The sequence below is a fragment of the Homarus americanus genome, unplaced genomic scaffold (assembly GCF_018991925.1).
Source record: "Homarus americanus isolate GMGI-L3 unplaced genomic scaffold, GMGI_Hamer_2.0 scaffold32583, whole genome shotgun sequence".
In the NCBI taxonomy this organism is placed as follows: Eukaryota; Metazoa; Arthropoda; class Malacostraca; order Decapoda; family Nephropidae; genus Homarus; species Homarus americanus.
The window spans coordinates 26,177,106-26,321,284 of record NW_024713129.1 but is presented as its reverse complement, the minus strand read 5'-3'; the positions used below and the strand labels follow the sequence as shown (position 1 = coordinate 26,321,284).

General features: G+C 39.5%; 3 protein-coding genes and 1 pseudogene across 3 annotated transcripts in view; 3 read left to right on the top strand and 1 right to left on the bottom strand.

Annotated features, from left to right (window-relative positions):
- LOC121869680 (relaxin receptor 1-like) overlaps positions 1 to 38,840 on the top strand; it is a 179,606-nt gene extending 140,766 nt beyond the window's left edge. The window contains exons 12-21 of the mRNA XM_042371229.1: positions 1,057 to 1,128; positions 6,086 to 6,157; positions 9,400 to 9,474; positions 12,042 to 12,158; positions 13,660 to 13,892; positions 25,089 to 25,348; positions 25,956 to 26,184; positions 27,298 to 27,410; positions 30,885 to 31,004; positions 37,249 to 38,840. Of these exons, the coding sequence (XP_042227163.1) occupies positions 1,057 to 1,128; positions 6,086 to 6,157; positions 9,400 to 9,474; positions 12,042 to 12,158; positions 13,660 to 13,892; positions 25,089 to 25,348; positions 25,956 to 26,184; positions 27,298 to 27,410; positions 30,885 to 31,004; positions 37,249 to 37,380 (1,423 nt within the window). The 3' untranslated portion in view covers positions 37,381 to 38,840. The remainder of the gene's footprint in view (positions 1 to 1,056; positions 1,129 to 6,085; positions 6,158 to 9,399; positions 9,475 to 12,041; positions 12,159 to 13,659; positions 13,893 to 25,088; positions 25,349 to 25,955; positions 26,185 to 27,297; positions 27,411 to 30,884; positions 31,005 to 37,248) is intronic.
- Positions 38,841 to 51,651: 12,811 nt separating this feature from the next.
- LOC121869673 lies at positions 51,652 to 121,313 on the bottom strand (annotated as a pseudogene).
- Positions 121,314 to 140,813: 19,500 nt separating this feature from the next.
- LOC121870579 (protein ZBED8-like) lies at positions 140,814 to 141,227 on the top strand. Its single transcript, XM_042372413.1, has one exon. It carries the CDS (start codon positions 140,814 to 140,816, stop codon positions 141,225 to 141,227), a length of 414 nt encoding a protein of 137 aa, XP_042228347.1.
- A 104-nt stretch (positions 141,228 to 141,331) lies between these two features.
- On the top strand, positions 141,332 to 142,730 carry LOC121870569 (protein ZBED8-like; the record flags this gene model as incomplete). Its single annotated transcript, XM_042372403.1, has 2 exons — positions 141,332 to 141,801; positions 142,709 to 142,730. Coding segments are annotated over 2 exons (492 nt in total), but the record flags the coding sequence as incomplete, so codon positions are not given.
- Positions 142,731 to 144,179: the final 1,449 nt, after the last annotated feature.

Genomic DNA, 144,179 nt, shown 5'->3' with positions numbered 1-144,179 from the left:
TAGGCGTGAATTTGTTTAAAGTGTTGAAGCTGTCGCTTACGCAACAACTAAACCCTAAGTTAACGAGTTGTATGACCCAAGAAAACCCGACAACTCGCCAACTGCACTGGCGAACTATTACCCAGGAACACGATCCGCAAATCAATTAACATCCAGGTTCCCAATTACTGATGGGTAGACAGAGAAATGCAAAAAATTTCAAAAAGTGTTTTCCCCAAGTCACTGTGACTTAAGAGTATCAGAACTTAACTACAGTTATTAGTGGTGATAGAAAGACACTATCACAAACACGCTCATGATGCAGACTACCCCATAAAACTGGAGCCGTTTTCAGTTGTCACCTCGCAGAGTACGAACATGAAGTGCTGTACAGCAAGAGTCTATGTTACTTCTCCAGCTAACACACTCACTGTGTAGTAACGAGAGGTTAACTGATGTAATGTATTTTTAATATTTTGTGAGGGACTAACCAATTAACTTTATAACCTTAGGTTTCTTTGTTGTTCGTTCGTTTTTTATCACACTTGGTTCTACTGAATTATATAGATTTATGCTGCATCTCCATTTTATCTTAATTTTGATAACCTACATTTTCTGCACGCGCCCTTCTATCATTTTCATTTATTTTAGAATGCCTGAAAATGGAGAAAGTTTCTCCGATACTGTCGCTATCAAATATATCATGATGTTTTACCGAGCGTTGGTTGTACTCTTCATTGTACAGTACGTCTCCACTTCCCAAAGGATACACTTGAAGATTAGACACCCCAACTTACATCACCTGAAGAGTAGACACCCCCAACTTACTTCACCTGAAGGGTAGACAACTCAACTTACTTCACCTGAAGATTAACGCTACCTCCGAGGTATAGGTTAGGTTAGGATCATTAAACTTCAAATGAAATCAACTGAGTTGTCTACCCTTCAGGTGAGGTAAGTTGGGGTGTTTAATTTTCAAGTGAGGTAAGTTGGGGTGTCTAATCTTCGGGTGAAATAAGTCGGGGAGTCTAACCTTCAGATGATATATTTTATTATCAGTTGTGTATTTTCCCGTAGATCCTTGGAGAGGAACCGCCTTACTACACTGCTCAACGGGACCTTCGCTGGTTTGGGCCTCTTGAAGACCATGTTAGTATTAACCTGCATTTATTTTTTTTTTACTGTGGTCGCGTGAATAGTCTGGGTAGTGTTTATGTACAGTCCCCTTCACTAGTGCGTTTACAGGGGCTAGTCAGGTTGTGTGCAGTGTGGCAGCCATGTGTTTGTTTACAATTATACAAAACGAAACTCGCAATAGTAACATACTATAGAATCAAAGTAAAACAATATTAAAACAAATACATCAAAGATAATGATTTGTAGAATCTTTATATGACGAGCGCCTGTAATATTGAAGGGGACTGTACATACAATTGCCCACAGATATATCGTTCCACCCCTCAGTGGCTTTTCCGAACATGTGGCCAACAATATATTTTTTCGGTAATATTTGTACTCGAGATTTGTGCTAACCGATATGATAGACGTAATATCTGTGAAGAAGGTTCCACTATGATTCCGACGATGCCACGTATTCGGAAAGGCTACTGAGAGGTAAAACACTTTACCTATGGGCAACTGTACAAGAACTGTGTAAATACAATATTCATATCGGCTGTAAAAGTTGTGAACAGAAAGAGCTGCCATTTATACTGTACTTTTTCTTTCTTTTTTTTTCCGGGTAATAGCCCACCCGAGCACAGGTCACTGACCCACGTCAGAGCCTGGGGGACGAAAATATAATAATAATAATAATAATAATAATAATAATAATAATAATTAATAATAATAATAATAATAATAATAATAATAATAATAATAATAATAATAATAATAATAATAATAATAATAATAATGATAATAATAATAATGATAATAATAACAATAATAACAATAATAATAATGATAATAATGATAATAATAATAATAATAATAATAATAGTACTCAATAAATAAAAAAATAAACAATAAATCAAGAGTGAGAAACGATATACAGTATGTATGATGTGTTGTCCAAGTAAGAGAAACCCAAAATTTTAATGATGTATAAAACTATTTAGTATCTGGACATTCTTTTTTGTTTAACACTGTAGGCAGCTACCAATCAGGAAGGTACTACCGCCATGGAAGATATTGGAAGTATAATATATTGTCTAATGGTAGACCCTGCTGCCATATGGTATCACGAAAATTTTTACCAAGTCCCAGGTGCTGATATGACTTTCCGCCTCATTTACACACAATTGCAGGGTCTCATTTGTTTCTCTTACTATTCACAACACAACATACATATATTGTTTCTCACTTTTGATTTTTTTTTCATTTTTGTATTTCTGTATTATTATTATTATTATTATTATTATTATTATTATTATTATTATTATTATTTGTATTATTGTTATCATTATTCAATTTGCGCCTCCAGGCCCCGATGTGGGTCAGTGACCTGTGGCCGGGTGGGCTAATCCCCGTAAAAAAATGAATAACTTTGATTTTTTTTTACGGGGAATAACCCACCCCGGCACAGGTCATCATCGACCCACAACGGGGCCTGGAGGGGCTAAAACATAGGAGTGAAAAGAAATTAAAAATAGAAGAGAAAATGATTATATTAATCTATACCACGAAGATGCCAGAAAACAAGCTTTTTGAAGTGAGACAGATTGTAAGAGTATGGAAACACAGAAGACAGAGCATTCCACAGGTTGGCTGTGTGAGGAAAGAAGGATGTACTACAACAGGCTATGCTAGTGTAGTGTGACAGACATCCACAAAGAAACTGTGGGCACCGTGGGTAAGACGAGTGTTACGAGCGTGTATGTCATATTTTTTAAGGTCAAAAGTTCAAAGGTATAAGACACAGCTCGATATAGTTTGTTCTCTGGAGTTTCTTTATATACCAACATGACACAAGCAAATCTTCTACAAAGATTTTGCTATTGTTATTTACTTCCCTCCTGAAGCTGTGATCTAATTACTGTGATATTTGATTAAAGTTAAGGAATCTGATAGCTAATTATATATTAGTATAAAAAATGTATTTCTTGCTGAGGAAAATATACGTTTATTAATAATAATGTGATGAATAGCAAGGAATACATGAAAGTTTATCACAGAGAGCGAGAAAAAAGTCCATTTGCGTGACTGAAGAAGATATAAATATATAAAAAAATTGACGTAAGAAATTTAACATTACTTGGGCTTGTATCATCAGATAGAAACTAAGATTACTATTTTTTTTAGCAAATAAAAAAATATTAAAAAAATGAGGATAATACATTTGTATATAGGAAATAATTAGAAAATGATGATTATTGGAATATGTATTGACACACATTCTTAAGAGTTACTGAAAAGACCAAAGCTCAACAACAGCGTAAAAGAAGTGTCCCTCTGCTGCGTCAGTGTGTGCTACCTGGAGTAGTAGGAGGTGTGGGGGAGGGCGGAGGGAGAGGGGTAATGATACAGTTAAGTTTCATGCAAATCCTTCTACTCCTTCAGAAGCTCTCACCGAGACCAGAAGATGGACAGGGTTAAGGTGCGCGAAATTTCCTGATTTAATCTATGCAAGTGATTTTTATTGGCTGAGATTAGAACAATAATACAATATCGGTTTAATCTGTGCTATTGACTGTAATAAGTTTTAACCAACCTTTGGCTATGCATCAGTCAGCCCAATAGCCACTATACCTGACCTCACTAATGAATATATTTCGTGCATGACTGTTTGTAAATATTTTTTTTAATTTGACATTTAGCCAAAATGTTCAACTTTGAGCCATCCATGTTATAATACATATACATTCATGCATTAAATTCTTGACTGAAGTATTTCGGGAGTGTCATTCGATCAAAAGCAATATTTTTTTAGCGTTAATGGGCTGTGAGCTTACATGCCGGGACTGCCTGTTTGAAGTGACGTTCTGTGTTGTGATATAAAGTATGTGTAAAACGAAAACTAATGTCGGAATGCGCTGTACAAATTTTAAGTTATACTAATGGCGTTCTGCCAACAGTATAACTTAAAAATAAAAATAGTATCGTTCGCAGAATTTATCGAAATATTAAAAGTAATAATGATGGAATAAGATATCGAATAAAGCCAAGCGGTACTGTTCGTGGAGGACATCGAGGAAATGGGAAGTAATAAAGTGATATTGACAGAATATAAAGGAGGAAAAAAGCTTGGCCTATGAGCCGTTTCTCCAAAAATTCTGAGTACCTTTCTCAAAAAAATACACACACACACACACACACACACACACACACACACACACACACATATATATATATATATATATATATATATATATATTGATAAAATCACACGGGAAAAGGGAAACAACGGAGCACCTTAGCTTTCGTCTTTATTCAAGACATCTTCAAAGGCACCTGAATTACATGGACAGAGAGAGGCTTAAGTACACAGGATGACCTTACTAAACATGAGGTCAGGTCATAAACATGACATCCACAATCCGCACACCAAAACCACCACACACGCAAAGGAGCTAAAGAACATAAGAACATAAGAACAAAAGAATGGAGGAAACTGCAGCGGGCCTATTGGCCCATACTGGGCAGTCCCATTTACACCCAACCCCTATTCCTATTGCTCATATATCCATCCAACCTATGTTTGAAGCTATCCAGCGTATTCGAGTTAATGGTGATATTTGGTAACTTGTTCCACTCGTCCACTACTCTATTTCAAACCAATGTTTACCTATCTCACGCCTAAATCTAATTTTGTCTAATTTAAAACCGTTGTTACGAGTTCGTTCCTGGTTGGATAGTTTGAGTACCTTTGATCAGCCCTGACTTCCATTTATACACCTCGATCACGTCGCCCCTCACTCTACGTCTCTTGAGGGAGTACAAATTAAGATGCTTTAACCTGTCTCTGTACTCAAGGTTCCTAATGCCTGGGATTAGTCTTGTCATTCTCCTCTGAATTCTTTCCAAGGATTTTATATCCATTCTGTAATGCAGTGACCAGAATTGAACTGCGTAATCCAAGTGAGGTCTCACAAGCGCAAGATATAGTTTTAAGATGACCTCGCTGGTCTTGTAACTAACACTCCTTTGTATGAACCCAAGTACTTTATTAGCTTTGTTTCGAGCAAATACACATTGTTTACTTGGCTTAAGATTCCTACTTATCATTACTCCTAAATCTCTCTCGCAGTCGGATTTCTCAGTAACATCGTTGTTCATCTGGTATCTGGTTTCCCTGTTTGTATCTCCTTTACTGAGTACTTAACATTTGTCCACACACACACACACACACACACACACACACACACACACACACACACACACACACACACACACATATATATATATATATATATATATATATATATATATATATATATATATATATATATATATATATATATATATATATATATATATATATATATATATATATATATATATATATATATATATATATATATATATATATATATATATATATATATATATATATATATATATATATATATATATATATATATATATATATATATATATATATATATATATATAAGGAATTTATACCAGAAGGTCTGTTACTTTATAAAAGAGGGGGGTTCCTCATTGGTCCGGATAGATATAGATATCTCTATCTAGAATCTAGATAGTATGGCTTCCTTTTTGCTAACTTTACAACTTCAGATTAACCGAACTGTCTCTTGCCTTTATCACCGTCTGGTAAAAATGAATGTCTACTTACTGTAGAAAGAGAGAGAGAGAGAGAAAGGGAGAGAGAGGGAGGGAGAGGGAGGCAGAGAGGGACAGATTGAAGAAGAGCGAGAAGTAGGAGAAAGAATAGAAACAGATAAATAGAGATAGATAATTGAGAGATGTACAAAATGAGAAATGTTTTTTTAAAGTGACACCTAAACCAAGATGCCCTCGTATGGTACGCCTACTACTTGGGATATCGTAGTAGTAGTAATGCCCTAATAATAATACCCTAACTTGTTTTCCTTTAACCCCTACCAATCAATACTGACAGATTTGTGCACGTCCATTCCAGTATCCTACAAGACAACGGGCTGAGGTACATCGAGCCTGGAACCTTCAGTGACCTGGTGTCCGTCGAGTCTATGTGAGTAGATCCACCCAACTCATTTATCAATGTTACTCCTCAAACACGATAGTGGCTGGGGTGAGAATTGTCATATACTAGAAGAAAAAAATCAGAAAGACCTAGAAGGGGGTAATAACAGGGAGATAGAAGGTATGTTAGTAATAAGATGGGAAGACAATAAACCAATACAAATATAATACAAACATATGGAAGAGAGAATAATAATGCAGGGAGGAAAATATATATATATATATATATATATATATATATATATATATATATATATATATATATATATATATATAAAACAGGAGCAAAATAGAAACAGAATAGTATTCTAAAAAACAAGGCGAAGAAAATACTGAACACCGGATTAAAAAAGAAACAAAACATAAAATAAATGAGAAAAGATGAGACAGGAAATAACGTAACGAGAAGTGAAGGACATAGCAAAACCTTAGTAGTGACTTTGGAAGGGGAAGGTAATATTGTTAAACTTGGAGCTTTTTCTAGTAACTGCGTAAGACTGAAAAATCACCCCCACAAGGATTCGGTAAAATCAATGTTAAAACCACATATAAGTTGTATACAATAAACCACGAGTGGGTTGGTGTTCAAATTGCTTCATTTTAATACACGTGTTATGATGAAGATTTTACATGAATGTGAATGTCAATATTTCTGGAGTCACTTAAATAATTTTTACTCTGGCATTTCTAGATATTAGTTTTTAATAGTTTTTAATATTTCATTAATACATTAATATTTCGGTTATGTTTGTCTATATACTAATTTCGTTTTGTTCATTATAGTATATTATTGTTCACCGTTAAAATATCAACATATTATAAATATTTATGCTACATTTGTCATTATTTGTTTGAAATATAAACATCAAAATATATTATTTGGTTAACATTCAAACACTGCGAAATATATTACTCAGTTTAGAAGTAAGTCAATGCGAAATATGCAGTATCACTCAGTTTAGATATGTCAGACGAGGTGAAATATGTCATTCAGATCAAGTATGTACACTTTAAGCACTGGGAGGAAGTAAGGCTATATAAGACCTTAACGATGGCAACGGTGTTATTGACGTTAATAATTATAATGATTATATGGGTAGTAATGATATGAATAATGATATTAATGACATTAAAAATAATATTGATAATAATACAAATGGTATTAAATCACAATATGGTAAAAATTGTAATGTACATAAAACAGAAGATAAGATTGGAGTATTAAGTAATAACACCGATAACCGGGAAATATACAAAGTATGATATATTTCTCAATCCATCAATTAATCAAACAATCAATCAATCAATCAGAGTACTTTTCTCATATCTGACGGTTGGCGACCACAGTCCTCCACATTGAACATTCTTGAGTTGTTTTTACCAATCCTCCAAGGTTTTGTATCTCTCTGGGAACCCAATTTTTAATTTCATTCTCCCATCCCAGTCTCTTCTTTCCCCTGACCATCTTACCCCCAACTTTACCCATTTATATGTCTGTTATTATCCCCTTCATCCCTAATTATATGACTAAAATACTGTCTCATTTATATTATTCAGTACATTTAAAATATTTCTCTTGAAGTTTTTGTTAATCTTAGTACGTCTTCATTTCTTTTCCTATCAGTGTAGCATATTCTTAACATTCGCCTTTAACACCACGTTTCAAAGGCCACCAACCTCTTTCTGGTGTCTGCTGAAAGTGTCCAGGCACCTGACCCATACATCAGTCCTTGCCATATGAAGCCTTTCACGTCTCTTTTCATTAGGTGTTTTAGATTATTAAATGCTGTTTTTGCTTGATCTAATAGTGTTCTGACAATAATAACTCGGAGAGAGAAGATGAAAACAACGTAGAAACAAAAGGCAAATATAATACAAAGAGAGACTAATAACACAAAGATAAAAATACGTACTGTACATATATATAAAACAGGAGCAAAATGAAAACATCAAAATTTAAAAAAAAATGGACGAGAGAAAATAAAAAACACCGGGTTAAAAAAAAACATAATAAAAGAGAATGGATGAGACAGGAAATAAGGTAACGTAGTGGGAAGTGAAGGACATAGCAAAACCTTAGTGACTTCATTATAAAGTGAGTTATATATTTCACATTGTATGAATATTTCAAACGAATGAGCGACCTGCTTATTCATTTAGCCAATGAGACAACAGCACCGAAACATTCAGCCAATGACACAAAGTCACTGGACGGGAACGCTGCCTTGGCCTTCTAAGTTAATGGTAATTGTATAACAATCACAACTGGCCTCCTTCTCTGCTGCCCACTAATGCCTCCATCATCCTGGAACAACACACTAACCGTCCTTCAGGATAAAGCCCATTTCTCAATGGTTGAATACTCCCACATTATTCTTCTATTGGTTGAATTCTGTTTAGTTAATTATTTGGTAGCAAATTTTATTTTCTTGAAAGTCAACATAATTGTATAAGTCGTGTTATTGGGACAAGCTTTTGATTTCCGTTTGGTGCAACAATTCCCTTGATAGGAGCAATTAATTTCCTAGTTCGAGATATCAATTTCCTTGGTGGGAATTATCAATTAGATAACTAAAAAAAATATAGGAATGAATATTGGAACTGAAAAGAAAACAAAAACTAGGGGTGAAGGGAACGTTGCACGGACAAAAACACACTGACGAGGGTAAGGTTAGCTTTGGTTAGGTTAAGTTAGGAAAAGTTAGGTTAGTTTAGCATTAGGTAAAGTTAGGTTTGGTTAACGTTAGGTTAGGTTAAGTTGGGTGATTTTTTGTCCTACGCTCTTAAACTCCTGCTTGTATTCTCTGTACTATAGAAAAATATCATCCACAACTCTCTGATCCACAAAAGAGTTTCCACACTCTCGGAGAACAAAAAATAACTTAATATGAACAAAAGCACATAGGGAACATGCCTGTAGTCCTGCTCTATAGAAACATTTACATTTACTATTACTTGTTTTGTCTTCACTACTAAAATAAATATTTACAGCTTAATGACTTCAAATACAGGTATATAAGTATGACACTAAAACAGGCGTAAAATCATGACACTAAAACAGATATATACAGTAAGTATGATACTAAATAGGTGTATTAGTGTATATAAAGTATTCCTTGTCAGCCAAGAACACAATTTCTCTCATATGTAAACTAATCTTCTTAAAATAATTGACGGGAGTGTTATATCATGGATCAAGGTAAACAATGTATTCCATTTCATTTGCCACAGGAACCTTGAGGGTAATGATTTAGAGGATTGTCCCGAGACTGCTGTGTTTCAAGACATGACCAACCTCGAGTATATGTGAGTATACCCCCATCTTAACGATACAGTTCACAGGTGTGTTTCACAATCTATTTCAAGGTGCATCTCGCTCTGTAATTAAGGGTCATACTTTCTTAGGATCTATTTCAAGACTAATATATGGGACTTTTTCGTGGATTTGTTTCAGGGTCTAATATGAGGGTTATTCTGGATTTATTTCGGGTCTTAATTCATTATCTATTTCAAGCTCTAATTCAGGGTATTTTTTCAGTATTTAATTTTGAGGTGAAAGTCGGTGTGTATTTCGTTATGTATCTCAGGCTTTCAGGGTCTAACTTGAGATCCATTTCAGGATATTTTTCAGAATCAAATGCTGTATATGGTAAAGCAGAATTTTGTTAAGTAGTTTGGCAGAAAGACAGCTGTAATAGGATGGTGTGCCTATAGAGGGTGACTATCGGCATAATTGCCAATATCTATAGCTACACATTGTATATAGAGACAGAGTGCATATATAGGCACAATGCCTTGGGTCCTAGAGGGACATAATGCCAATAGAGTCATAATGCCCATAGAGACATAATGCCTATAGAGACATAATGCCTATAGGGACACAATGCCTATAGAGACAGAGTGCAATATAGGCATAATGCTCATAGAGTCGCTATTTTAACAAGTGACAAAATATATATATTTAAATGCACAAAGGGTTACCAACACCACCACGAGCCGTGAAAAATGGTCCAGATTTTTTTCTTTTCAAAATTTGTTTTCACGTCATCCGAGTTTTCTTTCTTTTTTAGGCTGTATTTAGCAAGGAAAAAATCAAAATAAATACATACATAGGCCTGTCAACCTCACCACAAGCCTTGTTAGGTATTTCAAATTGTTTCGTTATTCCTTTCTATGTTTCGATCTTCATTAGTTGTATTTTTTATTACTGTTATTGTTCTTGTTGACTATCTATTATAAACTCCTCCTATGTTTTAAAAAATGTGTATCATCTTTTGTCACCTTACCGATATGTAGTCAGTTTCCAGCATGTTCATTTACAGTAAGTAAAATAATTTCTCCCATCCGTGTGGTATTCGACAACAGTGTTATTTAGGACAGTTCAAAACCAGACTCCTAGGGGATAGCGATTGTGATAGCGGTTTTCAAGAAGGAAGATAGATCACTATCCTCAAACTACCATCCACTTAGTTTAACATGAAGTATAGGCAAATTACTGGAAGCAAGAATTTAAAACTCAATTTGAAATCATCTCGAGAATCACAAATTGATAAATGATTCCCAACATGGATTCACAAGTGGGCGTTCATGTCTGACAAATCTATTATCATTCTTTTCAACTGTTTTCGAATCAGTGGATGACGGACACGATTATGGTGTAGTTTACCTCGACTTTAGCAAAGCCTTCGACAGGGTCCCCCATGAAAGACTAATGCATAAAGTGGGGGCTCATAGAATTGGAGGAGATACCCTAAATTGGATTAGGGCGTAGTTACAGGGCAGGAAACAGAGAGTCGGTATTAATGGCACTAAATCCGATTGGGAGTACCCAATGCTCAGTACTTGCACCATTACTATTTATTATATACATAAACGACATAGATATAGGCGTAGACAGCAACATAAGTAAATTTGCTGACGACACTAAAATAGGGCGTGTAATTAAAACTGATGATGACTCCGCAACACTACAGGAAGATCTAAAAAAAAAAATCGCATTATCTGAAAAATTGCCGTTGAAGTTTAATGTGGAGAAATGTAAAGTACTTAGCTTTGGGGTTGAAACAGAGAAAAACTACATATCAGATGAACAACGTGGATACAGATAAATTAAACTGTGAGAAAGATTTAGGGGCAATGGTAAGTAAGAATCTTAAACCAAGACAACAATGCGTAATTGCTCGAAACAAGGCTAACGAAGAACTTGGGTTCATACAATGGAGTGTTTGTTACATAACTAGCGAGATTATCCTAAAACTATATCTTGCGCTTGTGAGACCTTACTTGGATTACGCAGTTCAGTTTTGGTAACCATGCTACAGAATGGATATCGAATCCCTAGAAAGCATACAGAGGAGGATGACAAGGCATTAGGAACCTTGAGCAAAGAGACAGGTTAAAGCATCTGAATTTCCACTCCCTTGAGATACGTAGAGTGATGGGTCATATGATTGAGGTGTAAAAGTTGAAGTCAGGGTTGAGCAAAGGTGATATAACAAAGGTACTTAAATTTTCCAACCAGGAACGAACTCGTAGTAATGGTTTTAAATTCGAGAAATTTAGGTTTAGGCACGAGATAGGTTAACACTGGTTTGGAAATAGAATAGTGGATGAGTAGAACAAGTTACCAAACGTCATCTTTAACTCGAACACGCTGGATAGCTTCAAATATGGGTTGGACGGATATATAAGCGATAGGGTTGGGTGTAATCGGGACTGCCCAGTATGGGCCAATAGGCCCGCTACAGTTTCTTCCAGTCTTGTTCTTATGTTATGTACTCCACCACCTTGTAAGCGTTAATGTTTTGATAACGTTGGTTACGAGTATATTTAGGGCATTTTCAGTGAATTATGAACCGATTTTCCTCTTTCAGATATTTCGACGAATTCCAGCTGTGTTCCTTGGCCCTCCACGTCCGAGTATGTGAGCCGAAAGGTGACGGTATCTCTTCTGTGGAACACCTGTTGGATAGTCTGGTACTCAGAGTCAGGTAGGAAAGAAGGGATCACCTGAATATTAGCCCCCTTATATCACCTGATGATCAATTAAACATCCTAACGCTACCTTGGGATTAGAATATGGTAGGTCATATTAGTTTAGGCTAGGATAGGTGCTGTTAGGTTAGGTTTAATTGAATTGAATTGAAACAGTTTATTTAGCCAGAAAAACACAGACACACAGTGGATAATAATAACAATGTTAACATGGCTGAGCCAGTTGAGAGCCAGAGCTCTCTTGTAGGTTAGGCTAGGATAGGCTTAGTTACGGTCTGTAAGGTTAGTATTTTTAATCATAAGGTTAATTAAGCTCGGGGGTTAGTCTTCATGTGATCCAAACGAAAGTTCCTAAACATATTTTCACAACACAAAAAATTCTTGTTAGTGTCCATATGGCGTCCAGGTTAGGTCAAGACAGAGAAATGTAGCGACATATTTTTAAGGTCACTTGTCACTCCATCAATAATATGGCATTCTCGGCCAGTTCAGCAGAACGGAGAAAAGGAAATTTATTCCTTACCTCTGTTTCTTATACCATTTGTCTTGTTTATCTTTCTTGGGTGGTTGTGAGAGTGTGCTTTGCTGTGCATCGCTCCAAGCTGTACAGGATGAACTAATTTATTTGTATATATATACTTTTTTACATCAGGGCCTGGGGGGCGAAAATATAATGATAATAATAATAATAATGATAATAATAATAATAATAATAATAATAATAATAATAATAATAATAATAATAATAATAATAATAATAATAATAATAATAATAATAATAATAATAATAATTAATATTTCCTTATAAGAATAGATAAAAATTATAACCAAAAACTAAAAATAATAATAATAATAACTATAAATAAATACACAAACGAAAAAATAAATCAAGACTGAGAAACGATAACAGCATGATATGTTGTCAATAGTAAGAGAAACAATTGAGACCCTGCAATTGTGTGTAAATGAGGCAGAAAGTCAGATCAGCAACCTGGGACTTGGTCACAATATTTGTGATGCCATATGGCAGCAGGGTCTACCATAGACAACACATTATGCTTCCAATATCTTCCCAGGCGGTAGTACCGCCCTGTTTGGTAGCTGCCAACTACCTACTACCTCCCCCAGGATGGTCATATTTGGCATCAATATATCCCACCCCCTTAAGGATACTAATGGCAAAGTCATGATCCAAGTCACTAACTCACACATTACTCTGTATGGCCCCCCTTGATTCCTCGTCGTTCACTATTAGCTTCTATTGTGTTTAATTTTTCTCTTGAGGTCACTAATATCCTTCCTGACCTCGTGCTATATATTATCCCTACGTGATCCTGAGGGACCACCTGTCAACTTACTGTCTTCCTGACCTGATTAAGACAGCTAGACGGACTGTCAGGCGCTATTAAAAAACACAAGAGCAGGTGTATTTCCAATCTGAACTTAAAACTATATCTTTCCGTCCGATCTCCCACATACCTTACACCCCTCCTACAGCGTGTGGGTGATGGGCGTCTTAGCCTGTGCGGGAAATCTCTTAGTGTTGATCGGTCGCTTCGTGGTGAAGGAGCCCAACAAGGTTCACTCCTTCTACATCAAGAACCTCTCACTCTCCGACCTGCTGATGGGCGTCTATCTTTTCATCATCGCCTCCTACGACGCCTCCTTCAGGGGGTCGTACATCCGCCACGAGTACTCCTGGAGACGTTCGTGGCAGTGCAATCTTTGTGGTGGGTGCCATCAACCACTTGGTATTATCGTTATAACTTTACTACTTAACTGCAGTTACATGAAAGTATAATAAATCACTTTATACTGCAATTAAATTTTCTGTAGTGCAGATGCAAAAGGATTACATAAACAATTTTCTGTATTAATAATAAATTCTTAAGCACAGCTCCATAAAATCAAATAAATCACTTTATTTTTTTTCTTCCCGACAGTTGCATAAAAATATATTAAATCAATTTACTGTACACTATTTTTTTCTAAAGAACAGTTACATAAGGATACAATCAACCCCTTTATATTGTAACTCAGGCATTCTCTTAATTACAGTGACAGTGACAGAGCAGCTAATTATATAACATATTCATCTACGACTGTCGGCAAGACTGAGGCAAAAAAATAGAGCTTCGGTACATGACGAACTTAACCTATGATCTTAGTGGTAGTGTTGTACTGAAGGAAACATAGATGGAGCTTTATTCCTGACGTTGCTGTTGTTGTTAGCTTAATTTACTGGCTGTCAACTGCGTCGGTTATTATGCCCATAGACTTGTTAGCTGGATCGCTTCCTCTTCTTTTACTTGTTCTTCTTTTGAACTTTCCACGAACCTTGTTCTTATCGTTCTTGATCTTGTTCTTCTTGTTCTTTTTCACATTGCTCTTGTTTTTTCTCGTTTTTTTTCTTCTCTCTTGTTTCTTCTTACTTAGAGAAGCGCATCTCTGCAATTGAATTTCTTTGGGCGTTTCCCTTGGCGATCTAATCCTCCATTTGGGACATTCCCGGTCGGAGGACGAGTGTGGACCGCCACAGGCAGCGCATTGGTTGTTTTCTTCACAGTCTTTGCTCTGGTGTCCAGAAGACGCGCACCTGGAGCACACGTCCTCTGGAGTCTTGCACTTCTGTGCTGGGTGTCCGTACTTTTGACACCTGTATAGCATCTTGTAGGTCTTAGTATGTAGGGCTGTAGTGCTTCACTGGGAAGGTGTCCTATCCCAGTGTAACCGTCTCTGGTAGTTTTGGAAAAATCTAACCAGCGTCGAGGTGGATTTCCATCGGGTTTATTCATTTTGCGACCAACAAATACGTTTTCCAGTCGGTCTTGTATTTCGTTCTATCCCAAGTGTTGAGTCTCACCGTGGGAGATAACTCCACACACCGCGTCGTCGACGAGATTGACTTCCACCTTAAAGGGGACGTCATGTAACTTCCTTCATTTGTTCAATCTGTTCCCAGTCACCGAAGGTAATCATAAGGCCACCAGTCGGCCGGCGGACAACCTTAGTAGCCCTATACCTGAAGAAGTAAAAAAAAATTCTACAGGACGAGGAGGTTTAGCTTCTCAGGAGGATAGAAGCTGGGGTATAGAGCCTCACAACATTTACCTGCTCCCAAATAATTCGCATGCTTACTCTGGTTAGGTCTGGTCTCGGAACACACAATTTTGAGTAGTGTGAGGAAATATGTCACAATAAAAAAGATGGGGATATCCTTCCAGCTACACAAGATGCTGGAATAATCCCCCAAACAAACCAATACTTCCGGAAATCTCCACCGACAACACCATGCTAAATTAATATAGCTTAACATAGTTAACCTACCTTGCCGCTAGGGACCTTCAGAGGTTTTTCTTCTTTTTTTAAGGTTAAAGTGGGGAAAGGATGGACGGCATGATAGGGCTCAAGGCACAGCCAGACATGAAGGATAGAGAAGTCACGACAGACAGTCGTGGGGGAAAAGGTTGGAAAAGAAGTTTAATGAGTTAAACAGAGGGGAACGACACCCCTTGCTTTACATATTACAGAGTTTGCTGGCTAACTAAGCTAACCTTGGGTTTAGGATGAGGTTGCACAATGGCTACTTTGGTTGGCAATGATTAGTTTGATTTTACAATTACATGTTTATTAAAATCTTATACTGTAATATGTTATGGACTCACTAGATTGTGACTTGTTAAATGTGATGTTATATCATCTAAGTTTTATCTAAGGTGGATCGTCGTGGCGGACCTAAATGGGTCGAACGTTGAGTTGTTGTAGTGTGGGCAGACTCCGTGACCACCAGGCGTGGGGTCGCCCTCCGTTGATGTCTTCCTCGCGTAGGTAGTCTGGGCTGAGGGTCGTCCAGGAGCTTGTCCTAAACCTTCTTCCCTAGGCGATGGAACCTGACGTTGACGTCCTTTTTTTTATTTCTCAGGTGGGCTGGCTTCCACTGTCTCCTGTTAGGGTGGCGCTTGGCCACTAGCTAACCTCAGACACTTATTTTGGAAGCTTTTTTGTTGTTGTAGTTTCGTCTTCCCGAGTGGGACGTGTGGGTACTCCAACACAGGCCTCACCAGGCATCAGTTTAAAACGTTTTAATTTAGCGGCTGCGATTTTGGTTTTCGTGGGACGTGATGCCCGTCCGAGAAATGATGAGGCCGAGCAACCTGCCTTGTTTAGAGTACTCAATCTCTTCGTCGTCGATCATCAATGGGGCCGACTTGAATTTGGCTATGGGTATGACCTCGAATTTCGTTTTGTTTGTTTTTATCTTCCTTTTATTTTCATACTCCGAGATCTCCTCTATTGCCCGAGCAGTGAGTCGCGCCATCCTTGCTGTGGACCTTCCTGGGCAGGTGACGATCTGTGTTACATCGTCGGCATACATGACATACTCGCTGCCGACGATTGGGGGTGGCAGGTCAGCTGGTGAGAGACAAGAGCCCTGAGGCACGCCACTCGAGAGTGAGAATTCTTCTCCACAATATTCTTGCATCTTGATTTTGGTTCTGCGGTCCGCAATGAAGTTGCACAGCAGGCGCGTCAGGTTTTCGGGTAGCCCCAGTTGCATGATCTAATATTGTAGCCCCGTGTACCAAACCTTGTCAAGCGCCTTGCTGACGTCCCTCGGCACTACCTTTGCACTGCAGGCGGCCAGTTATGGCGTTGGCGATCTGCTCGTACGCCTGGGCTATGGCAGTGGATGTGCCTCGGTACTGGCGGAAGCCGAACTGGCGGGGATTGTGCACGTCTTCGTCCTCCAGATACATCAGCACCCGCCTGTTTACTATTTTTTCGAGGATTTTGGCTGGTACCTCTAGCAGCGATATTGGTCGAAAGTTTTCGACTTTGTTTGGAGGCTTCCCTACTTTTGGTATGAGGAGGATAAGGGCGATTTTGAACATCTTAGGGAAGTATCCAGAGGCGAGACAGGCATTGCATATATGAGCAAGTCTCTCTATCATGTTTTCAGGGAGTTGGACCAGGATATTGCTGTTAATGTGGCTTTGCCCAGGTGATTTGTTTGTAAGCCCTTCTATGATGGATAACACATCTGCAGGAACTATGAGCTCTGTCAGTTAGCTGTCGTCCACCAGTCTAGTGAAGTCAGTCCGTGGGAGCGGCTGGAGCAGGTGCTGATGGTCCTGCAACTGACTTAATATGTCCTCCTCAAACTCCCTGTCAAAGCCCTCGTTCTCCTGTTCACTAATGTTAAAGATATTTCGTAAATATCGTCGATGTAATTGTTCTTGGTTTTCCTCCTCGAATATTTTCTCGTTGTTTTGGTCGAGCAGGTAAGGGACCGTGTGATAGGTGTAACCCATCAGTCGCCTGATCCCCTTCCAGAAGGCTGCAGAGTCGCGGTAGTTGTTGGCTGCCTGCTGTGGCTATGGGAAGGCACAATCTCGTCACCGCAAGGTGGACAGCCAATCCGCTATTAATTTCTTATATTTCCCACTTCCTAACTTTACCTTGCCCTGCCCCTTCCTTGCATCTTCAAGAAAAAAAGAACAATTGTTCATTCCTATGAAAAAATTTTGTGACGAGACGTTCAGAATAAAGCTCCATCTCTTAGGCTACGTCCCAAGTGTGAGAGTCCTGTGGCATCGAGCGATCACGTGAGTGAACGCGCTGCCTTCGTGTAGCGAACAAACATACGTGTTTTCTTTGATGTGTCCCACGTTGACGCGTGAAGTGTTCGCGAGTGACCAGGAAGCGCGAACTAGACGCGCGGACCTGGAAGCAGTGATCAAATATTTTGATCGTCGCTGCCTCAGTCGGGCAAGTTCTCGCATTCTACATCAAAACTAAAGAAGGCTATACTCTCATTTTCCACTGTTAACAACTTGATCTTGTCAAGAAATAGATCCTTGTGGAGTATAAAGTAGTTGCAAAATGCTACTCTTACATTCTTTGCAGAAGAATGTGAAGCATTGTTTATTCTAGAGGGTGCATATGACTTTGCATCCAGTATCTACCTTTGTTTCAATAGCTTTGTTTAAAATTATCCATTTACTTGTACAAATTCCAAATGTACACTCTACAATACGCCTGGCACGTGACAATTAATAATTAAAAATAAATTTTTCCTTGTTCAGAGCATTCCTAGGATAGGGTTTTAACAAATAGTACACAAAGTGGGTAGACCTCGTCCCCAATCAAAAGACATTCTGGTGTACTCGTGAAACTTATTTGGATCTTGGTGAAGTTTCTTGTAGAGATGGTGAAATTCGCCTACTTCCATCTTCCTCTGATACATGGGATGTCTGTTCCTGGGTACCTATGTGATGCGTAGACGGCATGTTAACGCTGGCAGGTGGGACACAGGTCGCTTTGGAAGATACAGTAGGTCGCACGGCTACGCCCTGATAACTCGATGCCGCAGGACACTTGCACATGGTACATAGCCTTAGTCGTATTTCAATCACTCCCATATTACCATTTGTCCACAATGAACATTGTTCTGTGACCTTAGGCTGTGACTTTAGCCATGAGCCATGAGCCTGAGGCTTCCCGCACAGACGCTCAGACCAAGACACTCACATGGACACTCAGACACAGATACCTACACAGACACTCAGACACAGACACCCACACAGACATTCAGATACACACACCAACACACACTCAGACAACCATACAGATTCACACATAGACACCAACACACACACACACTCAGACAGACAGACACAAACTCCATAGCGTGCTTCATCATCATCGTAAAAGCTTTAATCACGTGGTAATTACCGGCCTCTGGTACAGTATATCTGACAGATCTGTATAATAAAAATTACGATTTATCTTTACCAGCTAAATGAACACAGATCTAAATTCTGATATAATAGGCTAAGTTAAAAGCAACAATAACATAATGCACATTATCGTGTATACATAATATAATGTACAGTACTTGTATATTAAGAGCATATACATATAATATTACCTATGTAACATATAATAGAACACATTTTTGGTAACAAATATAACTATAACTATAACTAATGGTGATGACATGTAACTTGTATACTATCTTCACTACTGTCACTTGTAACTCTTGTAACTTGCCTTGTAGTTATTAGCTTGTAAGTTAAATAAATCACTTGTAATATCTGTTTGTAATTGTTTCAGATTGTTTGATGTTCACTCAAAACACTATACTGCTTTCTAGTTTATTTTCAAAATATGTGCACAGTATGTTGGCGTAATGACGAATTAACCGAAGACGGGCAACTGTCCGTTTACGAGAGAATATAGGAGGTGATTGATAGAGCTTCGTGGTGTTTCAGATACAGTGATCTACAACGCAAAAGGCTGGTCACTTAGTGCTGCTGACCCTTGCAATCTTAGTATCTCGTTAATTAGGGTGATGCAAATTAAATAATTATTATATGTCTCGTATAGCCCACATTTATATAATTGTTACTGTCTGTACATTTGACAGAAGCTAATACATAATTGGACACATAATAGATCAGATAATAAATAACATATATAATATAACATATAATTATAACATATAATAGAACACATAATATAACTTAATAATATAAGATAACACATAATAGAACACATTTGATTCGTATGATCTATATGCGGTGACCCAATTATTATATCCTTTATAGCTGTGGTTCATAATAATTAAGTACTCTCAACTTCGTGTTGGTATGGATGGCGACCTGTGATGTAATGGTCAGCATGCTCGCCTCGTAAGCGAGTTGTCCCGGGTTCGATTTTTGGGCAAGGTGAAACTATGGGTAATTTTTGTTTACATCATTTGCCTCTGTCTACCCAACAGTAACTGGGAACCTGGATGTTAATCGATTTGAGGATCCTGTTTTGGGGTAATGGTTAGCCAGTGCAGTTGGTGAGTTTTCCGGGCTTTTCAGACAATTCCTTGACACTGGGTCATGCAACTCTTTAACTTTGGGTGAGGTTGTTGTGTTGATGACAGCTTCTACACCTTAAACAAACTCACGCCTAGGTGGCCCGAGGGCCGACCATCCTCGTCCACATGGGGCAACCATTATTTGTATATAGTATGGGTGATAAAATATTCTCCTCTATGCGTTAGTTTGTGTGTTTTTGTTTGTGTCTTGAATCTCTGTGAACTGACGTTAAATTTACTTGACCGCCCAAAAAGGACAGTATTGGTCATACGTCGAACTTTTCTAAAAGAAGAAGAACAACATGAGCGCCAGCACTTAAGAAGAACAGTCCTGATCACTAAGGAGGAAAAAGGCTTGATGGTTTCAGTCGTGTTGGGTTACATGGGTCACTTAATTTCATTCAATGAGTTCTGTAGTGGTGCTCCGAGGACCCAGTTCCTTGTGGCTATTTCTGGACAAAATATTATTCAGACTCTTTAATAGAGTAGTTGAGAAATATTTAATACGTTTCTTTTTTTCTAGACAATTAATTAGGAGGCTATCATATTAAGAAAGAAAAGTTATCATATAAAGAGATTTGTGACACACACACACACATATATATATATATATATATATATATATATATATATATATATATATATATATATATATATATATATATATATATATATATATATATATATATATATATATATATATACCGTGTTTCAGATATGTTAATCTTTTGTTATCCAGGGGATAATTTAAAAAAAAAAATTGGGGATTTAGTTTGCATACTTAAGAAGCTTTAATTAAAAGCAATCAGATAAAGATACAGTCGTATGAACCAACAATACACACAGGGAATAAGTCCATGGATATTACTATAGTGTACTTATACTATATGCTTAAATCTGTACTCTTATTTACATTATTGGATAAAATTACTTGTGTAGATTTTGTTGACTAGAGGAAACATGAATAGATATTCAAAAGGAAACGTTCCTGTGTATTAGTTTTCATCACATCCTCGCCAGTGTATATAAGCCTTTGTCAGAGTACGTATGCCTCTGTCAGTGTGTATATATATCTCTGTCAGTGTTCCTATGCCTCTGTCAGTGTACATATTATCTCTGTTCAATAGCGCGGCAGGCCTGGTCAATTTTACTAAGGTACAGTATATAATTTACCCTCCAATAGTTGAATTGGGGCGCCGGTGGTAGAGCGGTACCGCTCTTGCCTAGCAAGCGAGATGTCACGGGTTCGATTCCCGGGCCGGTGGAAAGTTGTTTGGACACACTCTCTAGCCTCCTTGGTCCCTGTTCGCCTAGCAGTAAAGTAGGTACCTGTTTTAAATCGAAAAGCTGCGAATTCGTATTCAGGGAAAGTTGTTGGAACTTCCAATAACTTGCTGACAAAAACCTATGACTCTTCAGGCTTCTATGCCCTTGACAAAAAAGCCTATGACCCTTCAGGCTTCTACCCCCTTAACTCATGAGACATGAACTTAACATGCTTCCCAGAAGGGCGCTGTAAGCGCTTCTGCGCTTCACCTTGCACAGGATGTAGGAGGGGTGCCCAATAAAGTAAAAAAAAAAATATATAAATAAAAATAATTGAATTAATACTTATATGAGTTGGTGAGATCTGTCATATTCGTCAGCTGCCTCCGTAATAGGCATGAATCTGTACCTATGTTTTTACCTGCTACCAAACAGGGAGGTACTACTGCCTGGGAAAATATTGGAAGCATAATGTGTTGTCTAATGGTAGACCCTGCTGCTATATGGCATCACGAAAATTATGACCAAGTCCCAGGTTGCTGATCTGACTTTCTGCCTCATTTGCACACAATTGCAGGGTTTCAATTGTTTCTCTTACTTTGAGAACACAACATGCATATATTGTTTCTCACTATTGATTTTTTTTCATTTTTACATTTCTTTATGGTTCTTTATTATTGTCATTATTATTATTATTAGTGTTATTATTATTATTGTTGTCATTATTATTTTATTTTTAATTTTTTATTTTTTATTAACAATTTTATTTACTAAGAATTATTATTATTTTATTTATAATTTTTTATTATTTATTATAAATTTTATTTAATATGAATTATTATTATTATTATTATTATTATTATTATTATTATTATTATTATTATTATTATTATTATTATTATTATTATTATTATTATTATTATTATTATTATTATTATTACATTTTCACCCCCCAGGCCTTGATGTGGGTCAGTGACCTGTGCCCGGGTGGGCTAACCCCCATAAAAAAAAAAAAAAAAAAAATATATATATATATATATATATATATATATATATATATATATATATATATATATATATATATATATATATATATATATATATATATATATATATATATATATATATATATATATATTGTTACGACCGTGTCTTATTTTTCTATTTTTTTTATATAACATGCTTCCATGTTGTCCCATATTATTCCTGTAATGATGTGTTATATCTACTATTATATAATCTAGTCACCTTACCCTGTGGGGTTAAGGTTTTAACTGTTATTATTTGTTCAAGCCCATCTTATTTCTTAATTTAGTATTGTAACAAGCATTCTTTGTTTCTCTAAACGACCATCTGCATCGTTAAACGACCCATGTTTCGCCTGCTGGTCACATTGGCGGGAAGCCTAGCCTATATATAGCACTCCATCAGCAGACAGAGTGCAGTCCAGTCCTCTTGTCCTTCAGTTCACGTTGTTTTGAGTGACACTCGTCACCTGTTACTTATACTTCATTTTATTTCTATGTTGTACCTGTCACCACCAATGTGGTATATCTATGTGAGTACCTATTTATGTCTCTTATGTATCCATCAGTGTTTGCTTAGTTACATTTCAGTAATTCAGTGTTGTTTCACCATAGTTAATTTCAGTGTTAGTTTTTATATGTTTATGCAGTGTTAACGTAATCCAATGCTTTATTTTTATTCTTTTCATGTTTCGATGTTTTAGTATCATTTGTGTCTTAAAGGTTTCGATAGTGAATCAATTTGTTGTGACAGCCTACGATGCTCTTTATTGTGTTGGTATTTTATTTAATTAAATTCTTAAAGGTTAACTTTATTTATTTTTATTCCCTTTTGATTTACTTCACTTTACTTTTTGTTTGGTTACGCCTAGAACCTTGGATATTAAAGTAAATTAAGAGACGGCGTAACAATATATATATATATATATATATATATATATATATATATATATATATATATATATATATATATATATATATATATATATATATATATGTATATGTGTGTGTGATATTCTGAAATTTAAAACGAAAATTACTGATTTAACAAATAGGGAAACATAAGTGGAGCGAGAGTCATGAGTACTGTACATGCCACGCCCCGTGATCAGACCTAAACAAAGCCTTTGTGCGCAGCGCACCAAGCTCCGAGTTGGGGAGTCGGGAACTAAGTGACCAGCTGGTGCCACGAGGCCTAAGAAATGTACGTTATCAAGTTCATTCATACACTGTTGACGAAGTTAAAAGCCAGCTATAATATGAGGCGCTCCTCATTACAAGGAGGTGAAGCGCCAAATTAAAAAAAAGGAGAAAACAGCATTTAAAGTTTTTATAAGTTCAAACAACCAGAACTTTATTGTTGTTTTAAGTTTAGATAGTTCTTTTTTTTTATCGTGCATCTCAATCCCTCTCCTAGCGAACATTAAAAACTAGAACATAAGAACATAAGGAAATAAGGAGTCTGCAATAGGCCGGTTGGCCTGTGTATGGCAGCTCCTGTCGAGAGTTACTACCAATCTCTATAATCCATAAATCTATCTAGGCTCCTTTTAAGACTTTTCAGCGTTCCAGCACTTACTACAAAGTTGCTAAGCTTGTTCCACTCGTCCACCACCCTATTTGTGAACCAGTTCCTTCCTATCTCCCTCCTAAACCTAAACTTATCCAACTTAAATCCGTTGCTACGAGTACTATCCTGCTCGGATATTATAAGAACTTTATCTATATCGCCTTTATTGATTCCTTTCACCCACTTAAATACTTCTATCATATCTCCTCGTACTCTTCGTCCTTCTAGGGAATGCAAGTTTAGTTTCTTTAACCAATCTTGATATGGAAGGTTTTTACGTCCCGGAATCATTTTCGTCATTCTTCGCTGCACCGACTCCAGTGAATTGATATCTATTCTATAATAAGGGCACCAGAACTGAACATACAGGGACGTGCGCGGGTTTTGGGTAATTATTGGGACGTTTTGAGCTCACATTGGGACCAGTGTCATATTTTCGTACACTGATAATAGTGGTGTCTAGCGAAGCAGGATATGTTGAGGGGTAGATCCAAATGAACCATTGTCCTGTGTAATTAATAATTTTCCAGTGCTGTAAGGTGGTGCTGATGATTAATACAAGTGTCTCTTTAACCCTAATCTCAGGAACACCAGTCTAGGTCACGGTAAATACTAAAAGTAACATATTAATTTGGATATCGGTCACACTAGAGTAGCCCGTTATAGTACATCCTTCTTTCCTCACACAGCCAAACTGTGGAATGCTCTGTCTTCTGTGTTTCCATACTCTTAAAATCTGTCTCACTTCAAAAGAAGCTGGTTTTCCTGCATCTTCGTGGTGTAGATTAATATATTATTTTTCTTTTCTATTTTTAATTTCTTTTTACTCTTATTTTTTCGCTCCCAAGACCCAGTTGTGGGTCGATGACCTTTGCCCGGGTGGGCTATTCCCGGTAAAAAAATTTAAAAAAATAAACCCCAACATGAATTCCGATAAGTTACACACACACACACACACACACACACACATACATATATATATATATATATATATATATATATATATATATATATATATATATATATATATATATATATATATATATATATATATATATATACATATATATATACCGCACTCACTCACTCACTGATAGAACTGCTGTCCAATCCTCACTAACGCAGCTTATGGTTAGCTCTTTATCACTGTTGTTTGATTCAGTGTTGGCCACAATCTCACACACTTTCACAGGGTTCCTCAGTACACTCAGCTCAGAGGCGTCGGTCTTCACACTCACCACCATCACGCTCGACCGTTACTTCTCCATCGTACATCCATTGACCCTGAAGGAGAGGAACTTGCGTATACCTGTTGGGGTGATGAGTATCACCTGGACCTTGGCCGCCCTCCTAGCTCTCCTCCCGCTCCTCGGCATCCAGTACTACGGTGACAACTTCTATGGCAGTAATGGCATGTGCCTTCCGCTGCATATCCACGACCCCTATGCCAAGGTAAATTGTTCTGAATGCAATAACTACGATCCCTATACCAAGGTAAGAGGCCGTGAATATACAACTGTACCCTTACGACAGGGTAAAAGGTTGTGAACATAACTACTACAACCCCTACATCAGCCGAAGGTAAAGTTAAGTAAAAAGGTTTGGTATGACTCTTCGTCAAAGATGTGAACGAAATTTGGGTATTCGTTAGAGGCCAAAAATTACAAATAGAAGACGAATGAACTATTTAACAGTCGTGGACACCTGCAGTAGTGAAGTGAAAATTTGCCCCCAGCTTATTTCATAGGATGCTTAAACAACCCTAACACGATCTATAGGACAATGCTAGACTAAATTAAGTTAGGTGAGATTAGTGTGAGCGTGGATAATATTAAGGACGAATAAGATAGTGGCTAATATATATATATATATATATATATATATATATATATATATATATATATATATATATATATATATATGTATGTGTGTGGGTGTGTGTGTTTGCTTGTGTGTGTGTGTGTGTGCGACGGTAATGGAATGAAATTATACAGGATTTGATTTCTAAATTTACTTGAATTACCTATACAGTTTGTTCTCCTGTTTTTCCTTTGTGCAGGCGTGGGAACACTCTGCCATTATCTTCATTGGTTTCAACCTGGTAGCCTTCATGTTCATCGCTTACGCCTACGGGAGGATGATCTTAGCCATTAGGGAGTCCCAGATGTCGCTCAGGTCGACGCAGGAGAAGCAGGACAGAATCCTAGTGAAGAGGTTCGCGTTCATCGTGGGCACCGACTTCCTCTGCTGGATGCCTGTTATTGTTATTAAAGTCATCGCCCTGGGAGGTAATATGGTGTGTGTGTGTGTGTGTGTGTGTGTGTGTAGAACAAATGTGTCGGCAGCTTCTATTGCAGAACCTCAGTATGCAGACGACCTCACCCATGTTGCTCACACTGAACACGACCTACAGGAGATCCTGATCACCTACACAGATGCGTATGCATACTTCGGCCTTGAGGTGAATGTACATAAAACTCAAATTTTCTTTCAACCTGCCTCTGGTTCAGACACACCTCCACCATCCATCCAACTTAACCGTACTACCCTCTCTAATGTTACTCAGTTTCGGTATCTCGGCTCCCACCTGTCCATCCTTAATAACTCATATCATTGTACCATAGCTGGATGATCGTCATACTCGATTCCGAGTGACAGCAAAGTAGTAGTAGTAGTAGTGTGTTTGTGTGGTTTTGGTGTTATAATCACTACTATTATCATATTCATAATCACTGCTGCTCCTCTAATTATTGTTTCTATATTAATAATGTTATTATCGTTAGTATTTTATTTAACACCATCCATATTACCACATCATCACTACCGCCATCATAATCACTAACATCATAATTACCAATATCATCATCATCATCATCATCACCACCATTATCATAATCATCATCATCATCACCACCGTCATCATCCCCATCATCATAATCATCACCATCATCATCATCCTCATCATCATCACACCATCATCATCATCACACCATCATCACCGTCATAACCAACAGCATCATTATCATAATCATGACCATCAGTTTCACCAACGTCGTCATCATCATGACCATCACCGTCACCGCCATCATAATCATCACCATCATTATCATCATAATAATAATCACCATCATCAACATCGTCATCATCACCACTATCATCACCATTATAATCATCACTATCATCATCATCATCATCATAGTAATCACCATCATCAGTATCGTCATCTTCACCACTATCATCACCATCATAATCTCACCATCATCATCATCATCATCATCATCACCACCACCATCATCATCATCATAATAATCATCATCATCAGTAACGTCAACATCACCACTATCATCACCATTATAATCATCACCATCAGCATCACCACAATAACAGGTTGTCGATCGCAGGTGTGGTGATAGACAGGACCCTATACGCTTGGATGGCGGTGTTCGTCTTACCTGTCAACTCAGCTCTCAACCCCATCCTCTACACTCTGGCTACCAAGATCTTCAAGCAACAGGTAAGTCACGGTAATGGTAAGAATTATATTCAAAATTATCAGAAAAAAATAATGATAAAATATTCAATTGGAGGATTGCAATATAATAAAATAATAATAATAATAATAATAATAATAATAATAATAATAATAATAATAATAATAATAATAATAATATAAATAATATTATTATTAATAATATTAACAATAATATTATTATTATTATTATTATTATTATTAGTATTATTATCATTAGTATTATTATTATTATTAGTATAATTATTATTAGTATTATTAGTATTATTATCATTAGTAGTATTATTATTATTAGTATTATTATTATTAGTATTATTAGTATTATTAGTAGTATTAGTATTATTATTACTATTATTAGTGTTAGTATTAGTATTAGTATTATTATTAGCAGTAGTAGTAGTATTATTATTATGAGTATTATTATTATTAGTAGTAGTAGTAGTAGTATTAGTATTAGTATTAGTATTAGTATTATTATTATTAGTATTATTATTAGTGTTCTTATTATTAGTATTATTAGTATTATTATTATTATTATTATTATTATTATTATTATTATTATTATTATTATTATTATTATAATTTTTATTATTATTATTATTATTATTATTATTATTATTATTATTATTATTATTGGTATTGGTATTATTGGTATTATTAGTATTAGTATTATTATTATTATTAGTAGTAGTAGTAGTATTATGAGTATTATTATTATTATTAATATCATTAGTATTATTATTATTAGTATTATTAGTATTAGTATTATTATTAGTATTATTATTATTAGTAGTAGTAGTATTTTATTAGTAGTATTATTAGTATTAGTATTATTAGTATTATTATTATTATTATTAGTATTATTATTACTATTAGTATTATTATTATTATTAGTACTAGTATTAGTATTATTATTATTAGTGGTAGTATTATTATTATTATTAGTAGTAGTAGTAGTATTATTACTATTAGTATTATTATTAGGAGTAGTAGTATTAGTATTATTATTATTATTAGTATTATTATTATTAGTATTTTTATTACTATTAGTATTATTATTATTATTATTAGTATTAGTATTAGTATTATTATTATTAGTATTAGTATATAATTTTTTTTTTCAGTTGCTACCAATGGTTCTTTTTTCAACATTTTACCTGGATCACAGATGCTGAAAAAAAAAAAAAAAAAAAAAAAAAAAATATATATATATATATATATATATATATATATATATATATATATATATATATATATATATATATATATATATATATATATATATATATATATATATATATATATATATATATATATATATATATATATATATATATATATATATCTTACAACCAGTATTACATGTATACAACCAGTGTTACGTGTATACAACCAGTGTTACATATATACAGCCAGTGCTACAAGCATTACAGCCAGCGTTACATGTATACAGCCAGTGTTATATGCATACAGCCAATGTTGCAAGTATACACAGTCAGTAGTACAACCAATGTTGCATGCTTACAGCCAGCGTTAGATGTATTACAGTAAGTGTTACAGGAGTCACGGCCAATATTACAGCCAGTGTTACGGGAGTGTAGGGGTATCGAGATATTTATGTTGTCTAGCACTCAGGATGGAAGGAAACTCTAAGGTGGTGGTTTTCTTGTATAATATAGTTATATGATAGACAGTCTGGTGCTGGAGATGCCGTGTGGTGGGGAGCTGCTCAGTAGAAGACGTTCGGTGAGTAGCGTGTTGAAGGAGGTAGATGTGCAGGAGCTTCGTTAGAGAAGATGTTGCCTGTTGCTGGCCTCCTGGTTGAATGAATGCTGGACAGCTAGGAGCTTGCTGGGAGGAGGTGTTGCGTGTTCAGGAAGATGGGCCAGAATGAGAGTTGGTTGGTGAGGAAGCTCAGAGGACAGCTGGTGGGTCGCCATGCTCGCTGGCGGGAGCGAGGACCGCCAGGCAGGCGAGGAGGAGCTAAGGCAGCCAGGCAGCGGCGGAGGAGGAGGTGTTGCTTGTTCAAGAAGAATGGTCTGAATCAATCTCAATGGAGAGACAGAGCTTATATACACCCAGCAGCAGCCGCCAGTCCTCTATGAGTCATGTTGGGAAAACCCGAGAAGTAGCCGGTGACTAGTTCCGTTGCTAAGATACGGTAACATCTGGGGACAGCTCTCGCTTGGTTGCTAGGCAACGGCACGTTGGAATGTGGTGGCAGGTGGTGACGCCGCTAGGCAGTTGTAGGGGGTTGTAGGGGAGACGTCCACTACAGGAGTCACGGCCAATGCTACAGTTGGTGTTACAGGAGTCACGGCCAATGCTACAGTTAGTGTTACAGGAGTCACGGCCAATGTTACAGTTAGTGTTACAGGAGTCACAGCCAATGTTACAGTTAGTGTTACAGGAGTCACGGCCAATGTTACAGTTAGTGTTACAGGAGTCACGGCCAATGTTACAGTTAGTGTTACAGGAGTCACAGCCAATGTTACAGTTAGTGTTACAGGAGTCACGGCCAATGTTACAGTTAGTGTTACAGGAGTCACGGCCAATGTTACAGCAGTTACATCACGTGTTACAGGAGTCACGGCCAATGTTACAGCCAGTGTTACGGAGTCACGGTCAATGTTACAGTTAGTGTACAGGAGTCACGGCAATGTTACCAGTTAGTGTTACAGGAGTCACGGCCAATGTTAGTGTTACAGCTGTTCAGTGTTACAGGAGTCACGGCCAATGTTACAGCCAGTGTTGCAGGGAGTCACGGTCAATGTTACAGTTAATGTTACAGGAGTCACGGCCACGCCAGTTAGTGTTACAGGGTCACGGCCAATGTTACAGTTAGTGTTACAGGAGTCACGGCCAATGTTACAGTCAGGAGGCACGGCCAATGTTAGTTAGTGTTACAGGAGTCACGGCCAATGTTACAGTTAGTGCTAGTTACAGTTAGTGCAGGAGTCACGGCCAATGTTACAGTTAGTGCTACAGGAGTCACGGCCAATGTCACGTTGTGTTACAGGAGTACGCCAATGTTGCAGTTAGTGCTACAGGAGTCACGGCCAATGCACAGTTAGTGTTACAGGAGTCACGGCCAATGTTACAGCCAGTGTTACAGGAGTCACGGCCAACGTTACAGTTAGTGCTACAGGAGTCACAGCCAATGTTACAGCCAGTGTTACAGGAGTCACGGCCAATGTTACAGTTAGTGCTACAGGAGTCACGGCCAATGTTACAGTTAGTGCTACAGGAGTCACGGCCAATGTTACAGTTAGTGCTACAGGAGTCACGGCCAATGTTACAGTTAGTGTTACAGGAGTCACGGCTAATGTTACAGCCAGTGTTACATGTATACAGGCAGTGTTACATGTATGCAGGCAGTGTTACATGCAGGCAGTGTTACATGTATACAGGCACTGTTACATGTATACAGGCAGTGTTACAGTGTACAATATGTTACAGGTGGTGAAGATGGTGTTTCACATGAGCAGGTGGCCGGTGTCGCCCCCCAGGACGGGCACAGATTCTAACCCCTCCAACTCCTACGTGATGATTTACCGTGGCCGCTTCCAGACTGCACAGGTGAGACTATGAAGGACTGTGTGAGACTGTGGGATTTTTGTGAGACTTTTTAAGACTATGTGAGACTGTGTAAGACTGTGTAAAACTGTGTGAGACTGTATAATAATGTGTGAGACTATGTGAGACTTTGTAAGACTGTGTGAAAATGTGTGTTACTGTGTAAGACTGTGTCAGACTGTGTGACTTTCTAAGACTGTGTCAGACTGTCAGACTGTGTAAGACTGTGTCAGACTGTCAGACTGTGTAAGACTCTGCAAAACTGTGTCAGACTGTGTTATTTTGTAAGACCGTGTAAGACAGTGTAAAACTGTTTGAGGTTGTGAAAGACTGTGTACTGTGTAGGACTGTAGGATTACGTGAGACTTTGTAAGACTGTTTGAAACTCTCTAAGACTGTGCAAGACTGTGAGACTTTTAATTTGTAAGAATGTGTTAGCCTGTGTAAGATTGTGTAAACCGTGAAAGCCTTTGCAAGACTGTGTATAACTGTGTAAATTGTGTATAAATGTTTAAAGCTGTGTAAATTGTGTATAAATGTTTAAAACTGTGTAAATCTTAGTAAGACTTGAGTAAGACTGTTTAAGATTGTAAGACTGAGTCAGCCTAAGACTTCGTGAGACTGTAAGAGTGTGTAAGACTGTGTAAGACTGTAAAACTGTGTGAAATTATGCATATACCTAGATCACGCGCACCTACAGTGATTTACTTGCATATATATTAGGGTGTGTTGAATTTAATTTGCGATTTCTCTGACCACTCCTGCAGTTTGTTTAAATCCTCTTGGAGTGCATTTGCATCCTGCCCTGAATTAATCTGCAGCCCTATTTTGGTGTCATCCGCAAACTTGCTTATGTCATTGCTGATCCCAGTATCTAGATCGTTTATGTAAATTATGAACAAAAGTGGGCCCAGTACTGACCCCTGGGGAACCCCACTGGTTACACAACCCCACTCAGATTTAACACCATCTACGCTGACTGTCTGTGTTCTATCGGTAAGCCACGATTTTATCCAATTTAAAACTTCCCCTCGATACCACGAGCCTGAACTTTTCTCAGAAGCCTCTGATGTGGTACTCTGTCAAACGCTTTGCTAAAGTCTAAGTAAATAACATCGTAATTTTCGTCATTTTCTACTACCTCGAAGACTTTCCTAAAAAATGTCAGCAGATTTGTTAGACAAGATTTTCCCTTTGTAAACGCATGGGGAGGTTTACGATCAGGTCTGTAAAAAAAATTCTTAGTGATGTTAAAACATTTGTCTAAAAAAGAACTAGGGTATTATAAATTCAATCCAATATTATAAATATATTTATATTCCTCAACAAAAAATTCCGTACTGCATATTCGTAGAACACGTAAAAACATTAATGAGAATACTGACTGTTTGACTATTATAGTGGGCAGTATAATAATGATTATATGAACACACATTGGTAGGTTTCCTATATATACTGAACTTAAAGGTGTTACCTACTCTGTGGATCAGACAGTCTAGGAATGTTAATCTGCAGTCACTTTCTAATTCCACTGTGAATTTGATAGAGGGGACTAAATTGTTAAGTAGTGGTAGAAAGGCTTTTAAGTCTTCATCACATGGCCTAAGACATATTACATCATCTACATATCTAAAACAAACTGCTAAAGGTGGTAAATTATTTCTTAGTAGTTTCTTCTCAAAAAATTCCATACATAAGTTGCTCAACACTGGTGAAAGTGGATTACCCATCGCCCTACCAAATCATTTAGCATAATATTCTCCATTGAATTCAAATTTACATTCCTTAATACACAGTTTGATAAGTTCAATGAAACTATTTTTTGAGACGGGCAAGGGAATATTCTCCAGGGAATCTGTGAGGGTCATTACCTATACTTGACCTCTGTGGACTTGTTCTCACCCTCCTCTGTATATAAAGTATATAACTTGTTCTGCACTTCTATTTTAGTCTGTACTCACCCCTGAAGATATGAATTGCACGAAAGCGCTTGGGAACTTCGTGTTTTCTTTTTCCTTGTGGTTATCAGCATATATATATATATATATATATACTAGCGGAATCGCCCTCTTTCGGCCACGGTAGGACCCACCCTCCGGGAGCTCCAGTCTCACTGTACATTAAGGTAGACCACCATTAACAGCAAGTCCGGGAGGCTCCACAATGTCTCACATGTAGTGCAACTTAAGGTAGACCACATTTTTGGTTTTACCATTAACAGCAAGTATGTACAGATTTTTGCCAGTTCCCACTCTGGAGCATCCAACATAGAACTGTCCATGAGAGAAGCAAGGAAACACCAGGTTTAGGCCAACCATCTTTAGGGACTGTCCCTGGCTTTTATAGATGGTCATGGCAAAGCTCACTTTAACCGGGAACTGAAGTCGCTTGAACTCAAATGGCAGGTCAGTGGTGATGAGAGGTATCCTTGGTATAAAAGCGTCCTCTCCTTTAGCTTTTCCTGTCAGTATTGTAGCTTCCAGTACATGTGGCATCATGTTCTTCACCACCAGTCTTGTGCCAGTGCAGAGGATTGGTGGTTCAAGATTTCTTTAGAACATTATAGGAGTTCCAATCTTTAGAGTGAGGTGGTGAGGAGGCATTCCAGCGGGCTCCAAAGAATTAAGGAATTCTGCAGGGTACTGGACTGCTTGGTCCTGGTCGATTACTGTATCAACAGATTTGAATGAGGTCTCACTACCTGGAAGCTGCCTGAGTAGAGTCATGTTGATTTCAACCCCTGTTTCATTCTTTGGTGCCAGAATTGCGCGTTCACGCAGCCACTTGTGATCCTTGTAGTGGTGGATAATGTTTGGGTACACCATGTTAGTGTGATTTTATCAAGATTTATCTTTATCCACGTTTTCATTGTGGATTTACATGAAATATATATATATATATATATATATATATATATATATATATATATATATATATATATATATATATATATATATATATATATATATATATATATATATATATATATCCATCTTCAGGGGTGAGTACAAACTAAAATAGAAGTGCAGAACAAGTTATATATACAGTATATACTTGACCTCTGTGGACTTGTTCTCACCCTCCTCTGTATATATATAACTTGTTCTGCACTTCTATTTCATATATATATATATACAGTATATATATATATATATATATATATATATATATATATATATATATATATATATATATATATATATATATATATATATATATATATATATATATATATATATATATATATATATATATATATATATATATATATATATATATATATATATATATATATATATATATATATATATATATATATATATATATATATATATATATATATATATGTAACCGGTCGGAATTACTGGACTTTAATTTCTCACTTGACTTGGGGTTTATTAATTATTAGAAGGAAATTGCAGTGGAAGCGCCCTTTTGAGAAAAATCCGAACCAGCACAAGAACACTTAAATTTACTTAACAAAATTAATTGTCCGTGACCCGTGGAAGGATAGCGTCTGTGACTGGGATGAATGAGACACACTGTAAAATTTAGACACTTATATTCCCTCCAACACTACAGACAGTCAAATAATGGTACACCAACATATGCGCACCTCTTAACCTGAACTTAAAACACTACTCTGGGGAATAAAAGTTATACATGATATTGCAATTATTAGAAACTTAGACAATGCCTCATTAGACAACAATAAATTCAAAGTATTAAGAAATGTTGCTTGTGCCCTTGAAACAGGCCTTATGGGCTTTCAACAAAATAATATCAATCACTGAGAAAATGGTATTAAAAAAATAAGAAATTAATAATTCTATAATGAATAGGCCTTAAGGGCACTCAACAAAATTATATCAAGCACTTTGAAAATGGTATAAAAAAATACGAACTTATTAACTCCACCATGAATAGGCCTTCAGGGCACTCAACAAAATTTTATTACCCCCAACAGATGCCCACCTCCTAACCTAACTTAAACACTACTCTGGGGAACTAAGGTTATACCTGAGATTGAAATTATAAAGAAATATTAAATGCATTAAAGAACTAAATCATAGTATCACTTACAACAGAGAGGAGGAACCTCATCTGAAAAACAGTTCCCTCATTCTCTGGCATCAATTAGTGACACAACATAGAAAAAAATACTATCAAAATTATTTAAGAGATATTAACTGCACACAAAAATATTATCACTATTATTAAGAAGTTACTGAGTCCACCAATACCCGTGAACCATGCTTCCTAACCTAACACATAGATTCCACCTGCCTTCCGTAGTTTTTTAAGGCACAACCAACAGGCACCCGTAGTTTAAGGCCCAAACCAGCCTTTCTCAACCTTGGAAAATGTACCTCTAAGTTCCACTAGACTCCTGGCCCTAGTGTGTGGCCCTGTATTCACTCAGCTGGCTTCACTTTACCCCCAGTACATCCATGAAACGGAAGGGATTGAGCCAATCAGACCTTGTACAGTTGAGAGAAGCTTTAGCTTCCCTTTAGTAAAATGTTTTCACTAAGCTGCTTGAAGGTATGTGGTATTGTGAGCCTAGGTAAAGGAGAGCTGATGACCCCAAATGATCGTCACGTCGTTAGTTGGGCACCCAGACAGCTGGTTTCACTCCAACTCTCACCATACTCAACAGGTGGCTCAAACCCAGGTCAGTGGACGGTCATACAGATCGCTTCACCACTCCTCTCATACCGCCAGTGGACGTTATCATACCGTAGACGTTTCACACCGCGTGGGCTCTACAGAACCCTGAAAAACCCCAAGCTGTTAGCTATTGTCTCACATCACCGTTTGTTCCTACCACCCTATCTAGCTTTGTCTGAGATTGAATAAAACTTACTTGATAATACTGATGTTAAATAAAAGAAGGAACCAGTTCACGCGGTCCGTCTCTCCTGGGTACAGAACAGAGATGGTCCTCCCGCTTGACCTCTCTCACAACTCCCCAGCCACGCTTGCTCACTGGTTCACGCTTTTCAGAAATGACTTATTTACCAGACGATTAACAGCTAAATTAGGAGGACGTACCAACATTTTCAGACTAGGAAACGATCTATAATTATTTTTAATTTAATAACTGATATTTAATTTCATAATTCGCCTCCATATTAATTCGGTAAATTACATTTAATATCGTATAGGCCTAGTTCCAGAAACTCTCACTACGTGCGGAAGCGCTGTCTTCCCTCAGACGACCTTGAACTCAGTATCGCCAATGGCACGGCGTTTGAAATTACACTGAAATTTCTGAATATTACATATATATATATATATATATATATATATATATATATATATATATATATATATATATATATATATATATATATATATATATATATATATTCCCAGCAACTATGGGTCACAGACAAGCTATAACGTGGACCTGAGCTGCCACAGAAAGGTGGATAGTTGTTTTGCATTGATTGCAGCTGTGAAGGCTAAATACAAGATTTAAACTTACTTCTTTCTTACAGTTACGTCCAAACTAAAAATGTAAATGTTATCATAAGAGTTATGGGGGGGCTGGCACTTATATAGCCCCACATAGACCACCTGCGATATTGTCTCGAGTTAATATAACTTGTAGATTCCTTAACTCTAGAGTCTAGACCAAAATCACACGCAAAAAAACAACAACCTAGGACAGCAGCCTCAGTCAAGCAGTGAGGACCATTCACTCTCACTCCATCCTGTGGGGTTTCTGTGAATTTCCGACCTGAAACTTGAATTCCTTGGATATGAAACTGGCACTTTAACCGTGAACTTGAACTCGGCACTTGATCATTACACTTGAGCTGGCATTTGAACTGACACTTGTATCTGAACTCCTAAGGAATGCCTTATACTTTAAAAGAGTACACAATTATGAAATACAACACTTTAATACAAAGCAAAATACATTTGGCACTTTTCTGATAATGTATAACGCCAGGTGTGTGTGTGTGTGTGTGTGTCCGTTTGTTTAGGGATATAAGTTCTTATGTATGTATTTGTGTTTGTAAGTGTTTGTGTATGCTTGTGACTGTATTATATGAATATGATTGGGTAAATATATACAGTATGTATGTGTGCACGTTTGCTGACTCGTACGAGAGTTTTGTGGAGGTATACTGTATATGTGTAGGAGTGTGTGTCTGTGTGCATTTGGGTACGTGAGAGAGAGAGTTGTTCTGTGAGGGTGTGCGGAGTTTTAAAGTCACCGTGTCCCCCCTCACAGATGTCAACACGCACCACTTCCACGTGGCTACAGAAGACAAGGGGTGGCCAGAGTCTTGAACACCGTGGCATTTACGGGGCCGCCCACACCAACCACCCGCCCTGCACCTGCCCGCCCACCTGTGACATCTAAGCCTTTGGCGACACCTGGGCTGTCATCCTTAACCTTCCCTTCACCTGCGCCATGTTAAGCTTTTATACTCAATGTGATATTTCAGCTTTATCCAGTTGCCACACCCGACTACTGTGTTTTAACTCTCACTTATGACAATGGAACATTCATCGTATTGGACGTCATCCCTCAACGTGCGACATCTGTATGTCTTAAATTCCTTGACATCTGGAAGCAATCATGTGCAGTATCAGAACTCCTTTCTTGCAACAAGTGAATCCATCTTATCTGCGAGAACTATAGTTTTTCTCAAACCATTAATCAATTGAATATTTCAAATGACCCATGTAAACTTCCCAGATTTAATATGAATTTTTTTTATTAATTAAGTAACGATATTTAAACCACCCCGCTTTCATGTGCCTCTTCATCGACATCTTATCCACCCATCCACCTGCAATATCAGAAGCATACAATCACTATATTTATTTAGCTTCTCATCTGAGTCTTAAGAACTTGCAAGATATAACAAGTTGATCCCCTTCTACTGCAACATAAGAGCTTAATCAACTGACACCTGAGCTTGTATGTACTCCTTTGACTTCTCACATTAGCGATATTTGATCTTTCCAAGCCAGTACTTCCTCTTCTGTAGTATATCATTCCATTTGTCACAACTGAACACTCAGTCATACCTCTCCCTTGCGCCACCAGACACTGTGTTGTGTCATCTTTACTTCATTCATTCTCTCTACTTACTTGTGATATCTTAACACTTACATCCTCCGAGGCTCTACGCTTGCAGTATCTCACCATTCCTCTCGTGACATAAGAGGCACCTCAACTGATATCTATTTTTAACCTACACGAGCGATATCGAACTTTTCGTTTCCATTTTTTCTACTTACATTTCTTTAGTTCTTCAACCTCCAGCTTCATGATATCCTCCCCAAACCTTTTAAATCTAAACTAACACATAATTACCCTTATCTCACATTTAAAATGGGCGCCTTTGAGCGCAACAAGGAAGCGTTGTCACCACATCACTCGACCACCTTCACTTCCCCAACTGCAAAGTTAAAATTATCAGGAAGGAATTATGAATTTTACTACGGATAAAAACACATTTTGATATTATCTTTAAATGTATTGGAGACTTCGATCAGTCAGCAGAATCTGGTTTAACTGAAACACTCATTTATATGTTTCTCAAGAGAACCTAAGTTCAGTCCTACTCTAAAAAGGTCCAATGGTGTGTGTGTGTGTATGTGTGTGTGTGTGTGTGACAAATCTCCCAGTACCTGTCTAACTCTCAATCATAATAAATAGATAGAAAAATAAATATATATTCAATAAAATCATAATACAAGATTACAATTGGTATGGCAAGTATATACACGTATACGGTTCAGCATGCATATACACAACGCAGGGATACAGTGTATATACACCGTGGATGTATACTATTTCCAGTGCACTGTAGCTAGACAATATATATATATATATATATATATATATATATATATATATATATATATATATATATATATATATTCTACCTCAACACCCTCCTCGGCCACCTTGATTTTATTGCTCCTCTAAAGATGTGAATAATCACGAAATCGCTTGAAACTATCTGTGTTTCTGTGTCCTTGTAGTTACCTGCATATTGTATGAATCACCTTTCCTTTGTCCTCTGTGTGTGTGTGTGTGTGTATAAAAGGAATCTGTCCTTATAAATAGATTAGAACACATAACTTGTCTTCTCGGATAAGGACATTTTCATACATAAATGTAAAAGTTGTGTCATTTTGCACGAATTTCAGCATATCACCAAAATACGACTCCTGCACTTCCTCGTTTCCCTCACCTCAGTATATAACTGCCGATGTTCAGTGATGTCCCAGTGAGTGGCCGATATAGAAGTCATTTTTATCAAATCCGTGACCATTATTTTACTACCTGTTTATATTGTTGATTTGTGTTCCAGGGACTATCCAAACAAAATTTAGCTCCCATGGACCTCTGAAAAAATGTCAGCTAACTCGGCGGGAGCGCAAATTCCAAAATGGCGGCCAGTGGTCATTTTCGCGATATGGCCGGTGATAACTTTTGAACTAGATCGGTGTTTCTCAAACTGGGGGCCATGGCCCCCAAGGGGGTCACGGCAAGATCTTAGGGGGGCCCTGGCAGGCTAGTGTAAGTTGTATATGTTTGGAGAAAATGTGGAAACTCTGATTCAACTGTTTTTTGTTACTTTGCCTTGTTAGGGAAGAAATTTTTTTTGCTTACTAATTATTTGTGTTAATCTGGTTTCTTCACCCTTCTTCAAATAGGGAATGAAAGCCGAAACGGGTTACATGTGGACCCAGATATGAGATGTGCTTTATCATTGACTCGAATAAGTCGACTGACTGAAAGGAAACAATGTCATCCATCACATTGAAATGTAACAAAATATGCATTCTGTTTGATGATTGAAAACATTAAAATAAAGGAAGAGAACCAAAACAGTTTATTTTCATCATTTTTTGTGAGGGGCTTGGGAGAGAACTGAAGGGGGCCACGAGGATGTTGAGTGTTCCTCATGGGGGGAATGAAGTGAAAAAGTTTGAGAAATACTGAACTAGATACACTAGGATCATGAATAAGGGGCCCTTCTCCACTAATCTTGAGGTGAGAAATCTGACGGGATGGTAATTTTTTAGTTTGGGCGCCATCTTGACCTCCAAATCGAAGTTAGGGTCCATCTCGAAGGTTAAAAATGGAAAAACGATTCAACTAAGGAACCAACCGCGCTTCATGCATGAATAAGACTTCTTCTGTCACTAGTTTCAGCGTGGCAGAATGGATAAAAAATTTATTTTACTTCTGAGGTCACCTCGATCCATTATACAAAATAGTTTCACCCTGAAAGCGTATAAAAACGGGTGGGAACATAATGGTCACTGTTTTCATTACAGCAACGCCACCATGCGAGAATAATTTGTGATCTCGGTATCTGGGGTATACTGTATTCTGAATAAAATTAAACAAAGCTCCTTTTTTATGCTTTACTACAAGAATCTCATACATTTAAAGCATCATTGTCTCTGTCACTGGTTAAGCCACTGCTACCATTAGATTCACTGTCACCATCAGCAACATCTCTAGTGTCACTTTCACTGTCTGTGTCCATGTCTTCATCATCCGGAATAAGGAGTAGTGATGTGGGGAGTGGGGGCTGGGTGTAGCTTATAGGCAGGCACAGGTCATCAAACAAATGCCATCCATGTCCGACGGATGAGGGGTGGAATTAGAAGTTTTGGTGCTTCAGCAGAAAACTGAGATAGTTTGTCCGCTTTAAAGTGGAGGTGAAGACTGTCTGAGACAGGTGCCAGTAGGATGGTGTTCTTCTGTGCCACTCCACTTACTTCTCCCATATTCGTGTTCTTGGCGTCACAGTAGATGTATCGGATCACAAACTTCTCCGAGTCATCGAGGACATCTTTTGGGGTTTGCAGCTCTGAGTCACACGATGCCAAAAGGTCACATGCCTCTTTATAACTTTGGACGCGATCTGCCACCAGTTTCTTGCCGGTGCCACAGAAGCCAGAGCTATGATCGCAGTCTATGAGGACATGGAGTGGAATGATACAAGCCGCCATTTCCTCATCACATAGACTTCGAGAGGTGATGAATTGCGTCTTCCTCCTCACATATTTCCTGGGCAACATAAGCTGCTTGAACGCAGTAATCAGTGTCTTCTGTATCAAGAATGACAGCTTCTGTAATAGCCTTCTGACCGGAGGACACTATAGATGAAAAACATTGCGGTGCCAGCCTCTGCATAGGAACAGGCGAACTGCGGTGCAGGCTGGCCTGTACTGAGGTTTTTCGCACTGGGACCTATACAGTTGAACAGCGTTTCTTAACCTGTGGTGCTAACACCCCCAGGGGGTGCTGGGAAAGGCCTTATTTTTGGAGAATGAACCAAATAAATTATCAAGCAATACTTTACTTACTTTTTATAGCCCTGTAGCAACTGTAGTCTCTACAACCAGATGAAGGGGGTGCTAGACTGCCTAGACCTGACTAAATGGGGTGCTGAGGTCAGAAAAAGGTTAATAAACGCTGCAGTAGACGATTTCGACAGCAGATGTGTCTGTAATGCCCTAGAATCCAGCCTGCAGAAATGACTGCAAACGGATCTTATTTTCTGCTTTACCAAGAAGAAGGTGGAAGTCTTTGATAGCAAGAAACTTATCTTCTGACTTCATGTAAATGTTACTGATTGATGCACTCTTCTGACGCAGCATGAGTTCACTGTCTTTGATTGCCCATCCCCGATCGCATGGGTCATTGGGTCATTCCCACAAATGATACACTCTGCATTTTTATGCTTTGTCAAAACTGTGCTCACCACCTTTCTGTATTTGGTACAGTTGCGGAAATGTGTCCTACACCCCCTATAGTAGCCCGTGTCTCCAACTGCCAACCTATATGACCTATAGCTAACCTATCTACCAATCACGTCCGTCGTTACACGACCAATAATTTAATCATTCATTCATAATACTGATACTAATACCGCGACGTTGCCGTTTCAAGACACGGGCTACCACAAGGGGCGTAGGAACACATTTCCGCAACTGTACCATCGCCCTTCTCTCGATCTTCAGTGGTTGGGGCAGCCAGGCGCCAAATTAGGCCCATGTCAACGATCGACCGCAACAATGTTTTAAAAAATCTTGTTAATGTTCTACAAAAATTAAAAAGGTGGGGGCAACCCTGGTGTTTACACCATGCGAGGCGAGGGAATGTTATAGCTAAGTAAGGAGTGGTGTGACACCATCAGTTAATAAATAAAAAAGAAAAAGAAAAAACAGGAGTCTGTCGCTAATTAATAGGATCCCTACAAAGGCTAGCTATCGGACTTTTTCCGGGGCTGTTGAGTCACTAAGACTCAGCTCTTGTCTGCGACTCGCAAACGAAAAGCCTCTGTTGTGCAGAAGGAGAACACCTCTACTTTGACTAGCTCCACCACCTCTCCTTTGTGGCACTACCCGCAGGGTTCGGCTTGCACTAGTTGTCAAAGTAGGTAGCTAGGCGCTAGCTGAAGACAAATGTCCGGTCCACTGACGACGACGGGTTGGGTCATACCATTAACTGGAATACTACATCCACAAGGTACAAATCTAATAGTGGTTTTAGAAGAACTCGTAGTCTGCTTTTATTGAAAAAGTATAAATTTCAACAGCTCTAGAGGACAAAAGCTCCTGACTTAATTAACACCTTACCTGATACCTGACATTCACCGCAGTCAGCTGCTGATCACATCACTAGGTTACAATAATCAGTATCGATGAACTACTTTCCGAATCAATGTTAAAGTAAAAGAGGGATTTTTTTTTTTGGGGGGGGGGAAGTTTAGTGTTTTTTCATCTATAGTGTCTTCCACACTATAATAAGAATTATATCACAAATCACTTAAAATTGCTCTCCCTGATGCTGGACCTATACACCCTCCGCTCTGTGTTACAACCTATCGCAGGGGTGAAGAGAGGTCAGATATCCTGTCTTTTCGATACTGCCACAAAAAAAATATTATTCTCATAAAAGTATCGTCGACATGGACTTATGGTTCCCAGACATAATATTGTCTCGGCTCACAAAAGGCTGGGATGTTCCGCCTTTCTCTTCCTGCACTCTGTATAACAATCACACATTTTCAACATTATTGCCCCGATGACCCAATGTTAAAGACAGGTAGTCACTAATCACTATGTCACCGTTCACTTGTACCTGATAATTTAGATGTACTTCTTGTAAGCTATCCACACTTTGGTGGATGATGGTGAGGTCCTTTTCTTCCATTAAATTGTACCCTCAATTATGTCGCCATTTGGGAGAAATCTGTTGGCTATCTAAATCATAATTCTCTTGTTGTCGTCTTACACTGTGATAGGCCGCATATCTTCTAATGTTTCAGCCACCCTTGAGTGTAATTAATTCACTAAATAGGTAAGACAGACATGTGTAATTGGTGATCTAAATATTTCTGTACACCAGCAACAGTTAACAATATGGTTATTTATCTTATTCCATTTATAGTATATACTAGCAATGGTCAGAGTAAATGTTAGAAGTGGATAGGTTACCATTTCCTATATTTATTGTAAGCGGAACAAAGTTTATTATAAGATAGGTATAACAAAAACTGAATTGTTAATAAATGCAGGAGGACAGGAATTTATCAATCACCTTGTATGTTAATCACGCCTCAAAATGGACATAATAATTCAGTTATTGACCTACTGTACATTCCTATATTACACTGGTCTACAAAAAATATTTTTTTTTCTGGCATGAAACCTTTTAACTGTTTTTTTACTAACTTTAAGGTGCTGAATCCAAATCTGATCTCAGATTTGCTCCATCACGTAACGTGCCAGAATTTACTGAGCTACCAGAGATTGAGGATATAGACCGGAATTCACCTGTTTCTACTGATGAAGATGAAGAGACTGATCTTTTCAAGCCATCTGGTGAAGATTGTGAAAAGCCAACGTTGTTTACTCAGTCAGAATTGAATGATCTGGTCAGAGATCTAAATTTGCCAAAACAGTCTGCTGAATTGTTAGCTTCCAGGCTTCAAGAGAAACGACTCTTAAAACCTGGCACGAGTGTCTCCTTTTATCGCAACAGAGAAGAGCAACTGCGGAAGTACTTTCATTCATATGACCAGCTTGTTTTTTGTAATGATGTAGAAGGACTTCTTCTCTCCATGGGACTACCAGCATATGATAGTAAGGATTGGAGACTTTTTATTGACAGTTCTAAAAGGAGCTTGAAATGTGTTCTTCTTCATAACGGAAACAAGTATGGTTCAATTCCAATCGGACATTCTGTACAAATTAAAGAAGAGTATGAAAACATTAAGACTGTTCTAGAGAGGTTGCAATACCATACTCATGAATGGTTAATTTGTGTGGACTTGAAAATGGTAAACTTTCTATTGGTCCAGCAAGGAGGGTACACAAAATACCCCTGTTTTCTGTGCTACTGGGACAGCAGGGCTACAGCAGACCATTGGGTGAAAAAGAATTGGCCACCAAGACATAGTTTGACGCCTGGTGACAAGAATATCATTAACGATCCTCTGGATGACAGGCAAAACATTGTCCTTCCTCCTCTGCACATAAAACTTGGTATCATGAAGCAATTCGTCAAGGCTCTTGATCATAGTGGAGAGTGTTTCAGATATATATGCTCAACCTTTCCAAGTCTTAGCGACGAGAAGAAAAAGGCAGGGATTTTTGATGGACCTCAAATAAGAACACTACTCAGAGATCCACACTTCCTTGCAACAATGACTGAGGCACAGGCAAGAACTTGGAATGCTTTCTCTAATGTGGTGCGGAACTTCTTAGGGAACAAGAAAGCGGACAACTATCAAGAAATTGTGGAAGAGCTGCTCTTGAGTTTACAAGCACTTGGATGCAGAATGAGTATCAAGATTCACTACTTACACAGTCACTTGGACGAGTTTCCAGAAAATCTGGGAGAAGTGAGCGAGGAGCAAGGGGAGCGCTTTCATCACGACATTAAAGTAATGGAAGAACGTTACCAAGGTCGATGGGACTCGAACATGATGGCGGACTACTGCTGGAGTTTGATGAGAGACATTCCAGAAGCTGTACATAAGAGATCGGCCAAAAAGAGGAAGTTTATGTAACTGTAACTTGATCTTAATACTTGCACTATTTCTACCGTACATTAATTGTTTTTTTTCACCCTTCAATGTTACATTTAAATATTATATGTGCATTAACTTTCCAATTTGATATTAAAAATTTTTGGTTATAGAAAAATACAAATTATAATGCTGAAAAAATTTATGTATACATGTTTAAACCGTCAATTTTGATCCAAAAGTTTACGTTTCCCAGCAAAAGTGCAATATGGTATATCTCATAAACCTGATGTGATAGACAAAAACCAAAGTCATATTTGGACTCTGCACCCCAAATTTACTTAAAATCCGTTTAAAAACCTTGTGCCAGAAAAATTGTGTTGACAGGTGTTATATGTGCTCAATGTCGAGGGGGAAACTCAAATATTTACTACCTGTCATTTCTCCTACACAACAGTTTTTCGTTTTCTAGTTAAATAATGTTGTTTACACTGTGTAATCGACGTAATAATTGTACAAAAGAGTATCATCACCTATGTCTATAGTGTGAAAATATTATCTATACTTACCATAATCACAAGTTTATACAACATACTGTGTCGGATTTTAGATTATTCAGAGTGTGCAGCCGAACAGGGCCCCAACGTTTTCAGGGCACCCACTAGGCTAACTTCTTTAGGTTTATTTATTTATGTCACTAGTTAGTCATTTTTTCCGTTTGGGAGGGGGGGGGGATATAAGCGGATACACCATGACTTACTTAGAGGTGTAATATAAAAATAAAAATCCCATATTCTAGACCTAAGGTAATTATTTTTCTAGGGCGTTTTACTTTTGTTTTATGAGAATAACAGTATCAGTCTCCAGAATATACATGTTCTTATCAGATATTATTAGATATTCGGTTTGTGGGTGTCACTAAAATAAAGTAGTGTGGGGCTCCGGTCCCCCACAAGCCTGCACAGGGCCCCCACACGCCTGCACAGGGCCCCCAGAAGCCTAAATCCGGTGCTGATTACATATATTTTTTGTACTAAGCAACCTAACTCCTTGAACCTATCAGTTTGCCTGAAGATCAGACACCCCAGCTCATTTCACCTGAAGATTAACCACCCTAACGGTTACCTAACATAACCTAATCTACCTTAATTTAACCTCTCCAGATAGCGTTAGGGTTGTCAATCTTCAAGTGAAATAAATTCGGGGCTAATCATAAGGTGATCCATAATTAGTTCATATAAGGAGTAACTTTAATCATGCTAACAGCACCGGGTATGGTATTCGTCACGTGCTCTAATGCACAGCATCAGCTGAATAGCCTTTGGTATAGGTGGAATGAATACATACTGTATGTGGATTTATTACATATCCAAATATCGTAGCACCCCACCCTACCGTATATATGTATATATCCTAAGAGGCCATATCATACGCGGATTTCAATATAAAAGCAATATCCCACTAGTCAGGAATCAAACCCGGGACGATTCCTGCCTAGTGAGGTATTTTATATATATATATATATATATATATATATATATATATATATATATATATATATATATATATATATATATATATATATTTCATGTAGCTCAATAATAAAAACATAGATAAGATAAATCTTGATAAAATCACACGGGGAAAAGGGAAACAACGGAACACCTTAGCTTTTGTCTTTATTCAAGATATCTTCTGAGGCAACTGGATTACATGGACAGAGAGAGGCTTAAACATACAGGTGTTGATTGTATGTAGAAGTCCGCGTGCTTTATTGGGCTAATGAAATATATATGGATCCTCGTGTTTCGAAGCCGGATTTGGTAAAACGTTACTCTGACCACCTAAGTGATACAGGTGGTCCCCATTAGAGGTTCACGGCGCCATAAGCTCGTTGAACAGGCTTTGTGTGAAATATAACAAAGTCTAGGACTGCCTTTAGTATCCTGGTTGTCCAGCAGTTAGCGTTCCCCGGTCACACGTTTTCATTGTGGATTTACATGAAATATATATATATATATATATATATATATATATATATATATATATATATATATATATATATATATATATATATATATATATATATATATATATAAAAAAACTGCTGCAAATGCATTTCTTTGACAAAAATGTGTATAAGTATATGTGTGTGTGTATGTGTACCCCAACTGTATAACTATGCATATATATTCATGTAAAAAATAAATAAGTACTAATCAGCAAAACTGAATACATATTTTATTGGCCCTAAATTCAGCGTATGTAAAATGTTCCATTAAGGGTATACTGTATACTAACTAAGCCATCAGAGTGTTATGGTATATTGTATACTAACTAAGCCATCAGAATGTTATGGTATACAGTATACAAACTAAGCCATCAGAGTGTTATGGTATACAGTATACTAACTAAGCCATCAGAGTGTTATGGTATACAGTATACTAACTAAGCCATCAGAGTGTTATGGCATACTGTATACTAACTAAGCCATTAGAGTGTTATGGTATACAGTATACTAACTAAGCCATCAGAGTGTTATGGTATACAGTATACTAACTAAGCCATCAGAGTGTTATGGTATACAGTATACTAACTAAGCCATCAGAGTGTTATGGTATACAGTATACTAACTAAGCCATCAGAGTGTTATGGTATACAGTATACTAACTAAGCCATCAGAGTGTTATGGCATACTGTATACTAACTAAGCCATTAGAGTGTTATGGTATACAGTATACTAACTAAGCCATCAGAGTGTTATGGTATACAGTATACTAACTAAGCCATCAGAGTGTTATGGTATACAGTATACTAACTAAGCCATCAGAGTGTTATGGCATACTGTATACTAACTAAGCCATTAGAGTGTTACATAAGAGCATAAGAAAATAAGGAGTCTGCAATAGGCCGGTTGGCCTGTGCATGGCAGCTCCTGTCGAGAGTTACTACCACTCTCTATCATCCATGAATATGTCCATCCTCCTTTTGAAACTTTCCAGTGAGTTATGGTATACAGTATACTAACTAAGCCATCAGAGTGTTATGGTATACAGTATACTAACTAAGCCATCAGAGTGTTATGGTATACAGTATACTAACTAAGCCATCAGAGTGTTATGGTATACAGTATACTAACTAAGCCATCAGAGTGTTATGGTATACAGTATACTAACTAAGCCATCAGAGTGTTATGGTATACAGTATACTAACTAAGCCATCAGAGTGTTATGGTATACAGTATACTAACTAAGCCATTAGAGTGTTATGGTATACAGTATACTAACTAAGCCATCAGAGTGTTATGGTATACAGTATACTAACTAAGCCATCAGAGTGTTATGGTATACAGTATACTAACTAAGCCATCAGAGTGTTATGGTATACAGTATACTAACTAAGCCATCAGAGTGTTATGGTATACAGTACAGTATACTAACTAAGCCATCAGAGTGTTATGGTATACAGTATACTAACTAAGCCATTAGAGTGTTATGGTATACAGTATACTAACTAAGCCATCAGAGTGTTATGGTATACAGTATACTAACTAAGCCATTAGAGTGTTATGGTATACAGTATACTAACTAAGCCATCAGAGTGTTATGGTATACAGTATACTAACTAAGCCATCAGAGTGTTATGGTATACAGTATACTAACTAAGCCATCAGAGTGTATACTGTGTTATACAGTATACTAACTAAGCCATCAGAGTGTTATGGTATACTAACTAAGTTATGGTATACATCAGAGTGTTATGGTATACAGTATACTAACTAAGCCATCAGAGTGTTATGGTATACAGTATACTAACTAAGCCATTAGAGTGTTATGGTATACAGTATACTAACTAAGCCATCAGAGTGTTATGGTATACAGTATACTAACTAAGCCATCAGAGTGTTATGGTATACAATACAGTATACTAACTAAGCCATCAGAGTGTTATGGTATACAGTATACTAACTAATCCACCATAGTATTATGCTATACAGTGGACCAGACGAAATACCCCCCTCGTGCTCTGAGGCAGTGTGCTGAAATTCTGGCCCCTGTGCTTGCTCTCCTCTTTCGCCTTTGCCTCAAAACCCAAACTTTCCCTTCTTCTTGGAAGCATACCTTGGTTCAGCCCATCCCGAAAAAGGGTGAACATTCCAATCCTTCTAACTATTGCCCCATTTTCCCTACTTCATCCCTCTCTATGATTTCGAAACTATCGTAAACTTTCATTTTCTCCGTCACCTTGAACGCCTTTCCATTTTGTTGGATCACCAGTACGGCTTTCGCCAGGAGAGATCTACTGGTGATCTGCTCTCCTACTACACCCATCTTTGGTCATCCTCTCTTAGGGATTATATGGGAAACTTTCGTCGTGGCCCTCGACATCTCCAAGGCATTTGACAGGGCATGGCACAAGTCTTTGCTTTTATGGTTTCTTTCCACCACTTTGTTCTCTAACTTCTAGCTTCCTTTGAGAACCGATCTATGGCAGTTGTTGTCGAGGAATCAATGTCTCGCTCTTTCTCTACCAATAGTGGTGTCCCACAGGGTTCTGTTCTTTCACCTACTCTCTTCCATCTTTTTATCAGTGATTTACTTCACACTACGACTAAGTCTATCCATTCTTACGCTGATGATTCTACTCTTCACTCTTCTTCACATTTTTCCCTCCCCCATAATTCTCAAACTAGATCTGTTTCTAGAGCTGATATCCTTTCATCCATCAATGCGAATCTGTGCAGCATCTCCGAATGGGGAGGTAGAAACTTGGTTAAATTAAATAGTAATAAAATACAGTATTTACCAATTCCACTTTCCAGATTAGATGATCTCCCACCAATCACATTTCAGGACACAATCTTTCCGCCAAATTCTAAAATAGATATACTAGGCCTCACCATTTCCTCCAATACGTCATGGAAGCCACACATCCACAACATTGTTAAAGCTGCCTCCCGAAAGCTGGGAATGCTGTACGAGTGTACAGATGCCGTAGCTACTTCACTCCTGAGCAGTTGCTTCAGATATATATGGGATTCATTCGTCCTAACGTGGAGTACTGCTCTCATATCTGGGGTGGCTCTTCTTCTGTCCAACTGTTAGATAGGGTGGAATCAAAGGCATATCGTCCTATTAACTCTCCTCCTTTAGTTGATAATCTCTCTTCCCTTTCTCTTCGCCTCAATGTTGCTTTACTCTGTCTTTTACAGGTATTTTAACGGGCAATGTTCGGTGGATTTGCCATCTGTGTACCGCCGGCAAGGCCGTGGGTTCGTAACACTCGTCTTGCCCGTGGTGCCCACCGTTTCTGAGTGGATGTCGGTCACAGTAGAATAACCCGGCATTTTACATCCTTCTTTCCTCACACTGCCAAAAACTGTGGAATGCTCTGCCTTCTTCTGTGTTTCCAAATTCTTACAATCTGTCTCACTTCAAATAGCTGTTCTTCCGGCATCTTCTTGGTGTAGATTAAGTCTTTTTCCCTTATATTTTTAATCTCGTTTTACTGTTATCCTAGGCCCCATTGTGGGTGGGATCGATGACCTCTCCCCGGGTGGGCTATTCCCCGTAAAAAAAAAAAAAATCTCAGGTTTCTTTAGGTAATTATATTACGTGAACTTGAAGCAAGAACTTGAAGGACCTCCACCCCAAAACTACACATTATCATAGACCTGCGGTTTGCTATTCCTCGCCCATGGTAAGAAGCAGATAGTATGCTTGTATCATAGAGGTGGGTATCAAACTCAGTGGCAGGGCCTCTCCGAATACGATTCAGCCCAGATCAAAAGGAAATTATTAATATATTCCGAAGCCTTGACCTGTTACTATACATGCATTTGAAAATATTTGTACAAGCCCCAATATGAGCTCATAAAACATCATACCTATCACGACGATAATTCTGGATGCAGCCCCACTCTTACTGGACGGCAGGTCGTTGTCAGTGATGCTAATTGTGAGGAAAAAACAGTTTACTAGATTCGTGTCTAAGTCTTTCGGGTTCACTAACAAAAAAATTCTAGGTGTGATAAAATTATAGCCAATTGCAATTATTTTGATTATAATCAATACACGAAAGTAATTGATAATTAATCAAATGAAAATAGACACTCGGTATTCTTTCTGAGCAAATCAAAGCAGACATTTTACTTAATATTTAAGCAAGTCGACTTGTTATACTGTAGTAATTGTTATAACGTGTTGAGACGATTATAAAACCAGTTCAGTGTTATTGTGTAAATGACCAGGGCGAGTGGAGGGAAGGAGGGAGGGAGGGAGGGCGGGCAGGTGCGTGACTCCAGCTTGTGCCAGGCCAGCCCTGACATATTTCACTGGTCGAGAAAATATGACTTCTTTAAGAGAGGACAGACGTGTAGTTATAAACATTTTAACTTTCTTTATTTGTCACAGCACCTAAAAAATATTTAACATTTCTTTCAAAATAAAATAAAGAGATTAATGATGTTTAGAGGCGCGAAATTGGCGATTCATGGGCCCAGGGGTGCCAAATTACTTACCAGATTACTTGGCAAATTAAGAGCCAAAAGAATCTAGTCATATGTAAGTTACCTATGATTCTCAAATATAAAACAGAAATTAATAAAAAATAGAAAATAGTTATTGAATTTTTTATTGTATGGGAAGTTTTCATACACTTCTTTAAAACATTCAAGAATGAGGTAAAAGTTTCAAGGACTAGAAACAAATTTCAAGCAGTGGCCCCACTGGTTACTGTGCCGCCATCGTCCCCAATACACAAACAGGTACCCAAGCAGTTCATCACTCGAGCTCTGATACTTCTATTCCCCAATAAAGACTGGGGAAGTAAGTCACTGTTTTGTTCAATAAATTCACGAAAAAGTTTATCCAATCACGTTTTATATTATTTGAAATTATGGTGCCCATTAACAGACAGTGGGTCAATTATGACTGTGTGACCTATTGTGACTTTGTGTGACCTATTGCGACTTTGTGTGACCTATTGTGACTTTGTTTTACCTATTGTGACTTTGCGTGACCGATTGTAGCTGTGTGTGACCTAATGTGACGTGGTGTGTCTTTGTGTGACCTTTATGAATTTGTGTGACCTATTGTGACTTGGTGTGACTATGTGCGACTTTCTGTGACTTTGTGTGACCTAGTGTGACTTGGTATGACTTTGAGTGACCTACTGTAACTTTGTGTGACCTAATTTGACTTTATGTGACCTAATGTAACTGTGACCTACTGTAACTTTGTGTGACCTACTGTGACTTTGTGTGACCTATCATGACTTTTTGGGACCTACTGTGACCTATTGTGACCGAGTGTGACCTAGTGTGACCTACTGTGACTTTTTGTGACCTATTGTGAGTTTGTGAGACCTAGTATGAATTTGTGTGCCCTACTGTGACTTTGTGTGCCCTACTGTGACTTTGTGTGCCCTACTGTGACCTATTATGGTATTATGTGACCTTGATGACCTTCTCTGACTTAGTATGGCTTCTTGTAACCTACTGTGACTTTGTAGCCCTGTGTTACCTAGTGTGACCTTGTATGACCTTCGATGACTCTATGACTTAGTGTGGCCTTGTGTTGCCTTTTGTGTTCTAGTATAACATTGTATGACCTAATGTGACCTTGTTTGATTTAGTGTGACATTATATGACTTAGTGTGAACTAGTGTGGTCTTGTGTGACCTAGTATAATCTTTTATGACTTAGTGTGGCCGTTTTTAACCTTGTGTGACCTTGTGTGACTTAGTGTGACATATGTAACCGTGTGGACTTATGTGATATTATTTGGTCGTTTGTTTCCTTGAGTGAGTCAGTGGCATGACACGACCTCACGCACGAGATCATACACACACGTCGACACCTCATAATACACGTTAATAATATTGAATTAATTACTAATATATACGATAAACTATTTATTCTTATCACACCTTACAATCACGTGATAGATTCTAAAAAATATATGAAAATGACAGTCATTTCATAAACAGCTGAGGCGCATTTACCTGAGAAATTCTAATTTACTCATAGAGGGAATAGGCTGGAGGGTAGGACGGGAGGGACGAAACGGACGGGACGGAGGAACAGGCGCTGAAAGGAGGGAGGGGCGAGAGGGAAGGACTGGGACGGGAGGGGGAGACAAGGGCTGGATGGAGGAAGGGGCAGAGGCGGGAAGGAGGGACAGGGGCTGGATGGAGGGAGGGGCAGAAGCGAGAGGGGCAGGGCCGGGAGGGACGGAGGGATAAGGACGGGAATGAGGGGCGGGAGGGAGGGACAAAGACCAGAAGGAGGCAGGAACAGAGGTGGGAACGAGGGATAGGGCTAGAAGGTTGGAGGGGGAGAGGAGAGAGAAAGGAAGAGGGGAGGGAGGGGAGGATAGGGACGGTAGGGGGGAGATGGACAGAGCTAGAAGAAGAGAGGGACAGAGGCGGGTGCGAGGTATAGGGCCGTGGGAAGGACAGGAACGGGAAGGAGGGGCAGGAGCACAAATGAGGGAGGAACAGGGACGGGAGGAAAGAACATAGGCGGGAGTTAGGGATAGAGGTTGAAAAGAGGGACGGACGGGTGGGATGGAGAGACCGGAGGGGGGGACAGACGCAGGAGGGAAGACCAGAGGTAGAAGTGAGGGACAGGGACGAGAGAGAGGGACTCAGGCAGGAGGGAGGAACAGGGGTTGGATGAAAGGTAAGGCAGGGGTGAGAGGGAGGGAGGGACAGGTACGAGGTATAGGCTTGGTGGTGGGGGTCTACCGACGAGTCTTCAGGAGCAACAACAGGAAGGCGAGGATCCGATACCCGACGAACAAGCCACACAGGGAACCGATGTCGACCCAGAAGTTTTCCTGGAAAAGATACATTATTGTTAAAATGTCAACACACCCTAACAAAGAACGACCCACCTATGGGAAGTGCATCGTATTGATGATGGTAAAATATTATTTTCTCAGGAAAGATCATATTCGACACAGCCAGTCATACTAAAACTAACAATGGCTAGTGTAATGGTCACACTGGTTAGTTAATTTCTTGTAGTTCCCTTTGTGAGCAAAATAGTTGAAGTTAATATTTGGTCCATTAGTAGGGATACCAGAATTGTGAGACTTTTACCAGGTAATTTGAAGAATTATATAGCTAAAAGTTTATTTTAAGTATTCTATGATTATAGGTAACAATCTTTTTAACTACAATTCTTTTTTGAATGATTTATATTTGAATAGACTTAGTGATGATTGTAACTGTGAGGCATCTGGCATATATTAATGGAGATAATGTGCAAGTCTTTACCGGTGATTTAACGGTTGTTGAAAATGTTTTAAGAGAGATTATGAAGTTCAGTACTATGTATAGAGAACCTATTGGTGTTAAACAGACATATTATTGTGCAATCTTTGTCTACGTTTCAAAGTGTCATGTGAAGTAAATATAAGCTTGAGCTACATGAATTTGGTGAATGGTTGAATAAGGTTGTTCAAATTCTTGATACTAAGATGATTAGATTGAATCATAGAACGGGCTTCAAAGAACCTTTAATCGTGAGACAATATATTGAATAATCTCTCTTAAGTTTGCATGACAATTTTATAGTAGTATTTGCTGATAAAGATGCGGGTAATTTTGCGGTTGTATGTAAAAAGTTATATATTTAAATTCTACTGAATGAACTAGGAATCGGTTTCAGTTTTCCTAGTCGTAGTGGTGATTCAAATGTGAGTGTTAACTATCTTGATGTAAATATTTCTATAAATAAAAGTTGTATTACTATAGATGAATACCACAAGGATCAGGATGTAACATCAAACAGGTAAATTTTGGTTATTGATACCTTATCAAAGCCCAGGTTATCGAGGACAATATCACCGACAGGATAGCAGAAGTTAATAGTCTTGTTACAAATGGAAAAATCCTGCCACTGGTTGATGCTCAGGGCCTCGAAGCCGTACTGGAACCACGACAGGTAACTCAGCCAGTTGAGATACACCGGCACCGTCCTGCATATTGAAATATAACGATGTAATATTTATAAGTGTTATAAAATATGCATAGGTGTGTGTGTGTGTGTGTGTGTGTGTGTGTGTGTGTGTGTGTGTGTGTGTGTGTGTGTGTGTGTGTGTGTGTGTGTGTGTGTGTGTGTGTGTGTGTGTGTGTGTGTGTGTCTGTCTGTCTGTCTGTCTGTCTGTCTGTCTGTCTGTCTGTGTGTGTGTGTGTGTGTGTGTGTGTGTGTGTGTGTGTGTGTGTGTGTGTGTGTGTGTGTGTGTGTGTGTGTTTGTGTGTGTGTGCTTCCCCTGACAGTACACAGCCTCCTCACTATCCAGACTCCTGCTGTGCCTCCTCGTGGCAGCACACGGTAACTGGGTGCCTCGTGGGCCCAGGCAAAGCAGCAGTGGGCACCAGATGGACGGTGCATAGGACCACTGGCATGTGGACACGTCCTTGCAGATTAACCATCATGAGTAATAAGGCTACAAGAGTAAAACCCAAACGAAAAGTCTGTAGTGGAGCTCCGAAACAAGAAAAAATGCTTGCAGAGCTCAAACAAGACCCCCAACGGCGGTATAGACGGAAGAGGTGGTTGAAGGCAATGCACGATGCATAGGCTACTAGGGTGAAACCCAACAAACTATCCTATTGGCAATCCCTTGCAGCTCTCTCTCTTCCCTGTTGTGACAACTACTTGCACCCCTGGATCAGGAAAAAGGAGAGCCAAGATGTGTGGTTGCAGCCTGCCCTCCTGCCTCACCACATGAAACAACTCACGCACAGCCATCAGCCAGCGGCGCAGATAAGATTGTCGTTTATGCACTGGGATCTAGGCAACAGTACAATCCCGTCCTGTCTGTGCGACTGATCAGCTCTTACCAGGAGCTACTCTGCTCACCCCACATGGGAAGGGGGCTGGAAAAGGCGCTCTAAACATAGCCTGCCTGAGAAACCAACCTGACCGGACAACCGCGCCGGGTAAGGTCATCCTTATGCGGTCGAAAATATAATTACAATTACATACAAGAGCAAAAACAAACTAAACAACCTCTTATGGCCGCTGCATGGACAGTCAGGGCCTTTCTGGATGCTTGCACATTTGAGCGTCCTGAAAGAAGAACATCCTTTGACGCAGAAAAGCTGTCTAGGTATAACATCGACATAGCAGCAAATTAGTCAGTCCCGGCTCTCAGACGAGTGTTCAACTTACAAAACAGGGTTCCGGCTTTACTTTCTTCGGGAAGGGTAAGCCTGCTGAGGAGAGAAACCACATTTATGGGGTTGGCTTTGCCATTCGTAAAACCATCCTAGATAGGCTAACTAAAATGCCCTTTGGAATCAACGAGCGCCTCCTGATTCTCTGAGTCCCACTGAATCACTCACGCCATGCCTTCTACATCAGTGTATACGTCCCATCACTGGATTCAGAGGATAACATCAAGGAGGCTTTTTACACCGACCTTGACATATTGCTAACCTCTATCCCCAGAGAAGATAAGGTTGTGCTCAAAGGTGGCTTCATTGCTAGAGTTGGCAGAGATCCTGACATACAGTATGGGAGGGAATCATAGGGTGAAACGGAGTAGGTAAGTGTAATCCCAACGGCCAACTCCTCCTCAGCAAGTGTGCTGCACACAACCTTACTATCACCAACACCTTTTTTAGACCGGCCGACAAGTTCAAGGGTTCTTGGCAACACCAACGATTCAAACATTGGCGTCTCATTGACTACAACATTGTCAGAGAAAAAGATCGCCGAGATGTCCCCATCACCCGAGCCATGCGTGACTCAGACCACTGTGATATAGATCATCAGCTCATCAGAGCCAAATTCTCCCTTCACGTCGCCCCAAAATGGCGAAGGCAATAAGCCTCCAGAAGAAGCTTTAACATCAAGCGACTGGAGGATCCAGCAGTTGCGCAAACTTTCAGAGAGCAGCTCAACGATGAGCTGGTAAACAACCCAACAATAAACCACAAAAATCCCAGTGCCGTAGGGGGTCCAAACAAAGCTGTCATCACTAAAACCTGCAACGAGACACTCTGTCTGATGAAAAGAAATCACCAGGATTGGTTTGATGAAAATGACCCGGAAATCAACGTCCTCGCCGATATAGCCGTGCTAACATATTGACTCCCAGAACAACCCTCAGTTTCGGATCAAAGCTGATACCATCCACAAGAAGGAAGCGGAAGACCAGCGCGAACTTCGCAATATAAAGAACGAATGGTTGAAAAATAAAGCATGTGAAATACAAAAACTTGTAGATCAGCACAAGATGCGTGAACTTTACAATTCCGCGAAAACAATATATGGCCCAACTGCTCATAGTGTGGCCCCTCCGCTCATCCGACGGTAACTTCCTAATTATAGATGAAGAAGCCATCCATCAGCGCTGGAAAGAGCACTACCAATCGTTGCTTAACCGAAAAACCAATGTGGATGTCCTGACTACCCAGGATGTTACTCAGCAACCAAAGCTAACCCACCTCAGCTATCCTTCATCCCTGGATGAGGTAGCTACTGCCCTCAAGCAGGTGAAAAATAACAAAGCCACATAGCCTGAAGAAATCCCAGCCGAGGTGTACAAAACAGGAGGACTTCTGCTTAACAACCGTCTCCACTCACTTCTGGAAAATATATGGGAGAAGGAGGAAATCCCCCAAGATCTTAAAGATGGTTCCATCGTCAATATTTATAAAAACAAAGGGAGACCGGTCAAACTGTGGCAGCTACCGAGGGATCTTACTGCAGTCCACAGCTGGCAAAATTCTCTCCCGAGTCCTCCTAAGCAAACTTTATTCTGAGGCAGAAAATTTCCTCTCAATGTGGCTTTAGACCATCACGTGGCACCACTGACATGATCTTTGCAGCCCGATAGATAAAGGAAAGGTGCAGAGAACAACACTGTGGCTTGTACATACAAGGCCTTCATTGACCTTAGTAAGGCCTTCGACTCGGTCAACAGGGAAGCCCTCTGGCGGACCCTTAATCGTTTTGGCTGCCCACCAAACTTCATTGCCTTTATGAGGCAATTCCACGATGGCATGAACGGCAGTATCCTACACAATGACACCCAGTCTGAGTTCTTCCCCATCCAAATGGGGGTAAGAGAAGGATGTGTACTGGCACAAATTATCTTTTCCATTTTCTTGGCTGCCTTCTTTCCTCGTGCCAGTGCCAATTTAGCCAGCAGGGTGGACATCCAGTACCGGATGAAGGGACTTTTCAACATAAGACCACACCAGGCAGGAAGAAAAGTGTCGGCCGCTTCCATTACTTAACTCCAGTATGCAGATGACCTCAACATCGTCGCCACACTAAATGCGACCTACAGAAGATCCTGAACTCTTATGCCGATGCGTATGTATACTTCAGCCTTTAATGTGCATGCGTGGAAGACTCAGATTTTCTTTCAGCCTGCCCCTGGTTCAACCACACCCCCACCCTCCTTCCACCTTGATGTTACTATTTTCTCTAATGTACTCACTTCCAGTACCTTGGCTCCCACCTGTCCACCACCTCGGACATCGATGAAGAGATTCAACATCGGATAAGATGTGCATCTCAGCCCTTGCCAGACTCCGTACCCTTGTCTTCAGCTGTAGGGAGCTGAAATTATCTACAAAGCTGCATGTGTATCGAGCAGTGGTCCTCCCCACCCAGCTGTATTATATCGAGACATGGGTCACATACAGGAGGCACCTCAAGGCACTTGAAAACTTTCACCAACGTAGTTTACGTTCCATCCTCCGAGTTCGCTAGGAAAACAAGAGAACAAATGCCAGTATTCTCGCTGACACCAACTGTAGGAACATCGAGGCTACCATTATCCATTGGACTGGCCATGTTACCCGCATATAAGACAGTAGACTACCAAAGGTATAAGGATAGTATTAAAACAAACTTGAAAAAGTGCCAAATCGACCCCCTCACCTGGGAGACGTTCTCTCCACACCGTAACGCATGAAGGTGTCAATACTTTTGAGTTAGCCCGACTGCATACAGAGACAGATAAGCCCCAGCGCCGGAGAGACGCTACCGCCTCCCATTCTGCACTAGATGTAGCTCTCCACACGTACAACATCTGTGGAAGGCCCTGCAGATCCCGTATCAGCCTCTCGAGTCAGCTCAAAGCTCACCAACGAAGGTGACTCCTTAATAGCGCATATCATTGTACCATAGCTTGATGATCGTCATACTTGATTCCAAGGGACAACAAAGTAGTAGTAGTAGTAGTAGTAGTAGTAATTGTAGTAGTGTGTGTGTGTGTGTGTGTAGAAGGCCAATATAGTAGGTAAGTGTAAAAACTCTTTTAAGAACATAAGAACTTAAGAATGGAGGAAAAATCACCAAAAATATTGACCCACACTAGGCAGTCCCATTTACACCCAACCCCTATCGCTCAGATATCCGTTTGTAAGGACGGAAACGATCTTCCTGCTCATTACCTTTGCACACTCGCGCGTTTGCTGGTGCGACCAACACTTGGGGGGGTTGGTCAGAGGCGAGAACGGTGCTCCTACCTGTGTCGCCGGCAGATTCACCCCAGCAGTCATACAGTCACTATCTACCATCAGTTCGTCAAATTCCGGCTGTGATCTCATCATTGGTCCTGGACTCGTGGGCTGTTTTCCCAGACCTTCACAATTCGTCTGTTAATCTCTGGACTCCTACTCCAAACCACTGCCGCAGCCGCCACTGCCGCCAGCTCCTCTCCACCGTCTGTGCCCCGGTGTTTCGTCTACTGTATCAAAACATCGGCTGCTGTCGCTTGAGTGAGGAGTTGAATGGACGCTTCCCCCTGAGAGTGGATCACTGTGTTCCAGAATCTTCCCCAGGGCCACTGCCGTAGGAAATATCTGTTCATTGTTTGATTCTTTTGCTGTTTGATTCCTTTAATTGCTAACTCCCGTTTATTGTTTGATTCTATCAGTTGTTGACTCCCATTAATTGTTGATCCCATTAATTGTTTGCTTCCTTTAATTGTTTGCTTCCATTAATTGTTTGACTCCGTTAACTGTTGACTGCATTAATTGTTTGACTCCCGTAATTGTTATTTGATGTTTGTCGAGTGGTGTCAGAGTTTTGTGTAATATTTTTTTTATAGTAAAGAGATGTCAATCTCAAACGGTTGTTTGTTATTCCTCAGAAAACCATGGTCCTTGACTTTCCTTTTTGAAAGATCCTGATTAGTCTGGTAAGGGATTTCTATCCCTAAGTACCAGGCCTTTACACCGTTCAACCTATATTTGAAGCTATCCAGCGTATTCGAATTAATGATGATGTTTAGTAACTTGTTCCAGTCATCCCTTACTCTATTTCCAAACCAGTGGTTACCTATCTTGTACCTAAATCTAAATTTCTCTAATTTAAAACCATTGTTACGAATTCGTTCCTGGTTAGATAATTTAAGTACCTTTGTTTTATTACCTTTGTTTAACCTTGACTTACATTTATACACCTCAATCATATTGCCCCTCGCTCTACGTCTCTCGAGGGAGTGCAAGTTCAGATGCTTTAATCTGTCTCTATACTCAAGGTTCCTAATGCCAGGGATTAGTCTTGTTATCATCCTCTGCATGCTTTCTAGGGATTCGATATCCATTCTGCAGTTTTAGGATAACCTCTCTCGTCATGTAAGTGACACTCCTTTATATGAACCCAAGTACTTTGTTAGCCTTGTTTCGAGACTAATACGCATTGTTGTCTTGGTGTAAAATTCCTACTTATCATTGCCCATAAATCTTTCTCACAGTCGGATTTCTCTTTATCAACGTTGTTCATCTGATATGTGGTTTCTCTGTTTACGTCTCCTAGGCTAAGTACTTTGCATTTGTCCACATTAAATTTGATCTGCCATTTGTTAGACCATACGAAGTTTTTTAGATCTTCTTGTAGGTTTGCGAAGTCTTCGATAGGTCTAATTACACGCCCTATTTTCGTGTCGTCAGCAAATTTACTTATATTGCTGTCTACACCTATATCCATGTCGTTTATGTACTTACTAAATAGTTATGGTCAAAAGAATTAAACTATCGTCCTCAATGATCAAATTATCACCAGAAAAAGGTTACATTATCGTCCCCGGGGGTTTCAGCCATCGGACTTAATCGATTAAACCGCCATCCTCAAGAGGTAAAAAAGCCACTGAAAAATGGCCATGTTCACCAGCGGTTAAAAGAATGCCTCTTAACACACACACACACACACACACACACACACACGTATACACACAAAAACACGCACACACACACAAACGTATGCTCATATACTCACGCAGACACACACATATACACACACACGCCACACACACACCCACACACGCGCGCACACACACACACACACACACACACACACTACTTCTTTGTTGTCACTCGGAATAGCGTATGACGATCATCCAGCTATGATACAATGTTTTGAGTTATTATGGATGTCACCTAGGTTGATGAGTTCTGAGGTGACTAAAGAGGTCATTACGGGAACGGCAGGGTCAATTACAGATTTTGCACGTGTGGGGGGTGGGGGACATCTAGTGCGGGAGGGACGGCGGCAGCGACTTTCCGGCTTTGTCACTTGTCTGCCTCGTTTGGCATTCACGCTAACTCAAAAGTATCGACACCTTCTTGTACGGTGCTCCTCCAAGCGTTACGGTGTGGAGTAATCGTCTCCCATTTAATGGGGTCAATTTGGCACTTTTTCAGGTTTGTCTTAAGACTATCCTTATACATTTTCAGTTGCCCGCCAGCATTACGTGTACTATTCGTTAGGTGACTTTAAAGTATCTGCTTTGGCAGACCTAATATCGTCCGTGCGGGTAACATGGCCAGTCTAGCGTAGTTGTTCATGGATAATGGTAGCCTCGATGCTTCTACAGTTGGTGTCAGAAGGAATAACACCATTTGTTCTCATGTCTTCCCAGCGAACTCGGAGGATGGAACGTAGACTAGATTGGTGAAAGTTTTCAAGTGCCTTGATGTGCCTCCTGTATGTGACCCATTTCTCGCTGCCATATAGCAGGGTGGGGAGGACCACTGCTCGATATATGTGTAACTTTGTAGATAACTTCAGCTCCCTGCAGCCGAAGGCACGATTTCGGAGTCTGACAAAGGCTTGATATGCACATCTGATCCGATGTTGAATCTCTTCATCAATGTCCGCAGTAGTGGACAGGTGTGGGCAGAGATACCGAAAGTGGATGGATCGTGGAGGTGTGGCTGAACCAGGGGCAGGTTGAAAGAGAATCTGAGTGTTATGTACATTCACCTCAAGGCCGAAGTGTGCATATGCATCTGCGTTGGTGTTCAGGATCTCCTGTAGGTCGCATTCAGTGTGAGCGACGAGGGTGAGGTCATCTGCGTGCTGAAGCTCAGTCATGGAAGCTGCTAACACCTTTGTTCCTGTCTGGAGTCGTCTTATATTGAAAAGTTCATTCATCCGGAACTGGATGTCCACTCCGGCAGCTAAATTTGCACTGGCACAAGTAAGGAAGGCAGCCAGGAAAATGGAAGAGATAGTTGGTGCCACTACACACCCTTGTTTAACCCCCGTTTGGATGGGGAAGAACTCAGACTGGGTGCCATTGTTCACAACGCTGCCGTTCATGCCACCGTGGAATTGCCTCACAATGGCGATGAATTTTTGTGGACAGCCAAAACGCCCGAGGGACCACCAGAGGGCATCCCTGTTGACCGAGTTGAATGCTTTGGTTAGGTCGATGAAAGGACATGTACAGGTCATGACGCTGTTCTCTGCACTTTTCCTGTAACTGAAGGGCAGCACAGATCATGTCAGTGGTGCCACGTGATGGTCTACAGCCACATTGAGATTCTGGGAGGAAGTTTTCCGCCTCAGGATGGAGGCGCCTTTAAGAGCTTGGGAGATTTAATCCTCTTCCCACATATTGTCTAAGAGAAAGTGGAGACGGCTGCTAAGCAGAGGTCCTCCTGCTTTATACACCTCGGCTATGATTCCATCAGGCCCTGAGGCTTTGTTATTTTTCATCAGTTTGATGGCAGTAGCTACCTCATCCGCTTTCTTCTTGCACAAGGTGTCAGCTTTGGCCCGAGACTGAAAGTTATTCTGCCATTCAGTTAAAGCAGCACGTTTTTCATCGACGAGTACATTGATTGCAGGGTCATTTGCATCAAGCCAGTCCTGGTATATTCTTTTGATCTGGCCGAGGGTCTCCCCACTGGTTTTTGTCATGACAGCATTAAGAATATCCCATTCGGCACTGGGATTTGGGTTGTTTGTTGTTGAGTTGTTTATTATCACATGTTCGAGCTGCTCTCTGAAAGCATGTGCCACCTCTGGATCCTCCAGATGCTTAGTGTTAAAACCCCCTTTGGATGCTTGCTGCCTTCGCCGTTTTTGGGCGACGTGAAGTGAGACCTTGGCTCAGACGAGCCGATGCAGTGTTGCAGTGTTCTGAGCCACACATGGCACGGGTGATGTGGACATCTCTGCGATCTCTTTCTCTGACAATGATGTAGTCAATGAGATGCCAATGTTTGGATAGTAAAAGTTGCCACGAACCTTTGAACTTGTCGGCATGCCTTAAAAAGGTATTGGTGATAGTGAGGTTGTGTGCAACACACTTGCTGAGGAGGAGTAAGCCGTTGGGATTACACTTCCCTAGTCCATTTCTCTGTATGGTCCCCTGCCAAATGCTGACATCTCTGCCAATCCTGGCATTGAAGTCACCAAGGAACACAACCTTATCTTATCTGGGTATAGAAGTTAGCACTCTGTCGAGGTTGGCGTAAAAGGCCTCCTTGATGTCATACTCTGCATCCATTTCTGGGGCGTATGCACTGAAGAAAAAGGCATGAGGCGGTCGTTGATCTCAATCGGCATTTCATTTAGCCTGTGTAGGATGCGTTGGTGGATGGCAAAGCCAGCTCCTTAAATTCGGTTTCTCTCCACAGCAGACTTACCCTTCCAGAAAAAGGTATAGCCAGACCCCTGTTCTGTGAGTTGACCCTCGTCTGGAAGCCGGGACTCACTCATGGCTCTCTTTGTCGATGTTATACCTAGTCAGCTCTTCAGTCACAGGGGCAGTTTTTCTTTCAGGACGTTCATTTGTGCCAGTATCCAGAAGGGTCCTCACATTCCACGCAGCGACCATAAGAGGTTGTATAGTTTGTTTCTGTTTGGATCTGTGATTTTGAATGTGTTTTCCACTGTATAAGTATGACCTTACTGGGTGTGCTTGGCCAGTCAGATTGGTTTTTAGGAGGCTAAGTTTAGGGCACCTTTTCTAGCCCTCTCCCAATGTCGGGTGAGCAGAGTGGATTTTCGAAAGGGCTGCTCAGTTGCACAGACAGGACAGGATTACACTGTTGTCCAGATCCCAGTGTAAAAACGACTATCTTATCTCTGCCGCCCATGTGCAGAGTTGTGACTAGAAACTCCCGGCAGTCATCTCTGCCTGTCCCCGTCGCCACCCTTCCGTCGCCATTGGACTTTTGGGGGTATAGGGGTTTTGATGATGAGGAGGAGTATAATGAGTTGGATGATGGCTGCGTGTGAGCTAATTTATGTGATGAGGCTGAAGCGCAGTCTGCAACCACACATCTTGGCTCCGCCTTTTCCTGATCCAGTGGTGCAAGTGTTGCAACGACTATTGGGTTAGAGGGAGAGGCGCAATAGACTGCCAATAGCCCACTATGTTGGGCTTCTCCTTAGTAGCCTGGTCATCACGCATTTCCTTCGTCTGCCGGTGTAGTCGTTGGGTTCCCATGGTGGTCACCTCTTCTGCCTATACCGCCGTTGGGGTCTTGTTGGAGCTCTGTAAGCATGTTTGCCTGATGTGGAGCTCCACCACAGATTTTTCGTTCGGGGTTTCCTCCCGTCGCCTTATACCTACCAAGATTAATCAGCAAGGCAGCGGGGCAAAGGTTGGTAGGCACCAGAACATGTCCACATGCCAGTGAGCCTATGCGCCGTCCCTCTGGGGCCCACTGCTATCCGTGATCCCCTGCTGGTCTAGCCTGGGCCCACGAGGCACCCAGTTACCGTGTGTTGTCTCGAGGAGAATCAGCAGGAATCTTAATGGTGAAGAGTCTTTGTACTGTTTGCCACGAGAGCTAGCCAGTGGTGGTAGCTGAGAGCGAGAGGGAGCAAGCGGTGCTTGCACCTTAACACTAACATAATTCTGCCACACTAGACGCATTTCACCACCCTGTGTGCGAAAACACACACACACACGCACACACACGCACACACACACACACACACACACACACATACATACACACACACACACAAACACAGACACACACACACACACACACACACATACACACACACACACACCCGAAGGGTCAAGATGTACCTGGCGCTGCTCTGGCAGCAGCCAGGTCAACTGTTATGTTGGCCCATACCAACTCCCTCCCCTGAACCCTCCTCCCCACCGGAATATCATCAAGTTCTCGCCAGAAGTTACCATTTCAGTTAGGAAAGGAATGGAACCAGTGTTGAATAGTGGTGAACAGTGCTCAAGTCAGTGAAAAACAACTCAACAGTAACAGCTGAGTCTTAACCAAGCTAACCTTCACACAGTGAGGTCCCAGGTACCCAGTGATAACTGCCCCTGAGACTCAACAACACCAGCTATGTGTTAATCCGTCCACGATAGGGAGGCCTGGGACCACATCTCACTCACTTGAGTGAGTGAAGTCGTGTAACACCAAACCACGTGATGTCCCCATGATGCTACGACACCACGTAGTGAATGAGTTGCTACAGCATCATATGAGGTTCTTCATAACACCATCTGTGAGGGAATTACTACACCACGTGAGGCCCCTCATAACACCATCTGTGAGGGAATTACTACACCATCATAACACCATCTGTGAGGGAATTACTACACCACAATAGGCCCCTCATAGCACCATCTGTGAGGGAATTACTACACCACGCCAAGCCCCTCATAACACCACCTGTGAGGGAACTACTACACCACGTGATGATGCCCCTCATAACACCATCTGTGAGGGAGTGTCTGCTGTTCAACACCTCAGCGTACAAGATCTACGTGACCTCCCCTGTAAACATTAATCTGTTTGTTCACTGTATGTTCCTTTACCTTTCCCTAATGAAGACTTTTGTTAAACACCAATGTCAATGTATATAATAAGTCATTTATGTCCAATGTATATTTTTAGCCTTCGGGCTGCAGAACTTTTTCAATAAACCGTTAATTATTATTATTATTATTATTATTATTATTATTATTATTATTATTATTATTATTATTATTATTATTATAATTATTATTAATACACGCACACACACACACACACACACACACACACACACACACACACACACACACACATACACTAGCCTGAAGCGTAACACTGACCCAGACTTAATGTAGAACCCGCCAAAGAGGAGGAGAGGAAAGGTGAGGGGCGTAGACAGGACCATCGCCGTCTGGTAGTTCTTGGCCATGCAGGAGATCATGTACCCTGTAGCGTTGGTTGGAAGAGACATATGAAGACAGGCTATTAATGATAATCAAGGTTGATATAATATGAAGGAGACAAATTTTTATTCATAATTTATATCAAAACATCATGGGGGGAGAAAGTGGCACTTACCGTAAGAAATCGCCACGTTGGCCACCAGAACACAGATGAGCATGGATGTGAAGAAATAAGTTACACCCGCCCTGTGTGGGAGATAGTACAGCTATAGGGGTGCCATCCCTGTGTTATTATAATTACTATAATATATCTCTCTCCCTAAAGTAATCACTGTAGGTGCGCGTGATCCAGGTATATGCTGATAACCACAAGGAAAGAAGAAAACACGAAGTTCCCAAGCGCTTTCGTGTAATTCACATCTTCAGGGGTGAGTATAGACTGAAGAGTGAATTACACGAAAGCGCTTGGGAACTTCGTGTTTTCTTCTTTCCTTGTGGTTATCAGCATATACCTAGATCACGCGCACCTACAGTGATTTACTTGCATATATATATATATATATATATATATATATATATATATATATATATATATATATATATATATATATATATATATATATATATATAACAAATAAGTATGTCTGTTTGTTTGTGTGCGGTGTGTCCGCACGAGAATCTCGGAAACTACTTTACTTATCTGTAGTGATGATGGATGGTGTTATATTTAATGATGATGGATGTTGTTATATGTAGTGATGATGGGTGGTGTTATATGTAGTGATGATGGATGGTGTTATATGTAGCGATGATGGATGGTGCTTTATGTAGTGATGATGGATGGTGCTTTATGTAGTGATGATGGATTGTGTTATATGTAGTGATGATTAGACAATATAATAGTTTAATGCTAAAAAAATATTCTTTGCTGTACCGTTGTAGTGAAAAACATGGTAGAACTTACATACACCGTTAATGAAATATTGATGGAAGAAGAAATTTTGGGGACTGAACAGTGAGACAATGTGGAGCTTCCCGGAGGGTGGCGTTCTACCGTGGCCAAGCGAATCAGCCGCCTGGAGGGCGGCGTTTCTGCTATAGTGTGTGTATATATATATATATATATATATATTTCTAGTAGATCCTAATGGAAACGTGGATAAGAAAAATCTTGATAAAACCACACCCTGCCCAGGAATCGAACCTAGGACCAGTCTCTTGCAAGGCGAGCATACTGACCATTGCACCATAGGTCGCACAGACACACACATACACACACATATATACACACACACATTGATACACACACATTGATACACACTCACATACACGTGACTATATTCACCATCCACCCTGACTCACCTCAACCCGACCATGTAGTAGGATATGGCTATGAAGCCTGCCGGACCTATGATGTATATGGGAAACTCGACCAAGGATCTTGTGAGAAAGTAGACGTCCGTGCTGTAGAGGCCATTCCAGTGTTCCCTTAGGAAGAGCGGCATCACAGCCGAGAATGTCTGCGGTGGGAAAACAACTCGGATGAATAAATAATGGTATTGAATTGACAAAAAAATCCCTGAACATGTACAGTCAACCAAGGATGGATTGACCCTACCCTGGCTCTCGTACTCGCAATTTTACCTGGCAATACATGGTGAAGTAAGGCTGTATGTAATGGGGGACTGTGATTAGGGACCTATTTTCGGCTGTATCAGTGTCAGGTTAAATATTGAAAAATCCGAAGGTAGCATTTTTATAATATTAAACTATTCTTTGTTATTCAATATAATGAGAATAAAATGTTCGCATATTTGCTTAAATAATGAGAGAAATTATATTAATTAATTAGCAACTCAATTACAACCAGAGCTACCACCAGATTTCACATCAAAGTTCTTCATTGTTTAAGCAAATATACGAACATTTGGAAACTTCTCATTATATTGAATAACGAAGAATACTAAGACGCTAACAGTGTATTAAATAACAGTATACTAACATGATAACAGTGTATCTTACAACAGTATACTAACATGATAACAGTGTATCTTACAACAGTATACTAACATGATAACAGTGTATCTTACAACAGTATACTAAGACGCTAACAGTGTATCTTACAACAGTATACTAACATGATAACAGTGTATCTTACAGCAGAATATTGAGATTATAACAGTGTATCTTACAGCAGTATACTAACATAATAACAGTGTATCTTACAACAGAATACTGAGACGTTAACAGTGTATCTTACAACAGTATACTAACATAATAACAGTGTATCTTACAACAGAATACTGAGACGTTAACAGCGTATCTTACAACAGTATACTAAGATGATAACAGTGTATCTTACAACAGAATACTGAGACGTTAACAGCGTATCTTAGAACAGTATACTAACATGATAACAGTGTATCTTACAACAGAATACTGAGACGTTAACAGCGTATCTTAGAACAGTATACTAACATGATAACAGTGTATCTTACAACAGAATACTGAGACGTTAACAGTGTATCTTACAGCAGAATACTAAGACGTTAACAGTGTATCTTAGTATACTAACGATATGTATCTTCAGAGATACTAGACGTTAACAGTGTATCTTACAACAGTACACTAACATGATAACAGTGTATCTTACAGCAGAATATTGAGATGATAACAGTGTATCTTACAGCAGAATACTAAGACGTTAACAGTTTCTTACAACAGTACACTAACATGATAACAGTGTTCTTGCAGAATATTGAGATGATAACAGTGTATCTTACAGCAGAATATTGAGATGATAACAGTGTATCTTACAGCAGAATATTGAGATGATAACAGTGTATCTTATAACAGTATACTGAGATGATAGCAGTGTATCTTACAGCAGAATATTGAGATTATAACAGTGTATCTTATAACAGTATACTGAGATGATAGCAGTGTATCTTACAGCAGAATATTGAGATGATAACAGTGTACACTCTAGCAAACTGTCTGATAAGCAAAAGTTGAGTTTGAATATTTTTCTTGATCAAAACATTAATAAATGTCAATCGTAAAATACATAGATTGGGACTGAGATAATAATTACTTTACTGAAACATTTATAGATATTACTGAATTACAGGTAAATGTAGTATAATTATAACTACCTTCGTTAATTTTTTCGAAAAATAAAATTTATATTATATGTTAACACTGATTAACAAGAGATCAATAAATTAAAAATTCAAATTGAATATTCCTTTCGTTTTTGTATTGTATTTTTTTTATTAGTAATCAGTGATGAATTATTGTAAGGAAATGTTTACTCTAGGAACCATGTTTCCCTGCATAGCTGTCAGTACATTAATACAATCTAGTTTATTAATTAGTAATAAAATCGATTTCTACCCAGTGATATAAATCTTATCACGTGAAGTAGGTGTGTCAGTCTCTCTCTCTCTCTCTCTCTCTCTCTCTCTCTCTCTCTCTCTCTCTCTCTCTCTCTCTCTCTCTCTCACTATCTATCTATCTATCTATCTATCTATCTATCTATCTATCTATCTATCTATCTATCTATCTATCTATCTATCTGTCTGTCTGTCTGTCTGTCTGTCTGTCTGTCTGTCTGTCTGTCTGTCTGTCTGTGTATATATCTATCTATCTATCTATCTATCTGTCTGTCTATCTATCTATCTCTATCTATATCTATCTAGTAGGTAGTAGCCACCAAACAGGGAGGTACTACCGCCTGGGAAGATATTGGCAGCATAATGTGTTGTCTAATGGTAGACCCTGCTGCTATATGGCATCACGAAAATTGTGACCAAGTCCCAGGTTGCTGATCTGACTTTCTGCCTCATTTACACACCAATTGCAGGGTCTCAATTATTTCTCTTACTATTGATAACACAACATACATGCTGTATTTATCGTTTCTCAACCTTAATAAAAACATATTTATTTATTTATTTGTGGTTATTATTATTATATTATTATTATTTTTTATTATATTTTTTCTATTATTATTATTATTATTATTATTATTATTATTATTATTATTATTATTATTATTATTATTATTATTATTATTATTATTATTATTATTATTATTATTATTATTATTATTATTATTATATTTTCGCCCCCCAGGCCCTGATGTGAGTCAGTAACCTGTGCCCGGGTGGGCTAATCTCCGTAAAAGAAAATCTATCAATCTATCTAAATTATCTACGAGTATTCATATATATATATATATATATATATATATATATATATATATATATATATATATATATATATATATCCTTCTCTCTCTCTCTCCTATTGAATCAAAAACTCAATACGAGACCCTTCAGCAGGTCATAGTGTTACCGTGACAACGGGAAACATGTTTGAGAAGGTCATGTTGGTGACGAAGATGAACATGACCCCGCTGATGTTCTGTACTGTAGTCTTGTTCAGCCCATCCTTGTCGAGGTCGAGGTAGATGAGCCCGAAGATGATGGCAAAGAACTGGCAAAAGTATGAGTATTAGGGTGAATCACGACTGTAGGTGGCAAGCAACTGGCAAGGTTGGGAGTATGAGGGTGAATCATTACAGATGTTAAAGAACTGGCAAAGACGTATGTATTAGGATAAATCACAACATATATGGCAAAGAACTGGCATCCGGATAATATTTTTTTTTTTTTATAAATTTTGTAATTAGTGAGTATATAGGGATGATCATGAAAATAAGTTTACTCTGAACTAAATATAGTAGTATTTGTATTAAGCTAACCTAAATTAACCTTACCAAACTAAACCTAACCCATATCCACATCTTACCAAACCTTACTTACCTAAACTAGCCGAAATTTATCTTAACTAACTACACCTAACCTGTCTCAACCTTAACCTTAACCTCACGAAACCTAACCTATCCTTATCTTACCAAACAAAGCATAACCGAACTTGACGGAAGCTAAGTTAGGGAAACTTTTATTACGATAACAAAATACCTCATTACCGTATTTGTACTTTTATCATCGAATGATAACTTTAATAATCGAGAAAATATGCATCATCATAATAAAAAAAAAAAAATAATAAGAAAAAAATAAGAGAAAAAAGTATAAATGTGTAATGAAAATGGCAAGTACCACCCTGCGCGAAACTATCATACCTGCAAGGCACCTACCAGGAGAAGGCACGTGACCCGACAATCAGTAGCCCTAGTTTCTGGTGAGCTCAACGACATTGCGTCTGAACATGGCTGCAAATTGGTTGAACCAGGAAGCGCGGTATGGGCTCTTCGGCCAGCTTGATGTTGAGAAGGGCGTCCCCTTCTATAGGCGTGACCGCTGGCCTTCTGGATCATTTGGTCCATGTCTAGGCCCTCAGCGTCTCTGCAACACGTGGGAGTATTATATAAGAGCCGCCCGTAGTTCAAAAGAAGGATTTGTGTACTATTCCATAAAGCAGTTATGATGCTATATTCAAGATATGGTATGGTATTGCCGCATAGGCTTTACCTTACCTGTAAGGATTGCAGATTGATATCGTCTTACCTGTAGGAGTCACAGACATGAGCCACGAACTGTCGGCATTCTTCCTCGGCACCAGTGCGGACGGCCAAAGCGTAGATGAAGTGATCGCCCGGGTTGAATGTTGCTGGGCATGGCCTCTCTAACCTGTTGAAGAAAACACATGTCGAATAAAAATATTTTACCCTTTGAGGGTGATTCAGATTTATTTATATATATATATATATATATATATATATATATATATATATATATATATATATATATATATATATATATATATATATCCTCTCTCGGTCCTTGTAATTCAGATGCCTCTGAAGATGTCTTGAATAAACTCGAAAGCTAAGGTGCTCCATTGTTTCCGTTTTTCCTGTGTGATTTTATCACGATTTATCTTATCCACGTTTTCATTGTGGATCTACATGAAATATATATATATATATATATATATATATATATATATATATACATCATTTTAGTCCATATAACACGCGGACTTGAACATATAATCAACGACCTCAACAGCAAGGACTCGAACCCTAGACCTTAAGCTTGTGACCAGGGAACGCTACCGACCTTGCCATAATGTCACTAAAAGCAATCCTAGACTATGTTATATTTCACACAAAATCTGTTCATCGAGCTGATGGCGCCATGAACCTCCCATTGGGGATTGCCCGTGCCACTTACGTGGTGGGAGTAGCATTTTACCGAATCCAGCTGGTATGAAACACGAGATCGTTGATTATATGTTCAAGTTTGCGTGTTATATGGATTAAAATGAAGTATATATGATACAGTCACCCAAAAAAGTCCTGTCGCCTCTCATCCTAAACCACGTACCCCGAGATTCAGACTCGTGAACCCGAATCAGTAGACACTGATATATTAGTCTGTCCATAAATGCTTCGGATTCAAGAGTCTGAATCTCGGGGTTCATGGTTCAGGATGAGAGGCGACACAACTTTTTTGGGTGACTGTACCTCGTGTTTCATACAAGCTGGATTCGGTAAAATGCAACTCCCACCACATAAGTGGCACGGGCAATCCCCAATGGGAGGTTCACTGCACCATCAGCTCAATGAACAGGCTTTGTGTGAAATATAACATGCATAAGGTCTAGGGTTCGAGTCCTGGCTGGTGAGGTCGTTGATTATATATATATATATATATATATATATATATATATATATATATATATATATATATATATATATATATATATATATATATATATATATATATATATATATATATATATATATATATATATATATATATACACAGGGTGTCCGTAAAGTCCTGGTGCAGTATAAAATATTAATAATTTAGGTTCTATTGGAGATATAAAAAATCTGTTTAATGTATTAGAGGTAATTTATTCTAGTTTTTTTGACCAAAGAATTTTATTTATTCCTTTTTTTCTGTTTTTCCAGATAATCTTCCCCCAACACTATATTGAATGGTTTCAATAGAAGAAAAGGTGAATTGTATCCTCTGATTAGCTAAGTTAAAGTCTGTAACAGCTATTAGAAGAAAATTTACGACTCATTACAAGAAGGAAGTGCCAAAGAAATTCAAGAAGATTAAAATGACTGGGGACCGCATGCTCAAAAGAATTTAAGAAACTATATCTCATAGTTTAACCTGTAACTGGAGTTACATTCTCCGATTGGTATACTCAAAGCAAATATTTGTCAGTGGACTCCATAAGCGAGTCCGTATTCGAGGCCTTAACTTGCAGGACCTCCTTAACTGCTGCAACAAGCTCAACCCGGATATAGTAAGTCGTAATTTCCGGATTGCATAAAAAAAATAATATATGTTGTAATAAAGCTTGTTACACTTGTTTTATCATAGAATAATGAAGAAAATGTTTTGTACATCAACATATTAAAATACGATATTACAGTTTCTCTTTTCAGTTATTTTTTTTTACGAGAAGAGGCTTGAGTGTGTTTATATTTGTGGCAGAATGGAAGAGACGCATCTTTTGTCTTCTTACAACTTTTAAAGTAATTTGTCCCAAAATAGAAGATTTGTATTGTTCACATTTATGGTACAAATATTTTTTATGACTGAGTAAACTTGCAGATCGACCTTATTAACGTAGTATAGCCGTAGATATCCGGGTCAGTAATTAAAGCCAAGTAAGAGGTCAAGTGAACCGTTTTGCCCAAACTCCGCCTTCTTTTTGCATATTCAGCCAATAGCCTATGCCTTGGTATGGTTAGGATCAAGTTATAACAAGCTATTCTGCCAAGTATCCAAGACGTACCCACGACTCAGAGTTAAATAATACCTAACTCAATCTAAGTTCATCAAACCTAATAAAAAAGGGGGTAAAAATTAACAGTGGAATAGCATATTTTCCTTTGAAAAAGAATTATGTTCATAGGTTTTTACCCAATACATTCAGTAGTGCTTTTTCGCTGCAAGATTAATGAAATGTATCTTACCCTCACAAAACCTAACCATACCTAATCCTACCTTACCTTATCTAACCTAACCTAAGCTTACCCTACCTAACATAACCTAACCTAAGAAGGTCGCAATGCACATGACAAACAATTAAGTTCTCAAGAATTTTTTTAAATACATTTTCAGAGAAAACAAACTTTTTATAATTATTTCTCCAACATATCTACAAATCTGTTGATATATAAACGTAACTTAGGATGCCACAATTTTGCATTTAACCTTTCATTATCTCTACCAATAAATTACAAAAAAGGAAGGTTAGGTTAGGTAAGGTTCGGTTTGGTAAAGGTAAGGTTAGGTAAATGTTAGGTTAGGTAAAGGTTTGGCTAGGTAAAGTTAGGTTAGGTTAAGTAAGGTTATGTAAAGTTTATGTTAGGTAAAGGTTATGTAAGGTAAAGGTTAGGTTAGGTAGAGGTTAGATTAAGCAAAGTTAGGTTAGGTTAGGGTAAGGAACATTTCACTAATTTTGCCGCAAAAAAGAACAGGACAACTGATTGTATTAAACCAAAAATCTATGAAAAAAATGCTTTTTGTAAGAAAAATTGTGATGCCACTGTTATGCACTTTTACCACCTCTCTCTCTCTCTCTCTCTCTCTCTCAATATATATATATAATATATATAATCAACGACCTCACCAGCCAGGACTCGAACCCTAGACCTTATGCATGTGACCAGGGAACGTAGCCAACCATGCCACCAGGACATTAAAAGCAATCCTAGACTATGTTATATTTCACACAAAACCTGTTCATCGAGCTGATGGCGCCGTGAACCTCCCACCACATAAGTGGCACGGGCAATACCCAATGGGAGGTTCACGGCGCCAATCGTTTTGTGGATTGCACAATGTCGCGGCCAACCTGGTGGCGGCGTTCCCTGGTCACGCTCACCGTCGAGTTCGAAGTCTAACTTTATTGGTGGTTATTCCATATATATATATATATATATATATATATATATATATATATATATGTATATATATATATATACTATATATATATATATATATATATATATATATATATATATATATATATATATATATATATATATATACTGTATATATATATATGATTATTTTGGTCATTGATTAACCATTATTCTCAAGTAACAAGTAATACTCAAACATAATTCCCTCATCACTGATGACCCTTGAAGTAGTAACTATCACGTACATCGATTTCAGCTGATTTCTTTTTATCTTGTGATTGGTTGAGGATTTTGTTAACTGAGAGACGATTGGCCAAATAGCTCATGTACTGCCATCTACCTTCGGACAAGCGAACTAGAGTTACAGACTGCTTCCCAACCGTGATTAAATTTTGAGTTTGAGAAATTTATGGGACTGAAAGGAGTCTGTAAGTTACGGTACTGTATCTCTGCTACTGTACGTAACTGATGAGGCGCTTTGAGTTTGTGTGATTAATGACAAACCACGAACTAAAAGACCGGGAGTTAACGAAGAGACTGTAGCTTATGTAGAGTAAACTTTTCTAAATCACTAAGACGGGCTTCTCTTGAACTAGACGTTTCTAAAACAACAGTGAACAAAATTCTCAAAGTAAAATTGCATAAGCAACCTTACAAGATTCAAGTCAGTCAAATGTTGGTGGAAGAAAGCTACCATGCAAGATTGGTTTTCTGTCACAATTTTAATGAAGAAGTTGAAAATGACGTCACATTTCCTGACAATTTTATGTTTAGTGACGAAGCAACGTTTCTAACCACTGTTACAGACGTTATCTCAACTAACCAAAGGACACAATTCACCTTCTCTTCTAAAGAAGTCATTCAGTATAGTGTTTGGGCAGATTATCTTGAAAAGCATTAAGAAAAATAAATAAATAAATAAATAAATTTCTTTGATAAAAAAAAGAATAAATTACCTCTCTAATCCATTTTACAGATTGTTACGTCGGTCAAAATATGTTACTTGTGCCCCAAGGAAACTAATAAAAATAAGAGAATAAATGACGTCATGGGGGGGGGGGGCAGGCGAGCGCCCTGAGGAATGCTGGCTGCTATCACCACTGGCTTCAGCTACAGTGCTGGCGTGTGATGCCATTAAATCTTTCGACCTGTGGCCTCGCCAGATGTACAGTAGAAGTGTTTACAGACAAGTCCTGGTTCTGCTGAGTGAACTGTCTTCGACTGGAGGCGGGGCTGTGCGGGAGTGTTATCGCCGCTGGCTTATTATCATTGGTGTCAGTGCTGACGTTTGCTGCCTTACCCGAACAAAAACATTAGATCTCAACCTGCGACCACGTGCCTCTCCCCATTTTATCACCACTGGCGTGAGCGCTGAGAAGGTGGCGTGTGATGCCCCCCCCCCCCTCCCCGCCCACCACGCGACTTGTTACCTCGACAGATGTGGCGGCTGGAGGGGGGGTGGGGGTCGGTGTTTACCACCGGGTGTGTCATCGCCACTGGCGTCAGCACTGATGTCAGTACTGACGTTTTGCTGCCTTATTCGAACAAACATTAGGGGGTGGGCGGTGTTTATGGTTGGTGGTGATGGTGGTTTGGAAGATATAGATGGCTACCCACTGGGTGGATATGGTCGATCTGGTTCATCGAATCTCCCCACCTAGGTTCGTACAACACCACAGGAACCACTCACACATCTCCTCAATCAGTCAGGGAAAAAAATCGTACCAACAGGAAATAGAACCCCTCCTTCAGCTGGGGCAGGGTTCACCTGATTGTAGTCTGAGCTGGCCTAACTAGGCTGAGCCGATGGTTGCCCTCTTCCCGTCTATGAAGTTGTGGGAGTAAGCCAACTGAGTGCAGACCGGGTTCATGAAGGGTCACAATCTGAGACCTGAAATTTTTGTGATTATGTAGAGACATTCATCTCCCTACTAATGGGTGCATGTGGTACAAATAACCAAGTCCAGGTGTGAGATCAACGACCCTATGGTTGTTCGCACATGAGGGATGTAGGAGTTCCTCTTCAAGAATTGTTTGATGCTGCAGCACTTTAAAGTAATGAAAAAAAAAACAGCGGAGCACCCGCCTGCCTGACGGGTCATGAGTGATTTTCTCGGTTTCTTGTTAATGCCTGCTACTCCGCAGATTAGTAGTTACAATCTTCGGGTTCTGTGTAGTTAGGAAAGTTAAAATTATAGTATTTTGTGGGTCATTCCAGACAGGCTATGAGTGATCCATGTTCTTGTGTAGTATGACTGAATCAGGATTTCTATTCCTCATCTGTGCAGGTAATATATTTTTAATCTTTTATGTGCCACTAAGTGATGTAGGATGTATGAAGGGATTGTTTGAGATGAGTTCCTCGTTCTGGTGTCTGCTCTGGTGTATGTAGTACTGCTGCATTATTAGTTCTTTTTGGACGCAATTAATATCTCTTAATAATTTTGTTGATGTCATGTACAACTTTTGATTCCCATTGTAGTGTTGGAAGCCACGCTAAGAAGTTATTCTAGTGCTTGTGTACAATTGCTGATTCTGTCTGTAGTGTTGGAAGGAATAGAAGTGTTATCATTTACCAGTGCGTCTCATTAACCCCAATCACAGGCACTAGCTATTCCATGATCACGGGAAATACTTAATTAATTGTGTTTGTACTGGTTCGGTATTCTCTGAGGGGCGCTTCCACTGTAATTCAAAAACCCCAATAAGTAGAATTCCGACCGGTTATGCTACTATATATATATATATATATATATATATATATATATCATTAGCCCAATAAAGCACGCGGACTTCTACATACAATCAACACCTCAACCGCCGGGATTCAGACCCACGGCCCACAAGCCTATGACTGTGACCGGGAACGCTAACCAACTGGACCACCGGGATACTAAAAGCAGTCCTGAACTTTGTTATATTTCACACAAAGCCTGTTCAACGAGCTTATGGCGCCCAGCAGACACTCTAATGGGGACCCACCCGTATCACGTAGGTGGTCAGAGTAACGTTTTACCAAATCCGGCTTCGAAACACGAGGATCCATATATATTAGCCCTTCATCGATATGCTGTGAATTTATTGGGGACCATCAGTAATGGTTTTAGTGATCCATATATACTTCTATTAGCCCAACAGCACGCGGACTTTGCGACAGTTAACAACACTCAACCCGCCAGATTCGGAACCCACGGCCCACGTGGGATACGGGTGGTCCCCATTAGAGGCTCACTGCGCCATAAGTTTGTTGAACAGGCTTTGTGAAACAGGTTAAAGCCCAGGACTGCTTTTAGTATCCTGGTGGTCCAGTTGTTGCTGCCCTGGTCGCCAGTCATAGGCTTGTGGGGCTGGCCTGAACTTGGCGGGTTGAGGTGTGTTGATTGTATGTAGAAGTCCGAGGCGATGGCCAGTTGCAGGGTGCGATCCTCGTAAGCCGTGCCGGATTTGCAAAACGTTGCACTGGACTACTCACGTGATATGGGTGGTCCCTATTGGGAGGTTCACGGCGCCACAAGCTGTTGAACAGGCTTTGTGTGAAATATAACAAAGTCTAGGACTGCTTTAGTATCCTGGGTGGTCCAAAGTGGTGCTGAAGTGCCTCGGTCGCAGCTGGCAGGCTTGTGTGGCCGTCTGAATCCTGCGGTTGGTGCTGATTGTATATATATATGGTATATATGTAGATCTCACGAAATGGGATAAGAGTTAGCCTATTAAATCACAAGGGAAACAAAGGAGCACCTTAGCTTTCTGCCTTTTATTCAAGACATCTTCAGGTGCTCTGTTGCTTCCCCTTTTCCCGTGATTTTATCAATATATATATATATATATATATATATATATATATATATATATATATATATAATATATATATATATATATATATATATGCAAGTAAATCACTGCAGTTGCGCGTGATCTAGGTATATGCTGATAACCACAAGGAAAGAAGAAAACACTAAGTAACTAGGTGAGAAGGTTGGGTCACCTTACCCTCTGACCTGACTTCCGACCGTTGCAGTGCTATTTAAAGATTAGTAGGGTCATTACCTAATACCTGACCATTGTGGACCTGATCTCACTCTCCTCTGTATATATACACCTTGTTTTGTACTTCTCCTTAGTCTATACTCACCCCTGAAGATGTGAATTACACGAAAGCGCTTGGGAACTTCGTGTTTTCTTCTTTCATTGTGGTTATCAGCATATATATATATATGTGTGTGTGTGTGTGTATTCATCCTGACCTGGTGAAGAAGGCGTGTGCTTGATCAACAGTGCCCAGAAAGGCGACTCGACCCTCTGCCAAGATAAGGAGTCGGTCAAACATGGCAAAGACCTCAGAGCTTGGTTGGTGGATAGTGGCTATGACCGTCTTACCCAGCCCTGTGAGTCGTTTCATAGCCTTCACTACACTCTGGGCCATAAAGGAGTCCAGGCCGGAGGTTGGTTCGTCACACAAGAGTAGAAGAGGGTTGGTGATCATCTGAAAAACAATCGCAACATTTTAGATGGTATACTGTAGGTTCATATTTGTTCATTATTTGGATGTACCTTTATGTATATTTGTTCAGTAGTCACAAGTTCATTAGTCGTCGTGTGTTTATTCATATATATATATATATATATATATATATATATATATATATATATATATATATATATATATATATATATATATATATATATATATTTATATATATATATATATATATATATATAAATATATATATATTGTCATTAGCCATATGTACAGTATACTCGTTCATTAGTCATATAAATGGTTGTTCATTAGCTGATTGTATGTTTGTTCATTTATCGTATATATTTTCTTCATTAGTTATATGTGCAATTAATTGTTCATTATTCGCATATATAACTTTTCAACATTCGTATGTATAAATGTTCATTAATCGTGTGTAAAGTATGGTTTAAGAGTTAATTCTGTAAAGACGAAAGTAATGTTTGTTTGTAACAACACCTTTTGCATTATATAAATATTTATCCAAATGTATATCACCAAATTATTCACTAAGTTATTCAACAATGCGAGGTCAATTGACTAATCATAACACCCACTTGATGCTCCCTCTCGCTCACAGGAGAGAGCTAGACTCTTACCACTATTTAAGGGGTGAACACCTAACTTAAGTGTTCCCATACAAGTGAAATCAAAACACTTCCCCCGGAGATAGTTCACTATATATTCTCTCCTAAACTCAGGGCTGTGTATATAGACGCTTCAACAATAAAGAAAAGCCCAGAAGAAGTGTTTACATCAGCCCTGCCACTTTAAGAATTCCAGAACTTGTTTAAAACAATTGTATGTGATACCCCAAAACAGCTATCACATGTTTACAATTTGGAAATAAATTATAAAAAAAAAAATTATGGTAACCAACAAGAAATTTAGACAAGTGGAAAATTTGTAGTGTTAACTGTGATGAAAGATATATGGAAGAAATCAAAATAAGAAGGGGGAAAACAGAAACAGAAGTTAATAATCTAAAAGAACTTATGAAGAGACAAGGACTTCAATTTGACAAAAAGTTTGCTGAAAGGCTTTATATGGCAAGGACTATTGTATTGGTCAGATGTGTGGGCAATTTCAGCAGATACCAGAAAGAGGTTGGTGGCCTTTGAAATGTGATGCTTTAGGAGAGTGCTAAGAATAAGCTACACTGACTGGAAAACAAAGGAAGAAGTATTAAAATTAGCAAAAACTTCAAGAGAAATACTTGAAATGTACAAGAAAGGGAGAATGGGATACTTTGGTCATATAATTAGGGGTGAGGGGATATTAACAGCAAATGGGCAAAGTTGAGAGTGCGAGGGCCAGGGGAAGGCAAATATTGGGATGGTTGAATGAAATTAAAAACTGGGTCCCCAAAGAGATACGATACCTTTGAGGACTGTGTAGGACTGTAGGACTATGATCACCAACCCTCATATTTGAAGACGGTACTCTATTTGATCACTACATATCATTAACTCGTCATAAATGTTGCTGTTTTTCAATTCACCATGATTACATCTCGACTATAAAACTTCTATATCACTTGTGTTGTACGTTCAGAGTCAATCAGACTCATTTTGACATCTCCATCTAGAGAAAGTTTTTACATACTATCCAATGAGAATTCGTCATCATTACGTTTCTAAAAGGTGAATGAGATTATTTCTAACATATTCACCTCCAGGAAAGTTTAACATATAAGCCTTTGAAAATCCATATACAGCGTATATGTCATAACTTCACAGGATATAAGACTAAGTTCGTCCTATCATCTCCTTTTTATAGGAAAACATTTAACTTACGAACATATGAGTAACCATATTTGTGTCGTAGATTCAAGGAGAATCAGATGCTTTCTCTTGACTCCAGCTAGAGAAAAAAATTCACGTACTAACCTTTGAGAATCTGTCTTTGTGTCGTTGCTTCACATTGAGTAAATTATTCACATCTTCAGCCAGAGAAAAGAAAATCCTGTAATAACATTTAAGACTCAGACGACGAAGAGAAAGAGCACTGTACCTCACAGGCAAAGGCAAGTCTTTTCTTCTCACCGCCGGAAATGCCTTTGATAAGTCCAGGGGTGCCTATCCTTGTGTCCGCACACTTACCCAACCCCAGCTGTACGGGAGAGGGAAACAGTAACTGAAACTGGTATTGAAACTGAAAACGAAATTAAAATTAAATCCGGAACTGAAACAAGTTGAAAATGAAACTAATATTGACATTAAAAGAAACTAAAACTGACACTGACAAAAATAAACTGAAACTGACACTAGCGTGAAAACAAACTAAAGCTGACACTGACAAAAAGCTGACTGAAACTGAAACTAACATTAAAACAAACTGAAACTGACACTACCAATGAATATAAAACTGAAAAAAAAATATTAAAAGGAAAACTCCAGTGTAGTAATTGGAGAATCACAGAGAAGAACAGTACATTGAAATATTGCATGTTGGATCAAGGCTTCAGAAGGGCCCCTTAAAAATATGTCTTGTTTACTAAAGAGGTGAAACAATTGTAATCATGTCAGCCTGAAGATGAGATTAGTGAGGGAAGTGGAGGAAAAAGTATGGAGACCAGATGTATCACAAGAGACTAATCGTCTTACTGGTTAGGTTAGGTTAGGTTAGATATGGTGGTGGCAAAGGAAACAACTACAAGGAATAAAAAGTTAATTCCTGTTGCATTTACACCTACCCGAGTCTTTTTTCAGAGTCTAGGTTAGGTTACGTAACGTTAGATAAGGTTAGGTTAGTTTTGGTCAGGTATGATTAGGTTTGGTTAGGTTCAATAAATCAAAGTACCGCCCTCGTATCTGGAGGTTGGTGACCACAGTCCTCCGCTCTTAACAGTTTCCGATTGTTTTTACCAATCCTCCAAGATTTGTCTCTCTCTTGGGACCCACTTTTTAATTTCACTCATCCATCCCAGTCTCTGCCTTCCCCTGGCCCTCCTACCCTCAATTTTGTCCATTAATATTTCTGTTATTAACCCCTCACCTCTAAATATATTACCAAAGTATCTTATTTTTCTTTCTCTGTACATTTCAACATTTTTTCTTGGATTATTTGCTAATCTTATTATTTCTTCATTTGTTTTCCGGTTAGTATAGTTTAATCTTAGCATTCGCCTACAGCTATAACACCACTTTTCAAAGGGCTCCTACTTTTTCTGGCATCTGCTAAAAGTGTCCACGATCTAACCCATACAACAGTCCTTTGCCATATAAAATGTTTCAGTAGCCTCTTTCTCAAATTGAAGTCAATGTCCCTTTTCATTAGGTCTTTTAGATTATTCAATGCTGTTTTTGCTTGGCATATTCTTCGTTTGATTTCCTCCGTATATCTAGCATCATAGCTAATGTTGCTTCCCAAATACACAACTTTTTAATATTGTTTAAGTTCCCTATTGCCATTAATCTGTTAACATTTTTGTAGCCACTCTTCACTATTCGTGATAAGAGCAGTATCATCTGCATACCGTTTATTTGATATTACTTTACCATTAATTTTTAGTCCTTCATTATCACTTATAACCTCTCTCAATAAGAATTCTGAATATATATTAAACAATGTTGGAGATAGAATACAGCTTTGTCTTATTCCCTGTCTAACAGTGAACCTATTAGTAAGTTCATTATTTATTAACAATGCAGCCTCTTGTTGCCAGTAAGTATATATTTTTTTTTTTAGATTTCTAATATCTCCTCCATTGATATATATTTTTTCCAAGATCTCTATACGCTTATTGTGCTTAGGTTAGGTTAGGTTAGGTTAGGTTAGGTTAGGTTACAGTCTTTGACTTGATTGTAGAAGGTAGAGGACGTTTAGGTCATTGCTGGTGTATCTGGCAAGTTTTATGCCTCGTTTACCTGTCTGTTTGAGGCACAAGTAGGACGGAAGGCATTTAGGTAAGACAAACACACCTTCTTTACCATTAACTTTCTTCCTTATACAATGACATCTTAATTTATCCTGTAAAGCGTCTCGAAACGTTAGAGTGGAAGGAACATTCTTTATGAAAGGTTTCCGGAACTTAAAACAACTATCAATGTTGATAAATTCGCGGATTCAGGCACCTTGAGTGAGACACTTTGGCCACCACCTTCACTCCTGCTATCAAGACGGCTGATAATACAGTAACTTGAATTTTTATGTTACATGTTACAAAATATAGACTAAATGAGTGCCTGTAATAGTTACGCATCACTATATAACAGCAGATGCAACTGTGCATAGACAATATATAAAATTTATATACCGCCGCAGCAAGTTTCAACAAGGTTTCCTCTATCATAAAGTGTGTCGTGTGTGGATGACCCATCACCTTTTGTGAGTGAAAGTGAGGCGAGTGAGCTGGTGGCTGGGCCGTCACGGGGCCGTAAAGGTCCGCGCAGGTCTCATACGTGGAAGAGTAATGTTGCAAAATGGTTTTGTAACGAAGGCAAAACATACAGTACATCAGCCGTATGGCCAAAAATTACTCCCAGCAAGGCAGGTAGGTCCCCCATGTGCCGATGGGTGTTTCACGAAAATCGCCTTTTTCTCTATTTTTAAAAAATATCACTTGTGCCATTAATACTGCGGTGGCCTCAATGTGTGTTTGTTCTTGCGACTATATGTTTAAGTTTAATTACAGAACATATATTTTTTTTACGGGAATTAGCCCACCCGGGCACAGGTCAAACGACCCACAACGGGGCCTGGGGGGGCGAAAAAAAAGAACAAAAAGAAATTGAAAATAGAGAAGAAAGAGGTTATACTGTGTTAATCTACACCACGAAGATGCCGGAAAACCAGCTTTTTAAAGTGAGACAGATTGTATAAGTATGGAAACACAGAAGAAGGCAGAGCATTCCACAGTTTGGCTGTGAGAGGAAAGAAGGAGGCACCATAACGGGTTATTCTCGTGTGACCGACATCCACAGTGAAACGGTGGGCCCTGGGCAAGACGTGTGTTACGAGCCCATGGCCTTGCCGGCAGTACACAGGATGCCAAATCCACCGAACATTGCCCGTTAAAGTACCTGTAAAAGAGAGAGAGTGAAGCAACATTGAGGCGAAGAGAAAGGGAAGAGAGATTGTCGACTAAAGGAGGAGAGTTAATAAGACGAAATGCCTTTGATTCCACCCTATCTACAGTAGCTAAAACAACTATCTGTGCATACTTTGTGGGAAACAGCATGAGACCATGGACGATAAATTTTGGTATATGAGGGCTGTCACTAGTCACATGTAAAATTTCGGAGCATATCGACCCCTACCTGCACAGATAGTTGTTTAAGCTACTTACGTACATCTAAAAACGCATTAAATGATGGTACCTCACCTCCTTTATGACCTCCACGACTCGTTGCTTCCTCTCATTCTGCGAGACGTCCTTGCCGATCCTCAGCTGAGCCTACACACCAAATCCAACACAATTCAACATGGTAATCAAGTTCACTACATAGACGAGTGGTTTTTATTATGATGTTTTGGCTTAATTAATGAATTCTACCTGTAAATAATCATTCAAAACAATGAAATTTCATGGAGTTTTAATTGATTTGGAAGGAAAAATATTAAGAAGTCAATAAGTCAGTTGTAAATCAATGTCTAAATATTTAGTTAGGCCATTAAGCGGAATTGTATCATCTGTTCAGAGACCAACCACCTCTCACCATCCTCCCGCTCACCTCCACACCTTCCTTCCAACCATCACTCACCTCCCCACCTTCCCACTTCCCCACCTTCCCACCTTGAAACACTCACATTAAAGTGCAACTGCTCCTTGACGGTGAAAACCCCAGTAAACAAGTCTTCCTGTTGCACGTAAGCTGACACTCCCGCGATAGTACGCATGTTGACCGGTCGACCGTTGATATAGATGTCTCCAGAGATCTCCAGCTTTGTGGTCCTGTGTGAGAAAAGCTAAATTTATCGTCTGGAAGAGTGATAACGACCAGTCGTCTCCACCTGCCTGCTTATATGTTATCTTTTTCTACTGTAAGAACATTGATGGTCATGATAATTATACTTGAGTATTTCCCTTACGAGTGGCAAAGTGTTGATATTGATATTGTAACAGTTTATTTAGCCAGAAAATGTAGATATAGAGTGGACAATAACAACAACATTGACATGGCTGAGAGCACTGAACCCCCTTAGTTGAATCTGTTACATGTACTGTATACTGTATATTGTGTATTTATCTAAAGGAAATAATATTTAACATTAAGTATCTGGATTACTACATGTAACATGGTGTTGGTAAATTCATATTAGAATGTTAGCATGTTTATCACATTTTTTTTTACATTAATATCATAAATATATGCAATTATTTACAGTATAGTGTAGTTGATATACAGTCAAAAACAGTGGGTGGAAGCAATACAACATGGGTTGTGTTTGGATGAAACAGACACATCATATGGTGACGAAAAATATAACTATAACCATTGCAACGGTAATTTCTATCAACGTGACGATATATGATATAATGTTGTTTAATGCTACAGTAAACGCAAAAAGTAAAAGTATAAAAGAAACTGTTTCAAAACTCTTAATACTTAGACAAAAGATATATTTTAAGAAATGGTTTAATGAGAGTGAGGTATGTTGTTCCACGCCTTCACTTTAAGTATGGAGGTCTGGGATTGAGACTAGCGCACAGGGGTTTGTCCGGAGCTAGAAATGATTATTATCAATCAAGTGATTAACTGATTTTTTAAAAAATAAACAAATATGGTCCAGTACATCTAGGGGAACAGCACCAGTATCACCAATGTTAGTCCAGTCAAGATAATGTATGTACAGTCCAAGACGAAAGTTCTTGATACAGTCAAAGTGGAGGGTCCAAAATCCGCCCCCACCCTTACTGGACGGCGGGTCTGTTGTCTGGCCATCGCTCCACCCCTCCCCCTCAACACACATACAATCACCCAAGCAGTTCAACAATCGAGCTCAGATACTTCCATTTTTCAATAATGACTGGTAAAGGATGAAACTGTTTTGTTTAATAAATTCACGAAACAATTTACCTCATCAAGTTTTACGTTACTTGACATAATAGGTTACATCGGTATTAATCATGACATAATGGGGCGTGTGTGTGTGTCTTGGTGGCAGGCGTTCGCAAGGATAATATCAGAATCCTCTAAGCTGTATTGTCCTTCAGAATGGTAACCAGAAAACTAAGCATGAATGCGAGAGATACTATTAGAGCGGATAATGGAAAAATTTTGCAAATGGTGATACAAGCATGAAATTTGGCATGATCATACCCTAGGAGCTACTTGTCAAATTTGCCTGATTGGCCATTTGGAAATTCAAGATGACGGCCATTTTTCAAGATGGCTGCCAAATTGACCTTCGAAAGATGATTTTTTTTTTTTAGAAATTGATGTAGTTGGTTAATCTAAATGATCTTAGTGTCGATATATATGTTTTCAAGCATGATCAGGTGATTTTTTTTTTCTATTTATAATAATCTCAGATATATATGTGTCTTATTTATGACATGTTTTATGTACTGGTTTTATGTTTTTTCCAACTAGGTGAGGGTAGCATGCAGAGGGTCTCTGCATGTGAGGGAGTGATTGTCGGGCACTACCAGGGCACACTGGTGACATCACTGCTGTGCAACCCAGCATGCGGTTCAGTGTCAGCTAAGAAAAAGCATGTCATACTGCGCCAGCTTAGTGTCCCAAATGTTGCTTAACCAACCCCAAATCAGTTAAACAGCCGCACCTGAATTGACAGGTTGTGCCAGCGCGGGAGAGCCGAGCCAAGGATAACAGGGTTTTATTTATCTGGTTGGTGTACAGATCGCACGGGACTACTGATACTGGATGAACGATCGGACTAGGTGTAGGGCAAAAGGCATGAACCTAGTTGTATGCCATACAAGAAAGTGCTCATCAGGGTGGTAAAAAGATAAACCCTCGGCGCTGAAGATCAAAAATAGTTATGGACACAAAATCTACCAACAAATCATTCCTCACTGACTGGGCAAAGTGTTGTCTTTGTCAACAGGATAAGAAGGAAGATCTTAAGTCTCCACATGCAAATCCTGCCAAAAAAGGAGATGACGGTTACAAGAGCTTGGCAAGGAATATTCCTCTATTTCATTCAATCAATGCACTGCCAATCAAGCTTGACCCTGCAAGACTTGTTGACGATGATGGGATAGAGGAGACCCAGAGGAGAAACAAGGCACAGTATCATGAGAGTTGCAGACTTCTGTTCAACAAATAGAGCTCAGAAAAGGCGAACCTCTGCAGTTGCTACAGAGGAGAGCAGCAGTAGCAAGATACCACGAATGGTCAGAGACCCCAAAGCAACAGAATGCTTTCTATGTGAGGAAGAAGCTTCGAGAGATGACATAAGACATGCAATGACAATGAAACTTAATAAAAGATTGAATGATTGTGCGAAGACACGTAGCGGTGGAAAACTCCTTGCCAAACTAAGTGCAGGAGATGTTGTGGCACAAGAACTGAAGTATCACCCTCGCTGCCTGGCAGACCTGTACAACCGAGAAAGAACACACCGAAATGCTCATGAGCAAGAAGAAGCACAAGAGCTTCATCCGAACAAGGACGCAAACCCAACTGCTTTCTCTGAACTGGTCACTTACATCACTCAGATGAAAGCTTCTAGTGAAGGTACTGAACCACCCATTTTCAGACTTGCTGACCTGCTCACACTCTACAGGCAGAGACTTGAGCAGCTGGGTGTTGGATCGCCCGATGTTCATGCTACTCGACTGAAGGACCAGCTGCTTTTTCACATCCCCCAGCTGCAAGCTCATCACCAAGGAATAGATATCCTACTGGCCTTTGAGAAGGATGTTGGCTCAATCCTGGCACAAGCAAGCAAATACGGTGACGCGATCCATCTGGCCAAGGCTGCTGGGATGATACGACGGGACATGCTTCAGCACAAGTCACACTTCAGCAGTACATTTCATGAAGGATGCATTGAACAGGCTGTTTCACCATCACTGCTTCAATTTTTATGCATGATCGGACATGGTGCAGATATCAAATCCCAACTGCAGCATGGCGCATCGAAGTCTGACCTTGCTATGTCACAGCTCTTACAGTACAACTGCTTTGCCAACTACAGGGTAGGAACACAAATCCACAGACACTCCAAGGACAGTGAGACACCTTTTGCTATCTACGTCGGCATGTCTGTGTTTGCTAAGACAAGAAAGAGGCAGCTCATCGACATGCTGCATAAAAATGGGGTCAGCATTTCATATGACAGAGTTCTACAGACCAGCTAGGAGAAGCAGTTGTATGCCAGTACGTGGAAGATGGAGTGGCGTGTCCACCAATCTTGAGGAAGCAGTTGTTCACGACTTGAGCAGTGGACAACATTGACCACAACCCCACTGCGAGCCAGTCATCGATGGATTCCAGTTCATGATGTAGTTTCTGCGATAGGTCCTAAGAAAGCTAGTGGGATCCTATACTTTCATGCTTTCACTGGCTGTGACGTTGTGTCTGGCTTCCGTGGGAAAGGAAAGAAATCTGCCTGGCAGACATGGAATGTCTGTGATGAAGTTTCAGAAGCATTCACCAAACTCAGCCAATGTCCAACAACAGTTGCTGATGTTAACCTGCAGAAGCTGGAAAGATTTGTTGTCCTCATGTACGACAGATCTAGTGCAGCCATTGGTGTAGATGAGGCAAGACTAGATCTCTTTTCCCGCAAGCAGAGACCATATGACTCCATTTCACCAACCCAGGCAGCCTTCAAGGAACATGCAAAGCGGGCTGCCTACCAGGCTGGTATCATCTGGGGCCAGGCAACAATCTCCAATCCAGAAACCAGCAGTCCTGTCAACTGGGGATGGACGCAGAAGGGAGAGGCATAGCAGATACGTTGGACGACTCTTCCCCCGATTGCGACATGCTGTCAGGAGCTGACCAAATGTTCCTGTAAGAAAGACTGCAAACAGAGATGCAAATGCTTTCGCTCTGGACTTTTCTGCACAGCACTTTGCAGCTGCATATGTGAACAGCAGTAAATGCACAAAGATGTACTGTCAGGAGAAGTCACAGGAACCAGTGCTAATAGTGAGTACTTTTTTTTTAGTAAGTTCTTTTTTGTCATATTTTTTTCTACTAAAAGTGTTATTGTTTGTGGATAAATATGTTACAATGAACTTAAAACTATAAAAAATAATCTGAGCATGCTTGAAAACATACATATCGACACCAAGATCACTCAGATTGACCAACTACATCAATTTCTATGAGAAAAATCAACTTTTGAATGTCAATATGGCGGCCATCTTGATAAATGGCCATCATCTTGGATTTTAAAATGGCCAATCAGACAGACTTGTCTAGTAACCATTAGAGAATTACCATGCCAAATTTGGTGCTTGTATCACCATTTGCACGATTCTCTTGAAAAATTGCATTTAGCTGCCCCACTATATGGTTCGTAAGAGAATGCCTTATCAGCCTTCGTGATAATGGCCTTATCATAGGGTCTACATATGTAATCTTGGCTTGACTACAATGAATGACATGATGGGAGTATGACTGACTTATGAGCAACACAAGTAATATAAAAGTGTGTCACAACGTAGGTCACAATACCATTGATTAAGGTTGGATGGAAAAATCAAATAAAAACAGTAGGACCATATTTTATTATTAGTTATACTCGTATAGGTTATCATAAATGTTTCCTAGCTATGTTATATACACTCAATATTTTTGTAAATATTTACAATTATAAAAAGGCAAAATAATAATTCGACGAATCTATTCTTTAGATTACAGAAATAATGCATTAAGCTTGGATTCCATTCACGCAGTAGAGGTAGCGTTAACGCCAAAAATAGATCATATTGAAATGTACACGGTTGTTTCCATTGGCACGCTTTTGTTAGCGGTAATATAAGCGTTACGTTTGCAGTATTACATTTCAATCAGTCTTTGCAGCGAATGAAAACGCAGCCGCATGGAAACAGACGAGGGAATCTCACACTGGGACGTCACTAGTTCCTGTTTCATACACGTGCTCTCCTCAACCAGCAAAATATTCTTTGAATTTTTCTTCATCTAAGCATTGCTCTTTTACCAAAGTATTGTAGGCTCCAAGTTTGGACAGATTCAGCAGCAATTTATGAGCCCACCATCTATATTTCCTTGACCGTTTTCCCTTTGCATCACGCATGATCTTATACAAAACCAGGATAATTAATAGCAAATCATCCTGTTATTACGAACCACGCCATCTATTGTGTCATGATCTAACTACCCAGCACTACCGAGCAACGCCATCTAGGGACGCGACCTGAGTATGACTAGTCTTAGTCACCACTCATGGTTTCCTTTCTCCATATCCTGGTTGTTGCGTCACCTCCTCCAACTCTTCCTCATCAGCTCCGGATCGAGGAGAGTTCAGTTCACTCTGGGAAATGACCACACTTGGATTACCTATCCTGGAAACCTACGGCACAGTGACTACCTACCATCTTCTTCAATACTCAGCCCTACTCGTCAGACACTTCAGCACCTCACTTGAGTATTGTAACCCTATATTACCTCCCACCTCCACTTGCTTCAGATTGTTGTATGTTGTATAAATATGTATATACTGTTAAGCCAATGTTGCATATGTTTAAGTTAAGTATGGTTAAGGGTAAATTATAGAAAGCTGGATATTTTGTTAAGGAATTTATTGTACTTTATTATACACAACAAAAACTCGCATCCTTTGTCTACCCTTTTATAGTCCGATTGTCTTTGTTTGTTTAGTTTTTTTATTGTTGTTGCCTGTTGGGATCTGGGTAGACTTTTAACTGTATTCTAAACCAGTTTCTAAATCCCCAACTCGTAACAAATGGCGACCGTATCAGGACCCGACCTTAAGTGCCATATTTCTTCCCCCCTTGTTACTCCTTGTTAATTATTCCTCCCAGTCACTTCTGTTCACAATTGCTTTACGGTGGTTTAAAGTTCCCTTCATATGTGTGTGCATATATTGGTATTATCGTACAGTAAGAGTGACAGACGTAGGATATTAGGTTCCGAGTGTCATAAGGCTTACCTGTTATTACACGTAGGCAGTCGTGTAGTAAGTCTTATCGAGTGTAGGGAAGAATCCGGATCTGTTTAATGCCGTACCCTCGCTCCAGAGTAGGCTGTTCCATAGTCACTAGTTTAGGGTGAAGTGATATCTTGGGATGCCCCGCTCTACCAGGACCCCATAATTATAAAGCCTCAATTATTGTTCTTCTCATTATCTCATTCGGGGTCAATAATAAAGTAACTCAAGGGTTGTTTATCCGCATCTTTATATTAATGCCGTAATACGCCCTTCCTGTTTCAAGTATCTTTCCAAGTCTCTTATCCTTATCTAAGGATCTTATCAGAAGAACAATATTCATAAGTGTAATTTCCCTAGGTATAACTTGGGTAGTTTCCGGGACTTTCTGGTTATCCACTGCCGTGATATTTTCTAGGGTAATCCACTTATCTTATCTTTTGGCCATTAGTTAATTTATCTAGTTTTTCTTAACAATGACCACCTCAGGTTTTGATCTCCAGGATTTTATTGAAAATCCTTCCGTATCTAAATTACGTGTTAATATTCTGAAGAAAGAATGGAAAAGAATAGCCACCTATTACAATATCCCATATTCACAGCAAATGACTAAGGAAGTGTTAAAAAATCAGGTAATTGAAATGTTGGTTCAACAAGAAGTTTTAGAAGAATCCGCTGTTGACCAATTAGCGCCCATGTCCAATACACTTCAACCACTATCTACCACCCCTCCTCACTCAGAAGTTGCCTCAGGTCTGGCTAGCCCTCAAGAAAAAACACAAAGAGTAGACGCCTTAGAAATAGAACGAGCTAGGTTCGAGTTCCAAATCAAAATGAAAGAACTCCAGTTGGAACAGGCCAAGTTGGAGTAGGAGGTTAGACTGAAAGAACTACAGGTGAAAGAGACAGAAGTCACCTTAACATCCGAGTTTAAATCAAAAGAAGTGGCATTAAAAGAGAGACTAGCTGCTTTTAACCCTGCTAATGCTTCTTCCCGAGTTTGATGAATCCGATATGGACGGGTCATTTAGGACTTTTGAGAAATAGCCTGGAAGAATGAGTGGCCTAAGGACCAGTGGGTGTCGGTGTTAGTTCCTAAATTATGTGGTAAGGCTCGTAGAGTTTATAACTGTTTAGACCAGACTGATGACTATGATAACGTAAAAAAGAATATCCTCACCTCTTATGCTATCACGCCAGATAGATATCGGCAGAAGTTTCGTAAACTAACCAAAACATTTTCACACACCTTTGTTGAGTTTGCTCAAGAAAAGCTTAGGTTTTTCAAGAAGTGGTTAGAGGCTACAGAGACCTCCACATTTCAGGATTTATTAAACTTGGTAGTCCTGGAGGAGTGGAAGAGCAAGATACCATTTCACATCTTGACGCATGTGGAGGAGCGTGGAGAGGTTAATTTAGGGCGTGCGGCTGAGGTGGCTTATGCGTACGCCTTGCTGGTGGAGTCACTGGGCAGTAGGGAACGTGGTACTTTCCAGCATGTTAGGTCCTCCTCTGATGATAACCTTGGGGACGTGAGTGGTAGGTCGAAAGGTCCCACACCTACCCCCCCTGATGCAACCAAGTTTTATGGTTCTTACTGTAAAAAACCAGGCCATACGATCCAGTCTTGTAAACACCAAAAGTGTCGAACCTCTAAAAGTAGTTCCCTGGATCCCAAATTCAAACCAATAGCAACCACCAATGTGGAAAGGCCCCATCAGGATCTCTTCTCTTCATTCACCTATGAGGGAAAAATTTCAATCATAGAGGGGTCTCGTTCTTTCCCTATTCGTATACTACGTGATACGGGCGCAGCACAATCTATCCTCCTGTTTAACGTCATTCCTGATATATCTACAGCATTTACTAATGAAAGTGTTCTAATTTCAGATCTCTCATCCCATTCTTCCTATCCCTTAGCTAAAGTGCACCTCCAATGTCCCTTGATTACTGGGGAAGTGCAAGTAGCCGTTAGGAAAGATCCAATGCCTGTGAGCGGCATTCATTTATTATTGGGTAATGACTTGGTAGGAGATCTAGTGGTTCCCAACATAAAGACAGTCGACTCTCCCTTACCTGTCAACTCCACCACTGACCTTGAAGAAACTATTCCTCACCTTTTCCCATCTTGTGCTGTCACCCAGTCACAGAGTGTGCGAAATGGGCCCTCTTCATCTAAAACCACCTCCAATATCTTCCTACCCACAGAAGATCTGTACAATAAGACCATTAGCAAGGATGAGCTCATTAAAGACCAACAATCTGATCCATCTTTGAATAAACTTCATCATGCGGCAGTTGAGGGTAAAGATTTTAACACCCTTTCTTGTTTTTATTATCAGGAAGGGGTTTTGATAAGGGCCTATAGACCCCCTGAGCTTACCCATCTAGACACGTGGTCTGAAATGCATCAAGTGGTAATTCCCTCCTCAGTCAGACCAGCATTAATTGCCCTTGCCCATGATGGTATTTCAGGACATTTGGGAATCCTGAAAACATATAAAAAGCTCCTCCAACACTATTACTGGCCTGGACTTAGGAAGGATGTGTCAAAGTACCTAAAATCTTGTCATATTTGTCAAATGGTAGGAAAACCAAATGAAAGTATACCAGCAGCTCCCATTAAGCCCATCCCAGTATTTTCTACACCATTTGAAAAGATTGTTGTGGATTGTGTGGGCCCATTACCAAAGACTAAGAAGGGAAATCAATTCCTGCTCACAGTTATGGATACCAGTACACGTTATCCTGAGGCTTTTCCCCTTAAAAGCATCACTTCAAAAAATGTAATCAAACCTCTTTTGCACCTTTTCACTTCAGTGGGCATTCCTAAAGAGATCCAATCCGATCAGGGCACCAATTTTACAAGCAATCTTTTCAAACAGGTGATGAAAGACCTCAGTGTGGACCATTGTACATCTTCGGCTTACCACCCACCGTCCCAAGGTTGCTTGGAACGGTTCCATCAAACTTTCAAATCAATGCTCAAAAAATACTGTATAGAACACCAAAAGGAATGGGATGAAAGCATAGATTTGTTACTCTTTGCCATCAGGGAATGTCTCCAGGAGTCATTGGGTTTCTCCCCGTTCGAGTTACTATATGGGAGACAAATTAGGGGACCCCTTAAAATAGTAAAGGAGCAGTGGTTTGACACTCCATCTATTAAGCCCGCAACAGTTTCCCAATACATTGACACTTTACGGGACAAATTAACTGAAGTCTGAACCATTGCTCAGTCAAACTTAAAAAAAGTCCAAGACAAAATGGTGAAGTCCCAGCCTAAATTAGTTGAAAGATCATTTTCTCCAGGTGACAAAGTGTTACTCTTTCTACCCATTCCAGGCTCTCCCCTTAAAAGCAAGTTTACTGGTCTCTATATAGTTGCTAATAAACTATCTCCCCTCAACTATATAGTCCATACTCCTGATCGCAGAAAAGATTCACAACTTTTTCACATTAATCTCATGAAACTTTACCATTCCAGGCAGTCAGAGGAAGACATCCCAGAGGCTATAGGCCTACCTGTATTGCATACGGCTTTGTCAGGGCCGGAGCCGGAGACAGATGACATGGACCTATTGGAGAATTTAGACTTCCCTCTACCTAAAGAAAACCCTGCTAACAGTCACATACTCAACAACTTGGATGAGTATTTTTCTGTTCTGGATCCATCTCAAGCAAAAGATCTCACTAAGTTATTATTAACATTTCCTAAAGTCACGTCAGACCTCCCAGGGTTTTGCAATATACTTAAACATGATATTAAGCTAATCTCAGATGATGTACAACCCATTAGGCAATCAGCATATCGGCTAAATCCACAAAAAAGAGAGATTATGAAAAAGGAGGTATATTTTTTGTTAAAACATAACTTAGCTGAGCCTAGTACCTCCCCCCTGGGCTTCACCTTGCCTTCTCATTCCAAAACCCGATAGCAGTTTTCGTTTCTGTACCGATTATCGTAAAGTGAACCAGGTCACTGTCTCAGATTCCTACCCTTTACCTTTGATTGAAGATATAATAGACAGCATAGGCTGTGCCAAATTTATTACAACGGTGGACTTGATGAAAGGATATTATCAAGTGGGACTCACGGATAGGGCAAAAATAATCTCAGCATTTATAACTCCATTTGGTCTTTTTCAATATTTGGTTATGGCGTTTGGCTTTTCTAATGCTCCGGCCACATTCCAGAGGGCAATCAATTACCTGATTCAGGACCTAGATGGGACGTTCGCCTACCTGGATGACCTGGTGGTGGTGTCGGACGGCTGGGACGAACATCTGGTGCGTTTGGAGATACTGTTCGCACGACTGCAAGAGACTGGATTCACCATAAACCTGGCTAAATCTGCTTTTGGCCGGGCCTCAGTGACTTACCTGGGACATATCGTTGGGCATGGTATGGTGAGACCCAAGGACGCAAACGTTAAAGCTATCTTGTCCTTCCCCACTCCAAGGACGAGGAAGGAACTCATGCGCTTCCTGGGGATGTGTGGCTACTACCGCCGGTTCTGCAGTAACTTCTCCAGCGTGGCCGGACCCCTCACAGACCTTACCAGTTCTGCGGTCCCTTACATCTGGAACCAGAGGTGCGACCAGTCTTTCCACCGCCTCAAAGCCTTCCTTGCCTCCAAGCCTGTAGTCCACCCACCTGACTACACCTTGCCCTTCCATCTGCAAATCGACGCTAGCGGTGTCGGAGTGGGGGCTGTGCTCCCACAACCCGACCCAACCACTGATGTCCTTCACCCTGTGGCATACTACTCCGCCAAGTTGACAAAACATCAGACCAACTACTCGACCATAGAGAAGGAGGCCCTGGCTCTGGTGTTGGCAATAAAGAAGTTTGAATGTTACCTCCAATCTCGCCCACAATCTACCCTAGTCTTCACCGACCATAACCCGCTCACGTTCATCCAAACCAACAAGACCTCCAACCAGCGAATCCTCTGCTGGGCTCTCCTCACCCAGCCCTATAATCTACAAGTCCGGCACATAAAGGGGGTGGACAACCTGATTGTGGACTCCTTATCCCGAGCTCCAGTGGAAATGCAGCAGCTACTCTCCAGACGCACCAGGTGATCACCTCCTTCGCGCCGGCGCTAGGGAGGTCTTTGGAGAGGGGGTGTATTACGAACCACGCCATCTATTGTGTCATGATCTAACTACCCAGCACTACCGAGCAACGCAATCTAGGGACGCGACCCGAGTATGACTAGTCTTAGTCACCACCCAGGGTTTCCTTTCTCCATATCCTGGTTGTTGCGTCACCTCCTCCAAGTCTTCCTCATCAGCTCCGGATCGAGGAGAGATCAGTTCACTCTGGGAAGTGACCACACTAGGATCACCTATCCTGGAAACCTATGGCACAGTGACTACCTACCATCTTCTTCAATAATCAGCCTTACTCGTCAGACACCTCAGCACCGCACTTGAGTATTTTATGTTACCTCCCACCTCCACTTGCTTCAGATTGTTGTATGTTGTATAAATATGTATATACTGTTAAGCTAATGTTGCATATGTTTAAGTTAAGTATGGTTAAGGGTAAATTATAGAAAGCTGGATATTTTGTTAAGGAATTTATTGTACTTTATTATACACAACAAAAACTCGCATCCTTTGTCTACCCTTTTATAGTCCGATTGTCTTTGTTTGTTTAGTTTTTTATTGTTGTTGCCTGTTGGGATCTGGGTAGACTTTTAACTATATTCTAAACCAGTTTCTAAATCCCCAACTCGTAACACTGTTCATAATTATAAATAGCGTCGTAGCTTCGATCTACTGGGAGCACATCTTTCCTGTCCTGTTCCCACTAAGACAGAATATGCAACTGCAAAAGGAAACAGGGGAGGTTGTTTCCCAAGGCAATTTAAGACAAACGAATACCGCAAACGCATACCGCAAACACATACTTCAAACGCACTGCAAAAGCATATATGGAATCCTAGCTTAACTCTTATTGCCACCCAAATTATTAATTCCGTGTTCTTGCTTTTCAATGATGGCTTGTAGCCAGTCCAGCATGGATGGTCTCTCACCAGCTCTGGTCTACTCCTGTAGTATTCCCACTGTCTGTTAATATGCACCATAATGTCAAATAATGTAAAACGTGATTGGTAAACTGTTTCGTGAATTTATTAAAGAAAACAGTGACATCCTTTCCCAGTCCTTATTGAGAAATAGAAGTATCAGATCTCGAGTGATGAACTGCTCTAGTGCTTGTTTGAATGTTTGAAAGAAGTTTTTGAAAACTTCCCATACATTGAAAAAAATCAATAACTATTTTCTTATTCTTTATTAATTTCTGCTTTTTTTTATTTAAGCATCATAGTTAACTTAGATATGACAATGTTCTTTTGGCATTTAATTTGCTAAGTAATTTGGTACCCCTGGGCTCATCATTCGCCATTTTCGCACCTCTAAAACACATGAATCTTTTATTTTATTTGAAAGAAATTTTAAATATTTTTTTAATTGCTGTGTCAAATAAAGAAAGTTAAAATGTTTATAACTACACGTCTGTCCTCTCTTAAAGAGGTCATATTTTCTCGACCAGTGAAATATGTCAGGGCTGGCCTGGCACAAGCTGGAGTCACGCACCTGCCCGCCCTCCCTCCCTCCCTCCTTCCCTCCACTCACCCTGGTCACTTACACAATAACACTGATCTGGTTTATAATTGTCTCAACACGTTCTAACAAATTACTACAGGGCAACAGGTCTACTTGTGGAAATATTAAGTAAAATATCTGCTTTGTTTTACACTGACAGAACTTTAGTCTCGTCTCAAACCATTCAACGAATAGATTTCGTTTTGTTTTGTAATGCAGAATACCGAGTATTTAATTTCAATCGATCAGTTATTTTCGTCTATACTTTCTATATTCCCTACAGTTTGTAGAATTATTTTGATTATAATTAAAATAATTGTAATTGGATATAATTTTCTCATACCTCGAAATTTTGTTTAGCGATCCGTAAAGATTCAGACACGAATCTGGTAAACTTTGTTTTCACGAGTGGCACCGCTGACAACGACTGGCCGTCCAGTAAGGGTGGGGCTGACTTTACCCCACCAACCTTGGTTGAACCCAAAATAATTTATTCCACAAAGGGTTATATGTTTTATGTGTGGAAGTAGGGCTTAACATTAATATGATGAAAATCTACCAATATCCTAACAGTGAAAGAAAAGTTATAGAAAAAAAATATTCTTTTACAAAATGAGAAAATGACAATAAATTTCATAAAAAGTCACCATATAATATTTTCCAAATAATTTGGACGTCTGAAAATATACATATTTTGTCTAGAAATATTCAAATCATACACAGTGCATCATTGATTAGACAATTTTGTGTCAAATAATCAAATAAGAAATATGAATATTTTAAATTCAGAAAATTAAGAAGAAAATCCTATGTGTATTTTCTGCACATTAACCATTCTTGATACTTGTAATAATTACATTAGCCACAGAAGCACTTAATTAAATTCTCACATTTCTTTAATCTACAAAACTTATGAAAAGAAATATCCAAATATTGTATACTGCCGTAGGACACCAAATAGTCAAATTTAGATTTTATAATAATGATACAATATCAAAGCACCGAGATAAATTTACTGTTAAGTAAATGGGTTGTCTCTAACTATCCTGAGCTACACTGGGCTTTTGTAAATTTGCACAGCTTCCCTTACAATGCTGACATATACAAATGTGCAGCCCATTGTTGCATTGAAAACTATTGGTTGAAACATATATTCGCAACCGATTTCTTCCCCTCTACTGTGGGTCACCGCTGTAAGGACGCATCATCGCTGTCTTCCCTGCCATAAGTATCTGTTCCTTTGAAACCGAACCTGGAAGTCTGTTAAAAAACTCAGCACACTATCTAAAAGACTCGTCCTTTTTTAATATTTACAGTGGGACGTATTCGCCAATGCCACCTGGTTTTGATGTGGTGTTGCAAACCAACAAAGGCATGGAGAAATAAGATACAGATACATATTTCTTCTCCGAGGCCTTTCTTTAGCTCTGCTATGTCCCATACTTTGAATTTTCTATTAGATGATTTAGTCTCTGGTCTTAGATACAGTTTGTATGGTAGATCCATGGCATGATAGCAAAGAAGAGTACTGTAATTATATAGGACTAACCCGCAGCCGAAATTGATTGAAAAAGATTATAAAAATGACGGATTTTCACTGTTAAGTTATAGTTATAGTGGACACTGTTTTAGTTTGTGCAAATGTGTTGAAAAATGGATATTCTTAAAATAAACGTTACTTAACATTTGTGGGTATGAAGAACAGACCCCAACCAACCTAACCAAACAAACCTACCTAACCTTACCTAACATTCTCACCGCCCCCCGGACCCCCCGGTGTATTAAACAGAAAAAACTTACTATGATATGGTGAAATTTGAGGCATTTTCTGGACGAGAGATGTATCGGCGCTTACTGAGCCCGGGCAGCGGAGTGATTTGTTATTGAGATGGTGGGAAACGCTAGCCACAGCGTCGATGAAGTGATAGATGATCCTTTCCAAACAACAACTGACTTAGCACACAAACCCAGTTCTATTTCACAGTATTGCTGTGAACAATACTTTCTACTTAAAGGAACGATGTCGTAGTCTTTGAAAGACTGTGGGGTCTCGTTGTCTTTATCCCTAAATTCGCAAATTACGTCCATACAAGACCGGCAACAACCTTCACACGTCATGCTGAAAACGAAACTGCAGGGGGGAAGAGACGAGACCCCTGTCTTGAGCACTACCTCATTACCGCCGGCAAGACACGCAAGACAAACTAATGCACGCCTAGGCGCCTAATTATCCATGAAACGAACAATTTCCACAAGAAATGCTTATCATATAATAACTCATTGATGAAAATAATGTAAGAAAATAAACAATAATGAAAATAACTCTTCGGCGGGTTAGTCGTATATATTAACCCAGAGAAGTACCAATAAATCAGTGTCATCATCAATCAGAAAAGTATTGCTTGACTTGGCACTCTGTAGCTGTCTTGGCGATGAGCACGTCAGTTTCGGCTTCAGCATGGATAGTTTCAATACCGGCTTCCTCCGACTTTGAACTTAGCAGATTTATATACAGTTCCCTCCACTATTGCACTTACAGGGGTTCGTCATATAAGCATTCCACAAATCATTACAGTGATATATCTATTTTAATATTGTTTTACTTTGATTCCTTCTGTCGAATGTAAACAAATACAGGGCTGCCACACTACACAAAATCTGAAGAGCCCTGTAAGCGCACAAGTGAAGGGGGCTGTGCCTCTGTTTGTTCTGATTATTGGATAGAACTGCATCTCTCTTTGCATTCATGGTCGTGTCACCGTCAAATTTGATCTATCTACCCTTGATGCCGCCATTCCGTCTCATGTGTACATTGTCTTTTGTCCCAGAACCCAGTACATATCCATCAAACAACTGTACAGCTCGGATAATTTCCTGGTACATATCCGATTGTACGTCCTTCCTCTTGGTCGTGTGTTCCTTTGTTTTAGAGCCCCGTCATCAAGACATAGTGAGGGTTCGAATCTGTTCGACTAGATGAACATGAAGCAGTATTGGCTAAAATTGCAACTCGACTTCAAGAGGCAAAGTGGACTTTCTTTATTCTAGAACAAAGCTGAACTCTCAAACAGAGCAGGTGGGTATGTACACAATTCATAGAAGAAAGTATCCTCTGCAGTCACTATTGATGAAAGCCTGATTTTTCTTTCGGAAAGTGTACTCAGAAACCTCCTTACTTGTCATACTATCAACTATTGTCTGTTCGATTTCCTTGGCATTTTTTCCATTTACCTTTGGCCATGTTGCTACTCCACTTGAAATACTTCTCAAGTCGCTGTCATCTGAAAATGGATTTCTGTCCAACATATGTTTGGCCATACTCATAATTGTCCTTCTCATCTCTCTCCTTGCGTGACTTACTACATTCCTTATGTTGATCACTCGATGTGTAATTCTTGCCGGTGAGTTCCTGTATGCTGTCATTTATGTGAGCAAGCTGGACGTGAGAGTACCCACGATGCTCTCTGAGAATCATTCATTCCTCTGCCACTTGTTAATCCACCAACCGTTTTGATGTTCCTCATCAACATCTGCACTATGATTAGGACACATGACATGACAGACCAGCCCAGTATCTGTCACTCCTCCGTACTAAGAGGTACCCTTGCATGAAGTGTTCTTACACACTTGAATTAATTTCAGGTAGTTAAAACATCTTTCCCAGGTAAATGTAAGCGGATTTTGTGTAGTAGTAATTATGTCCCGTGGCTGCAAAATATGGCAACATCTCTGCCCGTGACTGTAAATGCAACATCCAGTTCCCAGTTCTTCATAATGTTCAAAATTTCTATTTATTGTAACCAAAGTTTTGCAGTCCTTCTCAGTATCTCAAACACATTGTCAAACATTCTATCTTTACCCCATACGATGAAATCACAGATTCAGTTCCTATCTCATCTGTTATGAGTTTGTCCAGCACCTCCATGGCTTGTTACCATCTTCAGGTTCTTCCTCAGATGTAACTACTTGAGGATCATTCTTACTTTTTCCAGAACTGGTACTGTGTACAATTAATTTATTTGTAGAGGCTTTACAGTCTTCTAGGTTTTCATCTAGATAATACTTTGCAACATCAAACTCAAAGACACTTTCTCGATATGATAGTAACATTACATACATGTAACAATAATAAGAAAAAAAATATCATATTTTTTAAAGTTCCAAAAGTTTCCCCATATATTAAGCATAAAGCCTCCGTTAAAAAAAATGAAATTGGGAATAGGGTAGCTGAAAAAGGTATGGAACATTACTCTAGTCGGAGCATTTTTTTTTGTATTTTTAGCCATAACCTTTTTTTTTCATTGAATAGATTAAATTATTGTAGTTTTTCCCAAACTTACTAGAGGGCTTCCTTTACTTTAAAAAAATATATTGTTTGTGTACTTATTTGTTTTCGGTTAAAAATCATTAGGAATGGACTATATTGCAAGATTGGTACTGATTAAGGAATAGCAAAAGCTCGGGGTCACCGAGGTGTGAAAAAAGAAGGTCGATGAAAGATATAATAGTGGGGGTAACGTACTCACAAATGCTACAACCAACACACTTAAGATGACTGGTGCCGGTGAGGGTGACTCCAAGTTTGAGCGGGAGGAGCGCCTGTCACTTGGTTATGTGGGTAGTCGTTTCCCACAGCAGAGGATGGACGTGTAGTACCCGAGTTGGATGTCAAGGTGGAAAACTTCTCTAGTGTTGGGCCAAATGGAGTCTAAGGAAGGTTCCCTCTCCAGTAAGAGGGGGTAAGACCCCACGCCTCCGCAGTGGGTTGGGGACCTGGGTGGTTCGTGGGGACCCGGGTGGTTCGTGGGGACCCGGGATATTGATATTGAAACAGTTTATTTTGCCTGAAGAATAATATATAGAGTGGATAATAATAACAATGTTGACAAGGGTTTTATGACTGAACGTCACTTATTTCCCTCGGTCGAGATAGAATGTGAATGGTACTCCCTGTGTGTGTGTGTGTGTGTTGCATGGATGGACTGGACAGTATATCTTTGAGTAAGAGCAGATGCACCAAGAACCGAGAGATATCACCAACCAGGCATAAAAAGACATTTACTTCTAGATCAACTGTAGCTAACACTAACCTGAAGAACCAGGAAGGCAACATCCACCTTAGCTACAGCACTTCAATGGTTTGACTTTATATGGTCGTTACTGTGCTTCAAAAAGTAAGGCTCTTAAGCGCGTGATAAGTTTCTAATTGCATTACCTATAAACAGCACCATCAATCAATTAATCAAAATACTCCCGCACAAAGAGCTTGTATAGGAATTTACTCATACCTGCAGGGGAGAGACAACACCTACCTGAAGGTCAGGACATTGAGGAGTGTGGTCTTGCCGGCACCAGAAGCTCCCATTATGGCAAGCAGCTGCCCGCCCTCACATATCCCAGACACTGTAAACATGATAATTGTAGCCTCCCAGCACCTATGATACCGCCAGTACAATATCCTTAAAACAATATTCGGACTCAAATCCTTCTTTTCTGTGAGATTTTTGCAAACAAGTTTACCTGATGGAAAGTAATATCTAAATCCTGATCTCATCCTATAAATCATCTCTTAAAATAAAATTATTGTCTATGTATTAATATGTCTATAACACTAATTTTCTACTATTTTTACTTTTGCCTTACCATTTGACACCATTATATCATATATTGTCACGTTGATAGAAATTACCATTGCAATGATGATATATTTTGCCGCCGTCACCATATGATCCTGACTGTGTTTCATCTTAACACAACCCATCTTGAATCGCTTCCACCCACTTATTACATGGCTGTATATAAACTACACTGTACTATAAATAAGTATATATATTTATAATATAAAAGTAAAAAATAAAAATAAAAATAAATGTGATTGAAAGTGCTATCATTCTAATATGCAGATGATACTAAGTGTTATATAATAATTCCGCGAGATAAATGTTACACAGAGAGCTCTATTTTTCAAAGTTTTTAAGTGTTGGTGACTAGTGTATTACTAAACTTGTTACGCGCTCAAATACTTTCGGTGTTGAAGTGTCGTAATAACGTTATAAAATAAAATTTATAGTATATAACAGGTACCTCTAAGAAGGGTCAGGCTCTCACTTGGCTCAGACATGTCAATATTGTTATTGTCCACTCTGTATCTGTATAATTTTGTAATATCACTACCAATGATAGACGATATTAAACACTAGCAATTGAAAGGGTCAACTCAGCTCAGGTTTGTCGACTACCTCAATACTGCGTTGATCATGCATTCAATCTTACTACGATAGACTTCCGCTTACGTGTCTGGATCTGAATCATACGGTAGTTTGCACTATTTGAAGCATCATTCATTTTGTCATAAAGCTGTCATAATTTCAATAACTATCCACGTTAATTTTGTTACCTTAAAAGAGGAAAATTATCCTTTCACACAAATTAGATAATCTAAAACACGGAAGACGCTGTGGAAGGAAGGACTTAGTGTAAATTGCGATTCACAGACACAAATGAGTTGTGTTAAGCAGCCTGACAGAGGAATGAAGTTTTATCTTTATTAATACAAAATAAATTGTGGTGAAGTTTACCTGCGAGAATTTGATAAGGTATCGGCCGGTAGGGTTAATGAACTGAAGGTAGCAAGGGAGACGAAGTCAAACCCCAAGGGATTCTATCAAACGTACCAATTAAAACACAAGCTAAGATTGAACCAATACAGTCAAATACCGGCGGGCTAACTGATAACGAAGGAGAAATGAGCAATAATCTGAATAAATATTTTTCAACAGTTTTCACCACCGAAAATTTAAACATGATACCCAAGGCACTGACTCTATACAGAGATAGTGAAGACAATAAATTAAGTGAGATAGTAGTGACTAGTAACGATGTTAGTCACCAGATCCCGATGAGACATTTGCCAGAGTATTAAAGGAATGTAAGGAAGAGCTAAGTATGCCCTTAGCAAATTTGTTTAACATGTCCTTAAAAACGGGTGTAGTACCAGAATCCTGAAGGATAGCGAATGTAATACCGATTTTCAAGAAGGGAGAAAGATCAATATCCTCTAACTACCGTCCAATCAGCCTAACATCAATTGTAGGCAAATTAATGGAAGCAATCATTTAAAACTTTATTCGAAATCACCTGGAGATGCAAAAATTGATCAAAGATTCCCAAAATGGCTTCACAAGCGGGCGTTCATGTCTAACTAATCTATTAACATTCTTTTCATCTGTTTTCGAACCAGTGGACGAGGGGCACAATTATGATGTGGTATATCTCGACTTTAGCAAAGTCTTCGACAGAGTCCCCCACGAAAGACTAATAAGAAAGGTGGATGCTCGTGGCATTAAAGGAGATATTCTAAAATGAATTAGGGCGTGGTTACAGGACAGGAAAGAGCGAGTGAGCATTAACGGCACTAAATCCGATTGGAGCAACGTCACTAGTGGAGTACCCCAAGGCTCAGTAATTGGACCATTATTATTTATTATATACATGAACGACATAGATATCGGCGTAGACAACAACACAGGAAAATTTGCTGATGACACTAAAATAATGCGTGCAATTAAATCTGACGAGGACCCAGCAAAAACTACAGGACGATCTAAAAAATGTTTCGAATGGTCTGAAAAATGGCAGATGAAATTCAATGTGGACAAATGTAAAGTACTCAGTATAGGAGATGTAAACAGGGAAACCAGTTACCAGATGAACAACGATGTTATTGAGAAATCCGACTTCGAGAAAAATTTAGGAGTAATGATAAATAGGAAGCTTAAGCCAAGTAAACAGTATATATTTGCTTGAAACAAGGCTTATAAAGTACTTGGGTTCAAACAAAGGAGTGTTTAGTTACAAGACTAGCGAGGTCATCCTAAAATTATATCTTGAGCTTGTGAGATCTCACTTGGATTACGTAGTTCAATTCTGGTCACCGTATTACAGAATGGATATAGAATCCTTGGAAAGAATTCAGAGGAGAATGACAAGACTAATCCCGGGCGTTTGGAACCATGAGTACAGAGACAGGTTAAAGCATCTTAATTTGCACTCCCTCGAAAGATGTAGAGTGAGGGGCGATATGATAGAGGTGTATAAATGGAAGTCAGGTTTAAAAATGGGACATTACAAAGGTACTCACACTATCCAACCAGGAGCGAACTTGTAACAATGGTTTTAAATTAGACAAATTTATATTCAGGCTCGAAATAGGTAAACATTGGTTTGGAAATAGAGTAGTGGACGAGTGGAACAAGTTACCAAACGTCATTATTAACTCGAAAACGATGGTTAGCTTCAAACATAGGTTGGATGGATATATGAGCCATATTGGTTGGGTGTAAATAGGACTGCCCAGTATGGGCCAATAGGCCAGCTGCAGTTTCCTCCATTCTTATGTTCTTATGTTCTTAAGTCTATGCTTGACCCTCAACACACACACACACATACTTATGTTACTTGTACATTATTTGTCAATCGAGTGACCCATTCCCCAATTATGTAACTATATTTTCAGCCTTCCGGCTGCCATACTCTTTCAATAACCCATTAATTATTATTGTAATTATTATTACACACACACACACACACACACACACACACACACGGAAGGGTCGAGACGTGCCTGGCGCTCCTCTAGGAGCAGCCAGGTCAACTGTTGTGTTGGCCCATACCAGCCCCCTCCCCTGAAACCTCCTCCCCACCGGAATATCAACATGTTCTCGCCAGAAGTTGCTGTTTCATTTAGGAAAGGAATGGAACCAGTGTTAAACAGAGGTGAACAGTGGTGAACGGTGCTTAAGTCAGTGAGAACAACTCAACAGTAACAGTCATACCCGGGTTGACCTTCACACAGTGAGGTCCCAGGTACCCAGTGATAGCGGCCCGTGAGACCCAACAACCAGCGATGTGTTAATCCGTCTACGATAGGAAGGCCTGGGACCACACCTCACTCATATAACACCATCTGTGAGGGAATTACTACACCACGTGAGGCCCCTCATAACACCATATGTGAAGGAGTTACTACACCACGTGAGGCCCCTCATAACACCATCTGTGAGGGAATTACTACACCACGTGAGGCCCCTCATAACACCATCTGTGAGGGAATTACTACACCACGTGAGGCCCCTCATAACACCATCTGTGAGGGAATTACTACACCACGTGAGGCTACACCACGTGAGGCCCCTCATAACACCATCTGTGAGGGATTTACTACACCACGTGAGGCCCCTCATAACACCATCTGTGAGGGAATTACTACACCACGTGAGGCCCCTCATAACACCATCTGTGAGGGAACTACTACTCCACGTGAGGTCCCTCCTAACACCATTTGGGAGAGAGTTACTACACTACGTTTTTGCTGTTCAACACCTACAATAATCTGTATGTTCACTGTATGTTCCTTTACCTTTATCTAATGAAGGCTTTTGTTAAACCACCAATGTATGTAATAAGTCATTTATGTCCAATGTATATTTTCAGCCTTCGGGCTGCAGAACTTTTTCAGTAAACCGTCAATTATTATTATTATTATTATTATTATTATTATCACACACATGGACTTACCGTCCTTGAGGATGTGGGTTTTAGGCTTCTTCTTAATGAAGCCTTTGCCTGGGGCGAAGACATTAAGCTTCCGCCAAGCATAGGTCACCCCGGCGGTCGGATCCACCATACGGTTGTCTGTGTGCTCAATCTCCTCCATAGTCTGTGGGAAAAGTCTGTACTGGCTTCATTGTATTACGTAACAAACAATTTAAACTGGTGAAAAATTATGTGTACATGAGAATGTTATAAGTTGTGATAGTAGATGTGATAGAGAAGTTAAAACAAGAGTAAGTCAAGGCAAGAGACCAATTAATAATCTTAGATATATGTTAGAAAGGAGCAAAAATTTTGTATGGGTCAGTAGCTTTAACACTTATAGTATAAGCACCAGATTAAGTAGATAGAGGCTATCGAAATGAGATGGTGCAGAAGAATGTTAAATCAGCTCAAGTGATAGTAAAAAATATGAAGTAGATAATTTATTAGAGTCATTAGATGACACAAAACCCACTGAGGAGGGCGACAGTTGTCGACGAAACCATGTATCCCCTTCACAATACCAGAAACGATCTGCTTATAGCTCCAAATTATCAGTGAATCATATATAACCTTAATGATAACGCCATATCTCCTTTTTGCATTGAAAGTTTTTTTTAATCCACTCCCTAATGTCACTATACCTAATCTGTAAATCATTTTTGTCCATTGTATATTTTCAGCCTTTGGCAGCTGTGCTTTTCAATAAACCGTTAATTATTATTATTATTATTATTATTATTATTATTATTATTATTACTAGCATAATCTCAGCCCTCCGGGCGGCTCATCCGCTAGGCAACGGTAGGACGCCACCCTCTGGGAGGCTCCACATTGTCTCACTGTTCAGTCCCCAAAATTTCTTCTTCCATCAATAGTTCATTAACGGTGTATGTAAGTTCCACCATGTTTTTCACTATAACGGTACAGCAAAGAATATTTTTTAACATTAAACTGTTATTATTGTATTGTCTAATCATCACTACAAATAACACCACCCATCATCACTACATATAACATCATCCATCATCACTACATATAACACTATCCATCATCACTACATATAACACCATCCATCATCATTACATATAACACCACCCATCATCACTACATATAACAATATCCATCATTACTACATATAACACCATCCATCATCACTACATATAACACTATCCATCATCACTACATATAACACTATCCATCATCACTACATATAACACCATCCATCATCATTACATATAACACCACCCATCATCACTACATATAACACCATCCATCATCACTACATATAACACCATCCATCATCACTACAGATCCGTAAAGTAGTTTCCGAGATTCTCGTGCGGACACACACGGTAGGACGCCACCCTCCGGGAGGCTCCACATTGTCTCACTGTAGTGCATTAGGGTAGACCACATTTTTGGTTTTGCCATTAGCAACAAGTATGTACAGATTTTTTAAAGTTCCCACTCTGGAGCAACCAACATAGAACTGTCCACGAGAGAAGCAAGGAAACACTTGCTATCCATGCCAAGTTTGGTCTGGGCGGTTCATTCGCTAGGCCAAGGTAGGACGCCACCCTCCGGGAAGCTCCACATTGTCTCACTGTTCACTCCCCAAAACTTCTTCTTCCATCAATAATTCATTAACGGTGTATGTAAGTTCCACTACAACGGTACAGCAAAGTATATATTTTTAGCATTAAACTGTTATTATTTTATTGTCTAATCATCACTACATATAACATCATCCATCATCACTACATATAACACCATCCATCATCACTACAGATCGGTAAAGTAGTTTCCGAGATTCTTGTGCGAACAAGCAAACAAACAAACCCACCTACAAACAGACAGGCGGCTCATTCCCTAGGCCACGGTAGGACGCCACCCTCCGGGAGGCTCCACATTGCCTCACTGTTCAGTCCCCAAAACTTCTTCTTCCATCAATAGTTCATTAACGGTGTATGTAAGTTCCACCATGTTTTTCACTACAACGGTACAGCAAAGTATATTTTTTTAGCATTAACACCGTTATTATTTTATTGTCTAATCATCACTACATATAACACCACCCATCATCACTGCATATAATATCATACATCATCACTAAATATAACACTACCCATCATCACTACATATAACAGCATCCATCATCACTACATATAACACCAGAGAGAGAGAGAGAGAGAGAGAGAGAGAGAGAGAGAGAGAGAGAGAGAGAGAGATTATTATTATTATTATTATTATTATTATTATACAGGTACAATCATGTTGAAATATTCGTCAACAGATAAGGGTGTGATGTAAGCTTAGTACTGAGTCAATAAGCTGATGCGGGAAATTAAATTCCACTATGTCTCAGCTATATTACAGACACTGCGTCTCTGATTCATATAAGTGATTTAAGGTTATCATTGCAAGCACAAACTCAAGTATACAGTATAATTGAGAAGTGAGGGCTGGTTTCATTGGCAGTGTATACTGAATACTAAGGCTTCGGTACACAATAAGGCAACATGGCCGGTACTGCTCTAGATCTTCTTCACTTCCTCAACGTCAGGTTTTTATTCACAGTGGGGGTGACTGTGGATTCCCAGGAGCTGACCATTAACCTAAAGGACAGGAGGCGGGCGGTTTTTCTAATTGGCCACTGCACCCCAACTGTATTGTATAGAGACCCTCTTAACAATGAATCTTAGTTAGATTTTTTTTTTAGTGTTATAAGTACTATACCTCCTCTCATTCAGGTAAAATGTCCAGGTATCTTTTTTATAATTATCTTTATTCACTCAAAGTTAAAACTACAGGATGTAGGTATTAATGCATAGCTATTTTTCTAACCTAATAATGACTACAGGATAATGTTCCTTCAGAGCCACCAATAGCCTACAAGTGCAGCTTTAGGTATACATTACACGTACAGTGTTGTTTCCGTGATGATGGCATGATAGAGGTAGTGCCTGAACCTGGACAATAAAATATTATATATCTGAAAATAACATAATCTAATCACACACAGAGCCAATAATGTGATAACACTGCACCAGCACCTCCCTCCGGTACAGTCCCTGGTGTGATAAGTCTTTCACGGCTCCAGTATCATTTGATGCTTACACAAGTCAATAAACATATGAACATTTAACAACTTATTCCCACCACTACATATGTAAACAAAATAAAATAAATAACAATAATAATAAGATGTCTGGAAGTGGCTGAGTAAGGACTAAAGGTCCAACAAGATCACACAAAATCAATATCAACCAATAACAAATCTCAATAGTCAAATGCCAACTCCCAAAACACAAGAGAGGGGGGTATACTCAACTTAAGATGTCTTGAATAAAGACGAAAGCTATAAATATATATTGGGATACATGCGATATGACATAGCGACAATTTCAGTATATTCAGTTATAACAATAAAACATGTGCCTCTTAGTCGTTAAATAACTAAAAAAAATCTCCTTATTCTGTCTTTGATGTGATTCTAAGTTCTCTTCATTATTTATTCGTATAAAGTTAAATAGATCTCTTTATATTATTTTTCTACAACTTAAAACATTTCCTCTGCCACACTTGTGTCTCTCATTTAATGTCAAATCTCATTTTATCAATATCCTCCTAACACACGTATTTTCTCACTTTCCTTCCATTTAACTCTCGCCCTCCCTCATATCCTATCATTCCATCTCTCTCTTCCTCTTAAAAAATGGACACACATAAGTAAAAAAGGATAATATTTACTTGGAAAAATATGCTAAAAATACTCACTGATCCAAGACATATAACACGAATATCAATAGAGAGTTTTAAAACATGTTTGAAGAGGTTGGAGGATGTACAAGTAAAACAGCACAAACTCGTATAAATAAAACCAAACCCAATAAATCCATTCTATGATTGTGTTGGCTCAAAGAATGATTTTTACTTATTTAAGGCGTTAAGTTTAAACACACAGTCCTCTGATCTCAATTCTTCTTCTAACTAACTTTGTATCGCATTTATTGGGTAATATGTAAATTATCAGGGGAACATAAGGGATGGATAAATTAACTTTGTACTGATGTTGCAAATATTGAAAATTATCAGCGGCTTACAACGATTTATTCCTCATCTATATCAATTTGAATAGAGACATGCATATTAGTATAGGTAAGAAACCAGTTTGACGAACGTGGTCCGTCTCCGGGTATACTTCGTCAAAACTAAACTTGAAATTAATAGATACAAAAATGTACAGAATTGAACTGAGAGCATTTGAGAATTATGGCTACTAAAAGGCAGCAAAATTGAGTCTTGGATTAAGCGGGAAGTATGAAAAAAAATAAAGAGAGGAGATGATAGAGACGCTGATAATAGATACATAGAACATAAGAAAATAAGAATGGAGGAAACTGCAGCTGGCCTATTGGCCCATACTGGGCAGTCCCATTTACACCCAAACCCATATGGCTCATATCTCCATCCAACCTATGTTTAAAGCTAACCAGCATTTTCGAGTTAATAATGATGTTTGGTAACTTGTTCCACTCGTCCACTTCCCATTTCCAAACCAATGTTTACTTATTTTGCTCCTAAATCTAAATTTGTCTAATTTAAAACCATTGTTACAAGTTCTCTCCTGGTTGGATAGTGTGAGTACCTTTGTAATGTACCATTTCTTAAACCCTGACTTCCATTTATACACCTCGATCATATCGCCCCTCACTCTACGTCTATCGAGGGAGTGCAAATTAAGATGCTTTAACCTGTCTCTGTACCCAAGGTTCCTCATGCCCGGGATTAGTCTTCTCATTCTACTCTGAATTCTTTCCGAGGATTCTATATCCATTCTGTAATACGGTGACCAGAACTGAACTACGTAATCCAAGTGAGATCTCACAAGCTCAAGATATAATTTTAGGATGACCTCGCTAGTCTTGTAACTAAACACTCCTTTGTTTGAACCCAAGTACTCGAAGTCGGATTTCTCAATAACATCGTTGTTCATCTGGTAACTGGTTTCCCTGTTTACATCTCCTATACTGAGTACTTTACATTTGTCCACATTGAATTTCATCTGCCATTTTTCATACCATTCGAAACATTTTTTAGATCATCCTGTAGTTTTGCGGGGTCCGCGTCAGATTTAATTGCACGCCTTATTTTATTGTCATCAGCAAATTTTCCTGTGTTGTTGTCTATGCCGATATCTATGTCGTTAATGTATATAATAAATAATAATGGTCCAACTACTGAGCCTTGAGGAACTCCATTAGTGACGTTGCTCCAATCGGATTTAGTGCAGTTAATGCTCACTCGCTGTTTCCTGTCCTGTAACCACGCCCTAATCCATTTTAGAATATCTCCTTTAATGCCACAAGCCTCCACTTTTCTTATTAGTCTTTCGTGGGGGACTCTGTCGAAGGCTTTGCTAAAGTCGAGATACACCACATCATAATTGTGCCCCTCGTCCACTGATTCGAAAACAGATGAAAAGAATGTTAGTAGATTAGTTAGACATGAACGCCCGCTTGTGAAACCATTTTGGGAAATTTGATCAACTTGTGCTTCTCCAGGTGATTTCGAATAAAGTTTTAAATGATTGCTTCCATTAATTTGCATACAGTTGATGTTAGGCTGATTGGACGGTAGTTAGAGGATAGTGATCTTTCTCCCTTCTTAAAAATCGGTATTACATTCCCTATCCTTCAGGATTCTGGTACTACACCTGTTTTTAAGGACATGTTAAACAACTTTGCTAAGGGCATACTAAGCTCTTCCTTACAATTCTTTAATACTCTGGCAAATATCTCATCGGGACCTGGTGACTAACATCGTTACTAGTCACTACTATCTCACTTAATTTATTTTCTTCACTATCTCTGTATAGAGTCAGTATAGAGTCAGTGCCTTGGGAATCATGTTTAAATTTTCGGTGGTGAAAACTTTTGAAAAATATTTATTCAGATTATTGCTCATTTCTCCTTCGATATCAGTTAGCCCGCCGGTATCTGACTGTATTGGTCCAATCTTATCTTGTGTTTTAGCTGATACATTTGATAGATTCCCTTGGGGTTTGACTTCGCCTCCCTTGCTACCTTCAGTTCATTAACCCTACCGGCCGATACCTTATAAAAATCTCGTAGGTAAACTTCACCACGATTCATTCTCCTACCTATAGCCTTCCTTTGTCCAATAATATTCTTTAAATAATTATTTATCCATTTAGGGTCATTCTTGTTTGACCTGAGTTTTCTGTAAGGTTATGCTCTACCTTTGTGCATAAAGTAACTCATTATTTAAATTTTGTGGAACTCGTGAACCTAAAATCTTGTGATCTGGTCATCCTCAACCGTCAGGTTTCCAGGTAAGGTGAGGTCGCCCTTTGTGGATACATTGTGTGAGGTCACCTCATGTGAGATCATGTAATTAACCCCCAAGCCTGATCCCCCTTCTCTCAGCTGCCTCTTCAAACTATCAAAGTTTGTCCTTCTAAAACCTGGGACTTTAATGGAATTTTCCATGCGGTTGCCCTGAAATTCTAATTGAAATCTTATTTCTTTGTGATCGCTGTGAGCAAGTTCATTCCCTACCTCGACAATACTAATGGGGTTTTCTTTGTTTGACAGAACTAATTTGAGTATATTATTACCCAGGGTGGGTTCGGTTATATGTTGGCTTAGGAAACAGTTCTCTATTGTTTCAAGAAAATCCTCTTATTCTGAGTTATCCATAAGGTCAATCCAATCTATTTGGCTAAAGTTAAAGTCGTCTACTATACAGACTTTGCTATGTATGGAAGCCCTGCGCATTGCATCCCAAATAAGTCGCTAATTAATTCTATCAAGATTAGGAGGTCTATATGTTACTCCTGTGATAAATTTTCCCTACCATCGATTAATTCTATCCAAATTGTTTCTTTAATACGCTCAGTTTTTATTTCACACTTCAGATTATCCCTTATATAGATTGCTACTCGGCCTCTTTACCAGATCTGCCTATCGGTATGGAATAATTTGTAACATGAAATTTGGTATTCGACTGGCAACTCAAAGTGAGTCTTGGTTTATCTATGTTTCGGTGAATGCTATTATATCGAATCCTTCGGTACATACCAACGCCCAGATTTCATCCATTTTGTTTCTCATACCTCTATTGCTTGCGTAGTAGACATTTAAGTTAGTCCTGTTCTGAGTCCTCTCTTTGTCACATTTAGGTTTTAACTCCCTGCCAAATTTAGTTTTGTAATCATCCCTAGCACTATTTCCCTGTAGCCTTTCACTTTGTTTACCCACTCCCACTGCAGTCTCCTCCACCCCATGCTCATATTGTTCTCCTAGCAGTTTACAGGTTTCGACATCTTTTGAACTGCCCTTTAGAGAGAGCCAGCCAGGGTTGCCACCCCATCCCTAGACAGATGCACCCCATCCTTAGCATAAAGGTTCCTATTGCCATAAAGGTTGTCCCAGTTGTCAATGAATGGCACTGATATTGACTTCCAATATCTGTCAAGGCAGCCATTGACACCAACTGCCCTTGACAACCATTCATTGCCAACTCTCCTTCTAGGCAGGACACCACATATGATAGGGATCCCTCCCTTCGACCTGATACGTTCTATAGCTGACTTGAACTTATCAAGAAACTCCTCACTCCTACTCCGGCATATATCATTGTCCCCTGCACTAAGGCAGATAAAGGGTTTGTTCCCATTGCCATACAAGATATTGTCCATCCTGTCAACTATATTCCCCACCCTAGCTCCTGGCAAACACACCCTCATCCTATTTTTGTTTTTACCACAAAAAGCTCTGTCCAGGTACCGTACCTGGGAATCGCTAACAATTAAGGTTTACCTACCTTCCTTGTCAGCCTTGTCCCTGACTAGGCTAACGTCCAATTCGTCTATCAAAGGACTGAAAGAGTTGGTACACTTATCTGTTGTTGTTGTATCCTTGGTGTGTTTTTTCACCACCAGTTTCGTCGTCCCTTTCCTCACAACCTTCCATTCGGCTGAATTTTCGTCAGTAACAGGTTTTCCTTGTATCGTTTCTTCCTTCATCCTCGCCATCACTTCCTTTAATTTCAAGATTTCTTCCTTGGCCCTTTCTAACTCGGCCCTCTGAAGGGCAGAGCCCTGTTCACAAGTAGCACTAGCCATTACTGACAATTAATCCCGGGAGCTAAGCCTGCCGTGACCTTTCCTCTAGTGAGGTCAGAACACAACTGGAATGTGGAAGTGAGAAGAAAGTGTCACACACACACACACACACACACACACACTTCATCCTTGACCACCGTAGGGTCAAGATCTATTCAGGCGCTGCTCCTGCTGAGCGGCGGCCCCTCCTTGGCCATGTCAGCCCATTCCTGAATTCCCTCTCCCCTACCCATCCTCACCACTGGGATATCTACATAATCAAAAGTGACAATTTCGTTTCGGAAAGAAGTCGGATCAGTGTTGAATAGTGATGAACAGTGTTTAAGCCAGTGAATTTAGAGAGTACCAGTGAGAGCCGTGACCCACCACTGAAATAAGCACCCCTGGGAACTGACCACCATCTTCTGACCAGGATGGTGCTAACCCGTCCACCCTGGGAGGAACAGAGGGCCGGCTATGCACCTAACTATGAGATAACACAACATCACCGAGCAGAGTGAGGTACTCTGATACCACCCGGTGTCTCTATGTCCGCGTGAGGTCCTTCATATCAACACCCGAGGATGAGTTACTACACCACGTGATGTCCTTCATATCAACACCCGAGGATGAGTTACTACACCACGTGATGTCCTTCATATCAACACCCGAGGACGATTTACTACACCACGAGAACACCACACCACACGATGTTTCCATGACCACGTAAGGTCCTTCATATCAACACCCGAGGATGTGTTTGCCAGAAGCTGGGATGGGGGATATAATTGACAGGATGGACAATATCTTGTCTGGTAATGGGAACAAACCCTTTATCTGCCTCAGTGCAGGAGGCAATGATATTGGCCGGTGTAGGAGTGAGGAGCTTCTTGATAAGTTCAAGGCAGCTATAGATCGTATTAGGTCTAAAGGAGGGATCCCTATCATATGCGGTGTCCTGCCTAGAAGGAGAGTTGGCAGTGAATGGTTGTCAAGGGCGGTTGGTGTCAACGACCGTCTTGACAGAAATTGAAAGTCAATATTGGTCCCATTCATTGACAACTGGGACAACTTCTACGGCAGATGGGACCTTTATGCTAGGAATGGGGTGCACCTGTCTTGGGATGGGGTGGCAACCCTGGCTGGGTCTCTAGAGGGGGCAGTTCAAACGATATCGAAGTCTTTAAACTGCAATGCGAGCGGGTAAACAAAGTAAAAGATTACAGGGAAATAGTGTTAGGAATGATGACAAAACTAAATCAAACAGGGAGTTTAAAACTAAACGCTGTAAAGGAGGGACTCAGAACACGACTAACTTAAATGTCTACTACAAGAACAGGAGTGGTATGTGAAACAAAATGGATGATATTTGGGCCATGGTATGTACCGAAAAAATCGATATAATAGCATTCACTGAAACATGGATCAACCTAGACTCACGTGAGTTGCCGGTCGAATACCAAATTGCGGGTTACAAATTGTTCCATACCTATAGGCAGCCCAGGAAAGGAGGCGGAGTAGCAATCTATGTTAGGGATAATCTGAAGTGTGAAATAAATAAGGAAATAAAAACTGAGCGGAATACAGAAACAATGTGGATAGAATTAAGCGACGGTAGGGAAAAATTAATCACAGGAGTAATATATAGACCTCCCAATCTTGATAGAGTCAATGAGCGAATTATCTGGGATGAAATGCGCAGGGCTTCCATACACAACAAAGTCTGTATAGTAGGCGACTTTAACCTTGGCCAAATAGATTGGACTGACCTTACGGGTAACTCAGAATCAGAGGATTTTCTCGAGACGATCCAGGACTGTTTCCTAAGTCACCATATAACCGAACCCACACGGGGTAATAATATACTCGATTTAGTTCTGTCGAACAGAGAAAACCTCATTAGCACTGTCGAGGTAGGGAACGAACTTGCAAACAGCTATCACAAAGAAATTAGATTCCAGTTAGATTTTCAGGGCAGACATAAGGAAAATTCCACTAAAGTACCAGATTTCAGAAGGGCAAACTTTGACAATTTAAAGAGGCAGCTGAGACATGGGGTGTCGCCCTTGGCCACGAACCTGACAGATGACTCGGACCTGATAACGAGATCTGAGATTGCAGAGTTCCACGACAATTTAAATAATGAGTTACTTAATGCACAAGGGCAGAACATTTAAACATGATACCCGAGGCACCGACTCTCTTCGGAGATAGTGAAGAAAACAAATTAAGCGAGATAGTAGTGACTAGTAACGATGTTAGTAAGCAAATAGACAAACTAAAGCCTAATAAGTCACCTGGTCCCGATGAGATATTTGCCAGAGTATTAAAGGAATGTAAGGAAGAGCTTAGTATGCCCTTAGCAAAGTTGTTTAACATGTCCTTAAAAGCAGGTGTAGTACCAGAATCCTGGAGGATAGAGAATGTAATACCAATTTTCAAGAAGAGGGATAGATCACTATGCTCTAACTACCGCCCAATCAGTCTAACATCAATAGTAGGCAAATTACTGGAAGCAATCATTTCAAACTCTATTCGAAATCACCTGCAGAAGCACCGATTGATCAATGATTCTCAGCATGGCTTCACAAGCGGAGGTTCTTGTCTAACTTATCTATTGACATTCTTTTCATCAGTCTTCGAATAGGTGAACGAGGGGCACAATTATGATGTGGTACATCTCGACTTTAGCAAAGCCTTCGGCAGAGTCCCCCACGAAAGACTAATTAGAAAGGTAGAAGCACTTGGCATCAAAGGTAACACCCTTAAATGGATTAGGGCGTGGTTACAGGACAGGAAACAGAGAGTGAACATTAAAGGCACTAAGTCCCATTGGAGCAACGTCACAAGTGGAGTTCCTCAAGGCTCAGTACTTGGACCATTATTATTTATTATATACATAAACGACATAGATATGGGTATAGACAGCAGCATAAGTAAATTTGCTGATGACACTAAAATAGGACGTGTTATTAAATCTGACAAGGACTCTGCAAAACTACAGGAAGATCTAAACAAATTTTTCGAATGGTCTGAAAAATGGCAGATGAAATTCAACGTGGACAAATGTAAAGTACTCAGTATAGGAGATGTAAACAGGGAAACCAGATACCAGATGAACAACGATGCCATAGAGAAATCCGACTGCGAGAGAGATTTAGGAGTAATGATAAGTAGGAACCTTAAGCCAAGTAAACAATGTGTTTTTGCTCGTAACAAGGCTAATAAAGTACTTGGGTTCATACAAAGGAGTGTTAGTTACAAGACTAGAGAGGTCATCCTAAAACTGTATCTTGGGCTTGTGAGACCACACCTAGATTATCCAGTTCAGTTCTGGTCACCGTATTACAGAATGGATATAGAATCATTGGAAAGAATTCAGAGGAGAATGACAAGACTAATCCCGGGCATTAGGAACCTTGAGTATAGAGACAGGTTAAAGCATCTTAATTTGCACCCACTCGAGAGACGTAGAGCGAGGGTCGACCTGATAGAGGTGTATAAGTGGAAGTCAGGGCTAAACAAAGGGGACATTACAAAGGTACTCAAACTATCCAACCAGGAGTGAACTCGTAACAATGGTTTTAAATTAGACAGATTTAGATTTAGGAGTGAAATAGGTAAACACTGGTTTGGAAACAGAGTAGTGGATGAATGGAACAAGTTACCAATTATCATCATTAACTCGAATACGCTGAATAGCTTCAAACATAAGTTGGATGCTTATATGAGCAATAGGGGTTGGGTGTAAACGGGACTGCCCAGTATGGGCCAATAGGCCAGTTGCAGTTTCCTCCATTCTTATGTTCTTATGTCACCACGTGAACACCACACCACCGGATGTCTCCATGACCACGTGAGGTCCTTCATATCAACAGCCGAGAACGAGTTACTACACCACTTGAACACCACACCACCTGGTGTCTCCATTACCAGCCCAGGCCCGGGCCATCAACTGTAAACTGTAATAATATGTATGTTCAATCATTGTTCCTTCTTCTTTCAGTAATGAAAGGTTTTGTTAAATGACCCACCCACCCCATGTCTTTGTATGTAATAAGTCATTTTTGTCCAATGTATATTTTCAGCCTTCAGGCTGCCGAACTTTTTCAATAAACCGTTAATTATTATTATTATTATCATTATTATTATTATTATTACACTCTCTCTCTCCTTCACATAAATTTACTCTTATGCTTAAATTCTATTCACAGTAGCAGTAGAGTGTATCTCGTTAAGGACCATCACGTTTCACCATATCTCGAGAACTAGGGTAAAAGACAGTATTTCTGGTAAGTGTTCCGAAGATGTACGATTAGGTTTTGTCCGATGAATTTTTGTCCGATGAGTTCTTGTCCTGCCCCGTTAACTCTACGTTCCTAACGAAAGACACAAGAGAACACCAAAGTACTGTACATGAACTTCCATACATACCTTAACTTTAACACTTCATATATACCCTCTGAATAGTTCTCAGTTTCTCCGAGTTGATTTTAATTTACTCATTCAGAAAAGAAATTCTTCAATTCATCGAAATATGAGTATCAACTTTTTTGGACACCCTGTATTTGGAAAATAACACATATACGTTTTACAAAATATATGATAGTTGTTCTTAGATATAGTCATCAATATTTTTACTAATATACACTGCCACCTCAGGGCCTGATAGAATCCCAGCCGAGGACCTCTGTTTACTAGCCGTCTCCACTCACGACTGGATAATATATGGAAAAAGGAGGAAATCCCCCAAGCTCTTAAAGACGCCTCCATCGTCATTATTTAAAAGAACAAGGGAGACCGGTCAGACTGTGGCAACTACCGCGGGATCACACACACACACACACACACTCACCTGCGTCCGTCTCTTGAAGCTCAACCCGACGACTGACTTCATACTTGGTTTACCTCCCATTCTAATCCACTCAAGGTCTTCTTTAATCTTATCCATTCTTACGAAAGCACTCAAGATCAGGGGACTTCTGCTCGTGAAGATTTGGTCAGGGAGTGTGGACTTTCAGTCGTCCTCTCGCTTGTACTGATATCACTTGGCGTGTTATCAAAGTGTTATCTGTGTACCTTATCAGAGAGAATTTTGTTATGGTTATAGATGCATCCATTTACAAGGTACTAAGGTACAGTGATACTCTTTTGTGTGTACATTTGAATGTTTTATCATGTAGGTTATTTTGTTTGACATATACAGGGCACATATACGGTACACATACACACTCAAGTATGAGGGTCTTCTTAGTTTTCCACATAAGCTCCCCCCCCCAAAAAAAAACCTTACCACTAATGCATGTATACACATACACACAAATAAAGTCAGCTGTGTCTTGCCTAAACAAATTACATGGTTATACACTGCTTAACTACATGTTCTCCCGTTCTTTTTAGTGCTCACCCAGGCTCTGTTTTTATCGAGACAGCTCTGTCTTAGCTGTTGACAACAAGATACTATGTTAACTATTGATAAAAAGATACTATGTAAACTCTTGATAACAAGAGACCGTGGTAACTGTTCATAAGAAGACATTGTGTTAAATGTTGTTAACAAGACACTGTATGAACTGCTGATAACAAGTAACATAGTTAACTCTTGATAACAAGACGTTGTGTTAACTGTTTGTAACAAGATACTGTATTAGCTGTTGATAACAAGACACCGTGTTAACTGTTGATAACAAGACACTGTGTTAACTCTTCATAGTAAGACATTGGACACAGTGTTAAGTGTTGTTAACAGTTCATAACATGAGGGAGTGCATACTCAGACGCTTTAATCTGTCTCTATACTCGAGGTTCCTAATGCCCGGGATTAGGCTTGTCATTCTCCTCTGAATGTGTTCTCGGGATTCGATATTCATTCTGTAGTACAATGACCAAAACTGAACAGCATAATCCAAGTGAGGTCTCACAAGAGCAAGATATAGTTTTAGAATAACCTCTCTATTCTTAAGCTAACACTCCTTTGTATGAACCCATTACTCTATTAGCCTTGTTTTGAGTAAATACCCATTGTTGTCTTGGTTTAAAATTCCTACTTATCATTACCCTTAAATCTTTCTCCTGGGTCGGATAACAACGTTGTTCATTTGGTATAGGGTTTCTCTATTTACTTCTCTGTCAAAGTTGGAATCCTACAACTAGGCATCTGGTAGTTTAGCGAAATCTGTGTGCTGATTGGTCACTTTCTTTCCCCTAGATGACGTGAGGGAATGGAGGCTGACGGTAGGCAATAGTCATTCTGAGCTGGTCGTAGGTACATCAAAGACAAAACTCGTGTCGCGGTTTTGTCCGAAGATTAAATATAACTCGTGAAACATTATGAGAGCCCCCTTCCACAAGGTAGAGCGCACCAAAAGTGCAGCCCTTCCTCATATGTTTTCACCAAATTTCATTACACGACTTTTGTCTTTCATTGTAGTACACACACCATCACTTCCCACTCGTGTTGGTTGCTGCCGGCTTTTGACTGTGTTGGGCGGTCCGATGGGCCGCAGATAAGGATGGTCTGAACCCTGAAGGGGGACAGAGTTGTAAATTCTCCAGCCACGGGGTGTTACCCAGGGAGTAGAGAATTAAATGCTCTGGCTGGTGTGTGCTCCAGCCAGGCAGAAGAAGGTGCAGAAAATGAAAATTTTCTTCCATAAATTTTGTAAATTGTTCACGGCTATTATTTTCTATGATATTATTATTCTTAGAATTTGTAATTTTTTATTTGTCATTGCAAATTTACGGTGACGGGATTTGGAGTTACCCATTGTAAATGTAAATGTGACTTTTGGTTAATAGTAATTGTTAATTTTTACCTCGTTGTTTTAATGAACACCATCCCTGTCTCTTGATGTATGCTTACTGAAGAGCCTGGACCCCCAAAATAAGGAAATAGGCGACAATCCCTTAGGCTACATTTTCCATATTAAATTTCATCTGCCATATTTCAGACAACGCGAAATAGTAATGGTCCAAGTACTGAGCCTTGGAGTATTCCACTTGTGACTATACCCCAATAGGATTTAGTGCCATTAATGCTGACTCTCTGTTTCCTGTCCTGCAACTACGCCCTAGTCCAATTTAGAATATCTCCCCCAATTCCATGAGACTCCACTTTATGTATTAGTCTTTCGTGGGGGACCCTGTCGAAGGCTTTGCTAAAGTCGAGGGATACCACATCATAATCGTGTCCATCTTCCACTGATTCGAAAACAGTTGAAAAGAATGATAATAGATTTGTCAGGCATAAACGCCCACCTGTGAAGCCATGCTTGGAATCATTGATCAACTTGTGTTTTTCGAGGTGATTTTTAACTGATTTTGAAATTCTTGCTTCCAGCAATTTGCCTACAATTAATGTTAAAGTGATTGGACGGTAGTTAGAGGACAGTGATCTGTCTCCTTCTTGAAAAGCGGTATCACATTTGCTATCCTCCAGGATTCTCGAACTACACCCATTTTAATAACATGTTAAGTAAGTTTGCTAAGGGCATCCTAAGGGCATCCTTGCATTCCTTATATACTCTAGCAAATATTTCACATTAGGTCACACAAGGTCATACTAATTCAGAGAAGGTCACACAAGGTCATGATTATTAAATTACAAATATTGCAATAATTTTATGTTTTTAGAGATTTGTATAATTCAGTTAGAGAAAGCATTTTCGTACCAAAGCTGCCCAGTGTTGTGTTTGTGAGTACCACCTAGGGGTAGCAGTGCCTTTGATGTAACAAATCATAGCGAACTGTGAAGTGATATTATGGGCACAGATGAGCTGATTGGCTGGCTGAGACATTGGCATCACATAGCACACAGTGAGACGTGCATACTTGACATAACGAGACTCTGATTTTCGAAGTGTAGCAGTGAGGACGAGTGGAAGTGATGTTGGTGGACATGGTGGGAAATCGTAAATGAGCACTGTAGTATAACTCTTTGTGAGATGTTATATTGTGAGAAAGTGGTCCCTTCAATTAGTTAGGAGTGTAGGTTGAAAGTGATTTTGTCAATTATGAGCAATTTACTTGAATAAAGAAAAAAATGAAAGAGCTTTCAGTCTCCCACTGTGGTGAGGTAAAGTTTGATAGAAAACAGTACCTAAATTGGTAATAAACATGATTATAAAAATTATAATGAATGCATTTGTATGATATACTAAGTAACGAGTAATTAAACCTCCTCATCAACGTTCCTCTATTCCCACGAAGTGTGTGATGGAATGAATTAGTAAGTAGAAACCCAACTATTCCATACAGTTTATTATCCTATTCTCCCTCCTCTCCAGACTCTCCTCCACCTCCCATCAGAGCGACGGAGGCCTGTAACGGTTAGTGGGAGTGACCATACACCTCCCTTCCCCATCACCCACTCAGTGAAGTGTGAAGTGCGATAGAACCCTCATGAATACGAATTTGAATTGAATTGAAACAGTGTATTTAGCCAGAAAAACACAGATACAGAGTGGATAATAATAACAATATTAACATAGCTGAGCCAGTTGAGAACCTGAGCTCTCTTTTAGGCACCTGATATATACTATACATTTATCTCAAGGAAGTATTATGTAACTTAGTATCATATGGAATAGTTCAATAGCATGGTGGTAATAAAAACATCTCTTTTGTGTATGAACCTGTGTCCTGTGTGGCAGTGACTTGTGATAGTAGGGTGTGTCATACGGAGGCGAATTATTTTTTTTTTAGTTTGAAAAATCGGCCCATGGTATTAATGATGTAGTTCTATGTGCAGAATCATGTGATATCTTCAGATTTGAAAAGTTTTCATTTTTTGCTAGGTAAATTTTAACTTGAAATCTTATGAAAATTCAGTATTCCCACCCTTTTACCAACACCACTAAATAGCTTATTTAAAGTAAAGTAAATGTATCAGGTTAATTTATTAGGATGAAAATGATCCAGAATAGTGAAACGAATGATCTTGACACATTTATTAAATTTAATATTCCTTTAGAAAACAAAATCATCAAATAAAAAAACCGGTTTTACTACTACTACCCGGTGTTGCTGCACACCATAGAGAACATGTCTTTCTTGCTTCTGTTTTGTTTCTCTGTCACCTCCCTGCTGACCACCTGGGCTCAGTTCTTAGCCTTCCACTCCCTCTCCTGGCTGTACACGTGACTGCTGGCCTCGCTCACTTGCTGTACACAGCAGCTCTATACTCTGGGTGTGCGAGGGCCAGGCAGGGACATGCATGGGGTTGTCCAGGAAAGCTCTGACTTGAACATTGGTGAGGCTGCAGGTAGGAGGGGGCTCACTGCCAGCCTGGATGTTATCCAGATCTATGAGATCAGTGATGGTCTTGGCACCTAGATTGACTTCAGGAGTCTTCCTGACCCTGAAGGAATCGTCACCAACTGATTCGTCATGCCCAGATCCTCTCATAAGTCTTATATCCAAGATCTTTTTGACTGCCACTCTTCTCTCCTCCTCATCCTTACTGCAGAGCATTGTCTGCAGAACTGCCTCGGGATGAGCATACCAGGAAGATCTCCTCACAGTCTGCTCCACAATCTGAACAACCTTCCTTGGCTGACTCCTCAGGAGCTCAAGCTGGGAGAGAACATGCCTCGGACCTTCGGAGAACGATGACTTGAACTTGGTGTTGAACCAATTTGGCAAGTAGACACTCACGATGAATTGGACAATAAGTCTCAGGTTGTGAAGCTGGTTCCCTTTCAGTTTATGATGGGCGACCCAAATTCTGCAGAACCTGAGGCGTGCAGGCCACCTAGAATGTGAGACTGGACCTATCTGCAGGTAAGCAAGTCTATCAGGCATGACCCCAGTTTTGATGGCACTGCAAATCATGTAACCATAGTACTGGTCAGTACTCAGGTCGTCAATGATAGTATGTGCAAGCTCAACGAGTGGAGGGCCAACTGTGATTTTTTCAAAGCTCGGATTTATTTCTAACTCAGTGGCAGAGTCCAGCATCTTGCCAAGAGGACCAAACCATCTGTTGTTTGAAAGAGTCTTGCCATCCAGCTCCTGGATCAGATGTCTGAGTGGCAACTCGTTGGTGTGGAGGTCACAAACAATCCAGACCAACTTCCTCCCAATCTTCCGCTCTATCCACTGTATGACCCCCCCCTTGCCACCCTGTGTTCGTGTTGGTGCTGTCCCCTCCAATGGCCTGCAGGGTCTGGTCTACGTTCCTCTCTCTGAGCCAGTTCACAATGTTATCTGCCACTATCTCAGCTGGTTTCCTGATGTCATCTTTCTCTGGAGTGAAATGCCACAAATACTTCCCTCCTGGTTCACTGCAGCATGAGTAAGTGTTACTCTTCACCTTGGCAGACAACATGAGGAATCACTCCAACTTTCATGAACACTTTAGTGTCATCCCTTCTCCCATCAAAGAACAAACAATTGATTCCATTTTCTCTTATCCACTTATCAAACTCCTCTTCTAGGTTACTAACAAGTTTCTCCTGAGCTCTCCTTGCTTTGTTATGATCTATCACCAGGTGAACATCATCAGGTGTTATCAAACCACCGTCAGTCCAGGCAGCTGTTGCTATCTCTGCAGTTTCTCTGAGACCAGTGTGGTGTCGCATGCTGGCCAGATCTATGCTCGGGATATCTTTCCTATTTCGAATCTTATGCCTGGAAGGTTTGGGATCATTATTTTCTGGGTTAGGGACAAAGTCACCATTCTCCTGGTCAGCACTCGGATCAGCCATGGGGAAGTCATTAAACTCTGAATCAACTTGACTCCAATCATCGGCCTTTTTTACCTCACCCTGGGCCTTCTCAAGTCTCTTTTCCTCGGTAACTCTTCTTCTCTTCTGTCTCTCTGTGGCAGCCTCCTGTCTCTTGGACTCCGGAATATCTTGGCTAGAAATCATGAGAGCCCTATACTGCCAGTCTTCTCTCTCTGTGCTTTGACAAATGCCAGTTCGATCACAGGAATCTTCAGTTCACGCTTGCAAATACAGGAGATGTGGGCCTCGGTTTACAGTCACGATCGCATCCAAACTCAGGACAGAGAACAATTGGGCACTTGCAAGTAATTATGTCAAATAACTGGTCCAGTTGCTTGGCAAAGCTGTCCTTAACTACAAGTTTTCCTCTCCCAAGAGAGATATCTCTTGCCTTTTCCCAACTGGCTAGCAGTCTCTCACTAATCTTCTTCTGACTTGTTATGACTGGAGGCTTGAACTGAGCGTTAGCCAGAGTGTACTGTGCCAAGACAGCTTTGGTCATATCACTGGCAATGTCTTTGTTTGTGTAAGTTCTTTGGTTCTTTTCACTGATTTGCTGATTAAAACACCGTATCTCAAAGCATCTCTCAATGTAGGCAACTCCGACTTCAGGCTCTCTCCCAGACCAAAGATAGTGACTGAGATGGCTGGATTTTTGGTTCCTCGTCCTGACACAAGCAGCCATCGCAAATATTATCAACTTATAAATATCAGAATCTGAAACAGAAAAAAATATTGTTAGTTGGGTTGTTAAGAATGAAGTCAGAAAGCAATGTTCACTATTTAATTGTAATGCACTAATGCAGCTGTACGTTAGATTTTCGATAAATTTCACGCTAAAATTTACCTAGCAAAAGGTTGCAAAATATTGAAGCTGAAATTATTTTCTGTTTATATACACTAAAATCTACCAAAAAAGTGATGGGCCATTAGTTTTAGCTGATCTTCCCTCCTATGACACACCCTATTGTGATAGCACCCTCATGAATATGCTCTATACTATTAACTCCTTTGTGTATGAACTTCTGCCCTGCATGGCCGTAGCTAGCGATAGCACCCTCTGTGTCAAATCTGACACCGCCATTCCTCTCTCTCTCTCTGCCCTCACCTCCTCCACAACCACCTTCCTTCTCTTTCCTCCTATCCTCACCTCCCAGTCCTTCTACACTCTGTGTCATGTGTGATAATATTAATTAGTCGTGAGTGAGCAGGTCATGCGGGTCTTGTCACTATATTATTGAATGTGACACTGTCAAAGACTTCAGGCCACCTAGCTTATTGTATCATGAACTTTGTAATTACTACGTTGAATCAGGGGAGCTTGAGGACATTCTTGCTGTTTATCCAAAATTTGCTAGCCCACACTGATTAGTCTTCAATTAGAATATGATGTCCAATATATATGAACCACTGTCCTGCATGGCAGTGAACACTGACATCACCCACATGACTCTAACGCAGTGGTTCTCAACCACGGCAAGAATTTAGGGGAGCCACGGCGAGCTGTTATATATTATACATTTCCAAATAATGTTGGCAATCTGAATTAAACAAAACTTGTATTACTTATTTTGACCTGGCAGAAGAGAATTTTCATTCTTTTGTTTATATTTTTCTTAATCATAACGACAATACAATTTAAATATTTACATTCTCTGGTGCTATTTTTTTTTTTTTTACGGATTATTTAAGATTTCACAGGTCCAGTCCCTGTCTGTGTGACAGGCGCTGGACCGAGCTACTGAACTGACTGGTTCAGTACGTGTCCGTGTGTCATCCCTCTGCAAGTGGTGATAGGACCGAATGATCTCAGTCTGGCCTGGGATACCATCACGAAAACAGTGGAGTGTACTGTCTCTGAACCATATATTGTGTTTGAGCTTGACTCAAGCATAATATACTCCGTAATTGGTGTTACTTTTTGTTTCATAATTCATGTGGTCGCTGCTTTACGTGGGTGAAATATTTGTACACTCTCTTTATTAATTATTTCTTTATTTATTGGTGCCATTGTTGTTCATACTCATTCTTTACTTATATAATCCTACCATTTTTAGTGCTAAATTGGCATGACTCACTATTCTTCTCACTCTTCCAAGTTGGGCAGGCCTTGTTAAAGGAGGCGTGTTCTTGCTTACAGGAAGTACACTTCAGCTTGCTAGCTTAAGTGTGAATGTTTACCTGTGTGCATGTTTGTGTATGACTGAATGTGGGCTTTATGTATGAGTGCATGGGCGTGTTATGTATGTGAATGTGTGTGTGTGTTTGACATTCTAACCTTTGTCCTATTTATCTGTCCTTTATCATTCTTTAATCTTTATCACTTGTCTGTTTGTCTGTTCTGGGAGAAAAATGAAGGAGGCCACGAGGATATTGAAAATTCCTCAAGGGGGGAATGGGGTGAAAAAGGTTGAGAAACACTGCTCTAACCTATACTGTATATATATATATATATATATATATATATATATATATATATATATATATATATATATATATATATATATATATATATGAGTAAATCACTGTAGGTGCGCGTGATCTAGGTATATGCTGATAACCACAAGGAAAGAAGAAAACACGAAGTTCCCAAGCGCTTTCGTGTAATTCACATCTTCAGGGGTGAGTACAGACTGTACTGTGAATTACAGAAAGCGCTTGGGAACTTTGTTTTCTTCTTTCCTTTGATTATCCATCATATATATATATATATATATATATATATATATATATATATATATATATATATATATATATATACCGCTAATGAATATGATGTATATCTCTGTGTACGACCCTCTGTCCTGCATGGCAGTGAACAGCGATATCACCCACATGACTCTGACCTATATATACTGTTAATGAATATGATGTATTCCTTTGTGTATAAGCCTCTGCCCTGCATGGCAGTGAACAGCGACATCAACCCACATGAATCTGACCTATATATAGGTATACTGTTAATGAATATGATCTATTCCTTTGTGTATAAACCTCTGCCGTGCATGGTAGTGAGAAATGATACCAGCCTTATTGTCAAGGCCTGACTGAATTACTCAGAATAAACAAACTGTACTCCAAGCTTTGTCAATAAACTTGTTAAACTAAACTATAATTGTCGTGTTGCATATCTGTAACAAAGTGTGTGTGGACATTTGGGCCTTCGTTGTTGAGTGATAGAAATTGGACCGTGAATTCATAAGATCATTAAGATCGTCTTGGTGATGTGAATGAATAAATCGATGTAGCATTTTTGCTGTTATTTGCAATTAAAGATTGAAATATTCTTTATACATGACTAGAGTAAAGCTGTGAGGGTACAACCATAAAATCAATGTCCTATGCCAAGATTTATACAAAAATTTTAAATTAGGCGTGTCCATGGCTGTGACTAACTGCCCACAGAACGAACAAAGAATGTAGCACTGTTCCTTCAGCTCGGACAGTTCATAGTGATAACAGAGACTCCTGTGGAAACTTGAAACTAATCCTAGTGGAAAAAAAATGGAGGAAGCAGCAGGCATGAGTGCCTGGAAGTAATAGAGAAACAATATTGGCACCACAAAGAAAGGATTACTCTGTTTTCTTAAGCACTGTGATTGTGCATATGATCCACCATTCATAGGAAGACCTAGTGCACATAGCGATACCAACAACTCGTCGGGGAAAACTGAAAAAAAAAAGATAAAAAAGAAGAAAAAACTGAACTTCTTGGACAGCAACACTGGACGAACAAGGGTGCCAGCGTGTTCAAATCCAGCAGGACAGCTAAGTGTCTTTTAAATATTATCCTGCCACTAGGGCAAAAAGGAACATATATCTTTACACTGAAACCACATCTGCTAGGAGGTGTGATTATAAAGGAAGTCATCCCAGTAACGGGGTAATTTCTTCCTCGTAATAAAGTGAGAGTTACAGAGGTTGGCATCATCATCCCATCCAAACCACCTACACACCAGACACATACAGTAGGCTATGACGGATAATAGCCCTGAGGCTTCTGCGTACTGATCCTGATAACATTGTTTTCATAAAATTGCTAGAATGTATGAACCATGGGGCTGGTGAGTCTAAATGGATCCAAACTACAGCTACACATATGAAGATGTTTGGACTAGACCACCTGTACAAAGTTGAGACACAACAGCGCTTCCTGCCACCCTGGCGGACAGTTCCTTTCGATATCACACTACCGACATATCCGCCTAAAAAATTAATTATACAAAGTATTTATCTCCAACACACTGCCAAAGTGAGAGCTCTTGAACACATACTCACTCTACAGACTGATGAGAACATCACACAGACCATCTACACTGATGGATCTCTTAACACCGCCTGTGGGAGGGCTGGAAGTGCTATTGTTGTGACTCAACCTGACGGTAATATAATTGAGAAAGGAGTTAGAATTAACAAATGGGCATCCACTCTACAAAATTTTTAGTTGTCATACTCACAGCTATTAAATTCATTGAAACCACTGTCACTGATAGTCTCATCATCACTGACTCTCCATCCTCACTACTTGCCCTTGACACCCTCAACTCAACTTGTCACGCTCTTGTCTCTGAAGCCAGACACAAATATGCGTACCTTGTTGACCGGGGTGTCAAAGTCAAACTGCTGTGGATCCCCTTTCACATAGGCCTCATAAAACATGACAGAGTTGATGCCCTCGCCAAACTCGCGTCTAACAAAGACACCGTTGAATACAATTTGGGTCTGTCAAAAAAAAACCTTAAAACTGTAATTAGGAAAGAACTTATTGATGAATTTGTTGCAAGTAGACAAGTACAAACATGCACTACTCGATCCATAGTTTACCATGATGAGATGTATCAAGTGAAACATGAATATGGAGCAAGTAACAAGATCACTAGATTACAAGATGTTGTAACCGCTAGATTAAGGTTAGGATATAAGTACCTCTGGCAGTATTTTCCTCAAGCAGATGTAAACACCCACAAAGACATGTGGGTGATTTCACTGTTCAACTGCCATGCAGGACAGAGGTTCGTACACAAAGAAATACATCGTATTCATTGACAGTATATATAGGTCAGAGTCATGTGGGTGATGTCACTGTTCGCTGCCATGCAAGACAGTGGTTCATATACATTGGACTTCATATTCTAATTGAAGACTAATCAGTGTGGGCGAGCAAATTTGGGATAAACAACAAGAATGTCCCCAAGCACCCTCGATTCAATATGGTGATTTCAAAGTTCATGATACAATAAACCAGGTGGCCTGAAGTCTTTGACAGTGTCACATTCAATAATATAGTGTTCAAGTGTATGCTTTAAGGGTTTATCACAAAGTTTACATGCTGAGTGTTCCGGTATGGATACAGCGTTACTAACTTGCCAGATGTGTCTGTATTCTAGCCTAATTCTAGCAACGACTACATCCCATTGTCTGGTTCTGCCCTTATACTGGCCATACGGGTACCTATCGTCACAAAATTTGTCATATATACTGATGCTACAACTGCCAGGTCTTTCTGCATTTCTCAGCTCTTCTAGATCAGAGTTCATGAGTCTGACTTGAATGTTTTTAAGTACAGCATTGGACAGGCCAAGGTCTCGGTCAACATTTTCTTTCTTACATGCCTCATTAGCCAGTTCATCAGCACGATCATGATACCTAATTCCAACATGGGACGGAATCCACACAAATTCGATGCGACAGTTATTCTCATTAGCAGTTATCACATTTCTTTTAATATACATACAACTTTGAGAGTCACAGAATATCACCCCACCTCCATTTTCTTTACTGTAGTCTGTGGCTAAGTAGATGCCAGTTAGTTCAGTTTGTGTTGTGCTGGCCCAGTTGTTCAGCCTTTGCTTGTTTGACACTATCATCTCTTTTTCCTTATATATTACAATTGCACAGCCTGTTCTACCTGTGTTTGTCTGCACAGAACCATCAGTAAAAGCATAAAATTCGACTGATTTAATACTCTCTATGTGTCTGTTAATAGTTTCTAGTGTAACACATCTCATCACATCGGTGTTTAACATTTGCTTACTACCAACATGAATGTAATTAATAGGAACTGATATATCCAGCCAAGGAGGAATGGCATTAATGGATTCGTCTGGGGTGATTGGGACATTCAGTTTCAAGAGATCTGCAACACTTTTATGACGCCACGCCCCAGAGAGAGTCTTTTGAGGAAGGTTAACGAGATAGTCGGGATTACTTATATAGAACATCAACTCAGTTTGAGCTGTATTTTGGGGACCATTGTTCTTCAAAACTTTGACACAAAACATGGTATTAAGTAGAGCTATCCTCTCAGATAGGGAGGGCATTCCGAGCTCTTTCCTCATGTTTACAATTCTGGTTGATTTTGGGCATCCTAGAATGATGCGTATGGCTTCATTTTGCACTACTTCAAGGCTGTTGAGTTGCTTTTGCAGAATAGCCACAAGATGGAGAGCATGATAGTCAATTACAGAGCGAATGAAGTTAAGCTAGAAAGTACGAGCATAGGTGATGTTAATTCCATAGCCCTTGCCAACAAGGGTTTTGAGGGGTTTAATGCGCTGCATTAGTTTGGCACGAAGGTTGCCGACAAAGTTTGCATCATTCACACAAATTCCAAGATATTTATAGGAGCTACATAGTTCCAAGGGCATGCTGTTAATGTTAAAGTCAAGAGGCAGAGGGTGAGCAGGACGAGGATTGAGGACCCTCGTCTTGTCAACAGATATTATGAGACCACATTCCACAGTCCTCTGAGCAAATACATCTAGCAAGACTTGGAGCCTGAGCTTGCTTGGTCTGTGTCATAATGCAGATACCATCAGCATAGCATATTACAGCCTCGTTTGTCTGAACTGGAATGCCAGCAATAAGCTTGTGCATCAGTATATTAAAGAGCATAGGACTTAACACTCCTCCCTGAGGCGTGCCAAGCTCAAATGATCTCATTCTGGCACTTTTGACTCCCCTAAACAGAACACCGGCATACCTGTTGGACAGATAACCCTTTATCCATGTCAGGAGGTTACCTTGGATACCAAAATTAGCTAGTTGCTCAAGTATAATGTCTCTATTAGCTCCATGAAAGGCTGATTTAAGGTCTGTAAAGGCTGTTTGTGTTTAATCTTTTGAGTGAACAAGATATTCTGCAAAGCATGTCTGTGTGCTACGCCCAGGCATGAACCCATACAGATTAGGGGCCAGTTTGTCTTTGACTTGAAACATGGGACGGTTGAGAACAACTCTTTCAAGGACTTTACACATACAGGATGCGAGTGAAATTGGCCTGAAGTTTGGAGAGTTAGCTTTAGGGATTGGTACTATGTTTCCATGAGTCCATGTCTCAGGCAGAATACCCTGTGTGAGGCTCATTTGATACAGGTCAAGCAGTGGATGGTTAGGGATCTCATTTAACAATCTCAGGGTGTTATAGGTTATGCCATCCTCACCAGGGGAGGATGATTCACCTTTTATTAGTGCTGTTGTTAGTTCGTGGTGCGTTATAGGAAACTGGTCGGTAAGGTCTGGTGAGGAACAGGCTATTTCAATATTGAAACCCCTATTAATGTGTATCAGTATCAATGTCCCCACAATAATGATACTAGTGTCATTCCCTTAGATGTGCTAGATCGTATGTGTTACACCCTATTTCCCCATGGTGTCGACACAATACTCCTTCATATCGATCCTGATGTCTTTCTACAAAACTCACTGGATTACACCAACCCAAACTGTAACTATTACTTTCCTGACTCCCCCGAGTTTAGTTCCAGTCTCCTACTACCTCATTCCTTCTCCTTGATTAGCCATAACATCAGCAGTATTCCCCTTCATCTAGATACCTTTTTAGATCAGTGTTTATCTTCTATTGCCCACAAATTTGATGTACTTGGATTCGGTGAGACCAAACTCACTAACGATATTGACCATTTGTATAACATTCCTAATTATAATAGACACTGCGTCAACACGTCACGACACAGTGGTGGTGTAGCCCTATATGTTGATATCAAGTATAACACTTCTGTAAGAGATGATTTAAAGGTTCAGGAGGAGTACATGGAGAGTGTTTTCATTGAATTACGTAACGACACACGAAATATCCTAGTAGGGATAATCTACAGAAGACCCCAGACTAATGTAAGGAATTTTCTTATTAAATTTTCGGAGCTTATCTCTATCATAAGTTCAGAGAGGAAAGACTGCTACATCACAGGAGATTTCAGCCTTGATCTATTAAAATCAGAAACCGACACCTCAGTATTAGACCTTCTTGCTACCTGTCATTCTAAACTCTTCTTCAACACTATAACCAAACCCACTAGAGTAACTACCACCTCTGCCACTGTGATAGATCATATCTGGACTAACAACACTCCTAACAGTCTCGCAAGTGGAATTATTTACAACAATATCTCAGATCACTTCCTAGTTTTTGCCATGCATAAAACAGCCAAAAGACCTGAAAGGTCTAGTAGAGTCTCAATCCAATACAGAGACTAGTGCGCCGACAACATGCTTTTTTTTTTTAAACAACCTAATGAATGCTAACTGGGATCTTGTCTACGCCTCCAACAACCCTAACGTGAACAGCTGTAACTTTTCTAGCATCTTCAATGCTTGCTATGATAAATGCTTCCCGCTCAAGACTAAGTCAGTGAAAACTGTATCCATTTCCAAACCCTATATCACAAGCGAAATTAAGATAATGATAAAGGAAAAACACAAACTCCAATGGAAATTTGCAAAAAGACCCATAACTTTCGGTGATGCTTACCGAAGTATCAGAAATTAGAGTAACTCAAGCAGTTAGAAATGCCAGACGTAACTATTATACAAATAAGCTCCAGTCAGCATCAGGCGATAGTAAGAAAACCTGGAATGTCAAAAATTCTATTCAGAACAGGAACACTCAGCCTTCGACCCCCCACTCAGCTTTTATGATAAACGATTCCGTTATAACGGAACTCTCCCTCATTGCCAACCACTTCAATGAATATTTTATTAATGTTGGGAAAAATCTTGCAGAGAGCATCCCTGATCACCATGAAGAATTTAGAGCCTACCTGCAAAACAAATAGCAAAATGAACTATTCTTATCCCCTGTCACAGCAGATGAATTACTGGCCATCATAAAAATGTCCAAAGATGCAGCAGCAGGCGAAGACAATATACCAATGAGCATCATTAAAAAAGTGGCCCACTTATTACTACCTGTTCTTCTCCACATTTGTAACTCCTCCTTCACTAGTGGTGTCTTTCCTGATAAACTGAAAATTGCTAAAGTTCACCCAGCATATAAAAAATTTGGGGACAAAGGTCTCTTCAAGAAATACCGCCCCCTATCAGTCCTCCCAGCCTTGAGTAAGATACTGGAAAAGCTAGCATGTAATAGACTAAATTCCTTCTGCAAAGCCAATGACATATTTACAGACTCCCAGTTTGGATTTAGAGCTAGAAGGTCTACTGAGAGTTCTCTGCTATCCTTTACTAATGACATCTTAAATTCCTTTGATGACAGTCAGTTCACAGTCGGTATATTCTTGAACCTCTCTAAAGCCTTCGATACTGTCGACCATGCCATCCTCCTTTCAAAGCTTGAACATTATGGCGTTAGGGGCCTGTCCCACAATTGGTTTACCTCATATCTGTCCAACAGGATTCAGTATGTCTGTTATAATAACCACCAATCTGACTTCTCACCTATCTTGTATGGAGTCCCCCAAGGTTCAATTCAAGGTCCAGTACTGTTTTTGTTGTACATAAACGACATAGTCCACGCCAGCCCACTCATAAAATACAACTTATTTGCAGACGATAGTAATCTCTATGCCAGCAACTCAGACCTCCATTCCTTGATGAGAACTATGAACACTGAACTAACTAAAGTCGGGACCTGGGTAATACGTAATAAACCGACCCAAAATCTTGAGAAAACCCACTGCACGATCTTTCACAGAAGAAAAAACTTACCTCCAGACTTGAACCCCCTGTACCTTGGTAATATAGTCCTCAAACGCGAACAAAATACTAAATTCCTTGGAGTTATTGTTGAGGAGAAACTTATCTGGAGAAACCACATACAAGCCATACACAGTAAAATCAATAAACTATGCAGTATCATGTATTACACTCGACAGTCACTCACTCTCACAGCAATGAAAGAAATCTATCATGATCTTCTTTACCAACACCTGTTACACTGTCACACACTATGGGGGGGGGGGCCTCTGGCACTTCATAAACACAATCTCTGGTTACTGCACAAAAGAGAGTTGTACGGACAATGACCTACTTGAAAAAAACAGATCACACAAACGAAAAATTTGCTATATTGAAAATTTTAAAATTCGAAGATATTAACACTTACTGCTGTGCCCTCTTTGTTTACAAATCTATCAATCACTTGCTTGACAATAATTACTTCCAGTTCCGGAATAATCAGAGATACAACTTAAGACACCCAGAACTACTAAGATCACCCCCCATGCGCTCCTCTCAGTCCCAGACCTCCATAAAATATCATGGTGTGAAGGTATGGAACAACTTATCCCCACCCATACGAGCAAAGACTACGCCCCCTTCCTTTAAATCATCTCTAAAAAAATATCTATTGTCGAAGTATTAATATTTCTTGTAACACTTACTATATTTACAGTAACTGCTTTTATTGTACCACCAAATCCGTTTTATCGGAAATTATCATGTAAATATATAAGTAATTATCATTGCAATCCGCATAATTCCCAACTAGACATAATCCTGACAGCTCTGTCCTCTTGTTCAACCTTATTACTGCACAACCCAGGTTGTACTGCTCCCCCATTATAATTATGTTTTTAAATTCCACTCTAATTTATATGTATATGTGTATGTGTATATATGTGTGTATATATATATATATATATATATATATATATATATATATATATATATATATATGTGTGTATGTGTGTGTATATGTATTTATATATATATATATATATATATATATATATAGTTGATAAAAAATATCGGTATTCTAGTTGTCTTTTATTCAAGACAGCTTTGCTTCTCTGAAGATGTCTTGAATAAAGACTGCTAAGGTGCCCGTTGTTCTTCCTGTGTGATTTTATCAAGATTTATCTTATCCACGTTTTCATTGTGGATCTACATGATTCATATATATATATATATATATATATATATATATATATATATATATATATATATATATATATATATATATATATATATTTTGTTACGAGTTGGGGACTTAGAATATAGTTATACGTCTACCCAGATCCCAACAGGTAACAATAATAAAAAAAACAAAGACAATCGGACTATAAAAGGGTAGACAAAGGATGCGAGTTTTCGTTGTGTATAATAGAGTACCATAAATCCTTAACAAAATATTCAGCTTATAAATTACCCTTAACCAAACTTAACCTAAACATTAACAGTATATACATATTAATAAACATAAAACAATCTTGAAGCAAGTGGACGTGGGGGAGGCAATACAAATACAAGTACTTAAGTGAGGAGCTGAGATGGCTGACGAGTAAGGCTGAGTATTGAGAAGACGGTAGGTAGTCACTGCCGTAGTTTAGGAGGATAGATGATCCTGTGGTCACTTCCCAGAGCCAAGTACTTCCTCGAATTGGAGCTGACAAAGAAGACTTTTGAGGAGGTGACGCAACAACCAGGATAGGGAGAAGGAAACCCGAGTGGTAACTAAGACGAGTCATACTGTGTCTCTCCCTGAGCAGGGCGTTGCTCGTGGTGCTGGGCAGGTAGACTCACAATAGGATGGCGTGCTTAGTGCTGGGGTGGAGGGGTTCGTAACACTATATATATATATATATATATATATATATATATATATATATATATATATATATATATATATATATATATATATATATGTATATGTGAATGTATGAATTTGTGTATATATGTATAGGTATGTGTATATGTATGTATAAAAAAAAAAATAATAATAATAATAAATAATAAAATAAATAAATATTTAAGTGATAACCGTGGTAACAGTATGAGATGTACTTATTAGTACCATGGGGGATCGGTGGTAGAAGCGGTACCGTTCTTGCCTCGCAAGCAAGATGTCACGGGTTCGATTCCCGGGCCGGTGGAAGTTGTTTAGACTTACTTCCTAGCCCCCATTATTCCCTGTTCACCTAGCAGTAAAGTAGGTACCTGCTGTTAGTCAAAAGTTGCGAATTCGTATTCAGGGACAAGTTGTTGGAGCTTCCAATAACTTGATGACAAAAACCACTGACTCTTCAGGCTTCTACGCCCTTGACTCTTCAGGCTTCTAAGCCCTTAACTCATGAGACATAAAGGCAAGCATGAACTTAGCATGCTTCCCTGTTGGGCGCTGTAAACGCTTCTGCGCTTCGCCTTACACATGCTATTGTACTATTCCAGATGATACTTAATGTTACAAAATACCTCCTTGAGATAAATGTATAGTATATATCAGGGCCTCAAAGAGAGCTCAGGTTCTCAACTGGCTCAGCCATGTTAATATTGTTATTATTATCCACTCTGTATCTGTATTTTTCTGGCTAAATAAACTGTTACAATTCAATTGTGTGTGGTTTTAAGATGTTGCTGTATGTCAGGAGGCAGGGAAGTGTGTTTGTGACACACTAGACCATTGGTTCTTAACCTGGGGGACGCGCCCCCCAAGGGGGGGTCAGTAATTTCCAGGGGGGGGGGGCGCAAGCCCTAGGGAAAAAGTAGGAATTTCTCTAATTATAATTATAGTTTTTATTCTCTTAACAAGAGCGTGGGCTAATATTGAGAAGTTTATGAAAAAATGCAAAAGTATCGCCTTATAACTTTAGTTTTCTATAGGCTACTTTTTTTACTTAGGCCTTACCATTTTCTGTACTTATTGACCCCCCTCCCTATCCCTCGAAACCCATGGGGGGGGGGGGGGTTAACTCGTCCTGGACCTGTATACTGCTCGTTGGTGACTGGTGAGCCCCGTTCTCTCCCAGTCTTCTCACACGTCCGTGGCAATAATTCCTCTTCTCTCACATTTATTCAGTTAAGGCTGTTGAGGTATGTTTTATCCCAGTTGCTATATTTACCTAAAAATAGTAAGCAGCCATAAGTTTATTGGTGAATTGTGAACACGCATGTGTTGCTCTGTTTGTTATTCGCAAGTTTTGAATTCCGTTTGTATTTTATCAGAAGTTGGTGGTGCTTAAAATCATGTGGTGGTAACAGGTGGTTATGGTAAAGTTGTATTTATGATGATATTGATTTGTTTCTTAATAATCATGTGTTTATGATCATGATGTGTTTACTATAATGTTGTGGTGTTTGTTAATATTTACTTAATAATTATGTGGTGGTGTTTATGATCATGTAGTGGTGCTTATGATCATGTTGTGATCATTGATGTTTGTTAATAATCATGTGGTGTTTATGATCATGTGATGTTTGTTAATGATATGGTGGTGTTTATGATCATGTATGATTGTAGTCACTTGTAGTGTTTACGAGCTTTACGATCATATGTTTGTTATTGATCATGTGGTTGTGATTATCATGATGTTGTGGTGTTCATGAGCACGTGGTGATGTTTATCTTACCTTACACGTGCCTTATGTCTTGTTCACAGATTTGTGTTGTCCACTGCACATCAAATAATTCGCAATGAGTGCAAAGAAGCGGAAGTATCTTGACGAATATATTCGATTTGGATTCGTGTCTCTCCAAAAGGGTGACACAGAGGTCCCCCAGTGTGTGATATGTTACAAGACTTTGAGCAATGATGGAATGCGGCCCTCACGCTTGGAACGCCACTTGAGGACAACACATCCTGCTCTAGCTGACAAGCCCAAGGCATTCTTTAAAACAAAAAGACACTCCTTGAAGCAAGTTAAGTTGGACGGCAGTGGGGCATTTCGGCAACAAACTTCAATGGTTGTTGAGGCTTCCTATGAGATCGCCATGTTGATTGCAAAGAGCAAGAAGAGCCATAACATCGGAGAGTTTCTCATAAAACCAAGCATACTCCGTGCAGCAGAACTCGTTCTGGGGAAAGATAGTGCAAACAAGCTTTCCCAAATTTCACTATCAAATGATACAGTCAAGGTAAGGATCGATGAATTGTCTCAAGACATCAAAGATCAAATTCTCGACCAAGTAAGAGATTCTCCTGTTTTTGACATCGCTCAGGCAACAGTGTAAAAGAGGAAATGCTGTTCTGTCACCCCATGGAAAGTTGTACAACAGTAGCAGCTATTTTTCATGATGTATCAAACTTCTTTCAGGAAAACCAACTTTCGTGGGACTCGCTGGTAGGGGTGTGCACTGATGGAGCTCCAGCCATGCTTGGTCTGCAGTCTGGATTCATTACAATGGTGAAAGAAAAATATCCGTCTGTTGTAGGTACACACTGCATACTTCATCGTGAATCCTTAGTATCCAGAACTTTACCTGCTGAAATGAGGGATGTCCTGAACGTGGCTATCAAGGTAGTCAACTTTATCAAAGCTGGAGCCTTAAACAGTCGTCTCTTCAAACTGCTGTGTAAGGATATGGAATCTGAACATGAAACCTTGCCTTTTCACACGAACGTACAATGGCTATCAAAGGGGAACATGCTTGGACGGCTTTATGAACTACGAGAAGAAGTAGCAATATTTCTTGATTCGAAGCAGAAGGCAGATATCCATGACAAGTTTCAGCCTGAAGGCTTTCAGCTATCTCTAGCTTACCTGGTGGACATCTTCGAAGCGTTGAATGCTCTCAACCTTAAACTACAAGGAAAAACATCAACATCATCATGCACCACAATACCATTCGAACCTTCGTGGCCAAACTCGACCTCTGGAAGTATCGAATTCAGCAGGGAAATGCAGCCAGTTTTAGTAACTTGGATTCTGCTCTCATTCACGGTAACCTTGATTCTGAGTTAAAGAAACAAATAATCACTCATCTAACTGACTTGAAAACAGAATTCATCAGATACTTCCCAGACATAGATGAGAAGCGTGAAGCCTGGAAATTCATGAGGAACCCATTTCATTGTTAAGTAGCTGATGTTTCGGATGAATTGCAAGAGGAGTTTCTTGAGTTGAAGTTCAACTCCACAGCTAAGGAAGACTTCAAAGAACTGGATTTTGAGACGTTCTGGGTCAAGTACCTTCCTGTTTACCCTCTGATCTCACATCAGGCTCTTCGGATTCTAACTATGTTCGGATCCACGTATCTTTGTGAAGCTGCATTTTCCACGCTCGTTGCTGTCAAGACCAAGTACAGAAACAGGCTGAACGTTGAAGGGGATTTACGTTGTGCTCTCTCTGGCATTCAACCACCTATTCAAGATCTAGTAGCTAAGAAGCAGTGCCAAGTATCTCACTAAATTATACTCAATAAAAAGACTAAAAACACAATATTTTTCACTTTTCTTTAAAATCTGGGAGGGAATTTTATTCATAAATGCAAGGGGGGCGTGGAGGGAAGGACCAATTCCTAGAAGGGGCGTGGTAGTAAAAAGGTTAAGAACCACTGCACTAGACCATTGGTCTAATAGCATGTCAGCATATTCTGCAGGGCTGTGATGAAGTTGTACTGGGGTGGGTGACTTGGTAATAGCTCTAATTTTGTTCCACACTTCTGCTAGAGTGGTTGTTCTATTAAACCCCTGTAAGAATTGTTCCCAATAGGTGTTTCTCACCTGACCTATGAGTTGACGAAATGCACTGTTAGCTTTGAGGAATGCCAGGAGGTTATCACTAGTTTTCTTTTGCTTATAAGTGTTGACAAGCTGTTCTACCTTCTCTCCTTCTTTGGTGAGGATGGGGTCATGTGTCCACAGAGGTGGTTTAGTGCTGCCCCCCTTCCTCCTTGACTTAATCCAGGTGGTATAATATGTGGTAATGACATTTACAAGATCACAGCAAAATTCATCCACTGACTCAGGTGTATATCCAGCATACCATCTGTGGATGTAGGCCTTGAAGTGCAGTTTAAGATTATCTGGGATGTTAATTCTGAGCTTCTGAGCTTAGGATGGGGTTCACACTTAACTCAGTAACAGTGTACTCAGTACGTATTGCATAATGATCACTGACTAGGTGGTTTGAGATGCCCTTCGCCTTGATATTACTGTCTAGCACGGATAGGCCTATTGCGTACATTACCATCACAACAGGGTCCCCCTGCGTTGTTCCCTCAGTTGACTGTATGATGGTATCACCTCTTAGAGCCTTGTTGTTTACTATATAGAGGTCTGATGGATTCCTATAGGTGTTTTCAACATACATTGCAAAGCTTGGACACTTGATCTTGATGTTGTGCAGTGCGGTCATGCGGTTAAGTATGTTGAATGCATTTGAAGCGTCCACCAGGAGAACGGCCTCACAATCACGATGCTCATATATCGTTCTCATGGCGTGAATGGCAGCTTCTCCTCCAGCCTGGTGGCCAGCACAAACTTGCAGGTTCCCTGCTGCTGCCCTGACATCATCCTTTACCACCTCCATTATGCATTTTCCGATGATCTGCCTCAGCACTTCCCCCACCCCTATAGGCCTACATCCTGGATTCTTATCCAGGGGAATGAGGCGGCAGGCCATCAGAGCATGGAGGTGTTAGTTGCACGAGGTTGCTAGCTTTCTTGCAAGGGCGGCAATGGCAGTGCAGCGATCACTTGCTACGGAGCCAAACTTGTTAGTGCTGAAGATGACTCTCCAACCGTTTGCATCCAGACCTGAAGGGCCAGCCCCTCCCTGAGTCTTCAGTGCCTTTTTCCACACCATCCCTCCTGTTATTTTCTGAAACAGGACAGCATTTAGTGGGATTTAGTCACCCTGGAATCTGATGCCTTCGTCTTCACTTGCAGGGGGATGTTTTTTCTTCAGTTGTTTTAATGTCTCTGTGTTTATTAGCAGAACGCCACCGGAGGATTCCTCTGTGAGAGATCTTACCGCCAAAGACACTTTACCCACACACACGTATTTTGTTTCCAAACTTTCTTGCAACGTCTCCTATAAATGTTAGTCTCTTCTGCAGTGTTCTTGCTTCACATAGGAGATCACCAAGGGCCCCATTCTGCCACATTGTCAATCATCTCTTCATTGCTGCCACATTTTCTTTGTACTTAGTCTTTGTGTGTGTCCTCTGACAGAATAGATG

Bases quoted from the DNA above. Each gene is read 5' to 3' on its own strand.
- LOC121870579 (XM_042372413.1), top strand. From the start codon at position 140,814: ATGCGGCCCTCACGCTTGGAACGCCACTTGAGGACAACACATCCTGCT.